This window comes from Miniopterus natalensis, chromosome 4 (assembly GCF_054644295.1).
Source record: "Miniopterus natalensis isolate mMinNat1 chromosome 4, mMinNat1.hap1, whole genome shotgun sequence".
NCBI lineage: Eukaryota > Metazoa > Chordata > Mammalia > Chiroptera > Miniopteridae > Miniopterus > Miniopterus natalensis.
In genome coordinates this window covers 80305735-80446818 of record NC_142084.1, presented here as the reverse complement: position 1 = coordinate 80446818, position 141084 = coordinate 80305735, and the positions used below count along the sequence as shown (strand labels likewise).

Here is a 141084-nt window from a genome sequence, read left to right as displayed (position 1 = left end):
TATGAAAATCATATCCTGTACTATAAGCCACTTTACATATTATTAATAATAATTTTATTGGGGATGTTTTTTACGATATTAAGAATAGTGAGGGGAAGCATTTAAATAATACAAGAAAAATTAATGCCATGTATGTGTAATATGGCATTGATTTTTCATGGATTTTTTCATTAACTGTGTGTGTGTGTGTGTGTGTGTGTGTGTGTGTACGCACGTACCTGTGTGTACCTGTGTGTATCTCCTTGGCAGGTCCACTCTCTTAGATGCTTCCCTGGTCCAGCTCCGCCCTTTCATTTGGTGGTTGCTAGGGAGCTCAGTCTTTATGATCTTTAAGGATGTCTTCACTCAGGACGCTCAGTCTAGAACTGCATCTTTTACAGACTGGTGTGTACCTGTGAGATAGAGGCCATTAGGGCTTGGGGAAGGGTAATACCAGTGAGGGCTGGAGCAGTCCAGAAAGTTCTAATGGAGAATCTGTATTGGAGCTGCACGTGAAGGGACAAGCGTAATTTGGAAAAGGGGCACAAAGGAATGCCATATTTTGCCTTTTGTCATGAGTCAGTGCAAGTATTTGTTAGCAATGCTATATTTTATGTTTTGGGAGATTATTTGAGCAGCAATTTTATTGATCTTTTCAAAGATGGTCCTGTTTATAGCAAATGATGAGAAGAGAAACCAGTTTCTATAGTATTTATGTTCAAGTGAATCTGTTCATCTGCAGGTGACTAAAGTTCTAGACTTGTCAAATAGGATCTACCTGCATTTAAGAAAATAATTATTCAGACCTTTAAAAATACAGTGAATTTAAGTTTTATACTGTGTTTTTGAATTAAATACAATAGTAGTTTGGCTCAGTAGTTTAATTTGTTGTTTAAATATATCTAATTGGTTGGCTGTAGCTGACTTCAGTATAATAATATACCTCAAATTTTACTTTTTGGCAGAGACATATATTCAAGCTCAACTGAATTTCTTTTCCTCTGATTTTTTGATTTCTTGTTTCTTTCTAGGTGGACTCCCATTATTGTCCCAGTTGCTTAGAAAATATGCCATCAGCTGAAGCCAAACTAAAAAAGAACAGGTAAGACCAGGATTCATTTTCTGTTTCTCTCAATGACTTTTGTAATAGCTGGTAAGAAAACACATGGAATTAACTCTCTTTTTCAACTGGCTGTTTTCATTTTTTTTTGCATCACCTTTGCCAAAGATGAAATGTCCTTTGATCCTTTAAATGAACTTTCCATTTTAGAACAGTTTTAGACTTAAGAATTATTGTGAAGATGATACAGAGAATTCCCATTTACCCCACACCTAGTCTCCCCTACTGTTAACATTTTACATTAGTATGGTATATTTGTCTCAACTAATGAACAATACTGGTACATTATTAAATAAACTCCACATTTTATTCAAATTTGTTTAGTTTTTCCCTAATCTCCTTTTTCTGTTCAAGGATCCTATTCAGGATATCCACATTATGTTTAATAGTTATGTCTCCTTAGGCTCCTATTGCTACGACATCCTCTTAGACTTTCCTTGGTTTTGATGACCTTAAAAGTTTTGAGAAGTAATGGTCAGATATTTTGTAGAATGTCCCTCAGTTGGAATGTGTCTGTTTTTCTCATCAGCTGGGGAAATGTGTTTTTGGGGAGGAGGACCACAGAGGTAAAAAGTACATCTCTCAACATATCAAGGGAACATGCTGTCAATATGGCTATCACTGTTGATGTTAACCTTGATTACCTGGCTTTAGTTAGTGCTTGTCAGGTTTCTCCCATGTAAAGTTCCTCCCCCCACCCCCTCTTCTATACTATACTCTTTAGAAGGAAAATCACTATCACAGCCCACACTTAAATAGTAGGGAGTTGTGTTCCCCCTCCATGAGGACTATCTACATAAATTATTTGGAATTCTTTTGCATGAAAGGTTTTTCTTGTCTTCCCTATTTATTTATTTAATCATTTACTTAAAAGAGCAGAATGGGCTTGTAGATATTTAAGTAGTCTCCTATATCCCTTTGACTTATCCCATTTGTTGTGTGTGTGGAGGGTTGTTTGTTCATTCATTAGATCACTTTCTTACTTCCCGGTACTATAAGATACTCCAGGCTCATCCTATATATTTTCTGCCTCACTCCTAGAATTAGCCATTTCTCCAAGGACCCCTGTTTTTTTTTATTGGAGAAGGGTATTAAAAACCAACATCTGGGTAGTAGGTATGCTCATTGTTCCTGGGAGCTGTTTGGTTTTTCCCTTGATGTGAAAGTTTTTTGCCACCAGTCACATTCCTACACCCCCATGGATATGAACCACTATTATTTGTCTTTCCTGTCTCTGAGAAGTATCTTCTGATAAGCCAGACAGTTTTGTATGCTGTCCACACATTAATTTTAACATTTAATCCTCAAAATATCCCTGAGAGGTGGATACTATTCTTATTCTTATTTGAGGATATTATCCAGATGGGAAAATATCGCAGCTCATTGGAGTTATGGAATGGAACGTCAGACCAAGTCGAGGACTGGCAGTGAAATCTTGATAATCTCAGGTGATGGAGAACTTAAAAGTAACAAGGTACAGGGGAAATGTTGACTGAGCACTAGGAGAATAGTGTCAGGAAGCCCTGAAAATGCAGCACTTTTGAACCATTCCAGTTTGATAGCATTGTTTGGTATCTCTTTCAGCTTCCTGGCACAGCAAATGAGCAGTTATTTTCCAAACCAATTTTCCAATCATTGTATTGTTGCTTCTCAGTTTTCCACTGTGCAGTTGGTCTGTTCTCTCTAAAGGCATAAACTGTGACACTTCTTTTTTTCTCAGAACTCTTTGTGGTCTGTACAAACATAAAAAGAGTCTGAAAATAGTTAACTTCAGACTGTTAACACTGCTTCCCTATGTGGAGTAGATTGGGTCAGGCTCTAATTCTTCAGTAACTTTGGTAATGATTGCCTTTTAAAAAATAATGAATATAATACTTCTGAAATTTTAAAACAAAGTTTGTAAGAGTCTCAGGTGTACTTTATTATTTCTTCTTGCTTGAGAGACACTCCTCCCTTATAGTTCTCTCTTGAATTTCTAACACCTAGACCAATGTCTAGTACCTAGTAGGTGCTTGGTAACATTTGCAGAGTGAATAAATTGTTTTTTTTTGTTGTTTTTTTTAAAAAATATATCTTTATTGATTTCAGAGAGAGAAAAGGAGAGGGAGAGAGAGATAGAAACATCAATGATGAGAGAGTCATTGATCAAGCCCGCAACTGGGCATGTGCCCTGACCGGGAAATCGAACCCCGATCGCCTGGATCCTAGGTCGATGCTCAACCACTGAGCCACGCCCGGCCAGGCAAATTGTTATATTTTTTATATCATAGATGCGCCAACTGCTTTGACTGTCCCGGCTGCATGCACACCCTCTCCACCCGGGCCACAAGCATCTCCACACAGCTTCCAGATGACCCAGCCAAGACCACCATGAAAAAAGCCTATTACCTGGCCTGTGGATTTTGTCGCTGGACATCTAGAGATGTGGGCATGGCAGACAAATCTGTGGGTGAGTGGAGTAGACTTCAACATGAAATTTTGTGAAATTAGCAGTGCCGTAATTATATGCAGATTATTTGTTATCTCTTGGACAGTAGGAGCTGAATTTAGAGTATATTTTCATCAAATCTTCTGCATTCCCAAATTCTCACATTTATGGACAATATTTCATCTGAGACTAGGTTAACTATTTTGTTTCCTTAGAGTTTGGAAAGTAGTTTTATAAATCTGACTTCTAAGAATCAAAACATTGATGCTCTTCATAAAAAATAAATGCTCCTGATCACAAAACACACCATGAACAAAACTAAAATAAAAGTGAAAAATTAAGAAAAATATTTGGATCTTATACAACAGACTAAAGGTAAATAACCAAAAATGAGGAACCTTTATAAATCAATAAGAAAGAGACTCAATGGAAAAATAGGCAAAAGATATTAACAGCTGCTCTCAGAGTGGAAATAAAAATGGTCAGTAACCAAAGTGTGCACACTGAAGAGACCACAGTAGGATTAAAATGATATCTGTCTTCACCCCACACTCTTTTTTCCCAATCAGTGTTCATTGATTTTTAGAGAGGGGGAGAGAGAGAGAGAGAAACATTGATGTGAGAGAGAAACATTGGTTGCCTCTCGTATGTTGCCCAATGGGGAACCAAACTTGTAACCTAGGTATGTACCCTGACCGTGAATCAAACTCGAGACCTTTCAGTGTACTGGATGGTGCTCCAACTGCCTGAGCCACCCTGGCCAGGGCTTCACTCTTAAGCAACCTTGCAGATTCCATGAGAAGACTCTAACCTTTTTTGAAGTCATAACTTACATCCCACCCTCTCATGTTTCCCTCCTCTCAAATTTTATAGACCTTTCTTTTTATCTCTACTCTTTGTTTGAATATCAGACGCTACCTTGTACTGTTAATATTGTTAATATGTGAATTTTTCAAGTGTTTTCAATATGAGTTCTTTGGGAGCAAAGACCCTGTATCGAATGTATGAATTCTTCATTTGATCCAGTTGATTGGATTTTTGTTTTCACACGCAACTTGTTGAGGCAATGTTTTTTTTAAAAAGTCAGTAAGTATGTAGAAAGATATGTTCAACTTTACTAGTAATCAGGGAATACAAATTAAAAATTCATTAATTTGGTAAAATATTTTATATCTGGTAATAATCAAGTGTTGGCAAGAATATGGGAAAATAGTTCTTTCATACACTACTACCTTGAAAAGCAGTTTAATAACATCTATTAAAATTTTAAATTGCTTTTTTCCTTCTGCCCAGCAATGCCATGTCCCAAGTTTCTATCCTGGAGCATTTAAACATGTGCTCAAGGATACATGTATATATATGTATATGTGTATATGTGTATGTATGTGTATGTGTATACACACACATACACACACACATAATGTGTATCAGTGAAACAAAAAAGTTATGTGTGTGTGGACTTAAAAATTACCTAAGGCATTAATTACCTGGTCATCATTTGAGCCTTTCAGAGTGGAGGTTGCACTTATCTTTATTAGGAAACTTCCTTTATTTTCACATTTCCTTTACTTCGTGGTTAACGTCAGAGTAGAAACACTCTTTATTCAGTCAGTTCAAAATCTTGAGTTGCTATTTATTTTTTATATAAATAGTAGCATTGCTAACTCTCCATTGTCTTTTTTCTTTCTGAAATTTTATTTAATTATCTAAAAACTTTTTAGACTTGTTAAAAATTTCCATTTTTGGATTTTCATAAAAGATTTTAGCTTACTAATATATGAGCAAGCTCATAACAAATTCATTATTCATTCATTACATAACTAAAATGAAGTTAATATGAGTGATGTTTTTTTAGATTCAACCTTGTTCTTAAAAATGTAGTCTTTGATTCTTTTTACTTTGCCTCTTGGTTTAGAATGCATGAGCTCTTGGTTGTTTTTCAGACTTTGTAGATTAAGTTGATAAAATATTCTTCACAAACCAAAAAAGTTAACTAAACAAATATATCTTAGTTTCTTAAAAGTGCTTGTTGGTGGGTAAATATTTCCTGAAATGTGATTTATTTTAGAATGACTCCATAGCATTTTTTTAGATTTTGAGTAAATATTTGTGTGTATATGTTTTAATTTCAATGTAGCAAGCAAGTTGTTTGAATTTATTGATGAATTTAAGTTAAATGTAAAAATATAAAAATTCCTCAAAGTGGCATAGTATATGCCTCAGTGAGTTAAAGTGTATTTTTCCATTTTGTATTCTGTCTCTTTTTAGCAAATTAAAGAAACAAAGTCCACAAATCCAAATAGATTTCTCAGTTTGTTCCTCTGTAAATGAATGTTTATGCTTTTTGGATTATAGCTACTAGGATTAGAGAATTTTTATTTCAGAACTTAAAATCTGTGCTTGCTTCTAGAAGTCTCTCTCTTCTAGGGTATCTTGACAGTGATAATTGAGTTCTAGGAGCTCTTAAAAGAGGACAGATAATTCATTTTTTCCATGATGTCATTGGTGTCTGAGGAGCTCTGAAACCACTTTAGTTGGAACTGTTTACAAGTAAGCCACTGTGTCGGTAATGTGCAGAGAAAACATAATGACATTGTCATGTCTCCCAAATTGCGGTTTAGAATAAATTACCAGTTCTAAAGAAGCAATTAGGTAGGACATTCAGATTTTGAAAAATATTACAACTAAAACATTTCTTTTACATAATTATTTTTCATGATTGCCTTAAGTAGGCATCCTTTAAAATATGAGTAATGTATTAAAGGCTGTTATTACTGCCGTTTTTTGCAAGGGAGTATAGTGACACCTTCAGCAAGAGTCGTTTTTGTTTTGAAAAAAGTTATTTTAACTTAAATAATACACATGTATTCATCCCCCAGCTTAAGAGCATAAATATAACCAAAACGGTTTAAACCGCTTGTGTCGCCTTTCCCCACCACATCCCCTTCCTCTGTCTCCCAGAGAGAGAGTCATCGCGATCCTGAATTCAGTGTTTGTCAGTGTCCACTGCCTGTCTTTATACTTCTCCACATATGTGTGTACTCACTAGCAAATCATGTTTTTCAGTGTGAAGCAAATGGGAACATACTGTGTGTGTCCTGCTGCAACATTTCTCTATCAATATTGTATTTATGATGGTAGTTGATTTCATGCATGACTTACTGCAGATTACTTACTCAGTCTCCTATTAATGGACATTTAGGTTGTTGTCAATTTTTTCCTTTTGACAACAGTACTGTTAGAAACATTCCTGTATGTGTTTCTTAAGTTGATAACAGTAGGGTTTCTCTGCAAAACTAAAAGTAAAATTGCTGGTTTTAAGTTGTGTACTTCTTTAGCTCTCTAAAATGGTTGGCCAGTTTTTTCTCCCACTAGTAATGTATAAGAGTAGACCACCCCTTGTTCTAGATCCTTGGCAGTTCTTAGTAGTGTTTTTCCAAATGGATGGTTGTGAAATGGTATCTCATTACAGTTTATTTTTTCACTTTTTTTATTAGCTTTATTGAGATATAATTTACATATGATGAAGCTCACCAATTTTAAGTGTAGACTGCTATGATTTTTGAAAAATGTGTATACTCATATAGCCACCACCACAATCATGTGACGGAAAAATTTTGTCACCCCAAAAAGTTTCCTCAGCCCCCATGCAGCCAGTTTCTTCCCCGACCTGGCTTCTGACCCACTGATATTCCTTCTATCACGGTACTTTTTCCTATTCTGGAAGTTTATATAATTGGAGTCTTGTAGTCCATCATCTTTTGTGTCTTTCAGTTAGCATAATTCTTTTGAGGCTCACCCAGGTTTTGCTTTTTATTGCTGAGTAGTGTACTTTTGTATGGACATACCACAGTTCGTTTCATTCCTTCTCCAGCTCATGGACATTTGAGTTTTTTCTGGTTTTTGTCTCATGAATACAGCTGCTGTAAACATTTGTCTACAAGTCTTAGTGCGGATATGTTTTCGTTGTTCTGGCGTAAATACTTAAGAGTGGAATTGCTTAGGAATTGGGTTATAGGGTGAGTATATGTTTAACGACTAGAAACTGCCAAACTATTTTCCAGAGTGGCTACACCATTTGGATCCTCACCAGCAATGTAAGGAGAATTCCAGTTCCTCAACAACCCTTCGTATTGTCAGTCTTTTTAATTTTAGCCATTCGGATGGGTGTGTAGTGATACCTCATTGTGGTTTTAATTTGCATTTTCTTGATGTGCTTATTTGCCATCCATATATTTTCTTTGGTGAAGTGTTTGTACAAATCTTTTGCCTATTTTTTTAACTGAGTTTTTGTCTTTTTATTGAGTTGTAACAATTGTGTATTCTGGATACAACAAGTCCTTTGTTCAATATATGTTTTGCAAATATTTTCTCAGTCTGTGGCTTGCGTTTTTTCTCAGCAGTGTCTTTTGAAGAACACAAGTTTCTAATTTTTGATGAGGTCGAATTTATCAATTTATTTTATAGTTTGTGCCTTTTGTATCCTAGTGAGGAAACACGTGAACCTAGGGTCACTAAGATTTTCACTGATGTTTTCTTCTAGAGATTGTAGTTTCAGCTCTTTACATGTAAGCCAATTATCCATTGCAGGGTAAGTTTTATATGTGTGGTAAGGTAGGGTAGAGGTTCATTTTTTTTGTAGATGAGTGTCCAGTTGTTGCAGCACCATTTATTAAAAGTATTCATTATGGTTTTACTTTCAGCTTTCTGGAATAATCTTTTTCTTTATGACTTGTGCTGTTTGTTTCTTATGTAAGAATTTTTTTCCCAAACCAGGAACGTAAAACAGAATTGCACAGTGTTGCAGATAAGAACAGGGTCTCTGGAGTCAGAGTTTGAATTCTGACTTTACCGTGTACTATCTGTGTGACTTTGTGCAAATTTTTAACTCCCTAAGCCTCAATTTCCTCATTTGTAAAATAAGGCTAATAATAAGAGTCCCTACCTCACAGGGTTATTACGAGAATAAAATGAAATGTAATACATTTCAAGTGCCTGGCACAGAAGCTGCACATGTGTTAGCTGGGGCAGTGATCATTATCACCATTATTAGAGAAAAAATTTCATTCTGTGCATTTGGTCTGTATAATTTCTAGGACTCTTTCTTGGAAGTTCTGTGATTTTATGTTTTTAAGTTTTATTTTGTGGCCTGCAGATTGACCTATTTTTGTGAAAATAAAATTATTGAATTATGATTTAATTCTTGTTTAATGTTCTTTTATTTTCCAGCTAGTGGTGGTTGGCAGGAACCTGAAAATCCTCACACTCAACGGGTAAGTAAAGGGTCACTAGAGAAATTATGAAATAAAAGATGGAAAGAAAGACTGAAGATCTTCCATTTTATCAGTGGATATGGCCTATTTTGGTGTCTATTACACAGAGAAAGTGCTTCTCATTGTAAGACATTAAATCACAATGGCAAGTTTCCTCCCCATTAAGTTAATAGAAAAACCTAGATATAATTTTAGTTCTGTACTCAAGTTGGGAATTGGAAAAACAAAATGATATGTTTTTGTTTTTTACATATCCACCAACTAAGTTGAGGTTCCATTTGTTCTCAAGTGCTCTTGAAGAATCATCAACATAGACATTTTAACCCCTGGAAACACCACTAATTTAGAAGATGCCCTTTGACTCAATAGTGGTTTCTTATAGAACCATGACTGGAATATCCTTTAACAGTTCACAGAGAATTGATCTCTGTAGTTATTATACATTAGAGCTGATTTTTTTGCCCCTGAAGTAGAATGTGAGGAAGATAATGAAATACTATTGAAATGAAGTACATATGTATAATCAAACTGCAAATTAAATAACAATTTATAATTACCTACTATTACATCAGCAAAAATTAGAAATACTAATTGGATGATGGTGTGGGGAATTGGACCTTTTTACATATACTGTTGTTAGTGTCAATTAGTACAAATTTTTTGAGCTCTCAGCAGTGTTTACTTCCTAGATTCTGACCTACAGAAGTACTTACACTTATGTACAAAATATTTGTATATACAATTATTGTTAATTTATGGAGTAGTTACTGTGTGCCAGTGACTGTCCTGAAAAATAGGGATACATGTTTCCTGCCATCACAGAACTTAAGTCTAATGGGAAAAGAAAATCAAATAATCCCAGGTAAAGGAAAAACTAAGTAATGTGAAGAAGAGAAATTGTGCCATGTGGACATTTATTAGGGGGAATTGCAACTAGTTAGATCCATATCTGAGGATGTTGCTAAGGTTTGAGGACAGCAGGCACAGAGGGAAAGAATTCAAGGCAGGGGAACAGCATATGCAAGGAGCTCGTAAGTGGAAGAAACAAAGCAAGTTGTAGACAAGGTGAGGGTGACGAGTGGAGCATAGCATTGAGCGACTGGAGAGAAAGTTTTGCTGTCAGATCAGCCTTTAAAGGTTTTAAGTGAAGACCTGACTGGATCAGATTAGTGTTTCTAAAACATAATTGCTACGGAATTGAGAGGACAGGCGTGGGTACCAGGAGGCCATTAAGTCCTATCATAGGAAATGGTTAAACACCTGATAGGACATCTGTGCTGTGTAGTAAGATGCAGCCTTTAAAAAGAATGAGGTACATATATTTGTACTGGATGGGAAGTTTAGGGTACTTTCAGAATGTTAGGTTTTTTCTGTGTGAAAAATAAAAAGACGTGTATCTACTTTTGTATATATAAAAGCTGTATGTCTACACATGAGTTTTTTTTAATGTATGCAAAATTTAATATCATACCTGTACTTGTAAATGTGTAAGAAAGATATCTAAACTCTAAAAGTGGATACCTCTGGTCAGGGTAGATTTGGGCTAAAATTAGGGATAAAAGAGAAGTTTCACTTATTTTTTATATTTGTATATTGTTTGAATTTCACAATTAACATATATTGTTTTATGATTAAAAAAATACTTTAAAAATGAAAATGTGTGAGGGAGTGGGGGAGAAAATAGAGTATGAAATGTCTCATTCTTAGATATAGATGGTCCTGTCGCCACGTAGGAAAAATAGGAGCTTTTGTGAGGGGAAATAAGTAATGAAGTAAAAGAGCAATGAACAGAGAACCTGACATTTCCAAGCCTTTTCATTGCCCATTTCTTCCTGTTGGCGACCTTAAGGTTTCCATTTCAGTTCCGAAACAGCATATAATGAAGATAAACTCTCCTTGAAGATGAGGACACATCTGCCACCTTAATAATTTGTCTTCTCCATTTATTATGTGTCTAATCAGTGTCGTTGGTGAATTTCTTATGCTTCATGTTAGGTTTTTCATGAAACAGATACTGAGTCTTTGCTTTATTGCAGATGAACAAGCTGATTGAGTATTACCAGCAGCTGGCTCAGAAAGAAAAGGTTGAGCGAGATCGCAAGAAACTGGCGCGGCGTAGAAACTATATGCCTTTGGCTTTTTCGGTGAGGACTCAGCACAAAAAGGAGTTTGCATTTCATTGATCAGGACCTTGGTGGCATAAGAACAGTGACTGTTTCAGAAAGTGGCCATTGTCCCCAGATTCCTGAAGGATAGATAACAGAGAGAGGTTCCTCAGATTATAGGTGTTAGGTCCAGCAGTTATGCTTTTACCACATCATTAGTTTTCTTTGAGTTTTAAGGATATTTGTGTTTCTTTCTCCATCACTCCCCTTTCTCTTCTGATTGTTCTCCAAAGAGGCTAATATTTAATTCTGTAGGCACCACAGAACTGTTACAGCTTTTGGATATTGCAGAAGCTCAGAAGTGGTAGATTTTATATTACTATATATCCCACCTTTGACATCCTGGTAGTAGTGGTTTTCCAGCTCTCGTTATAATTTGGGGGGCGCCTTCCCATATTTCTCCAGTATAAAAAACACTGACTTTTACACAGTGTATTTGTGTGGTTAAATAATTAGTAATATATGCCAGTGTAATTTTTGATAGGAAGTGTTTATGGAAGTCGTTCTTTACTAGTTTGTATGCTAACAATCAGAAGCAAGAGATTAGGATTTGGAGCTTTTATTATTGTCCTCAAATTTTATTTGCTATCACAAAACAATTTGTTTTTTTGTGTGTTTGCTTGGAGCCAAGCAGGTTGGTATTTAATAAATACTATTTATTGAATGACAGTGAATGGTGTGTCAAGCACTGTGCTAAGTACTTTACACATACTATTTTATTTATTTGTCACAGTAATACTGTGGAATAGAGAGTATATCCCCATTTTACAGTTGAGGAAATGTCTGTATAGGTTAAATAACTTGTCATACAGCTTCTGCATGAGAATTAGTTAAGCCGTTGAAACCCTAAGAATTGGTAAGTTCTGTATAAAAATATCTAGAATTTAATAAAGCATTAAAACTTGAAAAGCATGTACATTTGCCAAAAACTTTAGAGTCCAGTGGTACAAACAGCATATGTATTGGTGTATTTAGGAGAGGGGTTTGAATTAAATGCATCATTCTTTCAGTTTTCCCATGTAACCTGCCCGCTGTATGAGTTTGCTTCTATCTTATGCTGCATTTTTTTTTGTCTCTGTTGCAACCTGCTGCTATTTTGGGGCCTACAGCAACACACTATTCATGTAGTGGTAAGTTCTCTTTTATAACTTGCTAACCCTGAGGAAGTTAGCACGTGATCACTGGTGTTCCAAGAAGGCATTCATCATGTGTCTTAGACACTCCACATAGCTCTGGTCTAAACCATAGTTTAGATACTTTTAGATTACTAGTAAAAAAAAAAATCACATTTTGTTCAGTTTTACTATGTTAATGTAGTGTCAGTTTTCATGTTTGGTGCTTTTATTAGTATTTTAAGAATAATATGATGTGGGGCAACAAATTTCTCTTTTTAAAAGAAGCTTTCAAATTTGTTTTGGTTTTGTTTGCTTGTTTCTTGCTTATTTCCCTGAGCTTCTCATGCTATCCCACCCAAAATTCTTTCTTTTGATAAATCGAATATTTAAAGGTGGAATTTCTAATAGGAATTTCTGAACTCTGTTTAGGACAAATATGGCCTTGGAACCAGGCTTCAGCGACCACGAGCTGGTGCAACCATCAGTACCCTTGCTGGACTTTCGTAAGTTTGGACATTAAGTGCCTTTGAGGAAAAAAAGCAGGTATCAAAATGAATATTGAAGGGATGTGATTTTTAAATAAACAAATAACTGACATTTGCTGATGATGAAGAAGATTCTCATACTTAGAAGAGACCTAAGCAGAAGAATACTCTATAAGAGAGGACTACTTCAGTTTTTGATGTCACAGACTGAAGGTAATCATGTGGACCCTTGAGAAATTACTTTTTCTCTTTAGCCTTAAAGAAGGAGAGGACCAGAAAGAGATAAAGATTGAGCCAGCTCAAGCTGTAGATGAAGTGGAACCTCTACCTGAAGACTATTATACAAGACCAGTCAACTTAACAGAGGGTAATTTTATACATGATTCTACTTTGTTTATATTTTACAACTGATTCCGCTTTTGTTACTCTAATGCCTGTGATTTGAGATTTTTTATAACGTAGTTGTTAGAAAAATGAATCATGTAAAAAAATAGATGTAATAGAAGTAAGCATTTGAAGAACTTTAACATTTAAAAGACAGCATGATACAAACTCCATATATTTTCCAGGATCAACTGTACAAAAAATGGTTTCTTTCCTTTTGCCTGTAAAAAAAGAACGTATATGCTTAGGTTTCTGAGTATTTAAAATGCCCAATTTCTATATGGTAGTTTTTTGAAGAACACTCTTCACAAAAGCAGTGTTGTTTTATGTAATTACTTCATGTAAGTCTGATATTGAGCAAGTCACTAACTAAGCCTGGTTTCTGCCTTTCATGCTAGTAACCACTCTCCAGCAGCGCCTCTTACAGCCTGACTTCCAACCAATCTGTGCTTCTCAGCTCTATCCTCGCCACAAACATCTCCTGATCAAACGGTCCCTGCGCTGCCGGGTAAGTATTGTGTTCTTTGGAGTTGCCATTTGTACCAGGGAAAAGCAGAATTAAAGTCAACAGAATTGGTGTCTGGCCAATAACAAAATCTCTGGAATGTAGTAAGTATAGAGAATGTCTAGGTGCCCAGGCACTATTTTAAATGCTTTCAACATAAACTCAATCCTCACAACTGTTCAAGGTAGGTCCTGTTGTTACCCCTGTTTCACAGATGTGGAAACTGAGGTATCTGAAGGTTAAGTTCATAGTACTAACCCCTAAAAGAATAATAAAAGACTATATAGCTATTAGTTTAATAGAGAGGAAACAAAGAGGACTAATAAAAAATAATTTAAGGTAAAGCAAGAAAGAAGAAAGATTAGCAAAACCCAGGCTCTGGGAATCTATAGAAGAAAGAACAGAGTTTTTTCAATAAATAAATTGTAAAAGAAAAAAAACAAAACGGAAAGGAGACCTTTTAGATCAGTCCTATCCAACAGAACGTCCTGTGATGATGAAAATATTCTGTATCACACAGTCCAACATGGTTGCCACTAAGTCACATGTGACTACTGAGCACTTAAAATATGATAGTGCAACTGAGGAACTGAATCTTTCATCTTAGTTCATTTAAGTAACCACATGTAAAAAGTGGCTACTGTTACAAATAACACAGCACAAGAGCTAGAAGAGACTTAAGAGGCATATCAAACACAGTGTGTAGGCTTTATCTAATTCCTGATTCGGACAAAACAGAAAAACAGAAGGGGCCCAGAAAAGAAGGAAGGAAGGGAAAGAAGGAGGAAGGAAAGAAAATTTATGAAGCCTTTGGGGAACTTTAAACACTTTTTTTTTAATTCTATGAAAAGAATTGTTTAGGTTTTAGGGATAATAATAGTATTGTTACTTTTTTTTTAATCCCCACCCAAGGAGATTTTTATTGATTTTAGAGGGTAGGGGGAGAGAAAGAAAGAGAAACATCACTGTGAGAGAGACACATCAATTGGTTGCCTTCTGCACATGCCCTTACCGGGGCTGGGGATCGAACCTGCAACTCAGGTACGTGCCCTTGACCAGGAATTGAACCTGAGACCCTCTAACCACTGAACCACTCTGGCCAGGGCCCCATTGATCCACTTTTAAGAAATTATTCTACATACGTATTTACATGTGGAATTATTTGTGGTAGCAAAATCATGGAAACATCCATCAATTTGGATCTGGTTAAGTAAGTAATAGGAATCATTAGACTAGAATACAGAGGCACCTCTGTGTATGCTGGTATGGAATTCCAAGATAGATTAAGTGGGGGGAAAAATCAAAGGACAGAAGAATGGCCCTTTTTGTGTTATTGTGAAAAAGAAAGTTTTGTGCATATGCGTTTATGTGCATAGGTTATCTGTGAGAAAACACATGAGAAACCGGTTGGCTCTGGAGAGGAACAAGGGGACAGGTAGTGGGTATCTTTACATTGTACCTTTTTTGTACTGTTAAAAAGATTTTTTTAACCAGGGGGCACGTAGTACCCATTCAAGAAATAAGTAGATAATTGTTACTGTATTTTAAAGCATGAGTTCTGGAATTGTACTACTTGGATTTAAATCCCAGCTTCAATTCTTACTGGCTCTGTGAAGTTGCACAGATTACATATTCTTCCTGTGCCCCATTTTCGTCATCTGTGAAATGGGGACAATAATATACCTACCTCATAAGATGATGTGTTTAAATTTTCTTAAACCAAGAATGTATACCTTCTAGGCTAGTAGAGAGGAAATTTTAAAAAAGGACTGAATAATATAAAAGAAAACAAGAAAAAAGATCAACAAAGTCTACATTGTTCAGCACACATAGCAAGTGTATTAGTTTTATTATTTCAGTAGTTTTGAAACACTGCAAAGGTATAATAATATTTGAGAGTGTGGTTGCTTATATCCAGAAGTTCAAAACATCTTTTGTCTATTTTGGTTATCTGTAGCGTACACTATTTCAAAACATGAAGTCTTGCAGCAAAATAAAACAAAACTCTAGTAAATGCTGTCCTTCTGAACTTAGCTCCCTGAATCAGCAGAGCGTGTTCTTGTTTTCCTCTGATAAATATTATATATTTTTTCTTTTTAGAAATGTGAACATAATTTGAGCAAGCCAGAATTTAATCCAACATCTATCAAATTTAAAATCCAGCTGGTTGCTGTGTGAGTATTTTGGGATTGGTGTTTTTGTGTGTGTTTTGTTTTCCCCCCATTGTAACATGTGCTTACTGTTGGCTTAAAAAAGAAAAGAAAAACTACATTAAAATAATCTTGCTGTTCTGCTCTTGTTTATGTTTTGAATTATATACCATGAAGTTTAAGGCAAATCTATAGATAGAATCCAGGGTGTGTTTGTATCAGTGACACAGTGATAGTGTGGTCTGGGGCAATGTGGTAGGTTGGTTATTGGCTGGAGAGGCACTCGTCATTCATTACAAATTATAAAGTACCAAAGTTTGGAAATTATCTTTGAAAAATTAAAGTTAAAAATAATAAAGTATAGCATACTGAAGAATATTCCTGTAACAGTGTTCATTTTATTTAACTCTGTTCTAATAGCCCTTCACTGGGCTATTAGATGGGATAAAAGTGATTAAGTTAGTGTTGACTCACCGAAACTTGTCAGTAGAAGGGAATTTTTGTGTATGAAAATCACCCATCAAACAGAAATATTTTGAAAAATAAGGAAAATATTGTCTTGACTTTAGGGTGAAAGAGTCTGTCCTAAGTAAGGCAGGAAGCTCAGAAGCCACTAAGTAAAATAGACAGCTTTGACCTTAGCAAAAACAACAACAAAGTCCTGAGACAGTAGAACAGAAAAGAATATTTGCCATTCCTTGACAAATAAAAGCTAAATCCCTGGAATGCAGAATTCCTCACAAATTGGAATAGATTTGAACAGGCAGCTCACAGAAGAGGAATTCCAAATGGCCAGAAGTACTATGTGGAATGATGCTGAGACTTGTTAGGAAAGTTTTAAAAAATAAACAGCATCTGGTGCCCCTGAGAATGTGGGTAAACATTTGCATACACTGACGGCAGGCTTGTGATTTGCTAGTCTTTTTGGAGAATGGTCTGGAATATCAAGACAAAATTACATAGATCTTTTAACCTAGCAGTACCATCTCAGGAATCTATTCTGTAGAAACAAAAGTTCCAATATCCCAAGGTACGTTTATAAGGATGAATATTGCAACATTTTAATGACAAGAGCTGGAAACAGTTTCAGTGTCAAGCTGATCAACATTAAAGAAATAGTTGATTAAATTGAGACATGCTAGTGCTGTAGAATATTATGCAGCAATTAAAAAGTCACTGGCTGTCAAAAGGTTAGAAGTGCTGGTGAGGTAAGAGGAAGGAACTAAAAGGGCCTCATATGGGGTCTGTTATTTTACTCTGCAGGGGTGGACAAAAGTAGGTTTACAGTTGTGAGTACATGAAACAGTTTATTCTTGTATTATTTATTAATTATTGTATTATTTTCCATATGAATAACTCTAAACCTACTTTTGCCCACCCGTGTATTTGTCTAAATTTATTTCCCTCATCTCTGAAATGGGAATACCAGTCTGTCTGTCTGTCTCTCCGGGTTATGAGTGGAGTCAATTGAGCTATTATTATGTTTGCAAATGTGTTATAACTGTAAATCACCATAAAATATATTCTGTTTTCCTAACTATTATTTAATACATTACTGGTTAGCAAGTAAGAAAACTATAAAAATGGTACATGTGAAGTCTGGTGCAAACGCCTTTCTTAATTAAGAATTACACACATTACAGAAGCCCTGAATGGCAGGATGTGCCATTGAGCAAAAATACTTTTTTTCTGACATCATGGCAGTATTTACCTGGGAATCTAAATACATGTGCTCGGGCCACACATCAGACCTACAAAAACCTTGATAACAGGGCCCTTGAATTTGTATTAAGTTACTTAGGTAATCCTGATGACCAGCATGAAAACTATCTAGTCTGAAGTTAAAATGCCTTATTCTATTTTAAGATTCACTTCCTCCTACTCCTACCCCCCCTTTTAGTGTCTCTGTAATAGATTTTGTCTTATGTTAATATATGCACAATTAATAGCATTTATGAGTGCTTTGTTCCAAGTGCTTTTATATATATTATTTACTATATTCTCCACAATAACCTCAAGATATAGTTACTATTATTGTCTTCTTTTTATTTTTTATTTTTTGTTAATCCTCCCTTGAGGATATTTTTTCCATTGCTTTTCAGAGAGAGGGGAAGGGAAGGGAGGGAGAGGGGGAGAGAGAAACATCGATTTGGGAGAGACACATTGACTGATTGCTGCCCGAGTGCACCCCGAACAGGGGGGGGAAGCAAACCCACAACCCAGGTACGTGCCCTTGATCTGGAATCAAACTTGTGACCCTTTGATGAGTGGGCCGATGCTCTAACTACTGAGCCACACAGGCCAGGGCGACCTTGTCCTCATTTTAAAACTGAGAAAACCAAAGCACAAAGAGGTAAATATCTTGCCCTGGTCTTTTCAGAGAAATATCTTGGTATCTAAATACTGAACTGGAATTTGAACCTGGACAGTTTTCAGTCCAGAACAAACACTTACGAATACAGTTCTGTGGTCTTATTTAGAAAGGCAGCATAACATAGTGGGTAAGAGCAAGGACCTGGAGCCAGACTGCTTGGGTTTGAATCCTGGCCACTTACCAGCAAGGCACTTCTCTTCCCCAGCCTGGTTTCTTCATCTTTATAATGGGGGTAAAATAATGCTTACATCATGCAGTTGTATGAACATGAGTTCATATTTGAAAAGTGCTTAAAACATTGCCTGGCACATAGCAAGTACTATATAAAAGTATGTGGTAGTTAGTGTTTTTACACTCCTTCAATGTGTTATTAAATTTCTCTTGGGTCTTTTAATTAGCTTTTAGATTTATAGAAATGAATTAAAATCTCAAAAAAATAGCTAGTAAGTATAAAAGGCAGATATCTTCCATGATGCCCACACACCTGTAGGCTCTAAACCAGAAGTATACTATACGTAAGATTTCAGAAAGAACTCATTATCAGTTTGGTTTAATGTCTTAAGTTTTTACTGTGGTGATGATACAATTCTCAAATTCTTTTTATTTGACGTGTTCTAATTAACATGAAGAAATCTTTGCTGTACTAACTAAAAGAAAATAAAACTTTTATGAGGCTCTAGTGACTAGTAATACATTTTTTTACTTATGCACAGCAATTATATACCGGAAGTGAGAATCATGTCAATTCCCAACCTTCGCTACATGAAGGTTAGTACTTTGCTTTATTAACAGGAAAAGAAAGAATTCATTGATTGAAGAGGTGTATGTGTGTGTGTGTGTGGCAGTGTATATTTGGCATGCATGCAATGAGCAAGGGATAAAAAAAGAAGAAAGTTTGGGATAATAAAGGGATTGAGATTTTTAAATTTCTTTAAGCTGGGATTCTTGACAGTAGCATCTCTGAATGCATGCAGAAGGAGCAGTGTGCACATACAGAGAGGTGGAATCGTGAGTGGCGAAAAGAAAGATGTTGAACTCCACAGGCATCTTTAGCTCTTCTCCATCATCTCGTGTGTGCATATGTAGCAGATAACAGGAATCATGTAGATTTCTTCTTTACCACAGCTGCTCTCTGCTTTGAGGTCCTTATGTGCCCCCCCACCACCACCCTTTAATGAACTGAAGAATCTTCTGCAGCACCTCTTTAGTTCTTTCCTCTCATGGTGCCCATAAAGACATTTATGAAGTCCCAATTCATTTTGAAGATTTTTTTTGCTAATCTCGAGAGAGTATAAATCAAGGGCAAATTATGGTTTAAGAATTCTTAGAAGTCTTTTACAGTCTGATGTGCCATTTTATCTATGTTATTACATCTGACTAGCCTGTGGCTCCCATTTTTTATTTTGAGGGCTTCTTTTTAGTCCTTAAGTGAAGGACTGGGCGGAGCAAGAGTTGTAAACTTTAAATAATTACTTAGATTATATACATTCCTTAGAATTTCTGGATCTGTAGTAACTGGCCCTTTCCATTGGATCTGTCCCATTTCCTCAGTGAAAATAGCAACTCTAGAGAGAATATGGCCTAACACATAAATAATAGAGTAGGAATGAGTGAGCAATTGGAGAATGTAGTTATGGAGAGGTATGGGTGGATGTTATTGCTCAGGAGTAATTGGGGAAGGTGGGTGATGATTTTGTGAAATATTTGGTACAGCAGCTAGGAAAGTGGACCTAGGTGACAATAGTGGATCATGTCTGAGAGATGCTTTTCCTATTTCACAGGAGAGCCAGGTCCTCCTGACTCTTACAAATCCAGTGGAGAACCTCACCCATGTGACACTGCTGGAGTGTGATGAGGGGGACCCTGATAATATCAACAGTACTGCTAAGGTAGGAGCATTTTGTCTTATCCTGACTGACCCCGACTTTTCCTGGAGTGACCTCATTTGACCTGGCTTAAAGGACTCTATACCGTCTCTATTTCCACATCCATGCAGTTTTGATTCTACCTCCTAAGGTTTTACTTTACTGTGTTTATCTGCAAACACACCGCCACTGCCCTATTTGAAGGACTCATTGTTTCTTACCTGAACTGTGACAGTAACTTCCTAACTGACCTCACTGTTTTTAGTCCAACCCCACATCCATTCTAGTCCATCATCTGTCTTGCCACCAGGATGATCTTTCTAAAATCTAACTTTGATCATGACATGCTGATTATTTGCTGTTTCTCTGACTTTGGGATGAAATTCAGATGCCTTGACATAGCAGAAGAGCTCCTTAATGTCCTCACTTCTGTCTGTTTTTCCAGATGATCTTCCCCCGGATCCCCAAATCTGGCATCCTCCAAATCATACATATTAATGGCTGAGGTCCAAGCAGACCCAGTGGGTTGTGAACTTCCATAGTGGAGAATTGCATATGCTATTTGTTTTATCTAGAATACTTACCTCCTGCCCCCGCTCCCCTGGCACTCATGCCCACACCTCTCTTTCAGTCTTAACGCGTACTCATTCTTCAAGACTCATAGGAAATCACATGGCCTTTAAAAGCTGGTACACCTCCCCTAGATGCCCTCTGCTTACACAGAGTATACATAGCACTAAGCAAATATTAAAGTAGGTGATTTTGTCTCTGTGTTAGTTGAATGAATGAAATGTGGCCCGTCTTCCTTTTGCTATTGGGTCATTCAGTTAATACTTGTAGAAACTTTGGGTCAAGAACTTTTCCCTAGACCATCTGTTTCTGACTCATCACTCAGCATGGTGTTCATGAACGGAAACTGGTCAAAAGGATGCCTATGTCTTTCAAATAGTAATTAGTAGAGAATCTCTTTATCTTATCCCTTTTTTTATTTCCCTGTTTCATGTATAAAGACTTCCTTCCTTTTAGTCGTGAACGGCTTATTATTTTACTTATTAGCATTACTTCCAAAGAGAAATGACACATATCTGTCCTTGCTCCTTTTTGTAAGAAATAACACTAAGCTGTTCCAGTAAGGATAGCAACAAGTAAGTGCCCGATGCATATGCCCAGCTTGTGGACTTGCTATTTTTTTTCTCTTTACACCTCCCCAGCCTCATTTGTTCCATGATTAGAAATGTAGTTGACATTGTTATCTGTCAGCCTCTGACACAGTGAAGTCGAAACCTAGTTAAACATGAGGATAAGTCTGAAGAACACTTAACTGTTTTCCATGACCATAAACATCCCCAACGTCCCCATTTCAGGAAATATTATGCTGCAACCAATGTTTCTCCTTTATGTTTTTCTTTTTTTAAAAAAAAGATCAACTGTTCCATATATACCACAAAGCTTGAAGACTAATATAGTGAATGCCTGTGTATCTTCATCCCCTTAAGAAATAAAACATTAGTCACAATTAAAGCCCCTGCGTCCTTCCCACTTGAATTTCCCAGTGCAGCTGCAATGAAGTAAGCACTTGCTTGACTTTATCATTGTCTTAAATTTCTTTGTCCTTATATTTTTACTGGAAATGTCTGTGTTTTTAAACAGTGTTTTTAAAGTTTATATTAGTGATATAATGCTGTATGTTTCTTGAGTCTTGCTAATTATTTATGAATGTCTACATCAGTGTAATACTTTGCTGTAGTCCGTTGAATGAGTGTCCTACAACTCTCTGATTCCTTCTGAAAAAGGCCTCTCTGTTGCTCTGCAGGTGGTGGTGCCTCCTAAAGAGCTTGTGTTAGCTGGCAAGGATGCAGCAGCTGAGTATGACGAGTTGGCAGAACCCCAGGACTTTCAGGATGATCCTGAGTGAGTGAGATTTTTGTGACCCCCACACCACATTGGCTGATGCAGGAGGCCCACTTATCAATCCTAATTTTTTTATCTGGATTTTTAAAAATAAGTTGCTCTTCTTATAAAAATAATTACTATGGACATTTGGGAAATATATATAAAACCATAAAGAAGAAAACAGAATACAACCTAACCACCAGAGATAAGCATTGTTAACATTCCGGTGTTTGTCCTGTTGTATATTTCTTTCATCATTGGTATCATTTGGTAAGCACATTGTTTTAATCTTTGTTTTTTCACATAAATACATTTTTTCATGTTAATAAAACAATATCAAATGCTTGATTTATAATAGTTGTGGACAGAATACAGCTTGTGAACAGAATATAGTATCCCTATAGATTTATCATTGGATTTGTCCACCCCACCCTCACTTTCTTAGAGTAATTAATAGATTTTATTCTCTCATACCTAGTAACTGAAAAGTAAAAAACCAAACCCTTTCCTGAATGAGGAATGCATCAGTCATTGTTCAGTATAAAGACAGAAATCATGTCAGTTATTTGAACAGAGAGGATTTGATATAAAGAATTGTTAACTGAGGAACTTCAAAGGCTATAAAGAACTTGAAGTATCCCAGAGCTGGCAATTTTATGAAGCAGCTACCACCTAAGGGCTGAGGGAACACAGGAAAATGGTGAGAATTGTTAAAATTTAGGAGCTTGACGGAGGAGCCCCATGGAGCAGAAATTCAAACCTTTGGGGAAGGTGAGAGAAGGGACACTGCTTGTCAGGTGCTGACATCTCAGGGTGGCAGAAGAGGCATGCATGGTGCAGCCAGCTATGCAAGAGTTGGAAAACTGCCGTTGGCTCCTGCCACTTTCTGGGTGAAGGAGCATTGCTGGAGTGGTGCCCATGGGAACCACACACAAACAGGAAGCTCCTAGGGCGGAGCAAGCCCCTCTCTCTTGCAGGCTCTAGTCTCCCTTTAGAGCCCCCTAAAGAGAACCTGACGGGGAGCCAGCCTACAGAGCAGAATGTGGTTAGCAGAGCCCTGGGTCACAAAGCAAGATGTAGAAAGTGAGCTTAGAGCTGAGAAGCATGTATATAGCTTAACGTACTGGCACAGGGAACATTTAAGGCTTTGTAGCAGAATGATCAGAAGTTCCCTCAGCAAGGTTTGGAAAAAATCGAGAACACAGGATGGGTTGGGAGAGTAAAGTGGGAGCACAGGTGAGACTAACACAGTGGTTACCAAAAAGGTTCTCTTGAGAAAGCACCAGGTGGGTGGTTTATTTCATTTTGTTCTGTAGAGTCCTGGGCTCCACCTCAGAGATTCCCTGTAGCAGGTTTAGGGGAGGCGCCAGAAGTCTGAATTTCTTTTTAAACTTTCCAGATGGCAGTGGTTGCCTGGGAAATTAAGGATAGGAAAACAGACTTTTTCCTTTTTACTATTTTTAACTGCATTTTAAAAAATGAATCTGATAACAAATCAAAGGTTTAGTTAACTACAATACACAATGCGTGCTCTGTAATCTTAAGCTTCATGTGAGTCCTTAAATTACATTCATGATGTACAGAAATTCAAGGCCAACTTCTTGAAAGATCATCTGAGATACGAAATTCCAGTCGGATTAATTGTATGACAGATTGACAAAACTGAATTAATTATATTTCACATTACTATACTTTATAGGACTTTTAGATACCTGGAAATTAATGTTATGCAGTACTGCTTAAGTATGTAAATGTTTGATTCCAGCAACTTTTCTGAGAGTAACTGTCATTTGGAGAGTATATCAAGTTCTGTTTATTTCATTACTTTTTGAAGCTATGTTATTAAGGCAAACACTTCAGTGCATGTCAGAGAGAACTGAAATGGAAACCTCAACTAAAGAGATATTTTTTCTATTCTAAAAGTTCCTAATTTATAGAGATTATTTACAAAAACACTGATTTATGGTATTCCAGAAATTCCTTTAGCTCTGAGCTATGATCTGTTTTTGTCCTATAGAAATATTACCACATGTGCACCAAGGTGAATGTAAAGGGATTTTCCCAGCACCCTTGTTTATGGCAGGAACGTTGGCAGCCACCTCAGTGTATCCAGCCATGGTAAATGCAGAATGGAATACTAGGCAGCCACTAAGGAGAATGGAGAAGATCTGTATGCACCAATATGGAAAGGCGTGATAAACAGAATGTGGTAAACAGAGCAAGTTGAGAAAAGCAAGTTGCAGATAGTGTGTACCTTTTGTGTTGGTTAAAAAAACAGAAAAGTGTAAACACGAAAATATCTGGTAGGTTAAGAACCAAAGTGTTTGCAGTTTTTCTTTTGTGCTGAAGGAGAAAATAAGAGGAAATACTTTTACTTTTTCCCATTTGAATTTGTTTGACTATATCTTTTGTAACATTTAAAAAAGGAGATCATTTTGCTGAAGAAACTCTTCATTGCTGATAAACGGGTGGTGGTTATATCTTGTCATCAGATTTCCTGTTGGACCATAAAATGACTGTACGTCTTAGTGGCTTGGCTGACTTGTGACCTAATACTGTGCTTATTTCCTTCCATAGCATTATAGCCTTCAGAAAGGCCAACAAAGTGGGTATTTTCATCAAAGTGACCCCACAACGTGAGGAGGGCCAAGTGACCGTGTGCTTTAAGATGAAGCATGATTTTAAAAACCTGGCAGCACCCATCCGCCCCATCGAAGAAAGTGACCAGGGCACAGAAGTCATCTGGCTCACTCAGCATGTGGAACTCAGCTTGGGCCCACTTCTTCCTTAAAAGGTTTCACTGGTGGGCAGATCCCAAAGGACAGTGTCACCACAAACCTGTGTTAAAATGTGGAAGCCGCTGCTTCATTAGGCCTTGTTTATAATGATGTACCCATGCACTACTGAATCCTGTTCCCAGGAGGGTGGGGCATAGGCAAGGCATTAGGAACACAGGGCAACTGTTGTTCCTCTTGCTTTCACTTCTGTTAACACCAGTACGTCTGTGTCTCCCTCACTGAACCCTGCACGTTGAATAACAACAGCATAGTTTCATCCCAAGAAAGTGGATGGCTGTTCCTTGGAGTGGCATTAGATTTGCCGCTTAGAAACACTGACATATATCTTCTGATCTGATCTCACACAGGATCATAATCTCACAGATGAAGCTTAAAATGACAACTGAAAGATAGACCTATTAGCCACGATCTGGCCTTGGTCTCAGTGTCAACTGCTTTCTGCGTCCGTTAGATATAATCAGCAATCTAAACGTATCCCTTGACTTGCCATCGTGCCGTAGATTTCCATTTGACAGGAAAATAGAATTTTCACATTGTCTTTAATTTTGCGATGATTGAAAACTCTTAAGGCACTTTGATATGCTCTCTTCTGAGTGAATACAGGATACTTATTGGTTGCTCTTAAAAATGTTTTCCCAGCAGAATATGGAATTTTTTTTTTTTTTAGAAGAATTTGGGAAGCAGGCATTTACATGTCATGTCAAGGGGGTGGCAAATTCCATTCACTTCAAATTTTGCCACAATATCCAGGGATGAATGCTTCCACATGGAGGCAATCTTTGTATGTCTTACTCTCTACCCCTTCTCTGCTCTGCCTCTTTAACTCAGTAGATTGTTCTGAGTATTTGCGACCTGGAAAGAACCCAAAGAAAACTTGGTAGACAAGTTTACTTCTGGAATGCAGAGAACATTTTAAAGGTTAGATTGTTAGCATGATCTGAACTATTGTTCTTCCATTGATTTGAGGTGGGATTAACAATTATAATCTCTTGAATCCAAAACTGGATATTAAGAAAAAGAACCTTTCCTGAGTATGACTTTTTTCAAATGGTATGTCAAATGAGACTGTTTTGATTGTAAACCATAAAATAGCTCAGCAAGTAGCCCAGAACACTTGCCTAACAGCACACATTCTGTTTTCATTCCATATCCTGGAGTGGGGTTGTTAACCTGAATTTCTGTGATGTTTTCTAAAATGAGACAACAAAGTAGACCACCATCTGCACCACATTTTCTGTGCATGCATTGTTAGCAAGCGGCCAACAGACTTTTGGTGAAAAGAGAAATTTTTCCTGTTTACCATGGTTTTGTTTTCAAGTGAAAGCCTTTAGTTTAAAAGAAAAAAAATAAGATCTATAGTAATCTAGAATATAGACAGGACTTAGTATCTTGGCAGCTCCCTCTGGAAGATAAAAATATTTAGGAAGCCTTTGAAAGACACTAAGTGGTACTCCTGAGGTCAAGCCAGTTTTATGAAACAATATTCCACAGAGTAATATATATGGTGCAGTATAAGAAAAAACTCATCTCTAATGTTATAACAATAATAAGTAAGATTTAGGCTCCTAAAAGTTGGGGCAGGGATTGTGTAATTACAAATTTGCAAACTATAGAAATAGTTTCATGTGTGACCCCACAGAGCGTCAAATTAATTTTTATTTCACTACCTGCTAGAGCCTACTGTGAAGCCGCTCCATTTGCTGGTGGAGTAAAGGGCATCAAAGTAGATGATAGCTTTCTTAGTTTACACACTTCCATAGACTACACACAGTTGTATGTTGTGCATTTATGGCATGTAGCTGGTATTTGTTTCCAAAGTAATAAGGTTAAAGTAATGGGTCTCGTCACCCCCTGTGACACAGAAACACAACACAGAAACACAAAAACACTTTTGATCATAGAATTTTTTTTTTCTTCAGAAGCCAAATTAACTTGCAGAATAACAGAGTCATTGGTTTAATGTTTCCTCAAAATAGTTTGCAGTGCAAGCTGGTATTCTGTGTGTTAGTAGAAATGGTTCAACATCTGTAGCTGGTGAATTCGGTATTTTATTTGTCACTTTTGTATATTAGATTAGATGCAGGATTTTTACTGCATAGTCGGTGTGCACCACTGCAGGCGAATTAGATGTCATTAGCACTAGAAACTACAATTTTGGAAACTTAAGGCAAAGTTAATTTGGATTTGTGATTTGATTAGCCCACCAAAGTTTTATTTTGTTCAAAGTGCTTGTAGGCATATTGAGCTAAATGTCATGCGTATTTGTGAAGAAACATCCTTTTTGGTCCCTTTGGGGAATGAGGGGCACTCCTTGATCTTAATGAATGGCAGGTTCCTGTTTTGCCTTATTGCTTAACTTAATGTAGTGAAATAAAGTGGACAAAGCTTGAGTGTGTTTTGTTTGGTTTCATGAAGACTGGAACAGCACGGCTAGTCAGAAGACAGGTGGAGTTAAGAGTTAGTATGAGAATCAGTGGGGAATGCTCCCTTCCATTTCTTTAAGTGAACTAAGCTAAAACCTCATATCAGGTTGGTTCACTGTAACATATGGATGGATGTTACTTGAGCTCCTTATAAACATATTCAGAACCATTATATAAATGTTACGTTGCTGGTCTCTACCAGCTTCTATCCTGGGTCATTGCTCCCAAAAATATCCTTTCAAATATACAAAATGGCCCAACCCCAACAAGTAGCCACTCATCCACCTTCATCTGTACTCAACTCTTCTTCCCTCCTACTGGAAATGGTCTTCATTTCTAACCAAAAGCACAAAATAATGCTGGAGGATGTGAAAGCTGTGGTACACTGAAGGCAACCATCGTAACAAAACCCAAACCCAGCTCAGTTCCTGACTAGATTGACCAAACTCCACACAAATAGAAGAGGCTTGTCCATTTTCAAGCATTACTACTTGTTACCCAGTCTCTACTGTTATATATAAGCACTGACTGGCAATAAAAAATGAGATACACAAAGAAAAACCAAGCCATTTTTTGTCAACAGTCAACAAAACCACATACAGATATGATCCAGATGTAGGGACTAACAAACAGGGACTTAAACTCTGATTAACATGTTGAATCTAGTCAAAAATATGGGTAATATGTGTGAATAGATATCAGCAAAGAAGTAGAAACTATAAGAGACAAATTGAAATAAAAAAATACAGGATCAGAGATGAATATCTTCTATGGGCTCATTAGTAGATTTGTCATAGCTGAAGAAGAATCAGGAAACTTAGAGATGGGTCAATAGATATTATCCAAACTGACCCCCCCCCCAAAGAGTGAACCAACAAAATATTCTAGATCTATGGGACAATATCAAATGGTCTAATGTGTAATTGGAGTTCCAGATGGAGAAGAAAATGGGCAGAAGAATATTTGAACAGATGACATCTAAGAATTTTCAAAATACAAGGAAAGACAAACCACAGATCCAAGAAGCTCAGATAAACCCAAGCACTTTCTCATAGAGGAAAAGATATATATACTATATGATGAAATCTCACCCCTAGGTGTTTACCTATGAATACCTATGGCCATGCAGCAACCTGTGTATGAATGTTTATAATGGCTTTATTTATATTCATGGAAATCTGGAACAACTCTAATGTCCATCACCTGGCAAATGAATTGTTTTACCCCAGTGTAGCCACACAGTGGCATTCTCAGCAATAAAAAGGAACACATTACCAATAACATAACAATATGAGTGGATCTCAAATACAATATTCTAAGAAAAAGAAGTTAGACCCAAAAGGCTATATAGGATTCCACTTATGACATTCTGGAAAAGGCAAAACCATAGGGACAGAACATAGACCAGTGGTCACCACTGACAGTGTATGTGGGAAGTGGATTGATTGGTGCATAAGGGAATTTTGGGGGTGGAACTATATATTTGTGAATGTGTGTAAAATTTTCTAACTGTAAAACGACAAGGTAAACTTCTGTACAGAAATTATACTTTAAACCTCATTAAAAAAAAATTAGGTGACAAATGTTTTAGGTGACAAATGATGATTGGATATGTCAAAAATTATTAAAGTGGTACCAGAATGCTTGAAATTAGTAAAATATTGGCAGAGTAGTTACAAGTTGTTCCCAAAACGATATAACAATGCTTATGTTGATCCTTAAGACGTTTTTCATTTTAGAAGTTGGAAAAACAGTACTATTGTCTTTGGATTTGTGGTTTCACCATTTATTAACTATATGACCAAGAGCAAGTTAATCGGTCTGAACCTGTTTCCTTTTCTATAAAACAGGGACAATCATACTAGAGTAGAGGGTAGTGGTTACCAGATAAAAATACATGACATCCAGCTAAATTCGGCTTTCAGATGAGTCATTTTTTAGTATAAATGTCTGAAACATGTTTATACTAAAATATGGTTCGTTGTTTATCTGAAATTCAAACTTAACTAGACATCCTGTGTTTTTGCTTCTAATTCTGGCAACCCTGCAGCAATTAAGCCACTCGCACGGCAAGACATTCGCCCAGCTTTGGCATAATAGGCACTCAGTGGGAGCTAACGCTGCCTTAATCCCATCCCCTCATTCATTACTTGTTCCTTTATTCTTTCACTCAATTTTTAAATAAATCAGATGCACTTGTAGCTCTTCATCCCAATCAGGGACCAACCCAGACCAGTGACACACATCAAGACTGCAAAAGTGAAGCCAAGAAATTCCGAGCCGATGACGTCAAGGCGCACGAGGCCCCGCCCCCAGGGCGCACGTACAAGGCCCCGCCCCCCAAGGGCGCACTAGACGCGCAAATAAGACGTAACAGGCCGGGAAGCAGCCCGGGGGCCTGACGGGATTGTGGCGGTCCTCTCTTCCAACTCGGAAGCGGCCGCTGCCTCCGGGCGCTCTCAAGATGGCGACATCTCTGGGTTCCAACACCTACAACAGGCAGAACTGGGAGGATGCGGTGAGTGTGCCTGCCGGAGGGGGACGGAAAGAGGCGGCGAAGCTGGGCCTCCCGCGGGCGGGCCAGGCCGTGGCTGCGGCGCGGCCCAGGGGGTTCCGGGGAGGAGGCGGCGCCGCGGCCTAGCTCGGCTGGAGCGGGAGGCGGAGGGCGGCCCGCCTGCGGGCGTGGAGGGAGGGGGCTCAGCCAGGGTCCGAGACCAGCCCCCTTTGCATGCCTGTCCCCTCCGCTCTTTTCGTGCCGGTCTCCTCTCCCGCCGCCTGCCGGAAAAGCAGACAGCGCCCCCTCCCGTGGCCGGGCCCGTGCTAGACCTCGGGTTCCTGTCCTGCCTGTCCCCCGCCCTCGCCCCGTGCCCTTCTCCCCGCCAACCTCCCCGTGCCCCACGAGTGTGGCTGAGATGGCAGGGTCCCCGGAACCTACCTCTCAACCAGATTTCCCATTTTCACCAGGACTTCCCCATTCTTTGCCAGACGTGTCTTGGAGAAAACCCATATATCCGAATGGTGAGTGATGGTGTGTGAAACGGGAATTATTCGTATTCTGTAAACGTGGTGGTATTTGCACAACTGTCCTGAAGTGCTTCTCTTAGCCATGCAGAAGTAGTGATGCTCCTCTACTAACCCAAAGTCTATGACAGTTTGCAAAGACTGTCATGCTTATTCTGTCACTTTGAAACTCAGCGACACTCCTGTGATATAGGAGCCATAATGAAAGCTCAGATTTGAGCATTTACCTGGGAGAGACACCTATAAACCAGAAGTTGAGTTAATGTCTTTTTACATAGCAAGTAATGAGTGGAGCTGGGATTTAAATTCAGATATGCTCCAGGGACCTCAGCAAGTTAGGAAGAGAACCAGAATGCTAGGTTTCCTGACTCCTAATCAAATGCCTTTTGGCCACTGCACCTTGTCTGTCTCTTTTAATGTAAGGTGGCCCCTATTGTCACATAAGGGTAGAATTAGTGACAACATTCAATAATTAGATTATTGATTTCAGAGAGAGGAAGGGAGAGGGAGAGAGAGATAGAAACATCAATGATGAGAGAGAGTCATTGATCTGCTGCCTCCTGCACAACCCCCACCAGGGATCAAGCCCGCAACCTGGGCATGTACTGCTGAGCCATGCTGGCTGGGCAGGACTATATTCTTGTGGGTGTTGATACATTGATTGTTCAAGATGTCGAATAGCTTATGGGAAGGGAACATTTAATACATGCAAGATATTAGCACAGCCTGTGGTAGTTACCTTCTAACTAAACTTTGTAAAATGGGCTGACCATGGCTACATCCTTCCTGATGCAGGGACTGTGGAAACAGGACGTTTAGGAAGTTTATTTCTTGGGAGAGAACTTGGAAGACAGTAGTGAACCTAACAGTTGTGGCTCTGTTAAGACGCATACTTACCTGGTGTTAGATCCATAAGATTCTTTAGAGGTTATAACTCATAGTAGGTGATTAGGATATATACCCCACTCCCTGCCCTTTGGGATGCCAGGGATCTCCAGACACATTTCTTGGGTTGTATTTGGGGAAGAAGCAGATATCTGGTCTGCTTCAGTTGTTTTCTGGTGTTTTTTTTTTTCTATTTCAGACCAAAGAAAAGTACGGGAAGGAATGCAAAGTAAGTATGTCTGTTAAAGAGTAATGATTTCGTTTTATTTTCCTTTTTTTCTACCAAATTAGCCTTCAACTTGCTGAGCTTTGAGGTCTTCCAGTAAAAGTCAGTGCTACGCAACTTTCATGTGTCATTTATATACTCACTGGCTGTTAACTGTTTAGTGTGTGAGGTAAGAAAATGAGCCCTTTAATGCAGGGGTTCTTAACCTGGTGCCTGTGGATTTTGAACCCCTTGAGATTATATATGAAGTGTTGATTGATTGTGCACATGAGAATTTTAGCTGAAGAGGAATATCATAGTTGTCATAAGATTCTCAAAGGAGTATATGACACTCCCCACTCCCTCCAAAAAAGATTAAGAGTCAGATTATTAATGGTGGTTACCTCTGGGGTGGAGAGGACTTTGACTTTTGAGTATTTTATTTCTGTACTATGTGAGTTTTTTACTACTAGGGCAGGGTGTTGAAAATAAGATTGAAATATCAGATGGCAGTTAGACTAGATGATTGCTAAAGTCTCTTGTATACCCTAGATTCAGGGATCCTTTCTTTGAATCCCCCATTGTTATTAAATCTCTTGCACTGATTGTCCAGGTAAGGACCATTCATACTCTGTGGCTCTTATTTTGTGTTAAAGATCTGTGCTAGGCCATTCACAGTGTTTCGCTGGTGCCCCGGGGTCCGCATGCGTTTCAAGAAGACTGAAGTGTGCCAGACCTGTAGTAAATTGAAGAATGTCTGCCAGACCTGCCTCTTGGATCTAGAGTATGGTATGTTTGCCCTGTCCAGTAGATCTAAAAGTATGTAGGTGCCCTAGACAGCAAACCAGTCTTTTCATCTCCCATGTCTACCCTACCTCTGGTTCTGAGCCCAGCTTGGAATGTCACCTGTGGTCTGCTTTTTGTAGTAAGAGGAGAACCATACTAGGCCATCCTAGAGTCCTCCTAAGCAACAGTAGGAACTTAAGGAGAAGTTGGGAATTAATTAGAGCTGGCCTAAAGCTCCTTCATGTACATCCCTGTAGCCAAGGGGAGGTAAAGGCCTTGTTCCTATGGGTAGGTAATTTCTTTGCCTTAAGCTATTTTTTAGATCCAAAGCTTTTTTCCAAAATCCCTATCAGAAGCTCATAGGCTACTTGTGCTTTAAGTTTTTGTCTCAACTGTATTGTTAGGATTGATATACTGCCACTGTTTCAGAGTAAGTGCTTTTTTTTTCTTAACTGAAAGTGACTTGTTTATGAGGAAATACTTTTTCAACAAGAGTTTTTACTATACAATAAAAGGGAAAAGGAAAATATGAGTTTGTATATGTTAAATTCAGAAAGCTAACCTGCTTCTCAGGGCCTGGTCACATATTATTTATATGTTCGTTATGGAGGTGTTCCAGATCTAGAATACAATTACCCTTATATGACCATGACTATCCAGACAATCTATAGGACCAACCTGAAAATTAACCACTTTTTATGTTTATTTTAAATAAATTGTGTTGTAATAAAAGCTAGACACATTATTGATTTACAGGTCAAGTTTGACTATACCCAAAGTTTGTTCATCTAAAAGATTTTCTAAAACATTTGTTTCAAAATCATGACAGTTCAGGAATTAGGACAATTTCTTAGAATGATCTGTAGCAATATTTGCCTAATAGTCCTCAAGATATTGAGTGAAAATATAGTAAAGCCTCTGGTACCAAATAAGAAAGTGGAGAAGGAAAGGATGATATGTATATTCAGTAATATTTTAAAATATACCTGAGTGTTTTTTCTTCTTTTCTTTGTACCAGGCCTGCCCATCCAGGTTCGTGACGCAGGGTTGTCTTTTAAGGATGACATGCCAAAATCAGATGTCAACAAGGAGTACTACACACAGAACATGGAGAGGGAGGTATGCTGCCACTTTCTTGATACAGTCCTACATTTCATAAAAGAATCCTAGTGGATTGACAGAGTTTATATCATTTATCTTCTGAATTTGCCATCCTGGTGTAGATTTCTAACTCTGATGGAACACGGCCAGTTGGCATGCTGGGGAAAGCCACATCCACCAGTGACATGCTGCTCAAACTGGCCCGGACCACACCCTACTACAAAAGGAATCGACCCCATATTTGCTCCTTCTGGGTGAAAGGAGAGTGTAAGAGAGGAGAGGAGTGCCCATACAGGTAAGAGCTAAAAAGTGCATTTTCAGTATTTGCTTTCAGATGATTAGTTATCTAAGAATTGGGAGGTGCCAGTTTAAACTATTTCTGCTTTAAAGTCTAAAAGTTTATACACTAGTATGGTATATCTCATGTCTTTAGACTGTTAAACATAGAAAAGCTTGATTAAATTGTTTTTATGTATAATGGAGCTTTCACTTATAGCTGAGCCTTGGGAAGCTAAGTCACTCTGCTGTATAGTATAGATGTTGACCCTAAGAGTTTCTGCCTGAAGTGTAAGCCTTCACTGTCATGGTATAGTTGAGGTCAAATTAAAGCCAGGAATCTAAGGGTGTGTGAGTATGTTTCAGTCAAAATTGCCAAGCATCTGGGTTAGGAGCTCTTAACTTGGGGTTGATTAACACCACCCCTGTCAAAAAAATTACTCCGTTTTCCAGGGCTGGGTGTATAGCTTTAATCAGACTCAGTGGAATGCAAGACCTCAAATATGTTAAGAGCCATTGACCTAGGGAGGGACAACAGTGTTTTGGTTACCTTTTGTTTTGGGATGGATCGTGCCAAAAGCATTTCTCTGTATGGAAACTCTGCCATCCTAGATGGTCATTTAGATGGCTTTTAGGAGGTTGGCAAGTCATTGTAATACAGTAAATCAATTTAGTTCTATTTTGATGATTATGTTTTGAGATGACCAAGGTTTTAGTTCAAAAGGCATTTTAGGGTATGTTTTTGGGACTTACATTGCTACTGTTGGGTGATACCTATAAATGTTTTCCATTGTTTCACCTTTATTCATTGTTCTTTCTTGAACCATAGACATGAGAAGCCTACAGATCCAGATGACCCCCTTGCTGATCAGAACATTAAAGACCGATATTATGGAATCAATGACCCTGTGGCAGATAAGCTTTTAAAGCGGGCTTCAACAATGCCTCGTCTGGACCCGCCAGAGGACAAGACTATCACCACACTATATGTTGGTGGTCTGGGTGATACCATTACTGAGACAGATCTAAGGTTTGTGGATACAATTTAAGAGCTCTTTTTGTTTTTAACTGCCCTGGAATAACTTTGCGGGGCAGAAACAGGCAGGCATGATAATCCTTTACAAAGTACATTTTTCTTTAGTCAGTCTGTAGTCAGTAAATATGCCAGCTAGAATTTTTATAAAATTGTTCTTTATGATGCCAGAGTAGTAAGGTCCATCAAGAGTGCTTAGTCCATCTTCCATATGGTAATAATTACATGAGATTCTGTTTGTCCTAATAGCCAATTAGAGTTTTTAGAATAGGGCACACGTCCAAGTATGCTTAATTATGTAGGGGAGGGAAAGCTTTGCAGTTATAAAATTCTTATGGTTTAAATTGTTGGCTTTTTAAAGAGATTGGCATTTGGAAATTTGTATGATTCTTGGCTTGTATTTTGGTGATCTAGATGAGACATCTGGGCAGAGTGGAAATACTTCTTCCATAGAGAGAAAGTGGAGAAGAAACTCATATAATTTTATAAGCTGCCCTTGGTAGCTGCTTCCACTGCACTCTAAGTGAGCTAGACAGTCCCCAGGAGGTGGCAGACTTTTTCCCTTCTCTTTTTTACAACCTTAAAAAAATTTTTAAAAACATTCTTGGCTTATGGGGCCATGTGGGCTTTAGTTGGCCAGTCTCTTATCTAGGGTTTAGGATCCCTTAAGGAACTTAGTGGCGCCCCCTTTCCTCCATGGTGAGAACCCTGAGATATTGAATAACCTTTAATTGCTTGTTACTTTTCTTTCCCTCTCAATACGCAGCCTCATAGTAGATAAGGTATTGGGGGAACTACCTGCAGGTAGTTAGGCAGATCACCATGGGGCCATGTACCTTGTGGTGAGTCAGTGGAAGAGTGAATAATCTGCTCTCAGCCTCCTGGAAATGTGTGTGTTGTTAACTCTCGTTTTTCTCTGTCTGTGTCCCTTCAGAAATCATTTCTACCAGTTTGGAGAGATCCGGACGATCACCGTGGTGCAGCGACAGCAGTGTGCTTTCATTCAGTTTGCCACAAGGCAGGCTGCCGAAGTGGCTGCGGAGAAGTCCTTTAATAAGCTGATTGTCAATGGCCGTAGACTCAACGTGAAATGGGGAAGGTGAGAACAGACTATTTTGAAAAGATCTTTTCAAGAAAAGTGTTTCATTACCTGGGTCTAGAGAGCTTTTGGTGAATAGGCCAAAAAGAATTTTTCATTGTCTATCCAGCATTCATTCCTGTGGACGTGGGAGCACCCTGCTTTGGACATTAATTTGGGGTTTTGGTATAATAACCTCCTTTGAAGGTTCATGTGTTTTGTGACCAGTCTTATAGGCCAGATATAATGCCACGGCCTGAAAGGTAGATTTGAGAGTTGAGTTTACAAATGAGTTAGACTCAGATTCTGTCCCCTAGGGGCTGACTGTCCAGTGGGGAAGAATAGCTAATTTACATTTGAAAGGGATAAAACACCCTGAAGGTTTAAGGGGAACATGTTTCCAACTTGGAACCAGGGAGAAGATGGCTAATAGCAGCAGGGGCCCTTATGGGGTGCTTCCTGGGTGCTAAACAGGCATAGGTTGCCTCTCCTGGTCCTTACAACAGTTCTAGCAGGGCTTGAACCAGGTCTTTCTGGCTTCAAAGCCTTTGCTCTTATCTACTCTGCACGGTGGCATTTAAGGGGAAGGAGTGCTTGCTGACGAGGCAAGGAGTGAAGGAGCCTCATCTGACTAGGGAGCAGGAGAAGGTGTGAGAGAAGGGGCGCAGTGCTGACGTGTGTGTCTCTCAGGTCCCAAGCAGCTCGAGGAAAAGAAAAAGAGAAGGACGGGACCACGGAGTCTGGCATCAAGCTGGAGCCCGTTCCAGGCCTGCCAGGAGGTGAGTGCAGGCTTCAGCCAGCAGGAGCTTGCTGGCTTCAGATGCTCGGGCTGCTTTGATGTGCCTTCGGTGCTGGAAGAGACCCAGGTCTCTGGCTCCAGAAACAGCCGTCTCCCTGCAGGAGCTCCCCGAATTAAAGGCGGTGGAAACAACATTGCACACTTGGCTTCCCCTCTAACAGGTGGCTGTTTTCTCTTCTCCAGCTCTTCCTCCTCCTCCTGCAGCAGAAGAAGAAGCCTCTGCCAACTACTTCAACCTACCCCCCAGTGGCCCTCCAGCTGTGGTGAACATCGCCCTGCCGCCCCCCCCTGGAATTGCTCCACCCCCACCCCCAGGTAACTTCCACCTTCCTTGTAAATACGTCTGATTTAGCCCAGAAAAATCCTTTTGAAAGCCCTGTCTTTATACCTCACCATCATGTCTAATAGTCTAAATCCTTTGAGTTTGCCTCATGGAATTCTCAAGTAAATCTGATTTGTTAGGATTTTTGATATTTTATTGTTTTCTTGGCCTGCGAGGAGGGGAAAGTAGCCATTTTTCTAAAGATCTGAGTATATGTAAAATCAGGATGGAATTCTTGGATTATCATGACCTATCACCAGTTTGTTCCCTGTGCTGATATAATTGTGATGCCCTAGAGCACCATTGCTTAAAGTGTAGGCTGTGGGCTTTCGTCATTTCACAGTGTCATTACCTGTCTGCAACAAGATAAGGAGCTTGTGCCAGGGTGTAAATGTATTAAGTCTTGTTACAAAAAATCATCAGATTAGCTAAGAAGTGTGCTTGGTTGTGTAATTAGTTACATTTAGCTCATGGTTGTTACCAGGACTGGCACTTTCTATAGTGCTGCTCTAGAAAATGTCAATGACAGTGTGAACAGTGTAAGCCACAGGTGGCCAGTGCTTCTGTGGCGGAGTTCCCATACTCTCTGAAGAAAGTTCTGGCTTCCGAACGCCCTCCATTCTAGTATTAATCATTGACGTTAATGATGAGACAGGGTCTTCCATCATTTGATTCCATCATATCAGGGTCAGCCTGATTTACCCCTCACCTCCCAAATACTGATGGGACCCTGCTGGGCAGGATTGGCATGTTTGATACCTAGCAGGAGCTCAGATGACATACGAGCAGATAACTTGAGTCCTGTGGAGTTTTTCTTTTTTTTTTTAAAATATATCGTTACTGATTTCAGAAAGAGGAAGGGAGACGGAGAGATAGATGGAAACATCAGTGATGAGTCGTTGATCGGTTGCCTCCCGCATGCCCCCCCCCCCCCCCACTGGGTATCGAGCCTGGAAACCCAGTCATGTGCCCTGACCGGGAATCGAACCGAGCTCTCCTGGATCCTAGGTGGATGCTCAATGGCTGAGCCACGCCTGGCTGGGCAGTTTTCTTTTAACCTGGACCAAGAGGAATGGATTCTCAAATCAAGGAAGTAATACAGGGAGACACTCCTAAGCAAGTGCTGTGAACTGACATTTTCTAAAGATCCTTGTCATTTGGTTTCTGTGCAAGTGGTGTTGACTTTAAAAAGATTCAGAGGTTTCAAAGGCTGTCGGAGGCACTGCAAGCCTAACAGATTTGTCTCCCATCTGCAGGTTTTGGGCCACACATGTTCCATGCAATGGGACCACCTCCTCCCTTCATGAGGGCACCAGGACCGATCCACTATCCTTCCCAGGACCCTCAGAGAATGGGGGCTCATGCTGGGAAGCACAGCAGCCCCTAGCACATCATCACCATTCTGGGGCTCTAAAGAAGACAGGGCGCTTAAAAATCCCAGTAAATGGATCTTGGAATAAATATATTTTTCCTTCCTTTGTAGTTTCCATGGTAGCTGAATGTGTTCAGATGTGGGCAGAGAACGATAGCCATGCTTTGATTGATGGACCTCAAGCTGCCATTACACATCTGGTTACTATAACATTACTAATAAAACTTAATGCTTGTTCCCTTTCTATGAGGAGCAAGCAAAGGGGTGAATTGGAATGTCCAATGGAGTTACCTTCCAATTATATGTTCATTTTGTATTATTTTTTGGGAGGGGTGGGAAATTAACCTGCAGTAAAAACCTTTTGACCATTTTTATGTCCATTGGGTATTTTCCTTTTTATCATCTAAAAAAAGATTACTAGTACTAATCATTGTAGTGGCATGAGTGTGATTTGCACTTCTCAAGTCACACCCTCAGAAAGACAAGTGGAGCCCAGCAGCCAGCACAGCCCAGGTCTCTCACCTCTACTTTCCTCATTGATCACTAAAGGAATCTGGCTGATAGTTTTACTTCTCTACGCTACCAAAAAAGACACGAATAAAAGTTACTTTGTATTCCTATCTGATGGAAACCAGTGTCACAAAGCTGTATCATTGAAGAAACCTGGTGTCTGGGATGAAATTATTTTAAAGAACTTCCTGTAAAACACTTTAACAGACTGTGAAACGAAAAGCATTGGAATGTGTTTGAATGGAAGACTTGCGACGTACAGCTGGAACTTTGATCTTCAGCGTTCGCCTTCATGTCTCATTTTCATTCCCCGCTTCTGGGCAGGGAACTCTGTTTGGTCTTAGAATGTTTGGATATAACTGAATTGTAGATGGTAAAAATAATTTGATGTTGTGTTGTGTTTTTTGTTTTTTAAAAAATTAAAACGGGTCAATTTTCCAAATGTCATAGACTTATTTCTAGATTTCTATTTTCTTTGTCCTTTGGTGGATGAACTTGAGGTCAGTGGACAAACAAGATATATATGAATGTAAATTTTTTCATTAGACTTGATTTTTACCTCTGTCCATTTCATGATGGTAAAAAGGCCCACAGCCGGCAGGAGGTTGGTAAATGGTAACTTCAAAATACCAATCTCATGTACAAGTTGTTTTAAAAGGAAATGCAAAGTTTATAAACCCCCTTTTCCTGAAGCCAATTCCATGTCACTTTTATCTAAAATAGTATCTATGGGATGGACATGCCCTATATGACAAACACCCTTTTGTAGCATCACTAGAGAATTTGTTTTCCTTAGAGGATTTTGTCTTGCCTTTTTTTTTTTTTTTAATACTTAAAAATTAGAAACACTTCAAAAATGTGATTTTTTCCCTAGTAATATAGGATACTTGCAAGTATTTGACACTATTTTGGGTAGGGTTTGAGGGTTTTTTGTTTGTTATTGAGCATGTGAAAGAATTTTAGCCAATTCGTGAATGTGAGTCATGTAGTGTTAATAATTGCGGAGTTTGATAATAGCTATCCATATACGCGTACGTGAATGTGTGACTCTCCAATTGTATACTGCCTTTTTGAGATGGAAGAGATTCTAAATTTTGTGCACTGTCTGGCTCTGGATATATACATATTTTGAAAAGCATAAGCTAGTATAAATTGAAGTATAGAGTAGATGCTCAGTCAGTCTTTCTTAAGTAAATCAGAATTATAAGCAGTTAGATTTTGGCAAAAACTCAGGTGCTCACCAAACTCCATGTCCTCTTCTAGGGGACACAGCTGGGGGTACAAATGGTGAAAAGAAACCTTTGCTATTCCCAGAGCTGGTCTGTAAAAACATCTTACCCAACCCTATGAGCTTCCCCCCATCTGCTGGCCAAGTGCACAGGAGGGTCTCCGGAAGGTGGCAGTCACACAGCAGAAGGAATGTAGATTTCTCTATCACTGCCTTGGGAGCATTGTGATAAGAGGAATTTTGTTATAATACGCCATTGAGACCTGGGATTTTTCCGTTAAAGCAACTAGTGTTACTCGAATAACTGATGTAGTCAAGTCTGATCACAAAGGATTTTCAAAACCCATTTTTATTTATACTGAGAAATGGTTTAAACAGACTCTGGAGCCGGACTGCCTGAATTCAAATCCTCACTTCAGCACCTCTCAGCTGTGTGACTTTGGGCATGTTACTTAACCTCAGTCGGATGGTCATAACGCCTCGTCTCCTAACCCTTCCCACTACCTGTAGTATTTTGAGCTGCTTCCCTTGTGGAGAAGGCCCAGGTGGAACAGCATCATGACCACTGAAGCAAGGCAGTGGCTGCCCGTGGGGCAAAGAGTGCTATGCGACAGATTTTTGGAAGGCAAATCACAGTGAGACATTGTAAACTGAAATAAATGGAGGTAAAAGAAGAGGGGTCTAGAGTGACCCCGCCCCCAGGTCTCTTGCTTGATCGCTTGGTTAAGGCGGTGCCTTTCCGGTGGCTTTGTAAAGGCACCATTTTCCCTTCCCGTGTTCTATTCGCAAGTCAGTAGGAGGGGAATTACACTCCACCTCCTGAAGGGGGAGTAGCTACATGCACTATTCGGATGTTTGTAAAGAACGTCCTACTTTACTGGAGTCGTTTATTTATATTACTATGGGTTCATGGATATTTACTTTATTCTCTGAATTATAATCTACTCTGTGAGTTGCCTTTTCACTCTCTTGACAGTGTCCTTTGACACACAAACGTTTTAAATTTTGTGTGTGCATTTTTTCAAGTATTTCAGAGGTAGTTGAAAATAATGAGTATTCTCTAACTTGGTGATGCAGGATTCTACATTTTCATTTTATTGTTCAAATTTTCTATACTCTTACTCATTATTTGTTTGATAACTGATCAATAACTGAAAAAACTCTGTTAAATCTTCCACTATGATTATGAGTTTGTCATCCTGTAAGGATCCTTATCACAGTAATGCTTTTTCTTGGAAAGTCTTTGCTAGTAACATGGCTAGATCACATTTCTTTTTAAAAATTTTATTTTTCAATTATAGTTAACATATATTAGTTTCAGGTGTATAACGTAGTAACTAGACATTTATATACATTATAAAGTGATCACCCCAATAAGTCTAGTAGCTACCTGGGACCATATGTAGTTATTATAATATTATTGACTATATTCCCTGTGCTGTACTTAATGTCCCCACGAGTATTTTTATAACTGGCAATTTGTACTTCTTAATCCCTTTCATCTTTTTTTCCCATCCGCCATTCCCTCCCCTATCTGGTGACCATTAGCTTTGTCTCTGTAGCTATGAGTTTGTTTCTGTTTTGTTTGTTCATTTATTTTTTTTAGATTCCACATGTAAGTGAATCGTATGGAATTTGTCTTTCTCTGACTTATTTCACTTAGCATAATACCTTTTGGGCCAGTCCACCCATATTGTCACAAATCGCAAGATTTCATTCTTTTTCTTTATTCTCTTCTTTATTCATTTGTCTGTTGATGACACTCAGGTTGCTTCCATATCTTGGCTTTTGTAAATAATGCTGCAATGAACACAAGGGTGCGTATATCTTTTTGAATTCATGTTTTGGATTTCTTCGGATAAGTAGAATTGTTGGGTCATATGGTAGTTCTATTTTTAATTTTTTGAGGAACCTCCATGCTGTTTTCCATAGTGTCTGTACCAGTTTATAATCCCACCAGCAGTGCATGAGGGTAGAACACGTTTCTTTGGGATGGTATTTGACTGGTTTATCCTTTCCTGTTTCTTTATTTTTTTCTGTGTTATATTTCTAGGAGTGCTGCTTGTGAACAGCATGGAGCCAGAGTTACTTTTAATCCCATCTGTGAGTCTCTGTCTTTAAACTGGTGAGTCTTACCCCTCTATATTTATTGTGAAAACCGATATAGTCTCATGTATTTGTACTACTTTGTTTTATGTGCCTTTGCTGCTTTTTCTCCCTTTCTGCTGTCTATGGAATTGACTTCTCTGCTCGCCATTGCTTCTTAGAGTCTATACTTTCTGGAGCCTTCCCCAAACATGTTTTCGTAGTCCTTGCAGGGGTGAGTGGACAACTCTTAATGTTTATTTGTCTGAAAAGTAATTTATTTGGCTCTCACTTCTTGAAGATAGATGATGATAGATAGATAGATAGATAGATAGATAGATAGATAGATAGATAGATAGATAGATAGATAGATATGTAGATACACACACACACACACACACACACACACACATACATATCTACATATATATTTCACTATTGCTGTTATTCTATATGTTCCTTTGTAGGTAATCTAACTTTCTTGTCTGGGTGCCTTTGACATTTCTCTGTGACTCGCGTTCTATAATTTCAGTTTAGTGCTTCTGAAGTATGGACTTAATTTATCCTTACAACCGGGTGAGGATTGTGTGAGTTTATGTCTTTTATCATGTCTGGAAAACCTCCAGTCATTTTTACGCTCCTTCTGGAACCCCTGTTAGTAGTGTTGGGCATTTTAATTTTATTTTCCATGTCTTTTAACTTCTCTCTCATGTTTTCCATTTCTTTACTTCTCTGTGATGCACTGTGGGCACTGTTAGTTCACAAATTCTTCAGGTATATCTAATGCCATTTTTAGTTCACTGAGTCTCTCTTCGTGTACATCTAATTTTCTATTAATCTAGTAACTTCTTTTTAAAGAAGGGATTATTTTGGTAAAATATAACATATGTATAGAAAAAGTGCATAAAACACAAATTTACAGCTAAATTAGGTATTTTAAAGTGAATGTGTAACAATCACCTAGGTGTAGAAATGGAGAACTTCCAGCTCTCCCAGAAGCAGTTTCTCTTCTCTCACAAACCTTTCTTTCCTCCCAAAGTTACCACTACCCCGACTTTACTAAACACTTCCTTGCATCCGTGAACACACACGTGGGTCATACATGTGCCTTTGCTTGGCGCCTTGTTTCTGAGACGCCTCTGTATTGCTGCACTAACTGTAGTCCATTCACGGTCACTGCTGCTACGTCTAACGTCAGGTTCCCAATGTTCTGGCTGTTCGCGGTCCTTTTCATTTCCATGTCACTATACGATATCATTTACAAAAAGAACAAAACAGGCCAAAGTATAGAGTTCTATGTGAAAGGTTTGTTGGGCCCCTAAATTATATGAAAGGTTAACAACTTGCGTTTTCAGGATCCACATTTTACTTATTGTTGAGTAAAGAGGCAAGATACAGAAGAATACATACAGTATGATCCCACAAAACCAAGACATACCTCTGCACTCCTGCAGCTATGCCAGGTACATATTTATCTAGTCACATAATCCTCGCATTCTAGAAGGACCCCGCCGTTACCAGTGGCTACCTCCAGAGCGTGGGAGTGGGGCGGAGCGCAGGAGGGCGGGAAGGTGTGCGCCGCAGGGGAGCGGCTATGTGGCCGGATACCTTCACATTTTACTTCTCCCTTTATTTGGTGGTTTACTCATATATTTTTACAATAAGAATTCTTATTTAAAAAACAACATCAGGAAAGTCATATTATCAGAAGGAGAAAGGAATAAGGGTTTGCTTTGGGGCGTCGCAGGCTCCCCACCAGCTCTCGCCTGCTGTGCTCCGGTGGCCTCCTTTACCCTCCAGAGCACAGCAGAGCCAATCCAAGGGGGGCTAATCCTCTTCTATGTTTCAGACACTTTAATGGTTGGTTTTCAGCTCATGGAAACATGGCTTTAAGCAGCAGTGCCCAAATCCAAGACAACACGTTGATTGCAAGCAATTCTAAGTCAGGCCGCTGGCCCCTGGAGATGGTGTGGGGCACAGGGAAAGCCCAGAGCAAAAGGAAAAGGCAACCACTACCCTACATGCCCTGGGAACCAGGTGGATTCCTCACCTGCTCATCTCCCCAAGAGAGGGGTCAGGGGAGAGGCGAGGGAGGCCAGGGGAAGAGGAGATTCATGTGCAGAGGGAGCCCTACAGCGATCAGAGGCTCCTTCCCTTCTGGCTCCAGCTCTACTGACCTCTAGTGACATCCCAGCAGCCTGCTGCTCACGCATCCACTGCAAGGGCATCTTTTCAGTGAGGAGCTGTAGTTGCATGAGGCCTACTGATGATCTAGCGCTCATTGTGTCTGTGCTCGCAACTGCCGCTGGCAGGGCTTCTATCCTGCGCTCATCTTACAGGTGAGAACAGGCCCACGGGTGAGAGACGCTGGCAGAGGCAACTAGGCCATCCCGCGCAGCCCGGCTCCCCTGCCCCACGCGCGGCCTCTGAACTCGAAGGCCGGCCACTGCTCTGAGGTGATGCCAGAGTGAGTGGGCATTGGCGTGGCCACCCAGTGCCCTCTGGAGAGACATTCACTGGGGTAGGACAGTTTCCATTTTGGCTCTGTCCCTGGACAAGCCCCTTTTCCCTTTGAGCCTGGATATCCACATCTGTAAAATGGGACAAGACTTTTTTTTATGGTTGTACTGAAAATTAGAAATTAGGTATGTAGAGAACCTACTACCAGGTGAAGTGCTGAGGCACCCAATGAAAAGCAGCCCTCATCATCATCATCATCATCATCACTAGAACTTCATTCCTTTCTCTCTCTTTCCTGATGAGCCAGAGTAGAGCCCTGAACAACCCCTGGTGGAAACTAGGACAAGATCTACCCAGGGCCTGCTCAGAGTGGTGAGCAGAAGGAGGCTTTATAAGTGCCCCACGTGGTACCTGTCCTGCAAGGTGCCCAGAGAGGTGCCTCTCCTTGTCATCCCCATGGCCACCTCACTAGTCCAGGCCTTGTTCCTTGAAGGCTTCCCGGCTTCCTGCCTTACTCCCCTCCAATCTGTGCCACACAGCAGCCATCGAGACCCCCCACTCCCCAGCTTAAGAACCTCCCCCACTGCCTTAGTGCAGCCCACCCCAACCTGACTCCTCTCCCGTAGCCCTCCCTCTGCCCTGGAGTACCCTGCACCTACGGCATCCTGCACCTTTCCAGCACGTGCTGCTCCACTGGCCAAGAGCACCCCCCCATCACACCCTCTTCCCTTGATGGGCTCTTAGTTCCCCTCTGAGGTCCTGCTCAAATCCTCTGGGAGGTTTCCTGGAATCTCACCCCACACTCAGGGTTCAAGACCCCTCCCCCCCCCCTCCGCCTCACTACGTTTTTTTATTCAGGTACTTTAAGGAAAATTAAGGTAATTTACTGCTTTACAAATCTGTCTTCCCTACTACCTTTTCCTACTCTAGGTCAAGGCCTGGGGCTGCCACAGTGCCTAGTACATAGTAGGTGCTTAGTAAATGTTAGAACATGAATAGATAAAGACCAGCTATATCTCAGTAAAAGGAAAAACTTCTAAACCCCATGTCTGGGGACTACTGAACTTTGTAACCTCTGAGGCTATTTGCACTAGGTTTTGTGTTTGAAGGCCCTTCATAAACTGTGAAGTGCAGTACACAAATCTTGGCTCCTGGTGTTGTCCAAACTCTGAGACCGGGCGACTGAAGGTTCAGGCTGGGGCTACAGCTCCTCGGACTCTGGGAGGTTGCGGACCCAGCCCTGCGCCACTCTGTTGAAGTTGGGTCTGAGGCGGAGGAGTTCCAAGCCACTGGTGAGCTCCGGGAGGAAGGGGGTGCCTGCCCTGGGCGTGCTGTCCCCCACCAGGGCTCCTCCAAAGGGCACAGGGGTCCTGGGGGAAGAAGAGCAGCAGGAGAGGTGGGCTGGGAGAAGAAAGGGATGGCAGCACACTGACATGCGGGTCACCGTGTGGGGCTCCTCCCTGCCTCTCTCCAGGCCTCAGTTTCCCCTTCTATACAGCAAGGTTTTGCACTCTCTTTAACAGGTTTCTTTAGCTCTGCCGCTAGTTGGGATGGCTTATTGCTTAGATATAGGAGCCAAGTTTTCAGAGTTAGAACTGGCTTGTCCTAAGCAAGACTCTAAGTTCCCCGAAAGCAAGCTCCAGAAGGCAGTAGAGCTGGGATAGGCTTTTCCTTTGTCTTTTCATCTCTCCTTAGAGGACTGTGCCACAAACTGGAGTGAAAAGGGGGGAATGAGAAAGAGCACTGAGAACCAGGGGAGTGCAGATTACAGCAGACCTGCGTTTCTAACCCATAAGACCAGCAGGAAGAAATGACTTGATAATGGGGCAGGGTTTCACTCATATGCTGCTGTTTGGGGGCCACACTGGTGCTGGTCCCTTGGAAGACAATTTAGCAGGATCTTTTTAACCTGAAAATGTGCCAATTCTGTTAACCAGCAACTCCACCTATAAGCACATGGCTTTGGAAGCACGTGCACATAAGCATAAGGAAGCAGATGTGAGCAGGGGTGGGTGACGAGCCGGAAACAGCCCACTGTCCATTGGCAGAGGAGCAGACACGACAAACGTAGTGTAGTCACATGATGGAATATTATACAGCACTCAAAAGGAATGAAAAGATCTCTGTGTATTAAGTAGGGTAGATTTTAAAAGCATGATGTTGAGTGAAAAAGGCAAGCAAGTTACAAAAAGAAATGCAAAGTATTAAAATACACAAACAATGCTATATCCCTATAGGTATGTAGCTGTCCTTAGAAAATGTTCTGGAAACCTACACACCAACCTGACAGTGGTGTTACCTTTGAGAAGGAAACTGATATTGAGGATGGTGAACAAAAGAACCCTCCTTTTACTTATAGTTGCATAGTTTTGTGTTTTTTAAAAGAGAATGTAAGTATGTGACTTTAAAACTATTCTTTAATTTTAAGAAAAACAAAAGGCATTGTTTGTGTGGTGTTTTCCCCATAGCCTCAGGCCAATGGAAAGAGGAGAGTGCTTGCCCCTAGGGTAGAAAGACAAACCTTGGGCCAGGGCCTGGGTTCCAGCCACGACAGGGTTTCTGCCTGGACCACCCCAGCTGTGGCAGCAACAGCCAGACCCCATGGGGACAGGCTGGGAAGTCTCCAAGCCGATGCAAGCCTCACAGTTGGGCCCTTGACTGGGAGCCCAGAGACCTGGCCCCTGAGCACAGCTTGGCAACCAACACTGCTGTTCCTCCTCAGTCTGCCTCAGTTGGCCCTTCTGCCCCAGAGGATCTGGGTTTAGTGCTCCCTAGGAGCTTCTTTCTGCTGGTGAGACTGCCTCAGTCTATCATACCTGAGGTGTCAGATGGATGGGGCTGCCACCTGAGCTGGCCAGCCTGGAAGCTGGCTGTCAGGACTGAATGTCTGCTGAGGGTTTTAAATAGCTGGGAAGGCAGGGTCTGAGGGCCCCAGGAGGTGAGAGAGCACAGTCCTGGCTCGAGAGAAGCCCCAGAGCATCTGCCAATGGCTCGTGGCTCACACGGCGCCTGTTGGGTATAATTCTTTCCATCAAGGCCCTCCCTGACTTAGAGGGCAGTCACATGCCGCCTCAGCAGTCTCTTCTCCAAGCCCATCACCCCAGTTCCTTCAGCCCTTCCTCAGAGGGCTTGGTCTTCAGCCCCAGCCAGGCCCTGGCGCCACCCATCAGTCTTTGTCAGACAGACACAGTCTCCACGTGTGGTCTGAGCAGGTGCCAGAAGAGCTGGCCTGTGGCCTCCTCTCCCCGGACCCTCCACTTTCACACTTACTGTGGTCCAAGCCAGGGGAGCATTTTTCAGAAATAGCATCAGACTAAGGAAGCCAATTGCAATTGAAATCCGTCCCCCACCCCAAGGCCTCCTTCCAGTGCCAAGCTCCTGTCTTGACTCCTATGATTTGTTCCTGGGCCCTGAGGGAAGAATGTTAAATATATCCCTTTATTTCCCATTAGCTTTTCCAACTATCATTTCAACCTGCAAATAATTATGATTATAATAGCAGCTATTGTTTATTGAGAGCTATTACTTGCTAGAAACTTGGCCTGTGGCTTCTTATGCCATTCTCACAACAATTTTATAAAGTAGGCACTGTAACAGTCTCATTTTACAGATGGGGAAATGGAGGCTCAGAGAGGTTAAGTCACTTTCCCAAGGTCACACAGCCAGGTGAAGAGTCTGTATTTAAGCCCATGTTGAGGCCTCATGCTCTAAACAGTACATACCACTCCTGTGTGGCCCTCACCTCTAGTGTCCAACGTTTCACTGCTACTCCCCGCTTTGGTACAGCCTCGAAGCCACTTTTTAGGCATCTCCCAGATCACTGATGAAAATGAGAAAAAGGCCGAGCTATCTAGGACTGGTGAGATCTGGGCCCCTTAGTGAGCATCAGAGAGGTGGCACACGGCAGCGATGGGCTCTCGAGCAAGAAACCAGGCTCTCAAATCAGAGGGTCCAGACTTGGACCCCAACCCTGCCTCGCTTCCTTACTTTGGGACTTTGGCAGGTTGTTGATATTCCTGAGCAGGTCCTTTCACAGGCAGAACAGGAAAAACTGTAGCACTCGCCCCACCTTGTTGTGGGGAGGATCCAACCAGATGTGTGGCACATTCCTCATACATTTATTGAGCACCTACTATGTGCTGAGGCAAGAGTTCTGTGAAGTTCTAGCAAGAGCTCAATAAATGCTTATGACGTGTTTAGATACAGCCTGGCATGCAGAAGGTGCTCAGGAAATCCAGCTACTGCTGTGGTTGTGACTGGCACCTGCGCACCCTCCCGCTCTCCCCAAGCTGCCCGCCCTGCTTACTTGTTGAAATTTCGATATTGGGCAGGGCTGGGGGTGTGCCTTCGGCCATCGCTCTGGTAGTCTCGGTAGCTGATGAACTCCTGCCACGGGCAATGGTAGCCCTTGGGGATGACCGTGTGGTTGAACTTCTCTGGCGGGATGCTCTTGAGTGGCTCAGCATAGCCTGGGGGTGGGGAAGGGCGTGTGGGTCTTTTCTCCCTGGGCCCCCCACTCCCACACCCACCCCGAGGAAGTGATTAGAAGAGGGAAGACTGAAGTTGGGGAAGGGGAATGTGACCCCAAAAGTTGCTCCAGCCAAGGGTACCCTTTCCCATCCCTGGAAACAAAGAGGCCTGGAGCAGAGGAGCGGCGAGTTGGGGTGCAGGTTCTTGCTGGTGACCTAGGGCGCGTTGCTGCTCCTCTTTGGGCTTGTGGTAGGTCCATGGAGGGGTGTGTGTGTTTGGGAAGGGAAGGGGGCGATCTAGGTGCTCTCTGGGCTCTCTTCCTGCCCTGCGTGAGCTCACGTTCGCTCCGGAGGCCACTCACCTGGTGCCAGGGCGCTGGGGCTGGGGGCCCTCTCTGCCCTGGAAGCCTCGGCCTGGGTGTCCTCGGGGTCCCCAGGGGAGGTCGGGAAGATGTGGAGCTCCGAGCGGCAGGTCTGCAACTCTGGGCTGTCGGCAACCTGGGCACAAGGGTGGGCGCTCAGAGGCAACTGATAGCCGCCTTGATGTCACCAGACCCCATGCCCCAGCTTCCCTTTCTGTGGGGTCTCCTTCCACCTCACCGTCCCTGGCTGTTCCAGTCCCCTTCCCTTGGTCGCTTCCAGGCACCATCTGGGGCGGTGGGGAGTGGAGGGGGCTGAGCCTCCCTCCTCACCGCAGGGAGGCTCAGCCCAGCAAGGGGCCATGGATCACCCTCCACAAAAAAGAGGGGGCACATAACCCTAGCACCCACCTCCCAGGGATGTGGGGGGCATGAGTGAATAGTGCAGGGCCCGAAGCCCAGCGCCGGGGCCAGAGAGATGCTCTGTGTATGTTAGCTGCTGTTATAATACTAACCCTGGGCAGACACCCCCTGAACCTCAGCTTCCTTCTCTGTAAAATGGAGATGGTGGTCGCATCACTTTCTGAGCGGTAAATGAGCTGATAGCGCGTCAAGTGCTTAGCTAGCCTGTCTCGGACACACAGCAAAGGCAGTGTTCTGTCATCTTTATTATTTTGCTATGTAACCCCTCAGCCTCCTCCCGGCTCATCCCGAGCTGGGCGGAGTGTGGACGAGACGCCCCTGGCTCATTAGCGCCCCCAAAACTGCCCGCTGCCTTTCTGAAGCCTGAGGGTAACACCCTCGGGCAGCCCGGCGACTGCTCCAGGGCCCGTCCTCCCCGTGGGGCGGCGGGAAGACGGGAGCATGTGTTTCCCTCCCGGGCCAGGTCTCGGCCTGGCTGCGAATTCCGCCCCGCGGCAGGACTGTTGTCCAGCGCTATTGGAGGAGCCGGAGCCCCTTCGCCCCGCAGCTCCTCCTGCCCACCCCCGCTATGTGTTGTCTCGGGAGAGAGGTGCCTGAGCAGGTAACACTTTCTAGGCTCGCACAGCAAGGCAGGGGCTCAGTCTGATGGGAAGTGCGCAGCCTTCCCTTGCTGGGGCCCGAGGGGCGGCCCAGGGGCCAGAGGTCCTCGCCTGGCTCGCCCTTGGGCTTTAGGCAAACCACTGGCCTCCTCGGGCCTCGGCTTCCCTGCGCGCACAGTGGGGTCTTACCGCCCGCTGGCTGGCCGCGAGCTCAAAGGTGAATTTCTGCACCCGGCGCTGCCTCTTCTGGAAGAGGAGGGATCCTCGGTTGTTGCGTAGCGATAGCTCCTCCATCATTAAGTCCTGGGGCACGCTCAGCTTCTTGCCCAGGTCCAGCAAAGGGACTGCGGGGAGAGGCCAGGTCACTGGGAGCCATCTCTAAGGGTGCCTCCTCACAGTACGGTCCCCATACTTGCCAACACTGTCGTCATTCAGTGGACTCTGCCCCCCTGATGGGCAGAAATGATGCCTCAGAGTTTAATTGGCATGTGTCTGGCACTCAGTGAAATCGAGCATCATTTCAGACGTCCTTTGGCCATTTGCATTTATTTATTCCGTGGATTTCCTGTGCAGCTCTTCACCGCAGTGGTGGAGGTAGTGAGGAATGGCCAGGTTCTAGACATCTTTAAAGGTGAGCCATGGGTAAGGGATGTGAGAGAGAGGAGGGGACCATGCAGCAGGCTTTCTGACCTGAGCCGCTGGCAGGATGGCCTGGCCGCTCCCTGAGATGGGAGAGGTCTGGGGAAGGGGAAGTTGTGGGGAGAGTCAGGAGTTCAGTCTTCCATGTGTTCTTTTAATTTTAAAATAGCCTTTTATGATTATAGAACATTATATATGTGCATTGAAAAAAGTTAGAAAATACAGATATAAGAGAGGAAGAAAAATACCACTTTCTGCCACTCGGAGGTCACCACTATTGACCTCTTAGTGTGTATCCTTTGCTATCTTTCTCAGCGACTGTATATTCATACAATAGTTTTCACCCCAAATGAAACCATAGCCTGAGTGCTTTGTAACTTCGTTAGCCAAGTTAAGATCTCCACCTTTCCAAGTGAACAAATTTCTGTTTTGTATGGTGCTTACTCCATATTTAAAGCCCCCTACTTTTCTTCAAATCTGGACATGTTAGGTTTGAAGAACCTTGTATGCAGCCACGTGGAGAGTCTCGTGTTCACGGGAGGTAACCGAGCTGAGACAAGGATTGGGGCGCCACGAGCTTATCAGTGGTACTTGTGCTGTTTTCAGTGAAGGGCATCACATTTACTTCTTTCCTCTAGTTAGGACTACAGCTGGTGTCTGGCCTGGGGCCTCGAGCATTTAGACTGAAGAAGTGAGGACCCAGCCCTGGAGCCCAGGAAGGAGCACCCGGTGGGCCTGGGGGGAGTCTCGTGGGTGGTGTCCTGGAAACCAAATGATGAAAAGCATTTCGGGGAAGACGGGTGGTCAACAGAGCCAAACACTGCCCATGCGTCCAGCAAGACGAGGGCACATGGAGCCTGCTATTTAGTACCATGCGGTTACCGTTGGTGATCTTCACAGAGCAGTTGCTGGGGAGTATCTGGGTGTAAAAGCCGTGTTGGAGAGGGTTCAAGAGAAAATGGACAGAGGAACCGTTTGAGCACACCACGAGGAAGCAACGAGCCAAGTCTAGGATGTGGAACACTCTACAGGGCAACCGGCCTGGCTTCTTCAAAGGAGTGAATGACATGGGAAAAGTAAGTGGGGGTTGTTTTAGATTAAAGGACGTTTAAGAGACATAGCAACCAAATAAAAACAATGGCCCTTGTTTTTATTATAGCAAAGGAGAAGATTGAAGAGGGTTGAATGTGGGACTGGTTATTAGATGGCATTCAATCAATATTGCTAGTTTTGTGTTGTGTGCTAATATCTTTGTTGCACGTAAGGAGATGTCCTTTTTAGGATTTTTTGATGGGTTCAGAAGTATTTGGAGCATGAAATGACACGCTCTTTGGGATTTGCTTTGGATTCCGGGAATGAAAGGAGGGCCATGGGGATTTGCACTCTGCTTTTATGTGTGTTTGGAAATTGGCTTGATAAAATGTGAAAGAGAGAAGGAGAGGAGGGGAAGAGTAGGGACAACTGCTTTGAGGAGCTGTGCTCTAGAGGCCCGTGGCTGAAGGCAGCTGTGGAATCAAGAGGGGTTGTTTGTTTGTTTGTTTGTTTGTTTGTTTGTTTTTAAAGAGGGAGAAATAACAGCGTGTTTGTTAGCTGTTGGGAAAATTCCACAGTGAAGTAGAGAGAGAGGAGAATTACTGAGGAGTGTCCTTGAGCAGGAGAGAGGGAGGGCGGGCATCCAGTGCCCCACTGGAAGGGCTGGCTCCCCACGGGCAAGGGGAGCTCATCCACCACATCAGGAGGGGAAACTGAGAGCGTGGACACGGGGCAAGCGAGTGGACACGTGGGGGGGCAGCTCGCAGATGTTCCCTTTTGGTGACTTCCCTCCTCTCAGTGACATGAGCAGCAAGGTCACTCGCCGAGAATGAAGATGGGGGAGGAGGCGCTGGAGGTCTGAGGAGAGAGGTTGCCAAGGTTTCTGAGAGTAGTATGGGCGGGTGACCGGGCCAGGCAGGTGGAGGTGGTCCCCAGGCGGCACTGAGGCCGGCCAGGGGCTGTGACTCGTTCCTTTCAATGGGCTCCTACACAGGCTTTTAAAAGGGGGCTGATTTTATTTTTCGTTCTTTCAGCAAATAAGAGAGAGTACCTTTCTCATGTTTTTTAAGGTAGAAAGAAATCCACTGTAGGTTAAAAGAGGGAAGAATAAGTTTCAGAAAAACTCCATATTCTAAGGTCCCATTCATATATTTAAAAAAAGAATTATATGTTCATGCGCTCAATGAAAACCTGCAAGGAGCGTGCCTGATATTAGCAGTGATGACTTAGGGACGTGGGAAGGAGGAGGGCTGGAAATCGCTTGCACTGTTATTTTTTTAAAACCAGAAAATGTACTGCACACTTAAGAAGAAAAGACTATTTATACATAAATACATAACAAAAATTCTCCTGGCACCATATTCTCAAATACAACCCAGATGAACTGAGCTTAATATTTTAAAAAAAGGAAACAAAAAAAACTATAGACAAAACCTATCTGACTAAGCAGCCCTGGCATTCATTCTCGGGGAGAAAAGTTGAATGAACATGCCCAGCAGATACACGCACAAGGATGTTTATCACAGTGAGGCTTCAAACTGACACCTGGGATCAGTCTGTGGCGAGTGCTGCCCAGGCGCCCTTATCAGTGGCTGACAGTCCCCAGCGGCCACCTCTGCAGAGAACTGCCCAGGTGAACAGAAGGGGTCATGGTCCCCTTGCTGAAGGTGGGATGAGTTCTGTGGAGCCCAGTCCACCCCCACCTCGGGGGTCACACTGAACCCAGGCGGCAGCTGAGCCCGCATCCTGGCTCAGCAATGTCCCCTGCCCTGTCCTGCCTCACTTCCCTCCTCCTGAGCGCGCGACCTCCGTGAGTCACTTGCTCAAGGAGCCTCAGGCTCTGCTCCTAAGGGTCCCAACCCGAGATGAGCCTTCACGAGCACCACTAGGGTGTGCGTATGAATATAAATATATAAAACATATGACATGCTGGGGAAACAAGGGGGGAGGTGGTGAGCTAAATCATATGAGGATGGAAAGAAGTCTGTGGTATTTTACTAAATGAAAGGAAATTTAAGCTGAAGAACACAGTGTATAGTCTTCAGCCCACGTGTGTGTATTTGCACTTATATAAGTATGTTTATATATGAACAGAAGAAGGATTGACACAAATACGTTAACAGTGGTTATCTCCAGATGGTTCTATTAGGAGGAACTTTCACTTTCAAAGTCCTTCATGTCTGTTTTGTCTGAATTATTTTATTAAATGATGTATTATTTGTAAAACCATATAGTAAAGAAGCAGATCTGGAGACAAAGATCTGGAGTGAAATCTCAGCTCTACCACCTACTAGGATGTGCGAACACCTAGCTCTGCTGAGCCCCAGTTTTTTCATCTGCAAAACGGTGATAACAATGTCTAATTTTCAGAGTTGTTGTGGAGGTTACATGACACAAAGCATCAAAGCTCTTAGCACAGTATCTGACGTGGTAAGCACAAAATAATGGTGTTTTTTATTATTCTTACTCTACAATGCGTGTCTTTTGGTAGTGAAACCATGAGTTTTCTTTCTACAACTCTTTGGTTTCAAAATTGTCTTTAATTAACACCCTTGCAATAGTCAACAATTTACATATTTCCAGTCTGGCATAGATGATGTGTGTCAATATTTGGGGGTCTAACTAATTACTTAGATAAAATAAGAGAGAATGCATGGCCTGATGCTCCTGATTAGAGCATCAACACTTCGCAATATCTGTGTATTTCAGCACATGAGCTCATGGAATAATAAAAAGAAACTCGCCTCCAACAAAAGCAGCCAAGAACACACAAAATAGGTTAAAAGGATGACTCACATATGAAGTCGTGCAACATAAGCAAGTACTTCTTAGGAGGCAAAGCCTAGCAGTGGTCTTAGAGGGATTCAGCAGAGCTTGGTTCACTGGCCGCCTGCACTGGAATCTCCTGGGTGCTTCTCTAAAAGGCGAATGACCAACCCCCTCCCCAGATCCACTGAGTCAGACTCCCTGGGGCAGACACTGGGAATCTGCATTTTAACCAGCACCATGTCACTATGATTCACACGAAAGCTTGAGAGGCCTGGCTTAGTTGAATTTGTTTTTAAAATGCTTGAAATGCTCTAAAATAGGCCAAATAAACAGACTCCAAAATTATGCCAAGAGTTCTGGAAGGTCTCATAAAGTTGATAAACATCTATTTTAGATCATTTATTCATTGGCTGAGTCGGCTTTTAGGTGAAATGGTTTGAGTTCGGCTGGGTAGCCTGCTCTTGCCGCCCTGCCCCACTCTCCCCGGACCCCCTGTCTCTTGCCACAGGGGCTCGGTGAGACACACAATTGGAACAAGCAAGGACAAGTGTGTGGGGAGCTTGGGGCGATGGTTAAGGCTGGATCTGGGATCAGAGCCCGCAGAGCTCAATTTGGGGCTGAGTGAAAGACTTAGCTGGGGCCAGGCCCGGTCTAGGGCACACAACCTCAGCTCCTGGGTGTGAGGACAGCAGGGCAAGGCCCTTCCCAATGCTTCAGGAAGCTTCCCAGCCCAAGTGGCAGATTCCACAGGCAGTCCCTCAGGGCTGGCCTGGAACTCACACCTGTTTTTATAGGCCTGGGGCCAGCAGGCCTGAGCGGCTACAATCTGGGACCAAGAAAGGATGGGGTCTGAGGAATGCGCACAGGCTGGGTCCACCTTACCTGGTCCAGCTTGGTCCCCCATGGCAGCCATCACTGGCTCCTTCTGCTCCTTGGGGATCATCCTGTAGATGAAATGATCCCCAAATGGGCCAGGCTGCCTCCATTGCCCTCTCAGACCTCCTCCAAGCCCCTGGGCCACCCAGCTCCAGCCCACCCCAAAGTGTCAGGCAAGGGCTGCCTGAGCTGAAAGGGTCTTTGGGGTCCCTATGTGCAGAGGAGGAGGCTGAGGTCCAGGGAGGGTTAAGAGGATGCTCAATGCCTCCACGCAGCTAGAGAAGCACTCTCTTCACGGCGTAAACTCTGGGACATTAGGGGTGGGGAAGGTGGGGCTACCAAACTACTTTCATCCACTGATTCAGGTGAGTTCTGATCAGCGGCTGAAAGAGGTTGGAGGTTTACATCAGGGGGAGAAGAGATATAGGTGGATAGGCTGGGGTGACACTGGGGTCTGCAAGGCCAGCCCTCCCCTCCTGTCCCCAGTACTTGGCCCTAAGACTTGAGGGCACAGGCTGGTCCAAGGAAGCTGAGAAAACCATCGCCCCCTTCCTCTGCACCACCCGGAGCTGACTTTTATGCTGCTCTCTTTTATTTTAATAATACTTCTAATTTTTAAGTTACAGTTGATATACAGTGTTATATTAGTTTCGGGCGTACAGCATAGTCATTGGACGTTTACATAACTTACAAAGTGACCACTCCGATAAGTCTAGTACCTCACGACACCCTCTTCTCTCTTACCCCTCTCCTCTTCTTCCATCCCCCCTTTGTATCTCATGGCACTTTCCAGGAAATTTACAAATAAAATGAGGTCCAGAGACCTCCCTCCAAGCCCCCCCCAGGCCCCAAATCCAGATCCCCTAACTTGCCCTCAAAAGAGAAGGCAGAGCCCTTGAATCCCTGACGGACTACACACCCCTATGCCCCTCTGCTTTGCTTCCAGGTTTTTCTATATTCCTCCCTTTAGAAAAACAATCTGCTTCCATCTGTACCCCGCACACCCACTCCCAGCCTAGGTCAGGGGGTACTGAGCTGGGTGACCTGGCATCTAATCGGTGTCCCTGACTCCTCTGTGACTGTGAGCAAGTTGCTCTCCAGCTCTGTGACTCAGTTCCCCCCTCTGTAACATAGGGGCATTGGGCTAGATCATGGGGATCCATGGATGGACTTCAGAGCATCCACGAGACCCCTAAAACTAGATGCAAACATGAGCATGTCTGCATGCACTTAGGGTGAGGGTCAGAAGATGACTGAGAGTGCTCCAACTGTGACCACTGAGGACGCCACAGGCTGTGGATCTGTTCCTCAATAAGTACCCCCTTTACAGAAATTCAGAGACATTTGGAAGGCTCTTTATTTTCCAGGCAGGGACCCTGCTTTCCTCTGCTACCTAAAGATCTTGGAGTCCCCCACCATGAATCCTTGCCATCCCCTCCCCATTTAACCTAGAGTGACCTAGGGCTAGAATCCCTCCCTTCCCAACTCAGGATTCAGGCTTCCACGAGGCCCCACACTCCCCAGACTCTCTGCAGGGCCCTTCCTCTGCTTGGACAGGAAGGGGCCCCGGGAATTGGCTCATCTCCTCCACCCACTCCCCACAGCTCCTCAAATTCCCCTAGGATCCTGGTACCTGAGAGCTGGGACCACAGTGGGCAGAGAGAATGTCAGACCCTCAAGATTAACACTTCTGTCAGGAAGCTGAAAGTTGGGTGGTCGGTGTCTGTACAGCGGTCGGGCGTTCAGCGAGCTCAGGGTGCCCGGCAGCCAGCTCTGGCCTCAGCTGACGAGACTTGTTCCTGCCCTGTCGTGGCTCACAGCCTTATTTCGGGCTGCAACAGGATCCAGGGACAGATGCTAAAAGCACCAGGCCCCAGGGAAGACAGGTGCCCCAGCAGCAGGCCCTTGCCGACAGAAGGGTTTGCATGCACATGTACACACACGTTTATATGCACACACCAAAGTCACCTGGAAATGCTGAGAGTCGGTCTCCAGTCACGAGCTTGCTAATTGTAGCCTTAGTGCCTAGAACGGGCCTGATAGGATTGCCATAGATATTTGTGGATGGATGGATGGATGGATGGATGGATGGATGGATGGATGGATGGAAGAAGGATGGATGGAAGGGAGGAAGGAAGGAAGGAAGGAAGGAAGGAAGGAAGGAAGGAAGGAAGGAAGGAAGGAAGGAAGGAAGGAAGGAAGGGTAATTGGATGGAAGGGTGGGTGGGTGGGTGGGTGGATGGATGGATGGAAGAAGGATGGATGGGTGGATGGATGGAAGGGTGGGTGGATGGGTGGATGGATGGAAGGGTGGGTGGAAGGGTGGATGGATGGGTGGGTAGATGGGTGGGTGGATGGATGGAAGGATGGATGGGTGGGTGGATGGGTGGGTGGATGGGTGAACTGTCCTTCAATATCTTTCTCTGACTTGCTCTTTCTTCCCTGCCATCATTTCTTCCTTCTGCCTCCTTCCTTCTTCTCTCCCTCCCTCCACCTTCTCACATTCTCTGAGCCTCTATGGACTGAAAATAAATAAGCGGACGCCGTGCTCAAGGAGCTCCGCCAGGTCAGGCCCGTAAATAAGCCTCTGAGATGCATCATGGGAAATGCTCTGGGAGGGCCCAGGGGAGGGTGCCACCAGCTCGGCCTGGGGGCGGGGAAGGCTTCCCAGAGGAAGAGACATTTGAGCTGGGCCTTGAAGGCTGAGTGGGAGTTCACTGGGCAGGGAGAGGGCACAGGAATTGCAGGCAGAGCCTGCTGCGTGGCTAAGGGTGGCAGGGGGTCGGCAAGTAGAGCCAGAGCCGGGGGTGGGGCAGTGCTGAGAGATGAGGCCAGACAGGTGGGCAGGGGCCAGATCAGAGCAAGCTTTTCCAAAGGCAAGTGTGCTTTATAAAGAGCCGTTGAAGAGTTTAAAGTGGTGGAATGGAGTGGTCCGATTGGCATTTTTCCAAAGATATCTCTGGCTGCCATGTGGAAAATGGGGGGGAGGGGGCCAGACTGGAGGCTGCCCTTCACTGTGGTCAGGGGAGGGATGGGGGTGGCTGGATGAGGCAGTGACAAAGGGCATCCAGAGGAGGAGAGGGACTTGAGGGGTATTTGGGGAATCACCAGGTCCCGGTGACAGACTGAATGTGGGAGATGAGGAGAGGGCCACTCTAGTGTCTGGCTTAGGTGACTAAGGAAGGTAACAGGAGGAGCAGACTGCAGGGCACTGGGGGTTGGGGGGGCGGATACAGAATTCAGTTTGGGATGAACTTGGTTTGAGTTGTCTGGGGACTGAGATCACCAGGAGGCAGGGCGACACTGAGTTTAGGGGAGGTTCCAGCTAAAGGTAAAGACTTGGTGAGAGGCATACCAACCACCCCATGGACGGGTGGGAGCAGCAGGGATGCGCTGGGTCTGGGGCAGGGAGCGTCTGTACCTGCATGTCTGAGGACGTATTTCTGACACCCTCTTAGGAAGAAGCTGGACCTTGCTGTGGACTGCCTGAGCTCGGCTTCCATTCAGGCTCCTCTGCCCAGCCTCTGCGGGGCCTGAGCTTCTAGAGAGCAAGGTGAGGAATGTTCCCAGGGCAGGCTTGGCATCACCCAGGAGTGGGGCCACAATCCCCTTCTCTGGGCGAAGGACACCCCCATCAGGAGAGGAGCACTCCTAGTTGTCTGAGTCCTGAGCTCACTAGGGTTGTTTGGACTTGGACATGTCCTCCTCTTCCTGCCTGGAGGCCCGACTGCCATGAGGAAGCAGCCCCAGAACATTGGGCCATGCTCCAGCTTGGCCTGCACGCTCTAGCGACAGTGCTTTGTGGTCAGGGCCTGGGCAATAGCACCCTGGGCATCACCTAGCCCAGCTCACTCATCACACAGACAGGGAAGCTGAGGCCTAGAGAAGGAGTATGCTTCCCCAGGGTCACCTAGCTAATAGATGATAGGACCAGGTCTTCAACTCAGTGACTTCTTCTGTGGCCTGGAGTTTTCCCGTTGTTCCGCATCTCTCCTTACCGTTGCTACTTCCCAAGCTCCCATCCCATGTGTGTCAAACACGCCCAGCCACTCAGAGTTCCATGGACTGTCCCATGGTTGGGGAGAAGGGAAGGGCTTTAGACACAGCTGAAAATGACCCAGGAGGCAGAAGGATTCAGAAAGTATTTATTTAGGGCCAGAGCTGAATTCTATAGGAGGCAAGAGACAGGACACAGGCAATCTCTAGTGGGTGAGAGGAGAGGACTGGGGGAGAAGGCAGTGAGGCGGGGGAACAGCCAGACAGAGCTGCAGCTTTCCAAGGCTGCCTCCTGCTGGCTCTTTGTGGAAATGCAGGTAGACAGAGCTATTCTATGCCACTGCCTCAGCCAGTGGCCTAAGAGTGTCTCTTCGAAACAGGTCGTAGCTCAGCTTCCATGCTACAAGGGACCCTGAAGCAGGTGAGGACTTTGGTAAATGTGGTCACTCATCATTGACCAAACTGGAGCACCTTCTCATCTCCCCACCTACAGAGCCTGTGTTCCCAATCCTTAGGCCCTAGGAACCCTCATCCTTAGGCCCTAGGACCCCCAGCTTCTCCTCGCCTCACCTAAGAGTTCCAGGTCCAACAAGTCAGTTTGGGTGAGGGTAAGTCTACCCCTAATCCCAAATCATTCTCTGTCCTTCATCTTTAGCAACATCCTGGTGTATCCTTTCACCTACACATCTTTGATCTTCAGCCAATTCCAACACCCCGCCCCCCCACCTGCACCCCGCACCTAAGATCCTGAGGTCGATGGTCTGGACCTCTAGAGGGCACCACCAGCCAACTCTGGAAACTATTGAACTTACCCACATTCCTCCCCGTATCTCCTCTGGGGATTGAAATCAGGGCCACCAAGGTTTAAAGGACAGGCTAGAGCCCGCTGCCAGGCTCCCCAAGGTTACTGGGCACCAGGTACTAGAGTGCAATGGGAAGGAGATGGACAGGAAAGTCCCTGCTCATTAGGGCATGATATGGATGCCGGGGCCTGGAACTGAAGAGTGGGTACTTCCTAGGGAACCAGAAACACAGGTTGACTCTGGTCTAACCCCTCACCCACCCAAGCTCACCTGCCTCTGAATTCTGCCCAGCCAGTCCTCCACCACTACTCTCCCTCCCTTCCTAATATTGTGGAATGCATTTCAGGACTGGAGGAGCCCTCAGAGGTCATCTGAGCCAATCTGTTTTCTGCTAAAATCTCCTCTGTGCATCCTGGCCACTGCCTGCATACATCCCATAACAAGGAACTCTTTGCCTCCCTCTTGCTGTACAGGCAACCTCAAACTCGGGGCCATCAGGTAAAGCCACAGGCTAGCAGAGCTCCGTATCAACTCGGAAAGGGCTCAGCCTTGAAAGGGCTGCCATGAAAGGGCCCAGAGGGGCTAGATGGGTTGGAGGCACCTATAGCACTGCTGGAGGCCCAAGTCCTGGGCCTGGGGAAAATCATTGCTGTACAGCGCTCTTCTCTGGCTGCAGATAAGATGCCCTGGGCAGTCTGAGCTGGGGCGGAGAAAAGCATAAGAGGGATCAGGGAGGAGGAATCTTCCTGCCCCTTCTCTCCAGAGGAGTGGGGCACCTTGAGCTGGCCTGGGAGACCTCTCTAAAGGTCACCGCGGTAAAAATAGAGCTAGTCTGGGCAGGGATGGAAAACAGCTGCTGCTGCCTGGGACTTGGAGCCAGGAAGGCGGATGGTCAAGCCAGGACCTGGACAGGGAACTTAGGCCTATGATCTTCTGAACACACCCCTCATTTGCCAGACTCCAGAGAGCAGAGCCAGGAAGGGAGGGAGGAGTACAGAATCCTGGAATGCAGAAAGTCCAGGGGTCCATGTACACAACACCTTGCCTCTTTCAGGGCACTAGTGTGTGTGTGTAAGTGTGAGTGTGTGTGTGTGTGTGTGTGTGTGTACTGATGGGGAGGTGGCATTTAGACGTTCGGAGATTGTTTTGGCCAAAACCCGATTAAACAGGTGGAAAAACTGAGGGTCAGACAGAGGAAGGGTCTTGCCCAGGTTCACACGACGACTGAACGATAGAGTTAGGGCCAGAACCCAAGCCTGGGTCGCGACCCCACCCGAGCCCAGAGCGCTCCTCCCGACCCCTATCTCCGGGGCTGTCGCCGAGGCCAGGCCCCGCGGGGACGCGCCGACCTCTCCCGAGCCCGAGACTGCGTCCCGCGTGGGCCTCGGGAGAGGGGCGGGCTGCGGGCGGCGCGGCTCTAGGTGGTGCAGGAGGCCTCGGCCGGGAGGCTGCCGCCGCGCCTGAGCCTCAGGCTCCCGTTCCACCCGCGGGGACAGATGTTGTAGCCGAGGATGCCGGGCGACTTGGCCCCGGAGTCCTCGGAGTCGAGGGACACGTCGGAGTCCGTGGGCGAGCGGCGATAGGGGAAGGGCCTGGACGGTGCGGGCAGCGGGCTCCGGGGGCTGGCGCAGGGCGAGGGCCCCGCCAGCAGCGGGCTCCGCGGGATCGGCGCGAACGTGGCCCCGGGGGCGGCGGCCGGGCCGGGCCGGGCGGGCTGCGGCGAGCGCATGCGCGGCGGCGGCGGCGGCGGCGCCCGCGGCGGGGAGAAGGGCGGCAGGCTCTCGGCGCCCGGCGGCCGCGGGGAGGCGCTCTTGCGCCGGGCGGCGTTGATTATGTTTCGCGCCAGGAGAGCCTGCAGCTGGCGGCTGGGGGGCCGCACCTCGGCCTCGGGCCGCTGCGGGGATACCGAGCGCTCGCTCCACGAAGGGGACATGGGCGGCGGCGGCGGCGGCAGCGGCGGGGGGCTGCTCATGCCGCTCCCACGGCCCGGCTCCCACGGCCGCGGACTCACCCAGCCGTCCAGGCTGCTGGGGGGCCGGGACGCGCCCGGCGTCCGCGGCGGGGACGTGGGCAGGCTCTCGCGGCGGTCCTGCGGAGAGAGCAGAGGGGGTGCGGGCGAGCGTTAGTGTTGGGGTCCTCCATTCCGGGGTGTCAGAAGAGACCGAGTGCAACCCGCCCATTGCACAGGCAGGGGGCCAGCGACCAAAGGCGGGTGGCGCCTGCAATAGGGCGCAGGTGCCCCGCTCGGCCCAGGCGCCTGAAGGAGCGCGCTGCCTGCCCCTGCCTCCAGCAGCCAGGCGGGCGACCGGTCAGGCCCTCTCGCTTTGGAGACAGCCCCCCACGCTTACTGAACTTGGGCAAGTTGCTTCAGCAGCAGAAGCAGCTGGAAACCTCTGGGCTTCATTTCCTCCTCTGTAAAATGGGGGTCTCATACCAGCAGGTACCCTATAGGGTGGTCGTGAGAACTGAATGAGCTGACTAACGTAAAAGAGTATTACATGTAGGAGACGACTCCCTGGAGAAAGTGCTCACTAGATGTCAGTTACCATAAACACTGGAAGAATTCACATGAAACGAACCAAAGTGGTTCCTTAGGAAATGGGGTGAGCGGGGCAAGGTACAGTCCCGGGGATGGGAATAAGGCCTGTAATGTATTAGTTTTTATGTAAGTTTAGATTTTGGAACCATATGGATGTATTATCTATTCAAAAATTAAAAAGCAAAAATATTGATCATTATGGAGGTTGGACTTAGGCAGAGGCCCTCTCAGCACCAACCCCATTGCCATGTTGCCATGGTCACCTTCTAAGTTTTCCTTGGATCCCACTGACAGATGGAAACACAAAAGGAAGTCGGGTCCTCCCCTGGCAGCACACTCACGGGACTTCTTGCTGGCATGGGGTGGGGAGTGTGGACATCTCTGAGGTTATAAAGCACTGCTCCGCTAGACACTCTCGTATTTGTTTCCTGCCTACTCAGGGACTTTCCAGTCTACAAGGCTCAGTCTCGTCCTTGGTCTCATTAGATCCCTCACAACAGACTGGTGAGGTAGCTGGCATTGTCCTACCCATTTTACAATGATGAAGATGAAGTTCAGAGGTGTGAATAACTATCCGGTGTGTTCTGCCCACAGGAAATGTGTGTGTGTGTGTGTGTGTGTGTGTGTGTGTGTGTGTGTGTGTGTGTGTGTGTGACTACTGCTTGAAGGCTACATCATGCTTAAACAGTTTAAACTGGTAAGAAAGTGCAGGGAGTGGGGGTCTATGCCCAGCATGTATCTGCTAAACCATCCCACTGTTCATCCAATCAGATTCCAGCAATAAACCAGTCCACCCATCCTTCAATCCAATCCAAATTCACCACCAGTCATCCCTGAGTCCAGAATTAGCCAGTCCATTCAATGCCTCCTACCCAGTCAATATCTCATAACACGCATTCTCTAGTCCAGTCAGTAATCAGCCACAGCCAAGCCATTCAGCCTCTCATCCAATCAGAATCTGATTTCTCCCAATCAAAAGGAAGCAATAGACAAAGTTTGTTTTCTCCAATGTAGCAGCTACTAAATGAGTCCAGACTGAGAATCTGAGCCCATTAACCGGACGGGAAAAGTGGTACAGCAGTCTGAACAGGAGTTTTTCATGGGATGGGAATGCTGAAGGGACCCAAGGCCTCAGTCATCAAGTAGGAAAGTTAAAGCTCGGCATGGGATCCACCCCTTTTACTCCCAGGGTCAGAGTTGTGTATACGTGAGCCACAGACACTGGGAGCTGCTCTGTCTGTGCTACATCCCAGAAAGCTTGCCGCCAGCCCAGCTGAGGGAAGTGGGGCCAAGAGTTCGTGATCAAAGCCCATCAACACGCACTGAGGCAGAACAACCAGGGCTCTTTAGGCAGAAAAGTAGGCTGAGGCAGGGGGAGCCGTAATAAATGTCTGAAATCTCTAAGGGTTGCTTCTGCCTTTGGTGGCCACAGGGGGAAGGCTAGGGCGGGCAAGTGGCAGGAATAACAGGACTTCTCAAGCCTGTATTGGAATGTTGGGGGAGGGTGAACAGCTCCTCGTCATTTGGAGGTGGGCCAGAGTCTGACCTCATTGGAACTGCCAGGGCTAGATACTGACTCTGTGTGTGTATGGGGGGGGGGGGGGGTTGTGGAATGGGGTGCACAGTACAAAAAGGCTGCAGGAAATCAGAGCTGTTCACTTTCTGGCAATGATCTCAATGCATCTGTATGCACCTGTATACACTGGAACTCCTCTGAAAAACACATGGGTGAAAATTCAGAAAGTGCACCCACTTAAGCCAGCCCCAGCCCCAAAGCAGGGCACGTGTGTGGGGTTGAAGGCATGAGGAGAGCAGAGTCAGGCAGGAACTGTTAGCGACCAGAGCTAGCTCCCAGACCACCTCTGCAATCCTTTCACTGCCTGGAAGGGGAAACTGAAGCCCAGAGGTGGGAAGGGGTTGTCTGAGGTCACACAGGAGTCAGGTGCAGATCTGGGACTAGAATCCAGTTCTGACTCTCAATGGCAGTTTGTTCCCCTCCACCAGGGGCAGAAACGCAGTGTTTTTAGGAGGCAGGTGGTGATGAACATGGGAAATGGCCAGATTTAGATATAGCAGGGAGAGGAGGGGACCTGAGGGGACCGGAAAGCGTATGCTCTGGCTAAAGGCATTTACATTCCACTTTAAAAGAACTCAAACAAACCTGGACTGTAAGAGGTTGTAGGTTTTCTCTGTGCTCTACAACCTTCTGGGCCAAACTCTGCAGGGAGGAGAAAACAGAAGAGCGTGCTTCCCACAGGGTTCTGGTTTCCGGGAAGAGGGGGCACCTCACTTCCACGCCGGCACACATCTGTGCCCGGGGCTGATGCACACACGCAGCAGACGCAGGCAGCACGCGAGACGCACCACACGTTCACACACGTAACTGAGCAGTCCCGCCCCGAGTCCCAGGCCAGAATCAGGGAGGAGGGCGACAGCCCTGACCACCAAGCCAGCGAGCACGGAAGGAAGAAAGAAGCAAGACAGATTTGAGGCAGAGTGTATTGAGAACAGGAGAGAAAACAAAGTTGGGGAAGAGCGCGGCCGGCCTGGCCGCAGGCGCTGCAGGATGGAGGGTGGGCTCTTCGGCGGCTGGCCCTCAGGAGGGAGCGGGGCCCAGGGGCAGGGGCTTCACTCTGTTCTGGGAGGGGGCTGGCATGGAGTCGCTGAGCTCACTCATGACTTCCCCATACATGCCCCCTGCATTCTGGGCAGAATGAACTCACTGGGAGGGCACCCCCTGTTCCCATGGAGATGAGCCCGGAGCTCAGGAAAACTGCAGGCTCAGCCCAGCGTGGGCACCGCCTCCACCACCCCTCTCCCCACAGGGGAGCCCAGAAATAGGGCTGGGAAGAGAAAGTGGGTGGTGCTCAGGCCCCAGCATTGGGAATCTTCCATCTGAATTCTGCCTCTTGCCTCTGTCTTCTCATCCCCCACAAAGCTTGGTTTGGGGGGGCTGTAGCACATCAAAGCTGTCAGATGGTAAAGCTCTCATACTACCTGACTCAACACCCTCACTGTGTACTAATAGTGAGACCCAAAGATACACATGGAGACTGAGACCCAAAGATATACATGGAGTCAGTCTTTTATATCCCTGCCTTTTCCTCAAAACCGTAAGGTCTCCTCCGTCCCGTCTCACTGAGCGGCTGTGCTCCCGCCCAGCCCTTACCCCGCTCCCACGGTCTCCAGCAGTCCTGCACCTGAGCCATCCCTACCTAGACTTCTGATCTTCTGGCTCCTCCAGCAGCTCATTTCAGCCACACCCTCCTCAGAATGTCCTTGCAGACATCTAATCTCCATCTGTCCTATGGCAACTGCCCAGTTCCTTCCCCTCTCTTCCCAGGGGACTGCCATCACTTACAAGGCCTTTCTCCAGAAGCACCAGCCTATCCTCTCAGTCCTTACAGACTGTCACAGCTCTTAGAGCCCCCATTGGATAAATGACAAAACTGAGGCCCAGAAAGGGAAAGTGACTTAGTCAAAGTCACCCAGCAAATGAGAGGCTGAGATGGGACCAGACCCTCCCCTCCTGCCTGTCTCCCTTCCACTGCACAGAGATGGATGCTTTTAGTTGGGCAGATCCTGGCCAAAGTTGAAGCCAAACTAGCCCTTGGATACCTTGCCAGGGGCTCCTCTCCTCGCTGCACACCCACATCTGCACATCCTCCCAGAGGGCTCTCCATCTCTCAGGGGCCCCTTGGGACCTCCCCTACCCCAGAACAGTGAGGGCAAGCCAGGTGGAACCCGGCCGGAGGTGTGGGGTGAACTGCTTTAGCTGTCCCTAAAGCGGAGCAGACGTTTGGAGAAGGCATGGAGGCAGCTGAGCAGAGGGAAGGGGAAAAGCATCAGACAGCAGTGGTGGGCTGTCTTCATCCAGGAGAAAATGTGGAGGCCGAGGCAAAGCCCCCTGAAGCAGCAGAGAGGAAACGGTGTCCAGAAGGCAGAGGTGGGAGAGACAGACCCGTGGAGGTGAGAATTCAGCAACAGGCAGAAATGCCAGGAGCCGGGGCCACGTGAGGGTGGCCCCCCTGGGGCAGCTGAGGAGGCAGCCCCCCGGCTGGCTGTTCCACAGGCTCTGACAGGCTCTGTTTATCCAGAAGTCCCCGTTAGGACCCCCTTCTAGGCCATTCCCCAGCAAGACGCTGGCATCCCAATAGCTCACAAAGGCCAGAGGAAGCCCCAGCCTCGCTGCGACCTGCCTTGGGAGCTCTCTCTCCATGACCCTCCTCCCACCCGGCAGCAGACTCTGTATCCCTCTGACATGAAGTCCAACCACCCTCGTGGCAGGGGATGGGCAGCTGCAGCTCAGAGAGGGGAGGTGACTTGCCCAGTGTCACAGAGCTAGCTGGTAGCAGCATCAGCCCTCGAGCCCTGAGTCCCCATACTCCTGACTCTCCGCCCTGTGCCACTTCCTGCCACCTCTGCTTTCCATCCTGCCCTCAGAGAGGGGACCCTGACGGGCAGTGGGACCCCTGTGGGGTCCGTTACTTGAAGCAGAAGGAAGGCTTCCACACCTGAGCCTCGATCCCGGCATTCCGGGTAGAGAAGGAGGGCCTGGGGGCCTGCTTGGCTCGCGGAGACCAGGCCCTGGAGGGAGACACGGGGGAGATGTCACTGCTGTAGGTTGGGCTCACAGCGGCGGGCTGCAGGCCGTCCTGGCTGGGGGCCGTGTAGAGGCCTGGCGAGGAGCGGGAGGGCCGAGGCAGGGCGGGTGACCGAGGCAGGGTCGCCTTGGGCAGGCTGGGCACCAGGTCCAGGGAGCTGGGCTTGGCGGGTGAGGTGGCTCTTGGCGAGGCCTTGGTAGGTTCCTTGATGGGAGAGAGGACGTAGAGCGAGGGCCGCAGCTGGTATGGTGGCTGCGGCTGCTTGGTGGGCTCCGGGCGCAGGATCCCATTCTCAGGCAGGTAGCCGTGGTAGAGGGAGGCAGGTGGGGTCCGAGCTGGGCTTCGGGACGCCACTCGGAGGCTGCCAGAGGAGTACTTCCAGGACGAAGGCAGGGACATAGTGGGCGAAGGGCAGCGGGCCAGTTCCGCGTGGCCCGAAGACTCGATGACGTACTTCTCCATGCGGGACTGGCGGCGGGCATAGAGCTCAGCTCCTTTCCCGGAGGCCTCGGACAGGTTCTGGTTGGGCTTGGGCTTCGGCTTGGCCTGGATGCGCGGGGACTTGAGGCACGAGGCCCACTCAGGGACCGCATTCTCAGCTGCGGTGGGGCTGTCCCTGTCCCTGTCCCTGGGTGCTGGCTCCTGCTGGAAGTTGGAGGCCTCAGCCCCCAGCGCAAAGGGCTCCTCCTCCCCGCCAGCCTCGCCCTGGTCCCTCTGCCTCCGCTTTTCATCAGCTGTCTGTACCAGGTCCAGCAGGTCCGGATTTGGAGTCACCTTGGGCTTCTCCACGAAGGTGAACATGGATTTCCGGCTGCCCCTCCGGGCCATAGACTCCTCTAAAATGCCCGTCTTGCTGGCCGGAGCTGCCTGGCTCTTCAGATGGGAAGGCTTGGTGTCAGAGCTGGGGTACAGGGCGGAGTAAGATGGGGGAGACCTAACCCGGGAAGCCTGGGGAGCCGTGGACAGGGTCTCAGCATACGTGGGGGGTGGGGTGAAGTTCCCCAAGGGGCGTCTCTCCAAGGCGGGGCTTCGCTGTGCCGTGGGCCTCCTCTCCACCATGGGGCTGTGAGACGTTATGTGTCTCTGCGGCCGAGGGCTCCTGTTGGCTATGCTGGGGGGCTGCGGAGCTGGGGTCTGCCCCCCGAGATGCCTTCTCTCTACCATGGGGCTCCGCTCCATCTGGCCGGTGCTCCCTGGTGGCTGGATCCCAAAGGGCCTGGCCGTCCTGTTGACCACGGATGGGGGCTTGGCCAGCGTGAAGTGGACCTCGCTGTACAGCTTGGTGGGCGTGGTGGCGGCTGCCCGCCCAGACGTCTCCTGTTCTGCTGACGCTGCTGAGGCACTGGGCTGGACATCGATGAGCAGGGAGCTGGACATGAAATCTGGGGCTGGGGGCCGGGAGGTGGAGCTGGGAGGGGTGGTAGATGGAGTTGATACCTTGTCAATTAGGAGTGTGCTGGATCTCACCTCCACAGCCAGTTCCTGGGGCTGCCCACCAGCACACAGGGTGCTGGCTTTAGAATCTGGCACTGTGCCATTTGGTGGGAGTTGTGCCTCCAAAGAATTCTGTTGGAGGCTAGAAAACGGCAGGCTCTGAGGGGTGACCGTCGCCGGTGGATTCTGATTGACATCTGTGGCTGGCAGGTTGTGGTTGCCATTAGAAGCTGGTGTGATGAGTGCGGCATTGGAGGAGGCCAGGTTTTGGTTGACATCTGCAGCTGAGCTGTGGACCTCAGCTGGAGGAGGGGTTGGTGGACTCTTCTGGGTTTCTCGGTTCTGGGACAGGTGAAGCCCATTGGCCGTCAGCAAGGCTGCGTTCTCCTTTAAATAAACCACCAGTGGCACCTCTTCCTCCTCACTAGCCACCTTCTCCAGGTGCCGCAGCAAGCTGGCTTCCTCTGAGCACCCCTCCATGCTGTGACCAGGGACCCCTAGGTCAGGGCTCTGGCCGTTGGGGTTCCTCGGTGGGTCTGGCTCTGGGAGGGTGGTAGGACTCAGGCTGAGCCCTGGGGCATGGCCTGTAGGGCTGGCAGGGGGCACTCTGAGGGACTCCTGGCTGGGCTTCTGTCCCCTCCGGCCGTGGCTCTCCAAGGTGAACTCGTTCACCCTCTGCCGGCGCCTGTTGAAGAGCTGGACGCCTCGAGAGTTGGAGCTGGGAGGGGTCGTCAGCTGGGCTGCGATCTGCTGGCTCCGCGCCTTGGCCTCTTTCAGATCCTTCTCGGTGAGGCTAGTGCTTCGGCCCAATGCTGCAGGGAGGGACAGAGGCCAGGTTAGCAAACGGGAATGCGGAGCCACAGGCATATACAGACAGACAGACAGATGGTCACCCGTGACTCTCCTACAGATGATCTTTTCCTCTGGCATTTGATCTTTACTCTGGTTTCCTAGAATACCCTCTCCTTATAAAGATCCCTGACCCAGCCATCACGGCCCAACTCAAATGCCAGCATCAAATGCCAGCACCTGTGTAAAACCTTTCCTGATCACTGTGTCAGGACTAACCAGCCCTTCATTTGGAGCCTACAGGTTGCTGAAAGAACTCAGGAAGACCTCACCCTAGCAGTCCAGGCCCCACTACATCCCCGTCTCATTTACCTTCGCCTCTCTCGCTAGGCTCTGCCTGGCTGGCTTTCTCTCAGTTTTTTGAAAATGCCAAGTTTGTTCCTGCCCCAGGGCCTTTGCACTTGCTGTTCCCTCTGCTTGGAACGATTTTTCTCCCAGGTGGCCATTCCTGGTTGGTTCCTTCTTGCTACTTAGGACTTGCTTGAATGTTATCTCTCTGCAGGGCCCTTCCTCTGCAATCAGCCCTCCCCTTTCCTATCTCATCTCTTTGTTTTATTTTCTTCATGACATTCACCACAATTCAGAATTATCTTCTTTATCTGTCCCTCCCACCTAAAATATAAGCTCTAAGAGGGCAATGGCCTTGCTTCACTTGTTCACCACTCTGACCCTGGCTCCTAGAACAGCAACTGGCATAAAGTGGGCTCTCAGTGAGCTTGACTAAATGCACAAAAGAACCCCCAGGACACTTTCTATGTGCCTTTCTTAGGGCCTTTACATTTCAAACTCATAGTATAGTCATTTGCTAACACGGACACTAACACTTCTTTTTTTAGAATAGGCAATATATTCACATGATCTTAAAAAAATGAAAAACATTAAAAAGTATACAGTGTTCAAAGACATAAAAGAAAGTATACAGTGAAAAGTGTCCCTCCACCCTTGAGAGCCTCACTCCACAAATCATGTAACAACTGTCATTAGTTTCTTCTATGTCCTTGCAGAGTTTCTTCCCATTTTTATTTAAGCAATCATTAAAATTCTCATATTTTAAGACTATAAAAGTAATAAATTGAACTAATTTCAGCAGCAACTATACTAGAACATTGCATTGCTTCATTTTATACTCTCAAGAACGCTAGGAGACAAGCATTCCTTGCCCTTGTTTTACAGAAGTGGAGGCCTAGAGACCTGTAAATAACTCGCCCAGAGTCACACAGCAAAGGGTGGCAAAGCTGGAGTCAGAACCAGTTCTCTTTGGGTCCACAGCCCATGCTTGTTTCAAAAGGTCCCTTTGGGACGTACGGGAAACACAGTCAGTAGGGTTCGGGGTTCAGTCTGGAGCTGGAGTCTGGGGCTGGAGGTCAGGGATCAGGCTGTGGTCAGATCCCTACTAACCTGTAAGTTCACTGTGGGCAACTACTTCTCTGTATATCCCCAGTGCCCAGCTGGCACACAGTGGTGCTCAATTTATGCTGTTGAACAATGACTGAACGAATGGATGCATGGACACATGGACTGAGGGACAGGTGGATGGGCCAGGCTGCGCTCACGATTAGCAGCTCATTCAGTGGCTGAGGAAATTCCTCCCCCACTGTGCCCCACTGTGGGAAGCTAATTAGTTCTTGAGGAATCTGACCTTGCCCTTCCTCCTCCCTTGCCCTCATTAGCGCTGGCCATGACATGCTGAGTGAGTGTCCAGGGACAGTCTTTCTAGGCATCCTGCCAGCAAGGCTCAGAATTCAGGGACTCTCAGAGCTGAAAGGGCCCTTACAGAGGAGCAATTTCACCCCCACCCCCATTTTATAGATAAGGAAACTGAGGTGCAGAGAGCAGTGCGGGGAGAGCTCCCACTAGGGTCAGCAGGGAGGCCACACAGAGCAGAGTGGCCGCAGATAGCAGTTTCACTGGGACCAGGCCCAGCAGCCACAGGCTGTCTGGCCTCAGCCTCCTTCTTTCTTCCTCCCATCAGGATCTGCCCCCCCAAACACCTGTGCCCACCTGGGGGGAGATTATCAGGGCCCAGAGAGGTCCCTCAGCTCACAGGGTCCATCTCCTCTGCTCTGCTTAGAAACCAGGCTTCCTGGCCCAAATCTGGGCTTTGCCATTTGTTAGCTGCATGACCTTGGCAAGTGACTGCACCTCTCAGAGCCAGTTTCCTTAACTGACAAGATGATAAAAGCACTGGCATTGGGGTTGGGAGGCTACAATGTGGTCATGAATGCAGGGGGGCGGGGCGCTTACTGTCATCCAGCCCAGGTGCATGGAGCCGAGGGCTCATGCTCCCCTGGGATGAGGTGGTGTTGGGGACCCCACCCTTCTCTCTGGAAGGGGGTCAGAGGTTCCTCTATCTAGCAAAGGAGAATAACTCCACAGATCAGGGTCCTGAGAGAAGAGGCGACTCTCTTAAGGCCACACAGCAAGGGATTCCAGAATTCTGGTGGTGGCAGGCAGTTATTACCCCAAGTTATAGAACCTCAGAGTCTTCCTCTTTCCAACCTGACAGCCCTGCAGAGACTCACAAACACAAAGCACATCCCTATGAGACAAGGTCAGGATAAACGTCCCCAGTCCCACTGATGCTTCTTAGGACACAACGGCAGCGACCGTAGCTGAAGCTGATCGGGCTCTTCCTGTGTACCTCGACAAGTGCTTTATACATACTGTCGTATTTCATTCCCACGACAACCCTGTGAAGAACAGACTATTGTTATCCATTTGTTAGTGAGAAAACCAAGGCTCAGAGAGGTAAAGTGAGCTGCCCAAGGTCACAGAGGCAGAAAGTAGCAGAGCCATGTGTGAGCTCCAACCTTTCTGGCTATGAGGTTCCCACAGTGTGAGGCTCAGAGAAAGTGCTTCGGTTTGACTAACCCAGAACTCCTAAAGCCCCAGAACTCCTAAAACTTTCTGTTTTCCCCCCTCACTTCTCTTCTTCAATCCTATCCCCAGGCTGCTTCTAAAGGCCATGGGTTTAGAAAGTTCTCAAATGTAGAGCGTGAAGGTCTCAGGGATAAGCTGGCCTGCGAGGCTTAGAGAGGGAAAGGGTTGCAGAGAAGGCGGTGGGCTGGACCGGGTCTGCTGACCCCCAGCTGGACTTAGAGCCTCCCCCATGCTGCTGTTCTGGGGCCAGAGGGACATGGCAGAAAAGGCCAGGAGGCGAGAAAGTGCAGCCTCCAATGAAGCTCCCATGCCCTCCACCCCAGCCCACAGTGACTCCATGCAAAAGGAATTCAGCAGGAGGCTTGAACCAGACCCAGCTAGCAAGCCAGATGATTTTTGCCACCCTGCATAAACAAAGCTGAGAGAAGGGGGCTGGGCCAACTCCCGGCCCCCAGAGTCCCCCACTGCAGGGGACCAGGGGAGGCAGTTCCCTCCCAAATTCCTCCGACAAGGGAACTGCCACTCCCGGCAATGCCCCAGCCAGCGGGTCCAAGATTGTGCTCCCTGGTGTCAGAAAGGCAGGAGGTGGCCAAGGGCCACAGGGGACAGGCACCTCGCTGAGTCCCCAGTCTGCCTGGCTATAGCCCACACCTGTGTAAGTCACAACACCCCTTCTCTTCTCTGAGCCTCTACAGGGCCAGGCTGGGGTGCTGGCCCTCAAAATGGATCAGGAGCTCTGAAGACAGGCCTTCAAGAGAGGAAGGGGAGGGCAAGTGCAAGGAAGACCTGCCGGAGGGGGGCAAGGGGGTAGAAGACCAGGGTTCAATCCCTAAATGGGGGGTAGGAGGCCCTGAGTAGGGCGTTGGAATGAGGGCACAATGGCTACTGTGATTATTGAGGCCTCACTGCAGCCCAGGTGCTGTGCTGTGCACTTTACACGCAACATCTTTTCCAGCCCACCCAACAATCCCCAGAGATAAGATTGTTATTCTTCCCAGTTTGCAGATGAAATCGGAGCTCAGAGAGACTTGCCCAGGGTCACACAACTTGTAAGTAGCAGAGCTGGGATTCAAAACTCAAAGTCTGGCTGCCGCGTCTCATTTCTTAGCCACTCTGCCTTCCAGACCCTGACTCTGGAGGGAGGAGCGCGGATAGAGGCTCCAGTCAGCAGAACCCTGTTTCCTCACTGCATGATCAGTGCCCCGGCAGTGCCCTCTCCCCTGCATATTTGGCTGCCTAGAACAACTCATGCTTTCTCTCCCTTCTTGCTCTCAGGAGAAGAGCTGATGAACTCATTCTTACTAAGGTAGAAATGACTGCTAGGACATAAAAGACTAGTGGAGTGGGAAGAACATGTGTTGGGAGTCAGGAGACCTGAGTTCAGGCAGGGATCTGCCCTCCCGTTCACCCATCAGCTCTACAGGTCGCTGCCTGTCCTGCCTACCATCAGGCCTGTCTGGACGAAGGACCCAAAGGAGGGAGGTGGGGCAGGGGAAGGGGGGCCAGAGCAGAAGGTCAGGCCAGGGAGAGAATTCAAGGAAATGTTTCTTCACATGCTGCCGTCAGTGGGAGTCTCTAGGCCCGGGTAGGGTGGAGTGGAGCAGGGAGCAAGAGGTAGGAATAGAGGCTGGCTGGGGGCAGCTCGCTCTGGCTGCCTGGGAGCCTTGGCAATGGGACAGGTAAACAGGCTGGGTAAACTGCCTCCCCGGTGGGGTCAGGAAGGGACCAATGGCTGGCCGCTGCACAACCTCTGGCTCCGCTGGGGGCAGGAAGATGAACTGGGCCTGAGTAATGGTCTGGCTACCTTGCCAGCCCCTGCCCCGTATCCTTCCCACTGAAAGAGGAAATGACACAGCCTTCATTCTCTGGAGAGTTCTCCATCCATGCCAAAGTCCTGGTGAGAGCGACCTGACCGAGTCCCGGCAGACTGCCAGACCTCCTCTCAGAAGAATAATTCACACTAAGGTGGGAAGGACTGCCAGGACATGAGATGCATAGGAACGAGAGTGGGGAGCCCCACACCTAGCTCCTTGCCACTAGCAGAAGTCACCATATGCCTCTCCCTTGATACCCGGAGGGGGAACTGAGACCAGAGAAGGATGCCATATGCGCTAAGCCACACACCCCCAACCACGAAGGCACCTCTGAGTGCCCATCTTACTCACTCTGGCTGGGTCCTCCCTGCAGCCCAGTTTTCCCTTTGGTGCTGAGCCGGCCTTGGTTCTCAAAGCCCCTGGGAAAGGCAGCCAATCGCCTCACTGACAGAGAGGAAAATCCCACATTGCCAGCAACTCGGAGGAGCTGGATGTGACTCCTCCACAGATGACTCAGCCCAGCTCTTTATCAGGAACACTGATTTTGCAACAGCATTTTAAATGGCCTCTCCGCCCCCAGTCTCTTCCCCGTCAATCTATCCGCCCCACAGGGCCAGATCCATCGTCCTCCCGCCTGGCTCCACTTGTGTCTCTCTCCTGCCTCCCCAGGACGTGGAGGGTCAAGTACCAAGTCCTCATGGTGGCATTCAGAGCCCCTCACGTCAGGGCCACCCAAAAGTTTGCTACCCTGCTCTTGGTGCCCTCGGCAACGGCCAGAGGGGGTCCAATGGCTTGCGACTCCCACACCTGTGCCGTGAGCTCCTGCTCTGTGGGGTTTGCACAGACACCTCCCCCGGGAACCTTTCTCTGTCTCACATCCTTTCTACGTGCCCCAGCCTTCCCACCTAACTCCAATGCCGCCAGCCCTCCAAAAAGCCTCCCCTGACCGACCGATGTTTTATCTGCAGCATTCAATTACCTCATCACTTTGCACATAATTCATTTTACTAAGTTACTCCTCAGGGCATGCTCACCACATGCCAGACCTTTGTCTCATTTACAGCAACCCCTGAGGTCAGCAGTACCCTTATCCCTGTGTTGGAGAAGAAATGGCTCAGAGTGGTGAAGTGACTTGCTCAAGGTGGCACAGCTAGTCAGAGACAGAGTTGGGATTCAAACCCAGGGTGGCCCAGGGTCAAGTCCAGGGCCCATCCCATGGGCCAGGCTGTAGCCTCCCAATATCTTGTTTTGCAGCAATCTGAGTCTGAATGTGATTTCCCCCCATAAACTGCAGGAGCCCTGGGAGCAGGGCCCCCTGCTGTATTCCTCCCTTGCCCTCCACACCTTCCGTAGTGTCACAGAATCACAATGAAGTTGAGGATGCCAACAGCCAACATGTGAGGAGCACCAGATGCTGCCAAGCTAAGGGTTTAGCATGTTTTTCTCTTTTCATCCTTATAGCAACTCATAAGGGAAGCTCCCTTACCTCCATTTGACAGATGAGGAAACGAGGTCTAGAGAATTAGCCAACTCACCCCAGGTTCTGCAGCCAGCAACAAGCAGGCAGAGTGAAGTTGGAACTGAGAACCTGACTGATCCTGAGCCTGTGTGCCCCCTCCTGAAGAGCTCTGCCCACAAAGCACACTCACTTTCCCTACCCACTGTCCCAGGCCCAGCTCAACTGCCGCTTCCTCCAGGAAGCCCTTCTCAATCCATTCAGACTCCTAGATTAGTAATCTTCCCTTGCTCAACCTGGCTTAGGGGACTTAGAGCAGAAAGACTCAATGGCAGAAACCACAGGTTGAGAAAGCTCAAAAAGCAAGGCTGGAGGGGAAGGAGGCAGGTGTTGGCCCAACTCCTGGTATCTCCCGGGTGACGGTGGGTTGGGATCAGGCAGAGCAGGATGGGTGGGTTGGGGCTCCCAAGTTGGCTAGGGCATTGGCTGGCAGCTATCCCTGCAGGCCACAAGCACTGCTCACCGCTGGCTGACCAGGACCCTGCTGTGGGGTCCAGGGCCAGGAGCTAAGCCCCTCCCTCCTGCCTTCCCTACTGGCCTAAACATTAGTCTACAATTAGATTTTCAAGGACTTGGAAATGGTGACGCAGAGAGAGGCAGGCTCAGCCCCAGGTGCACAGAAAGCTGGAAAGGGCTGGTTCACTGAGAGCCAAGCTCAGACCCGGGCTCCCACCTCCCAGTCTAGTCCTGCTAAGCCTGCCCCCTAGGCCCTCCCTTGCTGCCTCAGCCTCCATCATCCCAGCCCCAGGGGCCTTAGGAACACAGGGCTGCCACACCCTCCCTTCCAGAGGAAACACTTAATCCAGGAGACAAAAAAGGTGGTGAGCTGGGGTGGGGTGGGCGGTGGTGGGGGGGGGGTAGTGATTGTTTCCCTTAAACTGTGCCTCTACCAGGGGCAGAACTGGGCCCAGACCATTTCTGGGTCCCCAGCCCCCAGCCCAGGGCCTGGCAGACCCTGGGCCCTCTACAAAGATGTAGCTCTTCCTCTGGGCCCTGTGGCAGCCTGGGTGGCAGCTGGTGTCCATCTTCTCTAAATGCCCCACACTCAGCAGAGGCCATCACCCAGCTGGGGTTTAATAGGTGTTGACTAGATAAATTACTGGGGGATGAGCACTCCCACAGTCCAAGTCCACTCACCCAGGGAGATGAATTCTAGATTCATCTGCATCTCACATTTTGTCTAGATTCTACATCAGAGATCCAGAGGGTGTTTGTTGGGGGGGGGGGGGGGGTGGGAGTGGGTGGTAGGGAGGGAGCAACAAGTCTGTGGGTGAAGAGGGAGATGAAACCTTAAACCACAGTGTTACACTAGACCTAAGAGGCAGAATATTCCATTAAGTGCTGGGAGAATCTAGAGCCTAAGAGTGAGATGGGTTAGAAGGAAGCAATCTGGGAAGTATTCCTGGAGGAGGTGGCATATGCCCTAGGTCTTGGAAGACGGAGATGTGGCGGCATTGCAAGTAATGGGACAGCCCAGCAGAGGCTGGAAGGCTCAAGGCAATCCCTTCCTCCACTCCACTCCCCTACCCACACCGCACCCATACCCCAAATCCAGACCAGGTGCACAGAGTGGCACCTTTCAGAGGAACACGCCCGTTGGGCTTCCCTAGAGACAGGGTGAATGGGTTGGTGCACGCAGAGTTCCACGGGAGCTCTGACATTACGGCTCATCGTGCCCAGAGGCCAGAAGCGCTGTGCTCTCTGCCTTGAGACTCTGGGTGGGTTACATAACCGCTCCACTGGGGGGCCACGGATTCAGGGGGACCCTCTGCTGCCTCCACCGCCGCCTCTGCGCCCGCAGCCATCTGTCTCGGCTGCTTCCCTCTTACAGAAGAGCTGCCCAGCAGCCAAAAGCAAGGGCAGCGCCCTGTGGTAAATTCCCCACATTCCTGCCTCACAGGAAAATAAATAACCCAGGAGAGAAAAACGCAGGAGGAATGGCAATGACGTCCCGGGAGCGCTGGAGCTGCAGTGCCCAGCGCAGGGTAAACAGTGGAGGGAGGCTGCTCTGGGCTCAGGCTGTGTCCCTGCTGCTTCTGCCCAGGGGGTATCCTCACCGGCGGGGCTCAGGGGCAGGCAGCACCCCCTCCCCCAGCCCCTCGTGGCTCTTCCAAGCTCTCAGGCGTCTGCCACAGGCGGCCTGGGAATCCGGCCCTGGGTCATGGCAGGTGGCCTGGGTAGGCAAGCTCATCAGGGGCCAGGTGCATTTCACATTTATTACTCAGGTTCCAGGCATTTCATTGCAGCATTATCATTATTTTATTATGCTGATTTGTTTTCTTTTACAATCTGTGAACTGGGAGTACTGTTATACCCATTGGACAGATGAGGAAACTGGGGCTCAGAAAGGTTTTGTGATTTGCCAAGATTATTTACCACCAGTGAGTGGTTTGCAGTGTCCACCCCTGCTTCTCACTCCCATGTTCATTCAGCAGGCCTGCCCTCCCCCAGACAACCCTTGTTTACCAGATCCAACCGGGGGTGCAGTCTGTTCCCAAGGCATCCTGGGCAACCTTTAGCAAATCACTTCCCCTCTCTGATTCCCAACTTCCTCATCGGTAAAACAGGGATGGTGATGTCAGCTTTGTAGAGCCAGTGCTGAGCAAATGAGATGAAGAAATGATTTCCATAGTATATAGTGCTGTGTACACCTGAGGGGGTTTAACTTCAGCCTTTTGCACAAACTCACCTCTGTTTAATTCTACTAAGCTAGGGTTCTGTCTGTCTCCCCCCCTTCCCCAGCCCTCTCTGGGTCTGGTCTCTCCTCCTCAGTCCACTCAGGCACAGCCCAACTACCATCACCCTCATCCCCTTATCCCCCAGAATCCTCTCTGCAAGGGGACCCCAACATCAATGGCTAGACAATATGCTGTAGCAAGAGAGAACAGGGTTTGAATCCCAGGTCGGCCTCATGCTAGATGTGAGCACCCAGGGCCCCTTGGAGTAGTCCCAGGTCCAAGACTCCTGGGAGGGAAGGTGCAGCCGAGGTTGGCTCCCATCACTGGGGTGCACAGCCCTGCAGCCAGGAGGGCACTGAGGTCCTGGGCATGCCAGAGGCTGCTGACCCTGCCATGCCCCCATGCCATTTACCAATTACTACACATGTCTGGCTCTCCTCCAGCAGAAGTCTGTGCCAGAGGAGAGGCTGACTCATCCAGCTCCACCTTCCCCTTGTCCCTCAAATTGCAAAAGAAAAGGAGACTGGAGGTCAGGAGATTTGGTTCTGGTGTGAGTCCTGTCACAGACTGGGTGAGATACTGGACTAATTCCTGACCCTATTTGGACCTTAGTTTGTCCATGTGTTCTAAGAGGGGACTGGCCTGGACCAGTGATTCCTAGAGTGTCGTGCCCCTACATCTCTAGTGGAAGCAAAAGTATTTAGGTGGCACCCTGATAATGAAAATCTTAATAGTTATGTAAATTTCACATACGTATTGGGAAAGGAGCCTAATAAACACACCATTCCTGCTAAAGGTATATTACTGCTTAGGGAGAGGTGAACGTGGGTATTTTAGTAACAAAAGTTAGACAAGTTAAAGAAAACAAGTAAGTTAGGTGGTGCAAGGACTCATTCATTCAGCCAATATTTACCACACACCAGCTAAGGGCCAGGCTCTGTTCGCAGCCATGAAGAGAAACAGACAACAATCCCTGCTCGCATTCTAGCAGGGGAGCAAGATAAATATATGAGTAATAGACAAGCAAGCCAGGGTGGCACAGAGAAATGCCACAGAGAAAAATGAAGCGGGGACGGGAGATAAATGGAGGAGTGGTGTGCAAAGGCAAACACGATCACCAAAGTAGGCATCACTGAGAAGGCGCATCTGAGCAAAGAAGTGAAGGTGGCGGGCTGAATGAAGCACGTGCGGGCCTAGGGAAAGAGGCCCGGCAGAGGAAACAGCTAGTGGTAAGGTCCTGAGGCAGGCTCGTGCCTGGGAGGGTTGAGGATGGTGCATGCAGTGTGGAGGTGGGACACGAATGAGGAAAACAGGTTCTCTAATGGCCCTTCTACCTCTGCCCTTTGGGATCTCAGGGATCCCCCTGCATTGCTACCATTTGTACACACACACACACACACACACGCATTCTCAATAGCTTCTCAATGCTGGTGAGCACCTAGCCTGCAGCAGCACATCCTCCCCTGCACACACACCCAAGCACAGAGGTGCCCTTGCTTCACCCCTGCCCCACACGAAGCAGAGTGTGCACACACACACACACACACACAGCCCAACTCACACACTGTGTGCACGATGAGCACCCACAGGTGTGCACATGGAGACACAGGCACTCAGGTGGCAGACTGGCATGGATGCACATGCAGCAGGTACACACCCTGTGGAAGGGCACAGGTGTCCCCCTCCTGCCAGGCTACCCTGCCTCCAGGTAGCCGAGTTACCGGACAACCTTTGCGTGGAGGGCACGTGCTATGGAGGATGGAAAGTGCTCCATGGTGTGGTTTCAAATGCAATTCTCCAGTATGTCTGTGCCTCCGTCATGGTTTCCCTTTTTCAGGGGTACATTAAAATCTGCCACCTCATGCTCAAATGTGCCAGAGGATCCTGTTGCTGTGGAGAATGTTCCCTTTTCTACCACTACTGCGATTTAATGGATAAGCCATGTAAAATGCCTAGCACAGCACTGTAAATGTTACCAGCTGCTCCCAGCATCATTGCTCATTGCAGTCATCACTATCCCTGGCTTCATCCCTTTAGGATGCTCGGAGCAGCTGAAGAGTAGGAGGAAATGGCTGGACTGGGAGCTACAGGCCTGGATTTTAGTCTCCAGCTCATTGTGAGGCCTCAGGCAAGCACCGTCCCTGATCCAACCCAAATCAGAAACCTGCAGTGCTGCAGAATCCATCAGGGAGTGTGTCCAAAATGCAGATCCCTGGGCTCCGCCCCAGACCCAGGACCACAGAACATGCAGGTGAACAGCCTCCCTGCAGGGTTCTGAAGCACAGTCAGGTGGGGGACCCACTGGGCTTTAGAGTCCATGGCTTTATAAATGTGTTTATAAGCAAATTAACACATAGGAAAATGCAGAATGTTAACAAAAAATACACTTAAGAGAATAGATTTATATACGTAAGTATATATACTAATTATATACCAGCCCTTCATTATGCACATTTTTATAGTTTTCCTAGCACTGTCACATCCGCCAGAGACAGAAGCAGAGCAGGGATTGTTACAGTATTTTACAGCCTAGGAAACGGAAGCAGAGCAAGGCCAAGGGCATCACAGAATGCAGGTCGTTGGCTCAGCCTCAGGAGATGGACCATTTCGGGCCTTATCACCTCATTCCACATGGTTCTGACTTCCCACCCTCAGTGTACCTGTCTTTTCACTCCAGGTTTACAGAAACTCTAGACACACATGCCTTCTCCAATAACTCAAGGTTCATGGAGAATGGGACAGCCTCACCCAGTTAATGGGCCTCCTCACTGGGCAGCGCAGGGGGGTCCCAAAGCCCTAACACTGCATCTGCCATCTGATCTGAAATGGTCCTTCTGTTCTAGCCAAGCTGAGTTCAAGTCCCAGCTGAGCCGATCCCTAGCTATGGCGACCTTGTATATGCTGAGCCTCAGTTCCCTCTTCTGTAAAAGAGTCTCCTAATTTCTACCCTACAGGGCGATTGGGAGGATCAGGTCTCATCTGTGCAAAGTACCCAGCGTCAGGCCTGGCACGTACGCTCCTGTGAGGCTGGAACCCCACTAACTCGCAGGCTAAAGTGTGAGCTTCTGGAAGGCAGAAATTGTCATTCATCAGTGTACCCGCACCTACCACACGTAATACCTGCTCAATAAAAATGTGCTGATGAATGAAGACTTGATATCGCCAAAGCAACTCCACTAGTCCTGGCTTACCTAGCTTACTGTTGTATTTTGTGACCCATTTTCCAGCTTGGGAGCTGAAGGCACTGAGCAGGGATGGTCAGGGCCAGAAGGGAGGGGTTGTGGTTCCTGGGAAATGCCCTCCATCTGCCAAGGCAGTGAGGAGGAGAGGCCGTTTTCCGGGAGCCCTGAATGCAATCCTGTTGACTCAGAGGCATAAATAATGCACCAGCATGTTCTCTTCTTGCCCTGCGTCACGCTAAGAATAGCACCGGCTACCCTTTCAGGGATTCCACGGTGAAGAGAGCAGGACATCAAGACGGGGACAAGCAGGGGAAGACGTCGTTGGACTGAGGACTGGCAACCACCCTCCCTCCGAGCACATCTTTCCCAACCTGTGAGACAGAGGACCCTGGAGGTCAGAGCTAAAAGGCTCTTAGAGGCTCCTGGTCGGGAGCTCTCAGAGGATGAGGGGAGGCCTGGGAAGATGGAGCCCCCTTCCTTTCTACCAGAACTGTTTTATCGTCTCCTCCCTCCTGACCCCCATCCTAAAATAAGCCCAATCCTCTCAACTACCGCTCCACCACCCTCCTGCTCCCTCGTCATGTGATGAATAGAGTGGGTGCTTCCCCTCTTATGTGTTTCCATGTAAAACTTTGGAGAGAGAGGAAGACTCCATAGCTTTTAATGTTATTTTTTTCTCAGTTTAGAAATGACTAACCTAGAACAGTGCCTCTCATACTGTAATGTACAAAATTACTCCGGATGCTGTTAAACTGCAGATTTTGATTCAGGAGGTCTGGGTTGGGGCATGAGAATATGCATTTCTAAGAAGCTCTGGGTGATGCTGATATTGCATCCATGGGCCATACCTTGAGTACAGAAAAACTAGAGCATTTCTCTTTAAAACAGAGGGAGAGCCCAGCCAGTGTGGCTCAGCAGTTCAGCATTTACCTATGATCCAGCAGATCTCCGGAACCTGGTCAGGGTACATGCCCGGGTTTCAGGCTAGATCCCCAGTGGTGGGGGGTGCAGGAGGCAGCCGATCAATGACTCTCTCATCATTAGTGTTTCTATCTCTCTCTCCCTCTCCTTTTCTTTCTCTGAAATCAATAAAGATATATTTTTTTAAAAACCAAACAGATGGAGAAACTGAGGCCCAGAGAGGAAAAGGGATGTGCCAAGAGCATACAGCAGAGCTGGGATCAGAACACAGGCCTCCTGTTTCCTCCTAGTGCTTGGTCCTAGGGGAACCCTGGGGTTGAATGGAGGTGTCTGGAGTGGAATAAGGGACAGGCAGCAATTACGGGCTGTGGGAATCGGTCCAGGGACAGACCTTCATTCAGCCAAAAGCTGAACCTCCTGAGTCCACAGGCTCCCACAAGGAATAAAAGGAAATAGAATTCACCTGAACAGAGGCACTCAGCCAGAGTGACTACAGCCTCCTGCCCAAGAGCAAGCCCTGGCCACCATGCATTTGAGGACTGAGGGACCCAAACCCTCCAGGAAGGCAGGATGCAACAGGTGGTCATTCAAATGCAAATCAGATCAATGGAGAGGAAGGACTGGCCAGAGCACTGGAAGTCAGTCTAATTCCGTCAAGGGTGAAGGGGCTGGGGGAGTGCAGAGAGGCCCACTGGCAGCACTATCTGGATGGACATCCGAGGGAAAGAAGAAAAGAAAGGAGGCAAGATCAGCCTCCCAAACTGGCACAAGGAATAGCCCCTCCCTCCCAGGACCGGCCTCAAACCCCTTTGCAGGCTCCAGGCCCTGCCTGACAGCCCCACTGCCCCTCCTCCCATGCTGCAGGTCCCCTCAGGGTGCTTCACCCTCCAGCTACAATGGCTACAGTGCTCAGACAGGGCCTTTGTGCTCAGACGGGGCCAAGCACCTCTCGCCTCAGGGCCTTTGCACTGGCTGCTGCTCTTGCCTAGACCCCTTTCTCCCCTCACCCCTCTGTTGTCCCTTTCTGACCACACTTCACTTCTCATCCTTCAGGTCTGTTTCCAGGTCTAGGGAGGGCTTGTCTGCCCTCCAACGTCACATTCCTCTGCCTCAGCACCCTCGCCTCTCCTCCAAACTCCCATGAGGAAGTAATTCCATCATTATTTGTTTTAGCATCAGTCTGCCCTGCCTGATCCTAAGCAGCCCCCGCAGGGCAGGGTCTGCTGTGTCTGCCCTCCCGCCATAGCTGGGGCTCACTAAATATTTGTTGGCTGAATGAGGGAATAAATTAATAAAAACACTGCTCACATTACTACCGCAAAGCCTTCACCTCCGTGGTTCCAAGTGACCTCACTTACCCTGGAGAAGTTGTACAGGACTGGGATTTGCAAGATTATCTGGGTACATAGCCCTCTACTCTGCCACACTCAGGCTGAGTGGCCTCCGTGGTCACAGGGCCTCTCTGAATGGGTCTCTGGCACTGCTGGTCGGGTCTATATGAGGGGGAATCTGAGAAAGCCTCTGAAAGCTGTAAAGAGCATCATTAACTGGTAGCATTACTCTGTCCTTGTTTGAGGCTCAGAGAGGGAAAGAGTCTCATTCAAGGCCACACAGCCAATGTGTAGCGATGCCAGACACCCTGGCACAGCTTAAAGCCAATAGCTGAGCTTCAGGCCCACCCAGGCTCTGTAAGGGCACCATCTGCCTGGAGGCTGGGCAGGGGTGGAGAAGGGAGAAAAGAGGAAGGCTGGGAGCATTCAGCCTCAGGCCCAGAGCCAGGGTGTGGTAGGTGGGGCCCCAGTGGGAGCCCTGAGTGGGACCTGTCAGCTGGGCATGGGGGAGCCAACTGGCACAGGCTGGGTGGTAGCATGCTTGCTCTCCATGCGCGTGACAGTCTATTTTTTAATCAGCACCCTTCCCATCCCCCAACTCCGTGTGCTCTCCCAAAGGGCCCGATAGCAGGAATCTTGGCTGAGACCAGGGCCACCTTGGAGATGGGTGGTAGGGTCCACAAGTCCCACTCCCCGTGATGCCCACAAGTACTAAGTGGCCCAGGATAGGACAGGAGACCCAGGGGAAAAGGGCACCTCCTGCCTGTGACCTTGGGCTCGTCTCTGGACTCACTGACCTCAGTTTCCACCATGTGTCCAGTGATGGGAGGCATGCCAGACTCCATGGGAGTTCATAACAACTCAGGCTGTTGGGATCCACTCAAGCTCCACAACACGAATGACGCCTACTCGTCAGGCCCTGGCAGAACCTCCCATGCCCACAGCATTCCCAGGGCACACTTGATTCTCCCTGACCTAGTCCCAGAGGAGGAGGGGCAGGGAAGAAATGAGGCTGAGCTGGCTCAAGGGCCAACCTCAGAACCCCAGACCCCAGACCCAGTGAGGTTTCTCCTTCTAGGACTTGAGGGACAAAGATGACAAAGATTAAAGAAGAGTGCTGTGCATCCTTAAGCAGGTGGCTTGGCCCCTCTGAGTCTCTGGCACTCTGTCTAAAGCAGGAGGGGCCATATTATGCAGTAGTAGCACACAGGTTTTGGGGCCAGACTGCCTGGGTTTGAATCTGACCACTTACCAGTGTGTGAATTTGGCAAGCTCAATTAACCTCTCTGTGCCTCAGTTTCCCATCTGTAAAATGCTGATGATAACAGTACTTACCTGATGTAGTTGTTGACATGTAAAGAAATTTGAACACCCCTGGCACATAGCAAATAACCATAAACATGAACTATTTTTCCAGAACACTGGCTCTCATCTTCTGAACACTCTTAGTCTCTAAGAGATGTTATTCCAGAGGATAAATGCGAGTCTCAGGTCAGCCCTCTCTCCTGTTTGTGGGGCTCATTCAGCCTGCCCCTTTCTGACCCACCATGCTGACAGCCCCTCCTGCTGACCCCATGTTTTTGGAGTGTGTTAAGCTCTTTCACACCCTGACCCCCACATATCCTTCTTAGCCCATTTCATAGCAGCTCAGAACAGAGGCCTGAGTCCCAGGGGAAGCAAATAATTTGTCCAAGACTATCAGCCAGTCAGCTAAGGCCTGAGGTTCAGGTATCCATTCCTGAAGCGTAGGCCAGGCCCTTTTCCACAGTGCTGTGCCCATCCTCCCACCCTCAAAACCTGTTCCTGGCCAAACGCCAAAAAGTAATTTATACTGAGATATGAGTCTTGAGTAAGTGTCCATCTCCTCAAGGGCTTGCTATTTTAACAGAGATCAAAACATGATAATGCTATTTAATAAGTAATCTTTTCTTTAGCATTTATCATCTCATTTAATTTTCAGAGCAACAGTATAAGGTCTATTATTGTTTCTATTTTATAGATGAGAAAACAGAAGCCTAGAGAGGTTATATAACATGCTCAAGCTTCTCCCAGCTAGCCAGAAGCAGAACCCAGGGCTCCAACCACAGAATCCGTGTATTAGCCTCGAGGGAAGCAGGTAGTACTGGAGGAGATTGAATCTGGTCCATGTGTAGCAGCCCCGGGAGGAGGGGCAGGGTAGTGTGGGGTCACAGTACTATACAACACTGCCTCACCAAGTGGAAAAGATGAAGCTAGGATGGTGGAATTTCAGGCAGTGGCCAGTTGGTAAAGATTTCATTCTGGAGAGAGAGGGCTTTTGTAAGCCTCTGGAATTACAGGGCCGGGAGGCTGTCCCCACATTGACTCCTCCTCTGGGACAGTTCACAAAGGACTCTGAGTTCACACACACTGGACGAACTCAACAGGGCCCCGGTCACCCGTCTGACCAGATCATGGGCCCTAGGCTCCTTTGGGTGGGTCCGCAGCCTGAAGCCCCAAGGGATGAAGGCATTTTCATAACCACAGTCAATGCCCCGCCCCCTCCATACCTCCAGTTCCTAGCTTAGACCTTTTACCATCTTCAAAAACACTTTCCTCCCAATCCAATCCCTCCCATTCTTCTAGACCTAAATTCTGGTCATGCCTCCTCCATGAGCCAGCCATGACCACACCTTCAGATAACATTCAGGCCTCTGCTCCCATGCCACCTCCAGAGAGAGTCCTTCCCCAACCACCGACACAGAGTAGCCCCTCTCCATCTCAGCAGCACGGCTTACTTTTAATCATGCCACTTTTACCTATCTGAAATTACCTTGCTGATTTCTTTGTTTCCTTTTTTCTTGACTATCTCCCCAATTAAAATGTAGCTCCTTGAGGGCAGGGGCCTGATTGTAACTCCAGTGCCTAAAGACCCACCCACCCCATTGCTAGCCAGGGACACTGAGGTCCATAGAGAGCAAGGGATTCACCCAAGGTCATACAGCAAGCAAGTGGCAGAGGTTGGCCTAGCACCTAGGTCTCTGCATTGCGGCGTCCCCGTGCCCATTCCAGATGATTCTCTGCTGGCTTATCTTGCCCTTGCCGCCACACTGCAGTGGGGGCCAGGGCCTGCAAGTCCTCCACAACAGCACCCCTCCACTTCCCCAGGGGCTCACAGTGCCCCAATCTGGGCAGCCCTGCCTGCTTCCCCCTCAGTCCCTCCCTTCCTGGCATCAGCAGCTCTGATGAGCTCATGTCTGGAAGCCTGGGAGCTGCTCTGAAGGAAAAGGTGCCTCCCAGGCCAGGCCCCTAGGCCTGGAGGTGTGTTCAGCCTTGTGGGATGATAGCCCTGGCAGGTGAAGGGAGGAAGCTCACCCCTGCCCAGCCTACCTCCCAGAGCTGTGACATGGGCTCAGGGGGATGCATGTCAACCACAGAGCTAGTCCGGTGGGGGTGGAGGTAGGGTGAAGAGGAGATACAGAGAAGGTTCCTCTGCCATATGTGCCCCGTCCCATTATCAACAAGCAGCTCTGGCCTGGCCGGTGGCTCAGTTGGTTGGAGCATCGTCCTGTGCACCAAAGGGTTGCAAGTTCAATTCCAGGTTGGGGCACATACCCAGGTGGCACGTTCCATCTCTGGTCAGGGTGCATGTGGGAGGCAACCGATTGATGTTTCTCTCTCACATCAACGTCTCTCTCTCTCTCTCTCTCCCCCCCTTCTTTCCTCTCTTTAAAATCAATAAAAACATTTTTTTTAAAAAGAGTGATTAAAAAAAAGAAGCAGCAGCTCTGTTCCAAGGAAAGGCAGCTCTGCGGCCTTCTACTCACAGAATCACCCTGGGCAAATCTCTTCTCTCTAGCCTCAGTCTCTCCAACTCTAAAATGGGGAGATTAGGTAGAATGATGACTGAAGGGGCTAAGGATGAGTTGGGAACTAGGCACCTGAATGTCACAGGGTTTTAAGGACCCCAAAGCTCAGGGGGAGAGCAACAGCTAACAAGGGAGGGAAGGAGTTAGAGGCCTATTTTAACCATGTAGGTACTGATTCCAACCACACTTAATATAGGTACTAGTTTGAGAGGTGGGGAGGGGCAGTTGGTCCATGGCCTGCAAAATGGGGGCCAACCTGGAAAGTGGTGATTGGGAGCCAGGGTGGCACAGCAACATACAGTTTGCTTTTGCAAAGTTCTCTGAGTATCGAACTAGAGTGATCCTAGTCCATTCCCCACATTGTACAGATGGTGAAACTGAAGGGAGGGGGGGGGGAACCAACCCAGGATCTCATATGGAGACAGAGGCAGGGGACCCGCCTCCAAGCACTAGGACATTTTCAACTCCTTTGAGGAGTCCCATTCCACTGCCTGGGGTATAGGGCAGGTAGTGGGAAGATGAGGTAGTGGGGCCCTGCCCCAACACAGGATGGGGGCCAGGCCTCAGGCTGATGACAGGCAGGCTGGCACCAGCAGAGATTCCAGTCCCTTACCCCAGTGCACCCCAGTCCCTTTGACCAGCATCCTGTCTCATCCAACACCTTGCAACACGACAGGGGTGGGGCGCACTCCCACCGCCCCTGCAGCCACCCAAGTACAGCTGTCCCCAAGGCAGTGCCTGGAGGGCTCCCTTCCCGCCCTCTCACCGAGAGCCAGAGAGGGCAGGGGTCTTGCCCCAAGCTCACACAGAAAGTTGGTTTATTCCAGCGCCACCTGCCACTGTGGAAAGGCTGGGGCGTGCGGCGGGGCTGCCTCCCTGCTCGCCCCGGTCCCTCGCAGACAACCCAGGCGGGGCACGCGGCGGGGCGGGGGTGGGGTGTCTTGTCAGGGCCCTGGATGGGGCCCTTCTAGGGCCTCCGAGTTCTCTTGGCAAAGGGAGCAAGAGTAGCGACGTTGTGAGAATTAGATGCGTGGCCCTTTGGGACAGTCCCCCCTCTCCCCGGCGGGGCTCGGGCTGGCGGTCCCTGCGGTGGGACAGTTCGCATCCCGCGCGCCTGGCCCGCGCGCAGCCCGAACCCGGCGGGGGGGGGGGGGGCGCCCGCGGGAAGGGGGGCCGCCGGCTCAGCACACGCCGTTCCGTTGCCCCACAGGCGCCCATGTTGGCCAACCCCGGGCAGAGTCCAAGCCGCTGTCTTCCCGAGGCCAGCTGGCCCGATCTCTCCCAGGGTGGGCTGGGGAGCGCAGAGCCCCCGCTGCTGCCCACCGCGAGCCCGGCGCTGCCCGGTCCCGGATCCGCCCGCGCGCTGGGGCTGGAGGGCTGCAGCGCCCACGCAGCCCGGGAGCGGCCTCCCGTCGGGGCGTCCTCCGGCTCCCGAGCTGCTCCAGAGCCTCGAGATGCCTCCAGCCGGCCCTCCACCCCACCGTACAGATGGGGAAACTGAGGCCCGGGGGTGTAGCAGCAACTTGGCCAAGGTCACCCTGCCTGCGGGGACCTGGAGCCAAGAGGTGCCACCTCCATCTAGTTGGTGCCGGGAACAGCGCAGGTGGGAGGGGGCGAGGTGCGCTCGGCGCCGGCACCCCAGCCCGGCCAGCGCCCCCCACTCACCTCCAGCCTCCGTGCGGTCCCCGAGCTCACTGACGCCACCACCTCCGCGCACCTGGCAGCGTCCGTCAGGGCGCCCCGCCCCGAGACCCCCTCGGCTCGGAGGCCACAGCCACCTCCACCGCCTCGCCGGCTTCTGGGGGACCCGGAGCCAGGAGGGCTGGGCGGGCGACCAGCCGCGCTCCTACCAGCGCTCCCCGGGGCCCTAGCGCCGCCCCTCTCGCCGCCCGGCCCAGCCCTCCGAGGTGCGACTCCCCCCCCCCCCCCCCCCCCAGGTTCGGCTTCAGTCCCCCGGCGGGTCCCCTCTCTCGCCCTGTCTCCCCCACTTTGCCTCACTCTCCGCTGCCTGCTCGTCTGCCTCTCTGTTTCCTCCACGTTTTTACGTCTCTAGGTCGTCTCCAAACTCTCTGCTTTCTGTTCTGCTCAGCATCTGCACGCCTCCCCGTCTGTGCCGTCTCCACCTTTTTTTCTCTGTCCTCACGCACCTCAAAATCTGTCTTTGTGATTCTTCCCCCATAACTGGCGCCACCTCCCGCTTCCCCAGCCCGTTCCCTTTCAGACCCGGTGCAGCACCTTCTCCAGCCCGTCTTTCCCCGCCTCAGCCCCAGGAGCTGCAATAACTGTGGACCTTGGTGGAACTTGGGCAGACGGCGCTGAGGAAGGTTGCCGCCTCCTCCCAAGCCCCGGGCCATCCCCTGACTTAAGTGGTGGGCCAGCAACCACAAGGGCAGTCATGCCCTGGGTCTCTTGGGCTTCAGTTCCCCATCTTTTCATTGAACTAAACTCCATTCACACTGAGCTCCTTGGCAGGCAGCAGGCAGAGTGCATCAGAGTCACATGGGATGCTGTTCAAAGTCAAGATTCCCGAATTCTGGTGACCCCTCCCAGTGTAGGGGAGACTCAGCGGGCTTGGAAACAGGACTGATAACGAGCACCCTTCACGCTCCCAACAATTTTGAAACAAAACTACATTTGGAAAAATGCCGGCCTGGGTTTTCACCGAAGTTTCCCTGGGTTCCAAGTACCCCACCCCTTCAACCAGAATGGTTCCACTTTCATCTGTATTTTATGTCAGGGTTCTTTCTGTGTTTTAGATTTCTGCTAAAGGAAGTGAGAAGTGTGCTGATGCGAATCCAAACACAGAGTTACAAGTGGACTGGTTTGGGGACATCCCCTATCTCCAATGGGCGGGCTCAAGAGCGCAGGAGGTCAGGTGACGGAGGGGACAGATCCTCCCTGGCTGCTCCGCCTCGTGGGGCCACAGAAAATCCCTCTGACACTGTAGATGCTCTTATGCTGGGGCTGCCCCAGGTGGGGGTGGGAGGCACAGAGGGGGCCTGGGGAATTGGCATCAGGCAGGTTATATTGCCTACAGGGTGAGTGCGTGTGCTAAGAAAGTGGCTAGAGCCCAGCCTGTGGGAAACCAAACTGTGTGGGTGAGAGAGAGAGAAGAGAAAGGCTAGGATTACTGTGTGGGTGGGTATGAAAGAAAAAGAGATGGGAAAAAGGAAGGAGGGCAGAAAGTGGTTCGTTTTGTCCGTAGGTGTGTGACAGTGGGCGTGCAAGAGTAGATGTGCCTGTAAAGGAGAATGTGTGCATATGTAAGAGAGATTGCAAAGTGTAGGTGTGTGAGCAAGAGAAAATGGAGAAAGGACCGTGATTCAACCTGTATCTAAGGGAGGGAATCTGTGTACTTGTATGTTTCAGGCGGGACCGTAGCTATGTATGCAAATCTGATACATGTGAAAGTTAGGCATGCATGGGTCAGGGGTGGGGGGCTGTGGGAGGGTGTGTGTGGATATATACCCCATGCATGGATGTGTGGGTGCCTGAGGGCATGCACATGTGTGCAGATGTGAGTACACACATGCATTTGCATAAGAACATGTTGTATATACACCATGTGTGTTTGCATGCATGTTTATGGGGGGGTGAGCGTATATGTGTTAGTGCACATTCAAGGTATACATGAACCTGTGAGCCCTGCTCCTACACCATCACCCTCCTATTACGGTCACTACAGTGTGAGGAGTGGGAGGAGAAGTGGGTGGCCCCCTGCCTCTCTGACTGCCCTTTCTCCCACAGGACTGAGGAGCAGGGCCATGTCCTTGGCCCAGGGACCACTGTCAGCTCTTATCAGGGGCATAGATTCCTCCACCTCCACCGGATGGACGTGGCCTGGGGCAGGGTTCATCTGACAGCCCAGGTCCAGGTCCTCATCTCCACCCCAGAGGCTCAGGCAGTATCCTCCAGATACCCCAAACCCCCAATAGCAAGTGGCCAGGAGAGGAGGGGAGGCAGCTTTCCCAAGGCCGTGAGTGAAGGAGGGGCTGGGTCAGCCTCGGAGCCTGGCTCTCCCGGAGTGTCTCCAAGGGGGAGGGAAGATGACCTAGCAGAGTCCCCCACCATCCCCCAGCCTGAACAACCTTTTCCTAGCCCCAGGTGGGTGGAAGAACACAGCCTGCTGCCTCATTTCCATGGAGACAAGTCAGCACAGAGGGTGGTGTAAAGCATGGGCCAGACCTCCCAGGGTTCAAATCTTAGATCTTCCACCCGCAGGCCTGAGATTTTGACAAGTCACTAAACTCGGTTTGCCTTAGTTTCCTCATCTGTGAAACAGAGATAAGAAAAGTATGAACTCCCTAGGGTTATTCAGAGGAGGAACTGAAGTAACCCACACAAAGCTCTTAGCACGGAGCCTGGCAGCTGAGCTGGGAGGCAGAAGCCCTGGGTTCTAGCTCTAGTTTTGCCACCAACTTACTGTGTGACCTTGGACAAATTGCTTGCCAGCTCTGGGCTTTAGAGTCTCCACCAGTTTATCTCCACAGTAATCTCAATGAGCCCTTCCAGTTATGACTAGCTGAGACTTTGCAGAGAGGACAGCTGTAGTGCGGGGATCTCTTGGTGAGCTGTGGACTAAGCAATGCAGGCTGGGGCCTGAGAATGAGCCATACACGACACTTTCCTTCCCACATATATTCTCCCAAGTTGGCAGCAGGTGATGGCAGGGAACTTAAGCTGCTGCCCACCTCATCTCTCCGCAGTCTCTGACCCTCCAGCCTGCCAAGGATCCCATTCTGCCATGCTCAGCTGGTACTCAGGCCTAAGAGAAATGGCACTGGTACCCACCCACCCCAAGTGGTGAGTACCCAAGGCAGAAGATGTCCTGACCCATACTTAAAGCTATCAAGAGAGGCAGTTATAATTGCGGAAGGACGGGTGTAATTGTCTGAAGATGCTTATAATCCTCTGGCGGTAATGGGAGGAAGCTTTAAAAGAAACCCTAATCCACTAATAACCTGGCAGTTCCACAGGCCTCTTCCCTCCGGATCTCCGGGCAGAGAGAAGGGACTCTGGCTACTCCCTTTCCCAAAGGAACAGAAAGGCCAGTGAGGGCTCTGACCCCAGAGCACCCGATTTCTACTCTCCTGCGAGAGCCAGCTTCTTTCCTGCCTCCGCCTCTGAGAAGTCTCCCCTGCCCATTCCATCCTTCTGAGGCCACTTCTGTCTCCTCTGTCCCTAGAACTGTTCAGGACAGAACTGGAGAACCGCCTGGCTGGATGTTTAAGAGAGGAATGAACCAGAGGAACATGACCACAGTCTCAGTCAGTGAGAATGAGATACTATGAAATGATCTATCTCCATATGAGAAGCCAACAGGGCTCATTAAATGTAGTCCCTTCTCCCCTCTCCATCTATGGTCTCTTTACTCCAGGTGTCAGCAGGCCACACCTTTCCCTTATAAATCCACAATACAGTGGCGGCCAAGGCCAAAGTCCCTTATTCAAGATAAGCTGTGATTGAATCATGGCTTAGCAGCTTGCTACCCATGAGTCTTGGCCAAATCGCTTATATTCTCTGATCCTCAGTCTTCTCATCTGTATATAGGAGATAATAACAGTATGTCCCTCATAGGGATCATTAAATGAAATGACTTGTGCAAAAGCTCTCAGCACAGTGGGCTTGGCACATACGGGCTTAACAAGTAATAGCTATTGTATTGTTGAACTGATTGTGAGCATTTTAATTATTATGAACATCTTCACATGCTTTTCTAGATTACACTAAAATTTCCAAAACGCTGCCCCAAGATCACTACAACCTCACAATAGCTCTATGAAGAAGATAGGGCTCATATTTTAATTTTATTTGTACAGATGAAACTGGAGCTTACCAAGGGGAAGGGGTTTGCTGGGGTTTCTCTAGTCGGCTTTGGTTCCAGAAGCAGCACCCATGTCTCGCGGCCCCCACACATGGTCTGTGAGAGGGATGGAAGCAAGTCCTGGGCTTTCAGGCTCTAGGGGAACTGAATTTGGGCTGATTATGGTGTGAGGGCCCACCTGCAAGTTCAAGGCTGCTGGGCCCTCCTGGGGCCCTCCTCCTCCTGCCCCAGATGCATTGAAGTTTGCCCAGCTCTACGTGTGACCCAAGTGTGGGAGGTGGTGGGGGTTGGCTATGGGGGGAGATCAGAGCCTGGAAAGAATTATTTCAGAAAAAAGAGTGGGCAGGATGGCTGGTGAGATGCCAGCCGGGGCGTCAGCAACGCCTGCAGAGAAATGAAGTGTTCCTGCGTGACGCACAAGCCCTCCCGGGCCTGAGCGAGCATGGCCCAGTTCACGTCCTCCCCATCTGGACCCACTTCAGCGTTTCCATGGGCCGGGTGGTAGAGGTGATTCAGTGTCGATTTCCCTGCCCCGCCCTGCTGCTGACTCCGGCTGCCTATTATCACCCTTCCTTCCTTCCTTCCTTCCTTTGGGCTGCTCACACGGAGCTCTCCTCTACCCGCCTTGGTTGGGTCCTCACTACAGCCCAGGTGATGTGGGTCCTGCCTCTGTCATCTCTACCAGATGGGAAACCGAGGCCTGGGTGAGGAATGTGCGTCCCTCTCAGTCACCAACTGGTCCTTAACGTCCTCACTCTGGGCCTCGGTTTCCCACCTGTAATATTAGGAGGTCAGATTAGATCATCTTCAGTCTCTACCTCAGAAGCTCCATGAGGGCAGCAACCACATCTGCTTTGCCCAGCGCTGCGTCCCCGGCACCCTCGAGCAGCTGGCACTCAATACATTCAAGCAGGCAGTCCCGCCCCATCAGCTGTTCACACTCCCCAGTCATTTGTTAGCACCAGTGATGAAAGGGTGGACAAAAGTGAGAGATGGGCTTGTTTTCAACCAAGCGTGATAACACAGCTTTCTCTAGCTGCCATTTCATGTGCCCTCTCTGGCAGAGAGAAGATGGTCTTAGATGTGGGACAGCTGGACTTGCACGTAGCTCACAGCCTCCCTGTAGCTCCACAGCTGTCAATCTGGGCATGCCCATGAGACCTTGATGGGCTGTTACGCATCATGGGAAAATATGGTCAAAAGCCCCTATGTTAAGGACCTGTGGGGTCCCCTGTGACTCTGGCAGTCCAGGGGAAAAGGGATATGAGCTTACCTGGTTTCTGGGGAAGCCTGGGTCCAGGGCTGGGGCTGGGGCTGAGGCTGGGGCTGGCTGTCATCACTTGCTGGGCCTTTACCATGTCCCAGTCCTGGCTGGTCCTGCTGTCATGCTGGGGCTCCCTTCGTGCCCCCCTGGAGCAGCTGGGTGGCTGGATGCCCAGGGCTTTGGGCGACTCTGGTGCCTCTTGGGTGGCCCTGCAGTTGGAGTTGTCCCCATTCCTGGTGACCATCCTGTCCTCCTCCAAGTCGGTGAGCCCTGCCTCTCCCTGCAGGCTCTCCTCACCGCCGCTTTCCTCCGCCTCCAAGGCCAGGCACCTGTAGCTCCCATCCGGGATCCGGAAGGCACAGGGGTTGGGCCTCCCTTCACTGGGTCCGAGGGGTGGGGGTGGGAGGTGAGGGCCCAGCATGGCGCTGCCCCTCCTCGGTGATGCAGAAAGCTGGCTCCGGGGCTGGGGCCCGGGCCACCTGTGTGAGCCCTGGTCTCTGCTCCTCTCCAGGCCTCCTCTGGCTCTCTACAGCTTTGACTTCCTCAGGCGACACAGAGCTGGGGCGAGGTCCAACTGCCGGCCTTCCTGGGCTGGGTGGGGTGGTGGGCCCCCGAGCCCTCCTCCTTAACCCGTCTCTAGTCAGTGAGGCCCCCCCTTCAAGACGATCTATCTGCACAGGGAGAAAAGAAACAGCACATGAGACAGTCGGCTGACTGTTCCAGCTGAATTTCTGAGACCTGTCCACCTAGGGTCTCCCTGAGAACTGGCTGGTCCCACACACATCCACAGGAAAGTCCCAAGCTTCAGGCACTCGACATCCCATGGTTTTGCCATATCCTTATGCCATTTGACACTTTATTTGCTTAATGTTTTTCTGTAAATCAACTTTAAATAACTTCTATTACTTTGGACTTAAGCAATAATTGCAAAGAAACCACAAGTATGTTGGGCTAAGTCAATTCTCCCAATATGTACACATTAAATAAATATCTAGTTATTTAAAAATACTTATCTGGGCGCCCTCTGGAAAGAATTCTCCCACATGCTACCAAAGGTACATACAACACAGGAATCACAGGAATGGTGGGGCAGAGGGCAAAAGACTGGGACAGGGACCCCTGAGAAGGCTGTGCACCAAGGTAGATGGTACAGCAATGTGCTTATGTGACAGGCTTCCAGCTCTGCCACCTGTGTGATGGGTAGCAAATCATGTGACCTCTCTGAGCCTCAGCTTCCCCATCTGTAAAATGGGAACTGAAATATCTCCAACGTAGTGTTGCATTGATGATTAAGGGAGAAAATGCGTGCAGAAGACTTAGCACAGTTTCTGAGATGCAGCTTAATACATGTTGGCTATTCTTTCATTCCACAAACATTTCTTGAGTTCCTATCACATTTTAGACACTATAAAAGGTACGGGGGATACAGTGGAGATAAAGAAGATATACTCTGGCTCATGAAGCCTTAAAATCTGGTGGTGGTGGGAGCTGTGGATACCGGGATAATAATAATAACAGTATGATTATTTAGAAATGTTAACTGATAATAACCCAGGAGAGAGGGGATGCGAGGAGGAAATGGATGGGAGAGAAACTTGGGTGGAAGAATTGGCTGGGCTGGGAGGCAGATGGAGAGTGGGTGTGGAGGAAGGGGGTGGAGTCTAAGATGCAACTCTGGTGACAGTGTGGTTTCTTGATTTTCAATAATAGAGATCAGGAATAAATGGGAAGGAGCAAAGGAGCAGGTGTTCAGGGGAGCAGGGAGATGAATTCAATTTGGGATTTCCGGGGGAGATAGCACAGTCACCTCCACACGGGGGCCTGGAAAGCAGGGAAGAGTTCCAGGCTGGAGACAAAGGTTTGGAAATCATTTGTGGAGGCACAGGGCAGAGGTGGACAAGATGACCCAAGATGGGGAGGTAGAGGACACCTTGGAATGTGCAGGTCTTGGTTAACAGAGCTTGATTCCATCATTTCTTAGCTGTGTGAACTCCAGTGAGGGTGAACATTCCGAATCTCACTTACCCTCTGCAAATAGGGAGAGAAGACCCTCACACACGCCCTGGCTACCCCTTGGGCAGTGAGAGCCCAGAGAATTATGAAAGTCTGTGGACACTGCTGACCTCAGGGCCTGGACTGACCTCAGCTCTGACGCCTCCATCCCCAGGCACCGCCACCCCACCCCAGCAGGCTGGGTCAGGGCTCAGCTTCTGGTTGGAGCTGTGCCGGGGAGAGTCTGGTAGGCAAGAGGAAAGATAAGCGCATTACCAGGCCCTGGGGAAAATCAATGCCAACCAGGGGAAGGCAAACAAGTATCGGGATCAGAAAGATAAGAGGCACCTGTTACAACAGCCTCTTAGACGGAGACATCAGCACAGAGAAGCCAACCTTCTGCCTAGAGAACAGGCGCTCACAAGATTGGACACCTATTGGGTGCTGGGTTCTTTACTTAGGTTATCGAAGTAAACCCTCACAACAACCCTGAGGGAGGTACTGTTATTATTAGCCCATTTCAGAGGTGAGGAAATTGAGGCTCAGGTAGGCAGGGTGACTTCTGGCCTAAGTCAAAGAGCGAAAGGGCCAGGATCAGACCCCAGCTCCGACACCTTGACCGTAACGGTGGGCATGGAGACATAGAAGAGAGAGCTCCAGGGCCTCATTCCTCTCCAAATCCTTTCTCACTCACCAAATCTAGCTGCTGCCAGGTTTCTGCCGTTAGAGTTTCAAAGATTCTTAAAATCTAATGAAAGGCCAGTAGGATTCTGAGCCCAGCAGGATTCAGAGCCCTAACTGGCTGTGTGGCCTTGGGCAGGCGCCTTCTTCATTTTGGAGTCATTTTGCTCAAAGACACGATGTCGGGGCTGAGGCGAAGGATGCTGAGGAGGGGGTCTGTCTAGCCCTGGCATTGCAGGATGCCATGTTTCTAAGCACTTGGAGCCCCCCAACCTGCCGCCCACACCACCAGAAGGCCAGATAGCAGGAGGAAGGAGGAGTGGGCATGGGGGGGCAGGGCTCCCTCTGACACCCTGCAGGGGCCTTGTCTCGCTCTCTCCCTGCTTCTGTTTTGCTGTATTTGACAGTGGCCACGGTTTCCAGGAAAGAAGAGAGAGGCGGAAAAGTTAACTTTCCGCCACCCACACAAATATTTTTGGCCAGCGTTGTCTTCACATTGCCAAGCCTGGAGGGAGGGGTTGGCAGGAGCACTCCAATTCAAATTTCCCTTCCAAGGAGGAGAACTCCCGACCCAGCCTGGGGGCCTGGGCAGGCCCCATGGGGGCCCGAGACCTGGGACACCCACCCTGCTCAGGAGCCCGGGGTAAAGTGGAGGTAGTGAGGGCTGGGATCCGTAACTATAATGGCAGCTGCCACCTTCTGAGCATCTGCTAGTACTGGGCCAAGCCTTTTACCTAACACTGTCTGTGTGGCAGGCGTGTGAGTGCTGTCTACAGATGGGGAAACTGAGGCATGGAAAAGTAATTCCATATCCAGAGTCACACGGATGGTGAGTGTAGAGCAGGACTCATGGCTCTTAGTGGCTGCACACTGACTCTGGGGATCCCCACAGCCTCTGAGGTTGCAAACTCAGACACAGCACACCTGTCCGTGTGGGCGCATCTTCACAGTGGGTCACCGAGGGTCTGCTCCAGCCTCAGCAGAAATGAAAGGGGGTCCTCTAATGCCAGCTCCCCCAGATCCACATCCCTCATCTAGCCACAGACTCTAGACTCTGAGCCTCAGCAGGCAGGTTTGATAGAGTCCAGCCAACCCACTGTCCTTGTCTCAAAGAGGAAAAGGGATCACCCAGGTTGCACAGTGAGTCAGATGCACGCCTGGTGCTGGAACCCAGGAGCCCAGACATGCTCCAGCTCCTCACATAGCCCTGCTCCTCCTGAGGCGTCAGCTTCCCCGTCTCGCTCCCCATGAGTCCAAGCAGGGTCCCCAGCACCGGAGGCCTAGCTGAGTGGCTGGAGGCAGGAAGACCAGGGCAGAGGGTGGCAGACGGAAACATGCAGGGGTCCCTGTGAGAGGAGAGTTTTAGAGCAATTTCCTCCACACCTGGTGCAGTGCCAGGCACATAATAACAATAACAATGATAATAGCTAATGTTTATGAAATGTTTACTATGTCAGGTGCTATTCCAGACACTTAGCGTGCATCATCTGACTCTCATCACATCCCTGTAAGGAAGGTGCTATTATTATCACCATTTTACAGATAGGAAATCAAGCTTATGTGGCTTGCCAAGTTCACACAGCCAGTAAGTGACTGAGTCAGGGTTCATATCCTGACAGTCTAGCTCCAGATATTACTGTCACCCATGAAGCTGTGCTGCCTCAATAGTTGAAGTAGTTCCTAAATGAATGAGTGAACGAGTGAGTGAATGAATGAGAAGGAAGGATGCAAGGATGGGAGGGAGAGAGGGAAGAGATTATCTCCAGTGCCTGGTACATTGCCTGGCACATAGTAGTCAATAAATACTTATCGAGTAGAATAATGAATGTGGATGGCTGAGGCATTAACTGTACATGTAGCCTAAGGACAAAAGTGGGGTTATCCTGGGGAAAGGGGTAACTCAGAAATGGTCCAGGTGGCTCAAGGTGCACGTACCAACACCACTTGTCTGGCAGCACCTTGGCATCAGGAGTGGGGTGGGGAATGGCGTCTGGCCTGTCCAGAGTTGAGTTTTCCCTGCCATTAGGAAGAGAACTTCCATTGCTCCCAAGAATCTGAGCTAAGAGTATGTTCCTACCTTAGTGTTTCCCTTCCAAGGAGGGGATGGGCGCCAACGTGGAGTCTCTTCCCCCTGACTCCAAAGGAGGCATCCCAAGCTGCTCCAACCTCCAAAACTGGTGAGCAGGAGGAAGCCTGGCATTTGTGATTACCTTGCTACATGTTCTTGGAAGAATCACTTCCTTTCAATGGGCCTTGGTTTCCCCAGCTGAAAAAAGCCTTGGGCAGAGTGGTTGGTGGGACTGACAGTAACCAAGGTTGAAGCTATTCCTGAATCCTCTTGGACCTGTCCTCTCTCAGCATTTCTCAGAGTCAGTCTCACAGGGACCCCACATGACCATAACCAACCCCTCCTTCCAGTCCTGCAGGGCAAACGGACCAATCCTGGCCTCCTTCCTTCCTGCCTCCGCCGCCAGCCATCACTGCCCGGGCTGCCCAGCCTGCCCTGCCCTCTCCCCCTTCCTCCCTACTTCACTCCTCCCTCTGTTCCTGTCCACCTCCTGGGGCAGAAGGGGCCAGGGCTGGACCAGCATCAAGGGAAGCTGGGGGGAGCTCTGGAAGCATCAGGAAAGCAGTCCTTTGCAAGAGGTAGCTATGAGGAGCTGGGAAGAACTCTCCAACCTGGGACACTGGGTGGCCTCAGGAGAGATGAGCGTAGGCCAGGCCTCAGTTTAGCCTCAAGATAACTGGGTGACTTTGAACCAGTCACTCATCTCATTGAATTTTAGTTGCCTTCTTAGGAGCATGGAGATCCAGACTCAGTCAGTCACTTTCATGCATTCATTCATTCAGCATGTATTCACTGAATGCCCATGAGCCATCTGCTATTTTAAGTGCTGGCGGTACACAGTGAACAAAAGGGAAAGAAACCCTGCCCACGTGAAGCTCACATGTTAGTTGGGGTAGACGGATAATAAATAAATAAGAAAGTATGTCAGATGGTGATAAATGCAGTGGAAAAATAATTAAGCAGGAAAGGGGACCGAGGCATGCAGTGTATCATTAGGACAGAGAAAACAGTGGTATTAATACAAAAAACTCTGACAGCTGCCATCCTGTGTTTTGTATGGCATATGTATTTCAAATTCATTATTATGTTAAATTCTCATATGCAACTATAAACACATAAAATCAACATTAGGTGGCAAACTCAGGAGCTCAAACCTTGCAGAGCGCTGGGAGATCTATTTCTTATGCTAATATTCTGACTATTCAATTGCTCACCATTTTAGAACCTTCATGTTTCACTAGGAACATGTCTACCATTTAAGACTATTTTTTATGGTCTGGTATATAAAAATATGATTTCACATATTGGCATTATTTCTTTGAGAACAGTCTTTTTCAAGTTCCTTATACTGATAGAGTGTCTCCTCAATGGAAAACACATACCATACAGTGGGCTGGAAGGTAATGTAATGATACCATATAGTTGCTGTGAGGGCTAAATGAATTAACCCTATAAGTTCTCAAAAGATGCAACTTTCTTATTACGATTGTTATTTTTGTTAAGGGGTGACTGAGAATATAATCAGAACAAGCACAACTGTTTAGTAAACATTGGTTATGTGCGGGGCTCCATACTGATACATTATATTAAGTACGATCTTGTTTATTCCCCCAAATAATCTCATGAGACAGGCACCTACTACTATCCCCACTTAACAGATGGGTATATGGAGGCTCAGGGAGGATAATCTCTGCTCCTGGTCCCAGAGCAGGAAAACAACCCAGCTGGGACCTGACAGGTGCCTGGGTGCTGGGGCGGACACTGGGGGATTCTCTGAGGGTCCGAGGAGAGGCCGTTTTTGCACAGCCCAGAGAATCCTTCATTTTGGCCCTGGCTCTGCCATGCCCTCTGTGACCTTGGCTACCTCCCTCCACTCCTGGGTCTCAGTGACCACCAGCCACACAATTACAGGACTGGGCTTAGAGTCTCTAAGCGCCCTTCTGGCTCTGGATTGCCTGTGAGTCCTGGCACCCAGCTTGCGGGGGGGACTCGAACCCATTCCAAATGGATGCCCTGAATCCAGCCTGCTCACAAAATCAGCCAAATCTCCTGCACGTCACATCTATTTCTGCCCGCCTGGGTTTATAAATATGTGGGCCAGGGAACCAGCTTCAGCGGAACTGGAGAGACTGAAGTCATGGCTATAAATACGGGGTTAAGGCTGCCTGGGGTCGGGCGGGAGGTGTAGCAGGGTCAAAGTCAGCCTGGGGAGCCATGCCCCGGGGATCCTGCTTGCAGTCCAGTCTCCTCCTGGACACGTGAAAAAGTGGAGGCCCCAAGGGTCAGGGACTTGCCCAAGGCCACAGGGCAGCGAGGGTCAGAGGTGGGCCTGGGGCACAGGCTCCTGGCTCTGAGAAGAGGCCGCTCCTCATCCCACCTACTGCTCATGTTCATAAGCCCCTCTCACCCCATCCGGAGGGGTCAAGCTGGCCTCACCCAGTTTAAGCAGGAGCAAGATATTATGATTGAAGTTTATAAAAGAAGCCTCTACTGATAACATACTGCGTTTTATCTGTTGAGTACGTTGAGGTTCCCAAATTTTCATTTGGGAGAGGGCTCTATGACTGAAAATCCAGAAAACGACTGACCGTGTCTGCCGCCCACTCAGCAGGACCTCCTGTGACCACGCAGGGTGGCCCAGCGCGTGCTGGAGCCGCCAACTGAGCCGGCAGCCAATTGTGTGAATCACTTCCCAACTCTGCACTCGGTGACATCACTCGGTAGCTTAAAACCGGCCATGGTGGGAGTCACCACACCATGGACATGGGCAGATGCTACAAGCAGGGCTTTTTTTAATCTCCCAGAGAGCCAGCTGTTATGCATTGACCAGCACACCGCTGAGCAAGACCGTGGCCAGTGGATTCCTACCATGCCTGCTCCCTGGCTGGCTGAACTTGGGCTGGGAGCCTCTACTTTTTCACCTGGGAAGTGGGGACCATAACCACACCTTCATCATAGCTACTGTGAGGGCCAGAGGAGCTTGTGCCCCTGGGGGTTAGCACAGCAGTTTCTAAACTCACATGAGGATCTTTTACAAACTGCAAAGCCCTGGCCATACTGCAGATCATTTAGTCACAACCTCTGGGGACACCAGTGTATTTTGCAATTTCCCAGGTGATGCCAGTGTGCAGACTGGTTTGGGAACCACTGGCTCATGTTGGCTGCCTCTTCGCTAGCCCTGGGCGGCTGTCCAGGACCCACAGAGATATAGGGGCAGTGGTTCATTTAACTCAGGGGTGGGGAATGTCCGGCCCGTGGGCCGTATACTGCCTGTGAAATCATTTGGTCTGGCCCTGCCAAGGCAACCACAGGCAGGACTCAAAATTCAATAAATCTAGGAGCTTTTTTCATAGCTAATTTTTAAGTTGATAATTTTGTATGGCCCTCGAATGATGTTATAAATATCCAAAAGTTTCCCCACCCCTAACTCATGGGGTTTTATGAGAAAAAAATGTATTAAAAAAGTGATGGAGATGTGTTTGTTTGCTTGTTTGCTCTATTTAAAGGCCTAATCTGCCTAAAGCGTGCAGGAGGTGCTGATCCAGGGACCGCAGAAGGAGGAGCTTTGGCCCTCTCCCATCCAGATGTGCGCCTGGCCGCCCTACACACTCCAGGCAGATGGGCCAGAGGTTTATAAACCCCGAAGAGGCCTCACTTCATGTGGTGCTCAGCTGGCCGGCTGGGGAGATGGAGAGTCCTCAGTCTGGCCTCTCCCTCTTCTCCTAGAGAGAATTAGGCTGCCTCTTTTCAACCCAGAGGTCAGGGGCTCACAGCTTGGCTCAGCCTGGGAGCCATCGAGCTGCTGGCTTGGAGGACTCAGATTAAGAATAGAAACATCAGTGCCGATACTGAAGGCTTGGGGCCTCAGCCCAGCTTCCCCCTGGCCCACCATCAGCAACAAGCAGGGATAAAAAGAATCATAACAGTGGCTAACATGTATTGCATTTTCCCGTGCGCTAGGATGTACCACAGTAAGCGCCTAGTATGGAGCCGTGCTGTCCAGTATGGTGGCCACCAGCCACATGTGCTACTGAGCACTTGCAGTGTGACGAGTGCAAATTGAGATATACTGCAAATTAAGAATACACACCAGGTTTCCAAGACTTAGAACCCAAAGAAGAATGTAAAATGTCTCAATGACATTTTTTCAGATTTGTTACACGTTAAAATGATGCTGCTTTGGATTTAAATAAGTGTATTGTAGAAATACATTTTATAGTTTCCTTTTTTCACCTGTTTCTCTTTACTTTGTTAGTGTGGCTGCTAGAAAATTTAAAATTGCACACGCGCTCACATTTATTTCCATGGGCAGCGCTGGCCTAGGGGTCAGGAGGGCATGCTCTCCAGCCGGGTCCCAGGTTTTGAATTGCATTCTGTTTCCTGCTACTTACCAGCTGTGAGGCTTCGGGCAAGTTATATAACTCTCCATGCCTCGGTTTCCTCAGCCGTAAAACTAGGCTAATAATTGTACCTTCCTCTCCTGGCTTTGGTGTGGATTTAATGTGCACAGAGAAAGCACCCAGCAGAGGTCAGCTATCAGGGGGCCACGTGGCACTATGCTAAGTCATTTCATTGGATTACCTCAGGCCTCAGTAGGTGCTGAGCAACCTGTCACTGGCGGTGAACAAGCAGAGCCTGGAAACTCCTTGGCAGGCTACTCTAGAGGGAGTCCAAAAACCGAAGGTGGGTGGGACAGGCAATGGGTGAAATGGCCTTTGGAGAAGGCTGCCGGCATTGACGCTGAGTTACGCCGCTGTTTGCCCCTGGCTGGGTGTTCCCCACTAATCCTCTCTTCCTCCCCATATCCTGTTCTTCCCTAAAGCTTCATTCAACCCAATGGGATGGAATAAACACTTAGTGGTGCCACTGGGGCCAGCGTCGTGCAAGACACCACAGAGAGAACAGAAGGAAGAGAGAAGTGCCCCCTGCCTTCAAGGAGTCTAGGTGGGCAGAAGATGGGGGTTGGCGCATCTTCAAGGGGGGCAAGGGCATGAGGAGCGATATAGCCTCTCTAAGCCTCAGTTTCCCCATCTGTAAAATGGGATCAGCACCATTGTCCCAGGCATTGTCCTGAGGATTTAATGAGGGGGTGCGGGAGAGACAGCGGCCTGGTGCCAGGTACGTGGGTCGGGCTCAGGGAACGCTGGTCATGACTCTGGTTCCACAGGGCTGGCACCGCGTCTGTTCTGCTCAGCGTTCGTTCATTCTGCAAGAAGCTCTGGGCTCACTGGAGGACTCTGATATGTATTTCAGTTAGTTTGGCCCTCTGCCGGAAAGGACTCTCAGCGAGAGGTGGATCCAGGATAAAAGAAAATAATAATCACCACCCCTGCCCCCCACACATACAGGATGAAATAAAATAATGAAAGGGAAAGATGTTTTGTCAACAGCACCCAAAGCTGTTATTAAGGACGCTCAGGACACACTTGTTGAGGCAATGTGAGACACGCAAGGTCTGGGGGATGGAGGTGCAGTCTCGGGGGTCGGGCAGGTGAGGAAGGGGGGCTATGGCAGAAGAGCTGGAAGAAGCGGCTGGAGGGCACTGGGCCTGACGCTGGCCCCGCCTCTCCTCACCGCGGCCCAGAGCGCCGACGCCTCCAGCCTGCTCCTCCGCGCTCTGGGGCCACGGGCACGTCACTGCCCTGCCCTGGGCCTGAGAAAAGGGCAACATCACGTTGCTGCTTCACGTGGCAGGGACTGTGGGGGCAATGGTGCTGATCCCAGTGCCTGGCACAGAGCCAGAGCCCGGTGCCCTCGGAGGCAGCGTGGGGCAGCGGTCGGCCCGTGGGCTCTGCGCTCTGGGGGCCACCTTGGAGTGGCTGCTGAACAAATTATGTGACCTTGGGCAAGTTACTTCACCTCTCTGAGCCTGTTTTTCCATCTGCAAGCCAGGGGTAATTAGTGCCTGCCTCCTAGGCTGTTGTAAGGATTAAACGAGTTCGTATGAGTAAAGAGCTTAGAGCGCAGTGGGGCGCAAGGGAGGTGTTAGGGTGGCTGCGGGGGGGCAGGCTAGTGTAAGTTATTGGGAGGAGGGGAGCCAGGAGGTTGAGTGGGAAGGAGCCACAGGAACCCGCCACCCCAGCCCCTGACCCTGGCACCCTTGGAGCTTCCGTGCCATGTGTCTGTACGTGTGTAGTGTGTGTCTGGATAGGTGTCTGTATGTATCCATATGTGTCTTGTGTGCATGTGTGTGTGTGCATGTGTGTGTGTGTGTCTGTATGCCTGTGTATCTGTGCGTGTGTGTGCACATGTGTGTGCGTGCACACATGTGGCGAGGGTTGCTGGAGTCTGTCTGCAGAGCTGCCGGGAGTGGCCCAGGAGGTGGCTCAGCCAGACCAAACAATCCCAGCACTTCCAGCTCCAGGCCTTTCTCTGACTGTTTGCTTTCTTTCCCTCCTTTCCTGGTTCCCCTTTAACCAGTTCCTGCTTCCAGAGAGCAGAGCTGGGAGGGAGGCCCTGGCAGGGTAGGTACAGGGCCCTCCCCTTCTCCCTCCACACCATTTCCCAGCTCCTTGCCTCCACCCTCCTGTTCCTGCCTCCTTGCCACGTTGACCCCACACAGGCCCCTTCCCCTCTCCGAGCCTCAGTTTCCCAGTTTCCTCCAGTAGGAATTTATCCAGTGCTCCTGCCGGCAATGAACATGAATAACAAGGTTACCGCTCACCCGCCACCTGGACTGAGGCCCAGCTTTCCCCTAGAAGGTGTTTGGTCCTGTTGTGGCAAGATCGGAAGCTAGTCCCTGGGGGAGAAGCCCTCCTGGGGTTCCCCAGCTTCTCGTCCCTGGCCTTGCTATCTCTCTAAAGGCTGTGGACCTGACTGAGGACTAGAGGGACTATTTGAGGGGGTCAGCTCAGGGCCAGGCATCAGGCCTCCAGGCTTCCATTCAGCTAGGGAGTATTCACTGAGCACCTACTATGTGCAGGAGCTTTAGGTTGGCTCATTTAATCCCCACAGCCACCCTATGAGGTAGGTGCTATCTTTTCCCCAATGTTATAGATGAGGAAACTGAGACTCAGATGGGGTTAAGCAACCTTTTTGAAGTTACACAGCTAGGAGGGGCATGGCTGGGATGGTACCGAGGCCTGAGAAAGCCGGTGCTTTTCCCTCATCTCAGGGGACATCATTCGGTGTCATTTTCTCTTAGGTAAATGACAATGACACCTTCTCCTTAAGTCGGGAGAGTTGTCAACAGGGCCAATAATCTATGACCTATTACTGATCAGGTCAGATGCAGTGTGTACCAGGGCTCGTGTGCCTCATCTCCTGAATCTTCACGACAGCCCATTTTACAGGTGAGGAAAGTAGAGTAGAGGGAGATGCAGCAACCTGGCAAGGCCCACAGCTGCAGCAGGAGCAGAGCACGGGTCCACCTGGCCTCTTTTCTTCTGTTTCTTTTTCCCTAACCCAGCAGCAAACTTCAGCTTTCCTTCACCTGGAGTCAATATTGTCACCCATAGACCTGGATGTGACCCTGTAGATAAACTGCTTTGTCACCCTTCCACACTCTGCTGTTATGGAAGTCAGGGAAAAGAAATCGAGGTGGAATTTAACAAAGCAGGGCCCCAGGGCATCACTGTGAGTGGTAACCTAAGTTTAACTAGAATCCTTGGCCTCCATCTGAACTCAGGCTTAGGCCACCAAGAATGACGCATTTAAGGGGACCATGGTCATACAAACAGTTTCACTTTCCAATTGAGAATGTTCCATTAGGGAGAGGTTCTTCTTTAAGCCCATATCCTGCCCACTACGCAGTGCCACCTCCCACTCCCTGGGCAGGCAGATCTCTCTATAACGCTGCCCACAAAGCTGCCCAACGAGTCATACAGCCGGCTTCTGTTTGCCCTTGGCCTTGGGTGTAGCTGCAGGCCAGTTAGAATGTGATAAGTTCTGCAAGCAAGAAATGTGCCCCTGACCCTGACCAGCTGCTTCCCCAGGATTTGACACAGCTTTGAGCCTGGGTCCAAAAGTGTGGATGACTCCATGTGACCCATCCCTGCTCCAGGGAGCCTAGTCCTAAAACTCACAGGTTTCTCCCCACTCCCCCACCCCTGGGAAGGCATCCTTCTAGAGAAACAAGAACCTCCTAGAAGCAGACAGATGCCATTCCATCCTAGGACAGAGCTAGAGAATTACTTCAGCCTTACCGAGGACAAAGTCTTCTGGAGCCAGTGGGAACACCGAGGCCCCGAGGCCCGGAGGCCCGGAGAGGGTAAGGAGCTTGCCCCGGGCTCCTTCCTCTGCACCTGCTGTCTCCCCAAGAAGGGGTCATGAATTCACTCCCCATCCCAGGATGCCATCTACATCCTTGAACCAAAGTTTGGTGCCCTCTGCCTGTTGCAGGATGAGACGAGAAAAGGCAATGGGGTAGCTGCACCCCCTGCAGGAGGGCAGGGATGTGCTTGCTTAGAGAGTTGGGGATGAAACCAATTACCAGTGAGGATCCACAGATAAACAATCATCGCCATGAGTAACAATAAGAGCAAGAGCGAGCTGCTCAGTAAGGGGGAGGCATGCAGGGGCATGTCCTCAATGACACCAGCTCCAACCAGCCCAGCCTGGAGAAGTTGCGGGGGGGGGGGGGGGGGAAGGTGTCTCTGCCAAGGGGCTCCCCACACCCCCTGCACCCCTCCCAGGCTGGTCCTGGGTTAGCACGTAAAATGCAGCCATGTGGCCATGGAGCCAAGGCTGAATGGCAGGAAAAGCTGAAGCCAGGCTGGCCCCTGGCCTACCCACCCACCCTGGCAATTCAAAGCAAGGCTGACGCTGGACAAAGCACTTGAAAATGTCAATCAGGGAACAATCTCTTTCCCAAACTCCCTGCCTTTGACCTTGGGCACCCAGCCCTGATCTGGGATGGGCTGATCTTTTTCCTAACTCTGCCTATTCCATCCCCAGCCCCCTGTCACACAGCACACACACACACAGCACACAAACTCCAAGGTGACAACTGAGCTTTTCACTCTAATCGCAGAATTAGTGGGCTGCTAAATTTGTGGGGACCAAAAGATGGTCTACACAGTAGATCACATCTTTGGGTCCCAGACAGCCAGAACCAACACTCCTATGATCATTTTAAATGGTAGAAGCATAAAGAGAGCCTGGTGCCAAACTGGACAGGACCCCAGGGATATTATAGTAGTTCCCAGTCTTCATTCATTTGGGTAATTTATACTTTTATTGAAACTCACTCACTGGTTTGACCTGCTTTTATATATTTTTACCTAATGTGGATGAAAATAACAACCCTTGTTAAATAAAAACTGGTCATCCACATGGTACCATCTCATGAGCTGCCAGAGTGGCAAAAACCACACTTTGGGAAATGCTATTTTGGCCCAGCGTTGCCATTGTAGAGATGGGGAAACTAAGGCCTAGAGATGGAAGGAGACCTGTCCAACATCCACACAAGGCAATGGCAGGACCACCACCAGAACCCAGACCCAGATCCCAGCCAACCTTGCGCCTTACAAAGAGAAGACCCAGGACTCAGGTCCCGTTGGGGCCCCCAGGTGCCCAAACTTGCCACTGAATCTGAGCACAGCCTCCAACCTTCCCCCCCAAAGCTGAGCTCACGTCCCAGTAATCCTCTGACATCTCCAGGTCTGGACAACCCCCATACTGTCTCCCTGATGCTGTGGACAAGCTGTCCCCTCTCCTGGGCTTGGTTTTCTCACCTTCTAGGGCTACTGCGAACATGCCACGCTCCTGGAGGTGAGCATTCTGAAAAAGATGAAAACAGACGAGGGAGAAGAGATTGTTAGCAGCCCCTTGCTCTCTGCCTCAGCCTTTCTCTCTTGGAAATGGGTAGAAGTTTGGCAGGTGTGAAACGACTGGACTGGCTGGAGGAGAGAGAAAGAAGGAGGACTGTGGCCACGGAGGAGTCCCAGCACAGAAGGGCAGCCACCAACTCAGCTGGGGTGTCTAATCACCCAGAGGACCCTCTCAGGAGGTAGCCAGCAGGCTCTCAGGCTCTGGGTGGCAGGTAGAAGTCTGCCCAGGACTCGGGTCACAGGAGGCCAAGAGGGAGGCCGATTCAGCCCTGTGAGCAGGACACGCCACTGACCAGCAGACAGACTTTCACATTCACACACGCACATCCACGCGACACGCGCGCACACACGGAGCTCAGACATTCACTCACACTCTTTGACATGCCCTCACTTGTACAGATGCAAAAGACCCCAACCCTTCCTGAGGGAGGCCCCCTCATGCACATAGAGCCCAGGGCCAGCCTGCACCCCTCCTCCCCCGGCCCCAAGCCCCAGGCCCCAGGCCCCAGGCCCCAGGCCCCAGGCTTGGCGGCGTCTCTGTCCCGCTGCCTAGAGACACATGTGGTTTCAGTTAGCAGCAGAGCGGGCATTTCCGTCCCAGACAGCGGGGCCCTGGCAGGGCCCCGGCCCCATCGGCGCCCACAAGAAGGGCCACTTTGCCCCTCACTCCTCCACTGGCCATCCTGGGGACCTGAGAGACCCCTCTCCCCTGGAAGACCCTGCTCTCCTCCTCCGAGGCCTCCCCTCACCTGGAGCCAGGATCTGCACCCGCTCGCGCAGGGCCCGCTGTGCCCAGGCTCCGGCCACGGCTGCCCGCCTGCCTCCTCGTCCCGCTCTGTCTCCAGCAGGCTGAGCAGGATGGGAGGAGGGCAGGGTGTCAGGGGGGCGGGCGGGAGGGAGGGGAGGGGGCGTGTGGAAATGAAACTTTAATAACAGAGCCCCTTTTGTTTCCGAGCATATGGGATATTTCATACATACTGAAGACATTAGCCGTCTATATTTTTAAGGGCTCGGGCTAAAGGATGAATAAATACAGCCCATGTTCTGCTCGGCACACACGCACATGCAGAGTGCTGACTTCTGGAGCATTTCAAAACCTAAAGAAAAAGCCCCCAGTGACACTGGACACTTAAAAATAAATATGTTTCCAAAACCTCAGACTCGCCTTGCCCCCTCAAACAGCCACCTGGAGGCCTTGGGGCTCCTTTTCTCCCACTGCCCTCCTTCAATCCCTTCTGCCTTTGGCTCTCTAGCAGGAAAAGCAAGCACCCCGTCTCCATCCCATTCTCTTTCCCAGTACCCCCAACCCCCAGCAGGATCCCAGAATGTCAGAGTTCTGAAAGCTTGTAAATCTCTGCCTTCCTTGTTTCAGAGACAGGAGACCAAGGCCCAGAAAGGGTCAGGGACTTGCCTGAGGTCACACAGCAAATCAGGATCTTGAGCCAAGGGGCAGTGCCTTCTTCTTTCAACAGGAGAGATCCCCCACTTCCTCACCTTAGGGTTGGGGGTGGGGAGACCCTAGGGCCCCAGAGGGAGGGCAGAGGTGTGGTCTGGGAGAGTGACTGCCTGCCTTTCTCACTAGAGGGCTGGTTTGAGCAACCCCCCCCAACTCTGGGCACCCATCCAGGGGAGACATCAGCAGGGCTGGGAACTGGGCTGGTCCCAGGAAATCCCCTTCAGGCTGGCAGATCCCAACAGGCCTGGAGGCCTCAGGTGCAGGAACCTCCCTCCCTGACAGCTTGGCTTCAGGTGTCTGGTGTTCTCCATCTGTCCTCCAGGAGGAAGAACAGAGGCCCAGAGGGGGCTGGGCCTTGGTCAAAGTCACACAGCAAGATGATGGCAGAGCAGAAACATTGAACCCGGACTTTCAGAGCACACTTGCTGGCACGCTTTGAGGGCATGCTTGGTTCCTCGGCTCTCTCTGGTCACTATGCCTTCCTCTCAGTCTGCAGCTTCCCTCACTTCCCCCTGAGCCTCCCCACCTGGCAGTGGCCTCAGTTTCCCATTTCTGTTAGAGTTCAGTCCCTTCTCATCAACTGTCTAACCATTCATTTAGTTTAGTTAGCACAGTGCTTGACACATAGACAGTGCCCACAATAAATGTGAACAATTTATGATGATGTTGATTGAGTTTCTACAATGCACCAAGCCCTATGCAGGCACAGGGGCTACATCAGGTTCCCGGAGGCAAGTCCGCACCCTCCCAGGGCTCACAGTAGAGAAAGGGCCTTCCTCTTTGCAAACCTCTTTTCCCCACTAGGGGGAAACTGAGGCTCAGAGAAGTCCAGAAGCTTCCTCAGGCCACACTGGTAGTAAGTAATGGAGCTGGTCCTCCAATCAGGACTTTCTGAGGCCAGAGCCAGGGGCCAGAATCTTCGGGGCCTCACCACTTGGCCCATCCTTGATCCCAAGACTGTCAGCACCATGTCACCATTGAGTGTCTTTATGTTTAGTGAGAGTAGGCAGCCAGAGCACCCCAAATCCTCCGTGACAAAGGGGTTTGATGTAGGAGAACTAGGTTCTTGGCCTCAATCTGCCACTAACCGCTGTGTGAGGGCCCCTGTCTAAGGACTCTGGTTTTCTCCTCTGTGAAGTGTTGATAAGCATTTCACTGAATTACGGAGATTATGTGATAGAAAGGATATGAGGGGGCTTCACTGAGTGCATGGTGATTTCCCTGTCTGAAATTTTGTGTTGTGGATGGATCCTGGCATTAAATCCTGTCTGGGTTCCCACAGGTCCTGACTGGCCTCCTCACCAGCAGATGCCCCTCAGTGTGAGCTGCATCAGCCCCCACAGGCAGCCTGCTGAAGAAGCCCTTGCATCTTGTCACCTCCCCATAGTGACCCAATAACAGCTTCCCATTTTCCCAGTGCAGCCAACCACGTAGAGGGACATTCAAGATTCCTGGGAACCTGGTCCCCACCTGAGTGTCCCCTGCTTCCTAACCCGGACCCTCTATCCACGTCTGTCTGGCATCCTTGGGCCTCCAGGGAGCCTTCCTGCCCTCAAGTGATCTGACCTACCACCACCACCATCATCTGCCCATCGCTCCCCCTTCTGTCATCAGCTCATTGATGACACAGGCCCGTGAACTTTGGTGCATGAACCTGCTGCTCTTTAGTAGGGACAGCTCAGAGGCTTTTTCAGAAGGAGGCCTTCAGATGAGTTCTTGGCTGGGTTCTGCATTAGGAAGGCTTCTGGGTAAGTGAGAGGTTATTGTCTAGATGCTAATTGTTTCATGAGATAATAATAAAGCAGCCACTCGTGGAGCATGTCCTCTGTGCCAGGCACTTGGTTCTGACAGCCTGACAACCAGGGGAGGCTGGTAGGGAGACTAAACTGTTTGCCTGAAGCACTCCCAGCCTGAATGTGGCAGAGCCCATATTCAAGTGCAGCCTGCCTGGCTTCAGTGCATGCTCCTACCTGGCTTTTAGGTCAGTGTTTTCTACCCCCAGGGGCAGTATGAGCCCTGGAGGGATGAGATTCTGCCCCGGACTTTCCATTCTTCCCTCATCAAAGCTGAGCATGAATGAATATTTGCTGGAATGAACGCTAGAGTGGTCCTGGTGAGATTCTCTGATGGAAGGAGGTGGGGTGTGTGTGTGTGTGTGTGTGTGTGTGTGTGTGTGTGTGTGCGCTCGCACATGTGGTGCTTTGTCAGCCTTGCAAGCCCTGCAGGGCCCATGCCCACGCCCACGTGTGTCACCTGGAGGGCAGTGGGCACTCACAGGTGTGATCCTGCTGCTGCCGAGCATGAGGATTTTGACCCAGTCCAACCCGATTCACCCCTCCTTAGGCAACCTGGTGGTTCCCACTCCCAGGAGGTCACCCTGTAGATGGGCACAGTGCACTTCAGGCCAGAACTCCTGGGCTCAGGAACCCTCCTGTGTGTGTGTGGATGGTGAGGGGTGGAGAAAACAGTTCTTGAGTGGGCTCAGAATAAGAGGTGATAAATGCAGGCTTGAAGAAACAGGAAACCCAGTGCCCCCCACTTGCCAACTTAGCAAAAGCCAAAGACAGGCGGGTTGGTCTTAATTCCCAAGAGGGCACGCTGAGGCACTGCACTTGGTTCCCCAAACCTCACGGTCACAGATTTGCACGTAAGCGCCAGCCTTTACCATCCAGGCTCCCCTACTAGGGATCAGAACATAAGGAGAAGTCATGAGGTTACCACCCTCATAGACTACACTGGCTGGGCACCTGGCTGGGCCAGCTGGTGTAAAAGTCACACACCATCTTCCTTCTTCCCCTCCCCTCTATGTGCTGATTCGGATCTTAAATGAATAGGGGGACTGAGACAGGGCAGGAGGTGGCAGCCCCTTTTGGGTCCCCATCCCCTGTTCAGCAGGACACTGGTAACCAAGCTCTGTCTCCCCAGGGGCCTCAGGAAGGCACCAAGGCCGTGAGAGGGGTGGACCACAGGCCCAGGCACCCTGGTCTCTGGCAGAGCAACCTTCACCAGGGCCCCCGCTGACACATGAGCCGTCCTGATCAGATCACCGTAATTGAGTTGCTTTGGGGGGTAAATTCCATCCAGATGTGAAGGGCGGGGCGGCTTCCTGAGCAGAGCAGGGGCGGGGCACTGATACACGGGGATCATACAGCCAACTTGCCAAGAACCAAGGAGGCCTGAGATACAACATCGTCTTCCCAAAAAGCCAAAGGTAGAATTTCAGGGCCAGGATACCCGAGTCCAACCTCCTTAGTGGGAAGATTAGGAAACTGAGGCCAGGAGAGCCTCGAGAGAGGAAGGGACTGCTCAAGTGATAAGTGGTGGATTCCAGATCTCCCGTCTGGCCGGGTCTCTTAAGTCTGGGAGCTTTTAGATGGAAGTGGGCAAGGTAGTCCCTTCCCCGGAAATTCCCATCAGGCCTTGGATTAGGAAGTCGGGAGTGAGGGTCACTGAGTAGGGAATTTGCGTGGGGGGGGGGAAGCTCTAATCACCTACGGCTTAAACCCCAAACCAGAGAGAGCTCTGTGTTTCATTTGCAGGGACTGTGGGGGCAGGGACAGAAGGTTCCAGGGGAAGCCCATAAAAACATACCCCCGCTGCTGCCCTCCCTTGCACATTGTGGTGGGAGAGCCTGTGGCCTGAGCCTCTGTTCCCAGGGGAGGTGCCTCTGCACTGCTCTCCTTTGACCTCCTCTGGGCCACATACCTTCCTGGCTCCTTTGGGCTGACTTACTGGAAGGCAGGAAGAGGCCAGCCAGCCCCAGGGAGGTAGGGGGGTGGGGGGGTGGGCACATGAGAACTTGGAGAGAATGAGAGGAAATGAGGGGGGAGTGGGCTAGGGTGGGGGGAGATTACGAAGGGAATTTTTTTCCTCCTGCCTCATGTTTTGGCTGCCTTAGTGTGAACATGTCTAGGTACCTTATCTCGAAGGCCAGCATAGTCTGCCTGAGAAAGAAAATAGTGTCTGCTGCGGGAAATATCACATCTTGATAAAATATCCCTTTGCAGTGGCATTGTGGGTCTCTTATCAGCAGGCGGCTGGGCCCCACATACCTCTTGTCTGACTGTCCCCAGGCCTCCAGCCTGCTCTTTTTCTTCCCCCTCCCTTGTCCCCCTACCTGGCTGCCTCCTTAGAAAGTAGCCTTGGCCCTGGCCAGTGTGGCTCAGTTGGTTGGGAGTTGTCCTATGGACCAAAAGTTTGCTGGTTCCATTCCCGGTCAGGGTACATGCCCCGATTGTGGGCTTGGTCCCTGGTAGGGGGCGTGCAGAAGGCAGCCGAGACCCAAGTTCTAGTCCTGTCTCTGTTACAGATGCTGTGTGACCTGGACCAAAATCCTTCCCTTTTCTAGGCCTTAGTTTCCCCCTCAGTAAAGGACAGGGAGGGACATCTGGACCAGATGGTTTCTAAAGATCCTTCCAGCATTAACACTTTGTGATGCTGACATTTGCATACTTTGTGGTTCTCTGTGTTGTAAAAATGTCCAACCTCCATTCAGAAAACATCACATGCTAAACATCTCTGGTCACAAACATGCAAAACCCTGTATTGTCATTAGACACATGAAGGCCTTGCCTAAATCCCAGGTAAGGCTACCTAACCCAGATCTTGTGCAGCTAAGGAGGAGGTCCTTCTCAACTCCCACCTCAGAAGTCTTAGAAGAATACAAGGCTTACAACTTTGAGGACACAAGTATTTTTTCTCACAACACTTCTTACATGGAAATCCACATAGAAAACAGGCAAGTGAAGCAGTTAGGCCCGCTGCGATGCACGCTTCTTACCCCCTACACTCTGGGGGTGTGCACACTGCGGGCCTCAATTTCATCATCTGAAAAAAATTGGAGAGCTAGCGTTCACTGTGCCCACCTCACCAGGTTGGTGAGCGATAAACTAAGGGGGAAGCTGTAAATCATAAGAGCTTATTATTATTAGCATGAAGAATCTGCATTCCCGAATGTGAGCCCGGGGAGGGCTTTTAGAGACCATCTGTCCAAGTCCTTCCTCATGCAGTTGGGAAAACTGAGGCCCAGAGGGATGGGAAGGAATTGGGAAGGTCACATGGTAAGAGAGCAGGAAAACCAGGAAGGAGCCAAGGAGAGAGCCGGGGAGGCGGTGAGACCCCCTCTTTGTGTTCAAAGGTAAGAGATGCTGCCCTAGCTGGTTTGGCTCAGTAGTTAGAGCTTCGGCCTATGGACTGAAGGGTCCCAGGTTCAATTCCAGCCAAGAGCACGTACCTCAGTTGCAGGCTTGATCCCCAATCCTGGTGGGGCTCATGCGGGTGGCAACCAGTCGATGTGTTTCTCTCATATCAATGTTTCTCTCTTCCTCTGTCTCCCTTCCACTCTCTGAAAAGCAATAGTCAAAATATCCTCGGGTGAAGATAAAAAAATTAAAAAGTAAGAGATGCCATGTGTTAGGAAGGCCTGTCCATAGCTAGGGAGGACTTCTTGATTTTTAGGGATCCTGCTCAGCTTGGGGATTCAATATGAGCCTTCTGAGATACTCAGAGCCTGGGCTTTCCCGGATTCCCGCCTCCCGACCATGCAGGGCAGAGATGGGGAGAAAGCCCTTTTGTGTAGCTCTGACCCCTGTCTTTCTTCCTAAAGACCTTCCCCCTGGCAGCGAAGGCCCGGCTGCCCTCCCCCAGCCGCACCCAGCCAGCCGCCCCTGCCGCCTTCCACGCCACCCTCAAGCCCCAGTCTTGGCCTGCTCACAGGATCCCACAGAGCGCCTCTGTCCTCTGGCCGTCTGGGTGGCAGGGCGTGGGCAAACACACGTGTGATAGTCTGCAGGCTGGAGAAGACAGGGCCAGGCCACCACAACCACGCAGGCACCTCCCTCCTGCCAGCAGGGACACCCCCTACTCCACACCTGACTGCACTGATCACCTCATTTCTCTGGCTTTGTCATACCAGAGCCACGCACGGCTGGAGCCGGCAGACCCCTCAAGGCCACGATTGGCACATACGCAGCTCCCAGCCCACCAGCCCACCTCCCACACTTGGCCTGTTTTCCCACTGAACCCAGACACTGCCTAGAATCCTTCTCACCAGAGAGCTCCAGCCAGAACGGACTTGGGCTCGCCAGCACCAATCAATCAGAACAGGCACAGATGGTTTTACCGATGAGAACAGGCCAAGAGCCTCGCAGTACATAAAGCAGAGCTAAGCCCAGAGAGGAGAGGGGACGTTCTTGAAACCACAGCAAATTAAAGACTAAACAGGGAACAGAGCCCAGATTTTCAGGGCTCTTCCTGCAACTCCTACTGGCTGAGCATCTGCAAGAAAAGAACTCCCCTACCTGTCCAGGTCTCTCCTCGCCTCAGTTCCCAGCTTTTCCTACGGGCAACGTTTCCCTGCTCCCTGCCTAAAGATGGTACACAAATCAGGGCCACCCCAGGCAGTGTCCCCAGTCCCAGGCCCTAAGCCGGCCCTTCCTGCAACTGAGGAAGCTAGAAATCAAGTTGTAAGGTACAGTTCAAAGAAATGGGTCTATTCAGACTCCAGTGGGCTATCATCATAGCCAAGAAATCTCTGAAGGACTGTCCTGGGGCACAGGGGAGCCCTCTGTTAAGCAAGCCAAAGTGAATCTACAGCGATGGAAGGCTACAGGAAGGCAGATTTCTGTTCAGTCTAAGGAAGGGCTTTCTCACAGTCAACGCTGCACACCCATGGAAAGAGATACCTTGGGAGGTAATGAGCCCCATGTCACTGGAGAAGTGGAAGCAAGTTTTAGATTCCCACATGGGGTGGGCAGGGGCTCAGGGAGGTGTTAGAGGAGATGCCCTCAAAAGCCCTTTTGTGTCCTGAGAGGGTGTGATTGGGCAAACACATGCAGTCACTCATGCTCACAAGCCGCAGTTCCTCAGACACAAGCCCCTCTGTCCTCTGAGAGCAGGGTCAAGACTTTATCCCTGAGGCACGTCCTCGGCCTCTCAAGCCCTGGGGTTGAAGGGGGGAAGGGCATTCAGATCTGCAAGATCGCTGCCCTGCGCTCGCTGGCCCTCAGGATCCAGCCCCAAAGCCTCATGCCCTCAGGGAGCCTTTCAGAATTCCCCCAACCACTGTGTTCTTCCCAGCCTCCAAATTCCCATACTCCCGTGTTTTCTTGGTCTAATTCTACCTTGAATCAGAACAGCCTTTCCCAAGATTATTTTTGGTGGCATATGGACACCGCATGCAAACATCTACCCTTTTAGCACTGAGAAAGTTGTGCATTTGAAACTGTCTTTCATTCATCAAGGATAGGATGGCCGGACTTAGCAAATAAAAACACAGGATGCCCAGTTAAATTTGAATTTCAGATAAACAACAAATAACCTTTTTTCAGTATAAATATGGCCTATGTAATATTTAGGACTTGCTTATACTAAAATACTATTCATTGTTTATCTGAGATTTAAATGAACTGGGCATCTTGTGTTTTATCTGGCAGCTCAAATCAAGAAGAAAGCCTTAGTGAGTACTAGCCTGTCTGTCTCTCATACTTACTAATCTCTCTCTCTCTTTTTAATCAAAGAGCAAGCTCAGGCTCTATGTAGAATCTAACATTGTTTTGTTTTATTGTATTTTATTTATGGGGTTACTCTGTATGGCAAGTGATGCATTCTTCTATTGACAGTAGCAGTGTATAGTTCCCTTTTAAAGAAATGCATTCAAGTTTTTAAAAGTGAGTCAGTTTTTTAAAATGTTATGTAAGTAAAATCACAGGCTAAACCCGGATATGATAAAAAGAACCAGGGAAGCAAAGGCCACAGGACAAGGCTTGAGGCTGCCTGAAAAGGCGCTCCCCCTCCCTACCTGTGAGCTCCTAGGGGCAGGGTGTCCCTTCCTGTCCACACAGGCCCGGGCAGTGGCTGGAACTCTCTAGCCCCCAGGGCAGGCCCTTGGGAAGTGCAGAGGCTCCTCTCGCCGAGTGTGTTGCAATTTTGGGGGAAAGGTTTCAGCCCTTCCTCCATCACTGAGGTCCCCGAGAGCCCCTTTACACAAAACAGCCTCCCCTGCCCCGGCTCAACTTCAGAGAGGCTGTTTCTGAGGAGGCAGCCGCCAGGGACTTCTCAGTGTGTTTCCAAGTCAAATCCAAAGCTTTTCAGCTTTGCCAGAAAACCAGCCCCCTTTCCCTCTCCGGCTGCCTCCCGGAGTCAGGGCTGCAGGGCCACGGCTTCCCAGCCCAGACCCCACTGGTGCCCCCACCCCATACCTGGCACCCTGTCCCCACACGTCCCCCACCCCCTCCAGCTGAGGCTCCGAGGAAAACCTTGGAGGAGCAGAGAAGGGTCTAATTCCCTGGATCGCAGTGCCGGCCCAGCCCTTCCTTAGGACATGACTGGACAGGGTGGGGACCTGCATTAATTAGCAAGTCTGCTGTGCACTAGTCCGCCCCCCCCCCCCCCACTTAGTCATCCTTGACAACAGTGATAAGAGCTATTCTTTTTGGGGATCTCCGTGAATCAGGCACTGTGAGGATCTCCTGAATCTTCTCATTTCACCCTCACAAAATCCTCTGGGGTGGGGGTTATCATTATCTTATTTTAAAGAAGAGAAAGTTAAGGCTCAGAGGTGTTAAGTAACTTGACCAGGGTCACACAGCTAAGAGAGAGAGCGCCCAGGATTTGAACCCAGGCAGGGTGACTTTAGACACTGCCACTGACCCACCCACCTCAGCTGCCAGGAAAGGTTCCAGGAAGTGAGGTGGGGAAACCAAGAGACCAGCAACCGAAGGCTGCCAGGATTCCAGAAATCCCCTCCCCCGCTTCCTCCAGCTTCACTGCCCCACCTCCACCCCCGTGTGGCCTGGGGCCACCCCTTGCCCTTTCTGGGCCTCCCGTCTTCTTCTGGGCTCTATCAGAGGGGCTTTGGTCGGGCTGTGATGGTCCCTCTGCCCCCTCCAGGAGCCTGCCGCCCTGGCTGAATAGAGCCAGGGGAGCACTTGGCGGAGGCCTGGGGACCATCTCAGTTTGACTCCCCTCTGATCCTCAGCAAAGATACTTCTCCCCTAGGCGGAGGCAGGCTCGGCCCAGACATCAAAGGGCCTCCACCGCTGGCGCTTTCATGGGAGCCTCTTAAAGTAATAGGAAACAGGAGGACACTGTGCCCCAGCCCGAAGCATAAGACTTGGGAAAATGAAAAGAAGAAACTCTTGGCAGCCCTCTGCAAGGGCTTTGGCTGAACTCGAGCCCCTCGCAGCTGCCGGCAGCCGGTCCTCTCCCCACCCCCACCGGGCTGCTTGCAGCCACCCTGGGGATGACGTCCTGTGCATGGCTGAGGGACTGGGGCCTCCCCCCACGGCAAGGGGACATGTCCACTGGGGCCCCTTCCTCCCTCCCTCCTTCCCTCCCTCCGGGAGCACCAGAGCTGAGGGCTCAAGGAGACTCAGAGTGAAACCTCATTTGAAGATCCCTGAGCCCCTCTCCGACCTTGACACTTTGGGGCTCATCAGCAAATGCCTCACTCTCCCCACCCCTGCCAAAAGCATCAGAAGCAGTTGACTGGACCCGGAGGCCTGTCACTCCTCTGCTCAAAACCTCCCGAGGGAGCAATTTGATGATGTCGAGGGAATGTTGGGTGCACGCACCCTCTGACCCAGCAACGCCACTTCGAGGAATCTATCCGACACATGCAGCAGCCCGCGTGCTCGAAAGCGGATGAACAAGGACATATTCATTGCAGGATTGTTTGTGGAAGCAAAAGGCTAGGAAAAAAATGTCACTGTCCATCAGGAGGGACCGGGTAATGAAGTGCAGAGTGTCCGCGCAGCTGGACGGCACGTGGCAGTAAAATCAGGGCTAAGAAATGATTGGCAAAACATACAACGCAACAGAATGCTGCGCAGAGTGTGCTTCCACTGTGTAAAAGGGAGGGATGGGTGCACGGAATCACTACCGCCTAGGACACCTCCTCACAGGTATGAAAGCCTGGCACTGCGCTGCCTTCCAGGGAGGGAACTGGGGAAAGGGGAGGGAAATTTAGTTTTTACTGAGCATTCAGCCGCATTATCTGCTTTTGCTTCTTTTTACAATGAGCGTGTGTATGATTTCCTTTAGTGTCCCAAAAAAAACTGTGAAAGCCTTTAAAAAAAATGGTTCTTTACTCCAGAGGATAAAGTCCAAAGGCCTCAGCCTGATTTTATGGCCCTAGGAGTCCCTGTGACTGATGCCCAGTCTCCTCTTCTCTGCCCCCTTCCTGCACCCCACCCCACCCTCTGTCACAGGGCAAGGAGCTGTCTCTCTCTCCCTCCCTCTCCCCCTCTCTCTCACACACACAGAATGAGACCCCTTTCTCTTGTGACTCCCACAGTCCTGTGTCTGGGGCCTCTGAGTACACTTAAGGCCTACTTTCTTTTTTTTTTTTTAAGTATATCTTTATTGATTTCAGAGAGAGGAAAGGAGAGGGAGAAAGAGAGAAACATCAATGATGAGAGAGTCATTGATCAAGCCCGCAACCCGGGCATGTGCCCTGACCGGGAATCAAACGCCGATCGCCTGGATCCTAGGTCGACACTCAACCGCTGAGCCACGCCCGGCCGGGCTTAAGGCCTACCTTCTAACGGGGCTGCCACATAGGCTCCTTCCTTGCCAACATGTGAAGCCCCTTTTCCTTGGAGCTGTCCCCTAGCTTCAGGGGCTTGGGTTGCACAGATAGTGAGAAAGTGCCAGGCAGGGCATGTGGAGCAAGAAAAGCACTGAGGGGCCCCTTCTACAACCTGCATCACCCCACCTCCACCATCCATCCCTCCTCTCCCCCACCCTCCCATCCCCCAGGGCACACCTGAGGATGGAAAATCATGCCTGATATAGGGCTGATGGCCAGGCTGGCTCAAGAGAGAGGGAGCCCGTTTCTTCCACTCCAGACCTGGGGCCTTCCCCTCACCCCAGAGGCCTGGCGACCACCCTGACACTCCACTGGGCTTTGAGAAAAGTGGGGGGAGGGTATATGTACCAGGCCTGACAAATCCCAGGGAGGCCGGCCTTCCCAAGAATGTAAGGGAAACACTAGATTTTACAAGGCTTTCTTTTAAAAGAGAAAATTGAGGCCCAAGGACTTGTCTCAAGTCACACAAAACCCACAAATGAGATAGGGCTAGAATAAGCGGAGTTGACCCCTTTTCCAGAGGCTGTTTGCACAGTGGTTAGGAAGCAGGGATTTGGGGTCACATGGTTTGCTATGTGACCTTGGACAAATCTACTTCACCTTTCTGAGTCTGCATCTAGAGTTTCATGATTGTTAGCATTCTAACAGTCTAACATTCCAAAGTTGTACCCATCCATCGTTCCACTCATGCATCTGTCCATCCACCCATTCATTTGTCTACTTACCCACCCACTCGTCTACCTACCACCCAGCATCCATTCATCCACACATCCTTCCACTCAACAGTCCACCCCTCCTCCCATTCTTTCATCTGTCCATCTGTCATCCATCCACCATCTACCCATCCTCCCATCTATCCACCCATCATCCTATCTATCATCTATCTATCTATCTATCATCTATCTATCTATCTATCTCTATCTATCTATCTATCTATCTATCTATCTATCTATCTATCTATCTATCTACCTACCTATCTATCTATCTATTATCTATCTACCTATCTATCTATCATCTATTCATCCATCCATCCATCCACCCATCCATTCACTCATACATACATCTACCCAGCCACCTACTCATTTGTTCAACAAATACCTCTTGGGTTTTTACTATAAGCCAGTGCCTGCGGATACTCTGGTGAACGTAACAGACACCTCTCCTCCCCTCCCAGAGCTTACAACTAGAAGGTGCACAGAATCAAGCAAATAACCTTATAAACGAGAGTATAATCACAAACTGCTCCGAGAAGCCCCAGTCCTAATAATGCTGTTCTCGAGGAGTTTGGCCACCCCCCCAGTGTGTGAAGGGGGTTGGGAGTCAGGTATTGGGGTCGGCTTCCCTGAGGAGCTGAGACCTGCAGGAAGAGGTAGTTAACTAGAAGACGGGAAATCTGGGTAGAAAGTGAACCCACAGGTGTGGCTTAGGGGGCTCCTTTCTGCGTCGCTCACTGGTTCTGCTACGGTAAAACCGACTCTGACCTCCATGATTTGGGGATCACAGTGCTAGCTCAGCTGCCCCACCCTAGACAGTCAGCCGGTGCAGCTGAGGTTCCCTGCCCCCTTCTCCATTCTCCAGCCTCTGCCGGGCACTCACCTCTGCCAGCCGGCAGTGCTGGCCTGCAGTTGCCTCATATGCCAGAGAGCTTGAAGCCAGTGTGTCCAGAGGACCTTCAGAGCCCGCTACCTGCGCCCATCTGCCGCATCCCTCTCTGGGGGTGGCCCAGCCAACAGGGCCTCTTGGCTCCGCCCTCCATGGGGCCTGGCTAGTGATGCCAGGGAGACCTTTGCCCAGCTCAGGGCCTCCCGTGGCTCCTCTGGGGCCACCCTTGGCAGAGACCCCAGGCCTGTCAGCCCCTCCTTCAAGAACAAATCTCAGGGATGCTGAGAGCTTTCGTGGCTCCCTTAGCCAGCAGCCTCTCCTTCAATTGGTCTGTCTCCTCGTTGGTGCTGGGGTCACAGGTACCTTCCAGCCTCCAGACCTTGGCTACAGCTGTGCCCACTTGCTAGAATGCTCCTCTCTCCTCCCATCCTCTAGCTCATCCTTTTAAAGCCTGCTCGATCCCCGCTCGCCAAAGCCTTCACCTGTTGGGTGCCCCAGGCCCTTCCTCATCCAAGGCAGCCAGTGCAGCCTGGAGAGCTTGGGTTTTAGAGAAACGGTACAAGCCTTAGATCTCCTGGAGGTCAAGTGCTGTCTCCCCAAAGAAAAGCCCTGGCCTGGGCAGAGGGAGACTTGGTCATTAGGCTTGGCTCTGCTATCTTTTCTTGTGTGACCTTGAGCAATCCTGTCCTCTGGGCCTCATGTGACCGGCTGAGTTGTTAGTCCCTGGAGGATGGGAACCCGGGCTATCCTCCCACTATAACACAACGTTGACCTCACTGCAGGGCACACAGTAAGCAGGCCCTCAAGGTTGGCTTGAGAGGGCAAAGAGAGAGGAAAGAGGGAGGAGGCAGGGGGACCTGCGGAAAAGCGAAGGACTGGGTAACAAACTCAGCAAAGTGCCCGAGTGGGGGGCGCTACCTCCTTCCAGCTCAGAGCAGGTCTGGGGAAAACTCTGGGTCTATGCAGAAGCCAAGAAAGTGGTTTACAGCCTGGATTTACAGTGTCTCCAGCTGCCCGAGTCTGGACAAGTGGGGTCTGTTCGACTGTGTACCAAGGGCTGGGTAAGGCAGGGAGGAGTTTACGTGGCAAGGACAAAGGCGGGGCTCCTCTGCTTACTGCCTCTGTGACCTTAGGCAAGTGACTTCACCTCTTCTTTGCAAGGGAGCCAGTGACCGTGCCTGTTGTTGGGAGAATTAAACACTGCCTGGAAAGTGCTTGGCACATAGTAAATGCTCAATAAATGTGCCATTAAAATTATTATTATTCTATTATTATTATTGTGTATCTAAGCACGATCACGTATGTGCGAGGCAATGCAGAGGAGGCTTCAGCACGTGTGAAGGGAAGAGAGTGCGGCCATGGTCTTGGGAGCAGCTGATGTGCGGGCTCGTGACAAGGTTGAATGAGAGTGTGTGCATGTGACAGTCATGAAAGGTGAGCTGGTTCTGTGAGGTTCACAGGATTCTTGGGGTCCAGGAACCCCTTGACAGGTCACCTCCATGTCCATTCCTCTCCTCCAATGATTCTCAGAGAGGTCACAGTTGCCTGCTGCAATGGCACAAACCTTTCTCCCCAAGGACCCAAGGTGGCTGCCAAGCCCTCCTCAGCTGCCCACTCTAAGGCTGACTGCTCACCCGAACCTGGTTTTCATGTGTCCAGCCGTGGTGAGCAGCCTGTCACAGGCCCGTGCCTGGGGTAAGTGCTCGGAAAATGACATCCTGCCCTCATACCTGCTGCAGTCCCCATGTGAGTCACAGAAGTCCCTGCTAGGCGGGCAGGATTATAGAGGAGGTGCTGACGTTCAGAGACCGTATGAACTGGAAGGGAACTATGAAGCCAGCTTCCCCGATTTGCAGATGGGCAAAGTGAGGCCCAGGCAGAACTTACCCAAGGTCCAGGATTTCCGCACCCACGTTGCCCTCTAGAGAACAATGGGGAAGAACGTGTTTCTGGGCCTCACAGGGGACCCACTGCAGCCACCACCAGCCACCTTCCTCCAAAGGTGGGGCCAGGGCGAGGTGCTCCTGGCTGCCGGCTCCAGGGTGGGCGTGTGAGCCAAGTTGGGGGATTGAGGGGAGGAGGGCCTGCGTGTGCGAGCTAAATTGGTTCAGGCTTTCAGAAAGTCAGTTCGATCATCTACCCCCAAACTCTTTGACGGACCAATTTTATGTCTTGGAATTTATCCTACGGAAATGATCCCCATGTGTACGAAGGTGTAGGTGCAGGGAGGCTCGGTACTGCATTGTCCATATTTGGGAAATCGTGGAAATCGCTCAAAGCCAGCAACAGGGGCAGCTGTGGGAAGGGAAGGCAGCGGCGAGCTGGGTGCGGGGCTACACTTCCCGGCGTGAGTGGGAGAAGGCAGGTCACAAAGCCAGACGACCATGATGAGCCCACGCTGGGGGACATAGGCATACATAAATATTTACACATATAGACCCAGGATATAAACAGCAGAAGAATTTACACAAACATGTTAGCAGTTAATCATTCTACATGGCAAACCTTGGAGTAATGTTTAGTTTCCCTTTTTTGTTGGGGTGTGTGTGTGTGTGTGTGTGCGTGTGTCATTAGAAGGCCAGAGAGGATGCTGTGTTAAGTCTGCACAGACATGGTGCTTGGCGGGAGCGTATGAGGCAATAAACCTTGGGATCTATCTTAACGCCTGCTAGCGGAACCCCACCTTCTTGCCCTGAGCCTGCCTTCAGGTTCACTCTCCAAATCACAAATCCAGAGACCTCACCTGGATCTCCCCACCCCATGGATGGCTTAGGCCCCAGTCACATCTCTCCTTGTGGCTCTGGCCAGAGTAACACAAGAGCCTCGGGCAGGTGGGACATTTCCCTCTTTGGAGCTTAAAGCCCGTTCCTGGGTAGCTATGTGCTACCCAGAAAAGGGTGAGTGAGGACCACCATCCCCAATTCTGAACAGAGTCAAGGCCCAGGGAGATGGGCCACTGGTCAAAGGTCAACCTCAGAACCAATGCCACCAACGCCCAGTTGCCGAGAAGAAGGGGGTAGAGGCTTGACATCTGGGCAGCTGCCCCCTGGCCCATTGCTGGCCTTCCCTGCCCCCATCCCAGCTCCCTGAAGGCCAGGAACATCTGGCTGCTGGCCTGGGTCCAGGAGGGGTGAGTGGTGGAGGGGCCTCCTTCCGCCAGGCCCAGACGCTGCTGTGGTGCAAGGCACATCAATCAAGGCTGCAGGGCTGGCTGGTGCTGGGAGGGGAGTCGGCTCCTTCCCTCCCCCCTCCCCAGACATTCCTGCGTAATGGAATCTTTTTTCCTGTCCATTTATTACCAACCCACAGAGCTCTACCAAGCCCAGTCTGCATATTCAAACCCACTAGCCCTGCCTTTTCCTGGGGAAAGGGGTTCCCTAGGGGGGACCTGGAAGGAGGACCAGACCTTAACCCTCACTAGCATGTCTCACCCTGCTTCTCCCCCACTGTCCATGGCTTTGCTTAAGGGGCCAGAGCTAAGCTAAGCCCTTCACATAAGGGATCTCGTGTGTCCATACCTGTGACACAAGCACTCTCCTTATCTTCATGGTAACAGATGAGAAAACTCAGGCTCAGAGAGGTTAAGTCACTTGCTCAGAGTCACAAAGCATGATGATAGCAAAGTCTGCCTGACCCCTAAACCCAAGCTCTTGCCTCCCTCTCTTCTTATTGTTGAAGGGCCAAGACCAGGATGTCTGCCCTTGCCTGTTCTCTCAACATGGAACTGGAGACTCTAGTCAAGAAAATTAGGCAGGAAAAAAAGGCATCCAGATTGGAAGAAGAAGTGAAACTAATCTATTTGCAGATGACATGATCTTGCATATAGAAAATCCCAAGGAGGGGAGAGGGACTGGGGAGGAGGAAGGAACGGGATGGAACGGGTCAGTGGGGAGAAAAAGGGACATCTGTAATATTTTAAACAAAAATAAAATTAAAAAAAAAAAATCCCAAGGAATCCACTAAAAAAAATCTTAGAATAAATGAGTTCAGCAAGTTTGTAGGATATAGGATCAACAGACAAAAATCAATTGTATTTCTATACATTTGCAATGCAATCTAAAAATAAGCATAAGAAAACAATTTTATTCACAATACCATCCAAAAGAATAAAATACGTAAGAATAAATTTAACAAAAGAAATGCAAAATTTCTCTCGGAAAACTACAAAACATTGTTGAAATAAATTAAAGAAGGTCTAAATAAATGGAAAAACGTCATATATTCATGGATTGGGAGACTCCATGAACGTTGTTAATACTCCCCAAACTGATGTACAGGTTCAGTGCAATTCCTATCACAATCCCAGCTGACTACTTTGCACCAATTGACAAGCTGACTCTAAAGTTCATATTGAATTTCAAGGGACCTGGACTAATCAAACCACCTTGAAAAAGGAGGGCCACGTAGGAGGGCTCACGCTTTGCGATTCAGAACTTACCACAGAACCATGAGAGCTAAGGCAGTTGGTCCCAGCACGAGGCCAGGCCTTCGTATCCGTGAAACAGACCTGAGAGCCCAGGAACAAATCCTTACACCTGTGCTCCCCTGACTTCCAACAGGAGTGCCAAGACCCTTCAATAAGCTCACCTGTGACTTAGCTCCCCTTCTGGAAAATGGGGAGAATTGGAGTAACCCCTTCAGAGAGGGCTGTTGTGAGGATTAGGTGAGTTGATACGTGCAGTGTTGAGCAGAGGGCCCGGCGCGCGAAGACACTGCGCAGGCGGTTCCTCTCCTGCGTTTGTTCTCCTGCCAGCTTGGTCATGGTATGGCGAGGCTGCCAGTGCTGGGGACTCGGGAGGGAATTTGTCTCTGCTGCTCAGACCCCTGTGGAGTCATGGAAGAAATGATATGACTTCTGGGCCTGGCCGGGCGTGGCTCCGCGGTTGAGCGTCGACCTAGGACCCAGGCGATCAGGGTTCGATTCCCGGTCAGGGCACATGCCCGGGTTGCGGGCTCGATCCCCAGTCAGGAGCGTGCAGGAGGCAGCCGATCAATGGCTCTCTCATCACTAATGTTTCCGTCTCTCTCCCTATCCTTTCCTCTTTCTGATATCAATAAAGATATATTTAAAATATATACATATCCAAATGAGAGAAAGACATGCTTCTAAAAAAAAAAGAAAAAAAAGAAATGATATGACTTCTGTTCTCTTACAGGACAGGGCTCTGTGGCATTTGCCATGGACTTACTTTGTACAGGCCCACTGCTGGGGATTTCTCAGAGAAGATGATAATAATAATGATTATTATTCCTATTTTAGTTTACTATATATATATATATATCAGTGAGTGTTCAGCCAGGGAAACAAAACAACATTGCACGTATCAACTAACCTCTCTGAATATCAACAATAGCCCTCTCTGAAGGGGTTACTCTAATTCTCCCCATTTTCCAGAAGGGGAACTAAGTCACAGGTGAGCTTATTGAAGCGTCTTGGCACTCTTGTTGGAAGTCAGTTGAGCACAGATGTAAGGATTTGTTTCTGGGCTCTCAGAAACAAAAAGATTTATTACAGGGAATTGGCTTACTCAACTCTAGGAGCTGGGCAGGCAAGTCTAAAATCCATAGGTTATGGTTAATGTTATGTGTCAACTTGATTGGGCCATGAAGTGCCCAGATATTTGGTCAAACATTATTCTGGGTATTTCTATGAAGATGTTTTTGGATGAGATTAACAATTGAATCAGTAGACTGAGTAAAGCAGATTGCCCTCCCTAATGTGGGTGGGCCTCATTCAATCAGGTGAAGACCTGAATAGAATCAAGAGGCTGATTCCCCCGAAAGTAAGGGATAATTCCTTCTGCCTGACTATATTTGAACTGAGACATTGGCTTTTTCCTGCATTTGAACTCAAACAGAAACATTGGCTCTCCTGGTTCTCAGGCTTTGGGACTCAAACTGGAATTACACTATCAGCCCTCCTGGGTATCCAGCTTGCCATCTGTGTGTGTATGTGTGTGTGTGCGTAAAGAAGCAAGGTACAATATACACATTCCATTGGTTCTGTTTCTCCATTTCTCTGGAGAACTCTCCCTGATATAGTAGAGCAGGCTGCCAGGAAGGGCAGGCTGGAACTCCCAGGCACAGATGAATTGTCTTCTTCAGGGAAACCTCAGCTCTGCTCTTAAGGCCTTCCAACGGATTCAATCAGGGCTACCCAGATTATCTAGGATAATCTCCCTTACTTAAAGTCAACTGATTATGGACTTTAATCACATCTTCAAGATACCTAGATAAGTGCTTGACTGCATACTGGGCACTGCAGCCTAACCATGTTGGCATATAACACTAGCCATCGCAGCATGGGCCAAATGGGATGCCAAGTCCATGACTATGTGTCAGCTAGTTTGTTTTTCCAATAATCTCACAAGGAAGTTTTTAAAAATTCTTTTTTCTAGAAGAAAGTGACTTGTCCAAGGTCACATAGCTGAGAGGAGGAGCTGGGATCTGAACCGAAGTTGCCTCCAATTCATGCTCGTCCCCATTCTCGGGTTCTGCTTCACAACCTGATCCTTCTCGGCCCTCACATAGCCCTCTGTGGTGGGTTCTCTTCTCGGCTTTAGAAGCAGGTGGAGGCTCAGGGACGGTAAGTGGCTGCCCTAGTCATTCAGCCAGGAAATAGAGGGCTGTTCCATGTCAGCTCACGTTCCCCTCCTCACACCAGCCATCTGCTCGCCCCCAAAGGAAAACACTAACCCCTGCCCCTGAACACTCTGTGTGGCTCGGGCGTCCCCCTTCCTCCTGGCCTCACATTGTCCTGTGTCAGGAGGTGCAGGACTCTTCCAGGTTTGACGTTGGAGGCCCAGGCCTAGAGAGCAGGGTCGAGTCGGGGACCACTGCCTCCAGGGAGCTCCTATTCTGAAGTTAGTCCCACCCTTGGGGATGTCCCAAGGGCATCTCATGGGAGACAGGTACCCAGCCAGGACCAGATGCCCTCAAGGTGTCCCTCTCCCCAGCCTCAGGCTGGATAAAGCCCGAGTTGCCCAGCAGGATGAGCATTCCTTGGGAAACCAGGGCACCTTCTGAAACACCAGACCCTCAAAGGGTCCCGGCTCAGCTAAGACTGCGGTCAGTGTTGGACATGGCCCGGCCCGCCCACCCCTTCCTTTGGGGGCCTCAGTGCCAGGGAGGCGGCTCCGTGAACAAAGCCCTGCTCTGTTCTTGGCCCGGGAGGGGTGGCTCATTCAGCCGCACCTCACGCCAGCCAGGATCTAGCCCTCCCCTGCTCGCCCCCACTGACTGGAACCTTTAGGCATTAGGGAAAACCCATCCCGTGCTTAGCACCCTCCGAGCTCCCAGAGAGGCCACAACTAGAGAGGCTACAACTCAGCGATCAGGAGTCAGGGGTCCTGGGGCTTGGGGTAGGGATGGCCCTCCAGCAGGGCCAGCCATGAGCACCTAAAACTGGCGCCACCTTTACTTGGGCCCTTTGAGCAGGCCTCGGTCTTGATTCGGTGAAGGAGGAGAGGAGCTGGGCAGCTTGCCTCTGGTCACACAGCCGGGAAGAAGCAGAGATGGAACTCAAACCCAGGTCTGCGAGGCTCCAGAGCCCATGGTCTTAACCACTGCACCGAACCACGCAGTGATCATGAACCCAAGGGCTCAGGGCACCCTGCAGAGCTCAGTGTGTGCTGGGCATGCGCACAAGCGCGCACACACACACACACACACACACACACACACACACACACACACACCCCTTCCTCAGCAGCCAAACCGGGCCAAGAACGGCCTTGCAATGGGCCTGAGGTGTCCTAGGCCCAGTCCCCCACCCATACCTGGAGAGGGCCTCTGCCTCCTGCACCCCTGGCCGGCACGCTGGAGTCAGGGCCCCAGCTCAGGGCCCCGTGGTGCGTGCACGTGGTGGGGGAGGCCAGTCCTGCCCCGGAGGTCCTCCCCGCTCAGCAGGCTATGGGTCAGCTGGTCGTCCTCCCCCAGTCCTCCCGGCACCCACAGGCCCCCGGCCAGGCCTGGCTTCCGGAGCTGCCGCCACCTTGGCCGGCTGCACCACACATGGTTTCAATCAGCAGCCGGCCCGGATGAATGGTGCCTTGTGAGCGCGCAGGGCTCACCTCCACGCGGGACGGGCCAGGTGGGCAGCTCCGCGAGGGGACCTCTGGTGGGGGTGGGCTGGGAGGGCCTGCGGACAGAACAGCGGGGTCCTGACACTGCCACGCGTGGTCTCAGTCTGGGCGGCCCACAGAACCCCCGGGCTTGGCTCCGCCCTCATGTAGAAGGGGGGCGCTGACCCCTGGGGGCAGGGCTGTGAGGATTCAGCGAGGAAGGGCCTGGCATGCGGTATGTGCTTCGTACCTAGAGTCCAGCCCAGCCTGTCGGGGGGCCAGGGCCAGGGGTCTCGAGAATGGGATTTAACGGGGAAGGGAGAGGCCCCCAGCTTGGAGGAGAGGGCTGGCCATGGTGGCTTGGTTTCTGAAGGGGGGAGGGTGCAGTCAGCTCTGCGGTTCACACCTCAGGGGGCCTCACAAAGGGAGCTTTAGAGCTCACCTCGGCTCCGAGAAGGGTTGGCCAGGAGGGCCTGGCCTGCCACCGCCTCCATGCAGCAGGAGAGCTCAGGTTCCCCGGGATGTGATATGAATGTTTGCTGAGCACCGACTGGGTGCCGTCCTCTGGGTTACGTGCGCCCTCTCATTCAATCTTCCTCCTCCCAGCAGCGTTTCCATTTTGCATATAGCAGAACTATGACTCAGAAAGGGTGAGCAAGTAGGCCCCAGGCTGCACAGCTAGAGGAGGCCGAGCTGGGGTGGGAGGCCGAGTGATGCAGTTTGGGCCCAGGCTCTGGCCTCCCTGCCGCGTGAGTGGCCGGCATAAGAGGTGGCCAGAGGGAGGGGAGCGCTCCTTCTCTGAGGGTTTCCAGTGCCTGGGGCTGTTGGGAGACAGTGCTCCCTGCATCCCTGCTTGGTTGCCTTTCTTGCCCCCAGACCTTCCTAAGGCCCTGTCCAGAGGGCCTGAGGACCCACCTTCTCCTCCCTGCCTCCCTCCCAGCACCCAGCACAGTCTGGTACAGAGAAGAAGCTCCTCGGCATTTGAGAACAGAGGGGAGGCAGGGAGGGAGGGGGGGAGGGAGGGAGGGAGGGTCACATCTCCAGTGTGGCTGTCCTGTCACCATCTGGATGAAGTGCGGAATCCTTACCCCTTGCCCAGGGCTCCAAGGATCCAGCAAAAGTCTCCACCCCTCCTCCCTCAGCCCCACCCCAACCTTCAGTCTCCATTCAGGCCTCCAGGTTCTCATAGCCCTTGGCTCTCTGTGCCTCGCCTCCAGGCTTTGCTCGTACTTTCACCTGCCTGGAACCCTGTCCTTTTGTACTCACCTAACCAGTCCTCCAAGACTCAGCCAGGCACCCCATGCACCTGGCCCAGCCGGCTGGGCTCCAGAGCACCCCCCACCCCACCCCAGTGATTCCGAGAGCCCTGGAGCCTCATGAGCCTTTCTCTGGGACTGGCCCCGAATTCAGAATCTGTCCCTGTGGAGGAAGGACATGCTTCATCTCCCCTCTGTTGGGGACAGGACGCCACCTTTTCAGATTGGTTTTCTTTTCTTTTTTTAACTCAACCATTTGTGGAGGTAAGGGGGATGCACTCACATGGCTACATGGGGGTCATTTGCCAAGCAGTCCCTTCTGGCTCCTGGCCTTTCAGCAGTTCTCTGAGCTCCGCTGAGGGACCATTTCTGGAGGACAGTTTCAGGAACACACCGCTCCTGCTGTCTTCTTCACAGGCTGGGTGTCTCCCTCAAGCTGAGATGGCTCAGCCTAGAGCTGGGTGCACACATTTCACTGGGTGCCCCTGTCACCCAGATCCCCGTCTTTTGGTGTGACGGGTAGTAAGGGTGGATAGAAGAAGCATCCCTGTGAAAATAACCATGGATGTGCTCAAAGGTTAAGCCGCAGGAATGTTCAGCGAGGCTTCATTTATGATACTACAAAATGACGTACGTGTTCAACAGTAAATGAAGTGTAAAGACACCAGGAGATGGTCACAATTTAAGAGGGAAAAAAGCAGATTAGAACACATTATGTTAAAAGAGGGAAACCCCAAGGCAGATAGGGAAACGAGGCCGGGGCTGTAGCATAAGGGTATAGACTGGGAAGCTTGGAGGCCCAAGTCCAAAAACAGAATGTGCCACCCTGCAGCCAGGAGACAATGGACAAGCCACCAAACCTAAAAGCCAGCGTTGCATCACCTGTGAAGTAGGGAGGACACTGCCCCTGTGATGTGCACCAGGCACTTAGCACAGTGTGACTGGCACAGACCAAGCATCCAGTAAACATGAGCTTTTATGATCATATGCAGCAAAATGTGGGCAGTGCTGATCACGGTGTTACAAGTGATGTTTATTTTCTTAGGTTCGCTAATTTGTTTTCTAACATTTTTCTGCAGTGAATGTGTATTACGTGTATTAATTTTTAAAAATAAAAACAAACAAGTCCTCATAAGGAGGCCGCCCAGTGAACCTCACTCCTGCCATCATGTTGTTGAGGACATTGCTTATGATGCACTCAGGAGATTCTGGGGGGAGAAACCAATCTGCTCTTAGTACCAGGAGGTTTCCCTGATCACACTGGCTGCCCGTGGGCTTCAAGCCACAACTGGGTACCTAACCTCAATGTCCAACGTGAGGGGATCATTTAAATAAACTACAGCCTAGCTATACGATGGGCAAAGGAGAACGTGTGAAGGAGAAGTTTCACCCCAGGCACCAGGGCAAGAGGGACACTGGGCTTCAGATTTTGTGCATTTCACTGATGACTGCAATTTTGTCACAATAATCTTGTGTCACAGTAAAATGGAAATGACATAATTTGTAGTAGAGAAATATTTAATAACACATAAAGATGTTGACCATTTATTATGATTTAAAAGGCATTTGCAAAACAGAATTTCATTTCTACGAGAGCAACTTCACATATCAGACGGCAAGGAGACATCCTACAATGTGAACATGGTTATCCCAGGGTAGAGGGACACAGGCACTTTCATTTTCTTCTCATGTGTCTGTGTGTTCTGTTTCCCACAATCAATATCTATAACTTTTGTGATAAAATATATATATATTTTCTTAAAAGGAGAGGTCTGGCCCAACATTTGGCCTATATTAAGCGTCTAAATCACGGAGGACTACGTCTTCAGCCTCCTTCCTGCCTCCGCTTCTCCCCACCACTGTGAGCCTGCTTTCTCGCCCACTTTTAATGGTCCATCTTGCTTTCCTTCCTGTGTCCTTGTAAAAGGCCCGAAATCCCTGTTGGAATGAGGGAAGCCAGAAGCCAGGGCGCAGGTCCAGCCCCATGCTCCCCATCCAGTGGTCCCCACCACCCCACACCGCCTCCGGAAGCCTTGTTCTAATTAGTGGGGATGCAAAGCAGGCCCAAAGGCGGAACTATAAACACCAGAGGCAAAGACCCATAAACAGCTGGCTAACCAACTCCAGCTGTGCAGATGGCTGGCCCCTCGTTCACGCTGGGGGCTGCATGGGGCTGGGCTGGCCACTAAGGACTCGCCCCTGCTCCCATCCTTAACGAGCTGCCGTGAGCTGGGCAGTGAGAGAATTGGGTGGGTCAATCTTAAGTGCTTTTACATTCAAGTGAGCAGGAGGTACGGGGGTCAAGGTTCCTCAAAGTCACCTGAACCCCATTACCTATGTCCTTGGATCTCAATTTACCTATCTGTAAAATGGGTTAGGGAGAGACTAAGAGATTAGATGGGCCTTCTCAGCTCTATCATGTTATGCTTAACTCAGAAATCTATGCACTGGAACTAAATGCCTGTAATATACCTATCTGTAATATAATAAAGACATACCCTGTGATAATAGAAACAAATGCTGTAATGCAATTATCTATAATATAACCCATACATCATATTCTATATTATCATATCATGCACTTTAATATTGTATTTTTATATTTTTAAATGACTGGATATCTGTGATCACAGATTATATAGAGGCAAGCCAGGAACACTTCCTGTAAGAAGAGATATTTAAGGGCTATGAATCTGTTAGGCAGGGCAAAGGAGCCTCCAAAAATGTCACGATGGAGGAAAAGGGAGAGACTTGAGGGAGAAAGGATTTATGGGACTGCTTGAGGGTCACCCAGGGAAGGAATCTGGGCCCATCTTGTACCACATAAACACAACCTAGCATGGCAGAGGGTGAAAGCTGAATACTGTTCAGATGTCAGCTCCCCAGTGATCCACAGATTCAGCACAATCCCTATTAAAGTCCCAGTTACCTTTTTGACAAAAGTTGACAAGCCAACCCTAAAATTCACATGTAAATGCAAGGAACCCAAAATAGCCAAAAATAATTTTGAAAAGGAAGAACAAAGCTAGAGGAATCATTCCTGACTTCAATAATTACTACAACATTACAGTACTCAAGACTGTGTGGAACTGGCTATAGATCAATGGAGTAGAATTGAGGATATAAGTATATACTTATATTTATGGTCAGTTGACTTTTGACAAGGGTGCCATGGCCGTTCAATGGGGGAAAAAATAGTCTTCTCAAAAAATGGTGCTGGGACAACTGGCTATCCACATTCCAAAGAATGAAATTAGACTCCAACCCCACAAGAGATAAAAAATTAACTCAAAATGGATGAAAGACCTAAATGACCTAACTGATAAGGGCCTAGTATCCAGAATATATAAAGAACTCTCACAACTCAACAACAAAAAGACAAGCAACCCAATTCAAAAATGGGCAAAGAACTTGAATAGACATTTCTCCAAAAGCGATATACAAATGGCCAGCAGGCACATGAAAAGATGCTCATCATTACCAGGAAAATGCAAGTCAGAAACCAGAAGACACCACTTCACACCCACCAGGATAGATATTATGAAAAAATGACAAGTTTTGACGAGGACATGGAGAAATTGGAACCCTCCTACAGTTGCTGGTGGGACTGAAAAATGGTTTGGCCACTGGGGAAAACAGCTTGAAGTATTAGTCACACTACAACATGGATGAACCTTGAACACATTATGGTAAGTGAAAGAAACCAGGCACAAAAGGCTACACACTGCAGGATTCCATTTATGTGACTTGTCCAAATTAGGCAATCCACAGAAACAGAAAGTAGTGTGGTGCTGGCCAGAGGCTGGAAGGAGGGAGAATGGGGGATGACCGCTAACGGACATGAGCTTTCCTTCGGAGCTGATAAAATGTCCCGGGATCAGTGGTGGTGCTTGCACAACTTGGTGACCATACTAAACAGCGCTGAGTTAACTGTGTACTTTAAAGCATTATTTTGTGGTACGTGAATTGCATCTCGATTTTTTTAAGAACTGCCTTTAGTGCTGTATATGTATTTTTTTATTGTGGTGAAATATATATAATATAAATCTTGCCATTTTAACCATTTTAAGTGTATAATTCAGTGGCATTAATTACGTTCACGTTGCTGTGCCACCATCACTACTATTTCCAACATTTCCACCAGCCCAAGCAGAAACTCTGGACCCAGCAAGCAGTAAGTCCCCATTCTCTCTCCCCTCAGCTCTTCTGTCTCTGGGAATCGTCTATTCTCGGTATTTCATACAAGTGGAATCATACAATATTTATCCTCTTATGTCTGGTTTATTTCACTTAGATAACGTTTTCAAGCTTAATTCCTACTGTACCATTTACCAGAATTTCATTCCTTTTCTTGACTGAGTAATATTCCACTGTGTGTATATCCCACATTTTGTTTATTCATTCACCTGTCGACAGACACTTAGGTTGTTCCCAGCTTTGGCTTTTGTGAATAACTTTTTGAGGAGCTGTTTTCTACAGAGGCTGCACCATTTTACTGTCCCACCAGCAATGTATGAGGGTTCCAATTTCTCTGTACCCTTTTCTTTAAAAAAAAATTATAGCCATCCTAATAAGTATGAAGTGGTTTTGATTTGCATTTCTCTGATGTCTAATGATGTTGGGTATATTTTTATGTTGGCCATTTGTATATCTTCTTTGGAGAAATGTCTGTTCAAATTCTTTGCCCATTTTTAAATTGAGTTGTTGGAGTTCTTTATATATTCCGGATAGTAAACCCTTACCAGACATATGGTTTGCAAGTATTTTCTCCCATTCTGTGGATTGTCTTTTCACTCTCTTGATAGTGTCTTTTCATGCACAAAAGTTTTAATTTTAATGAAGAATAATTTATCTATTTTCCTTTGTTGCTTGTACTTTTGGTGTTATCTTTAAGAAACCATTACCAAATCCAAGGTCATGGAGATGTGCACTTATGTTTTCTTCGAATAGTTTAGCTCTTAAATTTAGGTCTTTGATCCATTTTGGGTTAATTCTGTATAGGGTGTGAGGTAAGGGTCCAACGTCAAACTTCTGCATGCAATATCCAGGATTTGCCTACCATGAGAATGATAATATCTACCTCAGAGGGCTGTCACGAGGATTAAGAGATATTACTGACTAGCAGAGGGCCTGCCGACTCAGAGTGAGAAATACTTTTTATTATTCATATTATTTAATTTACTGATATTCTTATTTATAGTATTATTACCCCACCACCATTCTCCACCAGCCTGGTCTTTTGTGGGGAAGTTCACTGACCTTAGCCTTGAGATGTTGGGGTGATACTGTCCCCTGGTGGACATATTCTGAATTGCATCAGATAAGTCTGGCCCACGAGTTAGAGTCAAAATTCAGCTCCATTTCTTTTTCTTACCTGTAAACATTTCAGCATGTACTTCATAAGAACAGTGATATACTCTTACATAATAGTACAATAATAAAAATCAGGAAATTTAACATTGATACAGCACTATTATCCAACCCACACAGTCTAAATTCACATTTTGCCAGCTGTCCCTAATGGTGTCCTTTAATAGCTAATTGTTTCCTAGTCCAGGACCCCTCCAGGGTCACACGTGACATTTGATTGCCAGGTCCCTTTAGTAGGCTTTAATCTTGAACCATTTCTCAGCTTTTCTTGATCTTTCATGACCTTGACATTTTTGGAGGTCAGGCCAGTTATTTTGCAAAATGTCCCTCACCATGGATGTGCCTGCTGTTTCCTGTTGGCTAGGTTCATGTTACCAGTTTTTGTCAGGAATAGCACAGGCTGTGTCCTCATACAATGTTGGTTTGTGCCAATAATGTTAACTCTAAGACTCCCCATCTGTGAGCCTGTGGGAGCTGAGCTGAGGGCCAGAGAGGAGCGGAGACTTTCCTGGGGTCACACAGCAAGTCAGGCTCCTCAGCTCAGGGTCTTGACTAGTGCTCAGGAAAACCTCAGCAAGGCGAGAACTTCCCCACTGCCCTGGGCCTCCCGGGAGCCTGAGGGCTGGTGAAGGGCAGCGGTGTTCCCACCTTCATGGCATCATCTCCCAGTGGACCAGCTGCCTGGAGCTCTGTCCTTTCTGGTTCACCCATTTCCAGTTATTTTTATTTGAACGTTTTCATTCTGAAGATGAACACATTATCTTAATTTTTACAAAAATGTTTCAGCCAAAGCTAAAGTCCCCTTGGAAAACCCCTCTTCCCTGTCCCTGACCCCCTCCTGTTACCAGTTTGGTGTGAGAAACATATATATCTATACTCTCAGAAAAAATCTATACTTGTAGCATTCTCTTTCAACAAATGGTCACACTATAGCTCAGTCTATAAATGTCCCTAGCAGGACTAAATGTTTTCAACAGCATTGTCATGTTTCAGCATGTGGCTCCACTAGAGGCTCTTTAGCTGATCCCCATGGATGGGCATCGAGGTTATTTCTAGTGCTTTGCTCTAATGAAACCCACTGTCCTGTGCACACTATCCAGGGCTTCTCCAAGGGAAATGCCCGTCTCTGAAGCCTGGACTGCCCCTAGGGTATGGGATCTCCAGAGGGGACTCCTCAATGTAGGGGCTGAGAAGGGTCTAATGGTTTTTTCCTCACTCAACCGATTAGATTTGCAGGACTCTAGTGTTTCAAGGAATCTTAGCATTCCAGATAGGATGGGGCACAGGGAAGAGGGAGTGGAGCTGGTGAGAGGCCAGCCCCTCACCCCCACTCCAGCCAGAGCACCCTGCCTTTACCTGGTTTCCGATTAAGTTTCCCTTTTAAAGAAGAATCTTTGCAGTTTTAAAAGTCAAGAATTTCTGATGTGGTCCAACCCCTTACCTGGCTCAGGCATCCCTTCTGTATCACACCTCCTGGATCTTGTTGGTGATGCCATGTGACCCGTACCGAGCTCCCAGATGACAACCTCTAAAGTGGTCTTTACAAGTGTGGCTCTTGCGCCACTCGGGTTGGCATTTTGGTGTGTTCCCAGCTGGGTCCCAGCATGCCTCTCAGCAGCAGTCCACCTTTCTGTTACCTTCTCTGGCTCACACTAGGTGAGACTGTGTTCACATTCACATTGCTGGGTTCCATTCCCATAGGTTCTGATTGAATGGATTTGGGGAAGCCTGGAAATGTGTATTTTAAAGCTGAGCAGGGAATCCTGAGGGAAAAGGTCCAGACACTGGCATTGCAGAAAGCTGGCCAGGGCCCCTCCCCAGCAAATCTCAACCAGCCTGGGAGGGCTAGAAAATCATTTGTTTTAGCCAAAGTTTTTGTTCCTTGGACAGAGAGACTCTGAATTAATCTGAGCCAGGGTTTCCCAAAGTGGGGTGCCTCAGCATGCCAGAGAGGTTGTTAAAATGCAGGTTTGGGCCCCACCCCACACCTGCCAGAGAGAAATCTCTGAGAGTGTGGCCTGGGAACCTGGTATTTTAAGCAAATTCTCCAGGGACAGCCACTAAGTCCAATTTCCTCCAAACCCCTAATAGATGAGGGAAGCTGAGGATCAAAAGGTAAAAGTGACCTGTCCCCAGTCACAAGCCACATTCGTGGCAGAACTGGTTCTAGACTCTGAGCCTCAGTCCTCAGGGCAATACTCACTCCAGGCACTTGTCAACCATCTAGCAGGTCTGAAGGCTCTGTCACCTGAGACACCCCACCTGACTGGCTGCCCTGGGAAAGGCCTCTGCTATCTGGAAAAGCTATCTTAAAACCCCATGCAAGTGACCTTTGATTTGACCAAGTCACCGTGTGTGTGTGGGGGGGGGGGGAGCGGGCGGGACAGAGTGGCCCTGCACGCAAACATCTGTGTCTCCACCCTCCTTCACAGGCCTTGTGCAAAGGTCGGTCAGACAGACAGACAGACATGACCAATGGGTACAAACGGAACCCCACTTTATTAGCAGTTAGTTCGAGATTGTACATTAATGGAGGAAGGTTCCCACTTTTAACACAACCCAAAACGGCTGGTTTGAGAGCCCTGATCAGGGGAGCTGGGAAGCGCCCCCTCTACACGCCTTTCCCCACCCCCACAAGGGAAGGAAATCTCAGCCTCCTCCCCCAGCGTGCCCCCCACCCTCTCCAGTCAGCCCTCTCCTCTCCCCAAGAAATGACATGAATTTCATGCACAAATTACAAAAGGAGCCCTCTTGCTGATAATAAAAGCTAGCACAGTCATAGAAAACCCTCCTCCCTCATTCTCAAGGGCCACCGAGAGGAAGAAGGGGGGGGGAGGGAAGAACTTATTAGGATAAAACGCAGCCAGTCTCCCCCAAGCCCTTGACCCCACACAAAACCCAGGCCCATCCCTCGGGGGAGCTGAAAATATCTCCAGCCGTCTAAGCTGGCGAGGGCAAGCCCCAGGGGGCAGCCACCCGAGGGGTGGCACCCCCAGAACCCAGCATCACCCTCCAGGAGTGGGGCGGGCCTGGGCCCTCCACCTGCTCTTCAACCAGAGCAGACCTACCTCTTTTTTGACACTTGAAAACCCCTGCTGTAGCTCTACCTGTTCATTCTATAAATGGGGAAATCGAGGCCCTGGGAGGAAAACTGTAACGCAGCTTCTAAATGTACCCAGTTGGGACGAAATTTCCCATCTCCTGCCTCCAGCCCAGTGCTCTTTTCCTCACACCACGACTTGGGGGAAGCGGTTCCCTAGCTAGGCCTTTCCCTGGTACATCCCAGGGGCCTGGCTCTACTCCAGTGCACACAGACCACGGGCCTCCAGGAAGTGAAGACCCAGAGGCCACAATAGAGAGACAGAGACAGACAGAAACAGAGATAGAAGCTGTTTGGTGCCCTGTGGTCCAACACCAGGACCAAAGGGGGCAGTACAGGCTCTTCTGAGCCAGAGATATCTCATTTCCAAGACTTGGTCCGGCCTCCATGCA

The 141084-nt window shown here is 48.7% G+C and overlaps 4 protein-coding genes across 10 annotated transcripts in view; 2 read left to right on the top strand and 2 right to left on the bottom strand.

Moving 5' to 3' along the window:
• Window positions 1–26924, top strand: part of DCTN4 (dynactin subunit 4) — a 28163-nt gene extending 1239 nt beyond the window's left edge. Inside the window, exons 2-14 of one of the 2 annotated variants that reach the window (XM_016213997.2) lie at window positions 1011–1081; window positions 3370–3548; window positions 8757–8800; window positions 10837–10944; window positions 12075–12095; window positions 12510–12583; window positions 12820–12932; window positions 13348–13457; window positions 15555–15628; window positions 18692–18746; window positions 19760–19867; window positions 21657–21754; window positions 24314–26924. In XM_016213997.2, coding sequence (XP_016069483.1) covers window positions 1011–1081; window positions 3370–3548; window positions 8757–8800; window positions 10837–10944; window positions 12075–12095; window positions 12510–12583; window positions 12820–12932; window positions 13348–13457; window positions 15555–15628; window positions 18692–18746; window positions 19760–19867; window positions 21657–21754; window positions 24314–24527 — 1269 coding nt within the window. In that variant the 3' untranslated portion in view covers window positions 24528–26924. The remainder of the gene's footprint in view (window positions 1–1010; window positions 1082–3369; window positions 3549–8756; window positions 8801–10836; window positions 10945–12074; window positions 12096–12509; window positions 12584–12819; window positions 12933–13347; window positions 13458–15554; window positions 15629–18691; window positions 18747–19759; window positions 19868–21656; window positions 21755–24313) is intronic. The other variant, XM_016214002.2, reaches the window with a different exon arrangement.
• A 2420-nt stretch (window positions 26925–29344) lies between these two features.
• RBM22 (RNA binding motif protein 22) lies at window positions 29345–37932 on the top strand. Of its 2 annotated transcripts, XM_087816927.1 has the most exons (11): window positions 29345–29475; window positions 29922–29975; window positions 31063–31092; window positions 31725–31857; window positions 32873–32973; window positions 33078–33250; window positions 34061–34261; window positions 35199–35363; window positions 36033–36121; window positions 36325–36456; window positions 37720–37932. In XM_087816927.1, exons 1-11 carry the CDS (start codon window positions 29422–29424, stop codon window positions 37848–37850), a joined length of 1263 nt encoding a protein of 420 aa, XP_087673053.1. In that variant the 5' UTR covers window positions 29345–29421; the 3' UTR covers window positions 37851–37932. The 2 variants fall into 2 exon arrangements, with proteins under 2 accessions (XP_087673053.1, XP_087673054.1); XM_087816928.1 differs by lacking the exons at window positions 29345–29475; window positions 29922–29975; window positions 31063–31092 and adding an exon at window positions 31100–31258.
• A 7387-nt stretch (window positions 37933–45319) lies between these two features.
• MYOZ3 (myozenin 3) lies at window positions 45320–55351 on the bottom strand. 2 transcript variants are annotated; one of them, XM_087816084.1, is made up of 6 exons: window positions 55291–55351; window positions 50158–50312; window positions 49183–49236; window positions 48950–49085; window positions 48425–48587; window positions 45320–45488 (listed from the first exon to the last, which is right to left on the bottom strand). In XM_087816084.1, exons 1-6 carry the CDS (start codon window positions 55349–55351, stop codon window positions 45320–45322), a joined length of 738 nt encoding a protein of 245 aa, XP_087672210.1. The 2 variants fall into 2 exon arrangements, with proteins under 2 accessions (XP_087672210.1, XP_087672211.1); XM_087816085.1 differs by lacking the exon at window positions 49183–49236.
• Window positions 55352–59415: 4064 nt separating this feature from the next.
• SYNPO (synaptopodin) lies at window positions 59416–110098 on the bottom strand. Of its 4 annotated transcripts, none has more exons than XM_087816923.1 (5): window positions 110007–110093; window positions 109162–109207; window positions 94756–95417; window positions 67137–69472; window positions 59416–62172 (listed from the first exon to the last, which is right to left on the bottom strand). In XM_087816923.1, exons 3-5 carry the CDS (start codon window positions 95165–95167, stop codon window positions 61501–61503), a joined length of 3420 nt encoding a protein of 1139 aa, XP_087673049.1. In that variant the 5' UTR covers window positions 95168–95417; window positions 109162–109207; window positions 110007–110093; the 3' UTR covers window positions 59416–61500. The 4 variants fall into 4 exon arrangements, with proteins under 4 accessions (XP_087673049.1, XP_087673050.1, XP_087673052.1 ...); XM_087816925.1 differs by lacking the exon at window positions 59416–62172 and adding an exon at window positions 64174–64840; XM_087816924.1 differs by lacking the exon at window positions 109162–109207 and having other exon boundaries at window positions 110007–110098.
• Window positions 110099–141084: the final 30986 nt, after the last annotated feature.

Excerpts from the sequence above, each read along its gene's own strand:
- MYOZ3 (XM_087816084.1), bottom strand. The coding sequence starts at position 55,351 with ATGATCCCCAAGGAGCAGAAGGAGCCAGTGATGGCTGCCATGGGGGAC. Across the intron at positions 48,588-48,949 it reads CCCCAGCGCCCTGGCACCAG|GCTATGCTGAGCCACTCAAG; the intron begins GTGAGTGGCCTC and ends CCCCACCCCCAG. Across the intron at positions 45,489-48,424 it reads CAATATCGAAATTTCAACAA|GACCCCTGTGCCCTTTGGAG; the intron begins GTAAGCAGGGCG and ends TTCTTCCCCCAG.
- RBM22 (XM_087816927.1), top strand. The coding sequence starts at position 29,422 with ATGGCGACATCTCTGGGTTCCAACACCTACAACAGGCAGAACTGGGAG. Across the intron at positions 34,262-35,198 it reads ATTACTGAGACAGATCTAAG|AAATCATTTCTACCAGTTTG; the intron begins GTTTGTGGATAC and ends GTGTCCCTTCAG. Across the intron at positions 35,364-36,032 it reads CTCAACGTGAAATGGGGAAG|GTCCCAAGCAGCTCGAGGAA; the intron begins GTGAGAACAGAC and ends TGTGTCTCTCAG.
- SYNPO (XM_087816924.1), bottom strand. The coding sequence starts at position 95,167 with ATGCTGGGCCCTCACCTCCCACCCCCACCCCTCGGACCCAGTGAAGGG. Across the intron at positions 69,473-94,755 it reads CAGGCTTCCCCAGAAACCAG|CATTGGGCCGAAGCACTAGC; the intron begins GTAAGCTCATAT and ends CCCTCCCTGCAG. Across the intron at positions 62,173-67,136 it reads ATGCCGGGATCGAGGCTCAG|GACCGCCGCGAGAGCCTGCC; the intron begins GTGTGGAAGCCT and ends CTCTCTCCGCAG.